The sequence below is a fragment of the Chenopodium quinoa genome, unplaced genomic scaffold (genome assembly GCF_001683475.1).
Source record: "Chenopodium quinoa cultivar QQ74 unplaced genomic scaffold, ASM168347v1, whole genome shotgun sequence".
NCBI lineage: Eukaryota > Viridiplantae > Streptophyta > Magnoliopsida > Caryophyllales > Amaranthaceae > Chenopodium > Chenopodium quinoa.
In genome coordinates, this window is record NW_018743858.1 from 4,802,789 (window position 1) to 4,943,450 (window position 140,662).

Consider the following 140,662-nt stretch of genomic DNA (forward strand, 5'->3'; position numbering starts at 1 on the left):
TATGATTCACAAGGTGTCCAACAGGAACACAGCCAAAATGATAAGCTAATCCTATCTGAAGCACATCAGAAGCCCAACATCTATGCAGCAATTAGTTTACTCCTGAATAATACCTTTGATAACCCACTTGAGGTAGCCTACTCTTTTTATTGCTCCTGTTGGCCCAAGCTGAATTTCAACTGGCTTTAATTTAAGAGCAGCTTCTATTGCTTCAAACTCAGGCCACTCTCCCTATAAATGCAAATCATTGTGTGTAAGGTAACTAAGTAGGTGAAATAATCATAATTAATCTGCTAAAGCAAGTTTAAATATATAGGATTAGGTGTCAATATATGCAAGTACCATTTTTTTCAAGGATCTCGACTGTTGTTAAGTTCAGAAGTTGTTCACAGCGTTTTCCATATGGAATCAGGCGAATACTACCAGTGTCATCAGATGCAAAAAATGAAAAATTAACCCTGCACATTATTAGCACACATCAGTATAGCAAAATACATGGAAGTGCAAAGAGCTTGAGCTGCTAATATAAGGTAAGGCATGGGAGCATAAGATTATCTGAGCTGTGCAACACAAGATTCAAAGTAGTATTCACACTCAAACTTGGCAGCCTCAGGGCTGTCACAGCGCTTACCACAGCCGCTGCATCCAATGTATGCAACAACACTGTCCTTCTAAGCAGCAGGAAGAGTGAATTTGAGCCAGTGGTGTTCATTACGTGTGGTTGTCATTGGCTGCCAATAAACAAGAGGATATTAACGTGTGATACTGACTAAGTTCATGTAAAGTGAGTTTTTTTTTTAATATCATATACCGTCTTTTTATTAATCTCTATAACTGTTGTTATAGTATCAAGATTGGTTGGTTCACTGGCTTGCAATTCATGAGCAACATGGTCAGCAAGCTTGTCCTTGTTTTCGACCACCCTGGTTTACCACTCAATGTTAATATATATATTTAGGCAATAACTTAGTTTCAATGAAATGTGTTACAAATGGAATGCACTTTACTAATCTTACCAGCTTTTAAGGCATCAACCTCTAGCCCACTTGGATGAGGGTCAATTATTGTAGACATAGAAGATGTCAGTGAGAAACCTAGCAAGCAATATAGCATTGCGTATTTGAGGTTTCAATGCACCACTCAATAATGATAGTAATACATGTGATATACCTTCGTGTATACCTCCTTTTAAGCTCATAAAGCTTACAACCATTAAAGACTCACACCAACCAGCCAGCTTTTCATTTCCATTAGCCAGATCTCCATACACAGAAATAATAAGTGCATCACCAACTCTGTAACACATGAAAGCATATTTTAAAAGAAGTATACAAATAAGTTTGAAATGGAAGGTGTTTAAATAATCTCAACACACTAACTTTTGCACACTTTGATCAATAACAAATATGTCGCGAATATTGAAATAATAACCATGGAGGGATTTCTTTTGCTGCATATCTTCCATGTGAAAGGAATGGTGTCCTTTGAACAAGTGTATTATTCCGATAAAGGGTTCAGAATTAATTAGAAAAGCTAATTATTCAGTGAGGTCAAGTGATCGAAATGCCTAGCTGGAGGCCGCTTCCGATGAGTAATATTAATGTGTAATTAATATTACAGCTTGCTCTTGACTGAACCCTTCGAGTCACACCCAATCGTGTAACCAAACGATGGCGACAAATTAATCCGAAGGATTAAATACGTTGATAGAGATTTTACGAACTAAGACGTCGGATTCCGAGCAAAGCATCAAACGTCAAGTCGATTTTAGGAATCGACGAGATAAGAAATTAGTCAAACAACAAGTTAACACTAAGCCGTAGCCTCGCATTAGCCTAGCCATGCGAGGGGTAGGCTAGCCAAGGCCACCAGCCACAAGGAAATGGCCGCAAGCCCAGCATGCGCATGCTGGCTAGGCAGACGCGCCATGGCCTGCTAGCTAGTAGTGCTAGCATGCTAGCAGCGCAAGCAAGGCCAGCAGCTAGCAAGCTTGTTGGGCCTTGCTAGGTGCTGCTAGTGCCAGCCCGCATGCCGTGCACAGCAGCCCGCAAGTGTGCGAGGCTTGCTGGCAATGCGGGCAGTAGCATGGGCCTAGTTGGCTGGCCCATCCGAGCATAGGAGCTTCTAGCTTGGCAAGCCTTGTCGCTTAAGGAGGAGCAGCCAACTGGCCAATTCCTATTGAGGCCGGTTGGTGGGAGGTTTGTCTTGGGGAGCAAGGGAGGAATGGTCCTCCCCTTGTGGTCCTCACCTACCCCCCCCCCTTTCCTCTTGCCACTTGTTGTTTGCTAATTGACTTGTGAAATTAATTTAATTTGGAATTAAATTAATAATTCATTTTCTCATTTCAATAACTCTTCTATATGGAAAGTTGATTGAAGTTTTTGGGAGCATTTCCCTATAAATACCCACCATAGGTAGGGGTAAAAGTAATTCGGATTAAAACCGAACCAAAAACCAAACCGAATAAGTAATTCGGTTTGGATCGGATTGAAAAAATTATGTATTTCGGTTTTCCATCTGGATTCGGTTTTGAGAAGCTCAAGACTGAAAAAACCGATCCAAACCGAAATATGCTACATAATGTAAACTAGGCCCAAACCTTAAGCCCATAGCTTAGTCCTCCCTTATATATTAGAAACCCTAAAAATCTAAATACCTTTCTCTTTCATCCACCTTCTTTCTCCTTCTACCTTCTTTCAACTTCATATGCTCTATTCTGCTTTCTCATCTCGTGATTCTCGTCCTTACCCCTCTTTTCTCATCTATGTTCTTTCTTGTCTCTTCTCATCCTCTATCATGGCTCAACTATTCAATCTTTCGAGCTTCAATCTCTTGTTCTTCTTTGATTTTCTACAATGTATAATTTGATCTATGAATTTGGTTTTCACACCATAAATGATATAAATGCAAGCTAGAGGTGAATGAAAACAAACGAATGTCACAAATAGTTTATGTAATTTCTCGGTTTCATACATTTCTTTCACTGTATATTCATATAATTTTAATGAATGTAATTTTTTTTTAATTCTATTGTTTTGGTGAATTTGAAAATGGATCTAAAGGCTAAAATAGATCTATTTATTTTGTCATTACAATTATAAATTTTACTTAGAATCGCAGATCTAAAAAAAAAACAAGTAAAAATTTCGGTATATCGATTAGATTCGGTTTATGCATTTGAAATTCGGTTCGGTTTGGATCGGACCGAAATTCAATTCGGTGTGGAATTGGATTGAAAAAACTAAAACCGAATTATTTTGATTTGGTTTCGGTTTGGAACATAATCCAAACCGAAAACCAAACTTTCACCCCTAACCTTGGGTATTGGGATTATTCACTTGAGTTGAACTCAATAAGGTATCTCCCAAAAGGTGAGAAAGCCTTTAAGTTCGTAATACTCTAGTTTATTTTGATCTATCCTCGTCTAAGCTACGAGGTAAAGATCCGTTCGGGCGTGAGGGTGTGAGACGGAGGAGGGCTTGCATTTGCGGGTCTAGAGTTTTTCCGTGTTCGTGCTCGGGGTTCGTAAGAAGCACGCATCAAGGGTGAGCAAGTCTTATCCTTACTTTCTCTCTCTTCCCTTTATGTGTTTATGCTTTCAATAATTGTATGTTATTTTGTTTGGTTGTAATTATTATGCATGTGATCCTTTTGTGGGTTTTGTTTCCGCGCGGTATCAGACACCGCAAAACTCATCAGCGGTATCGCGAGCCTCTTGCATTTAAATTTTACAACTAAAAATTAATTAAGGTGATTTAAAATGGATTTAAATTTCTGGATTAGCAACTTAATTAGATTAGGACCTCGTTTTTAATTAGATTAAAATCTTATTATTGTTGATTTATGATTACGAACCCAGATTTCGACTCAAAAACAGTGAATTTTAGGTGGAATTGATGATCTAAATCAACCTTTACCCACTAATGGTTAGAAATGGCTTCCAGAAGCCAAAATCTGTCCATAAAGTAGTTTTTTGAAGGGTTTTTCGTTTGCAACGAAAATTTTTAAATCTTTAAACCTTGATTAATTATGACATGCAACTGTTGGATTATGTGTTTGATTATACCATTAATCTTCTGCAATTTCATTCCTTATTGAGCATGTTTATAATGTAAATTGGTTGCTTAATTTGGATAGTTCTTAATTTCACATAAACTTGGAATTCCACATTCTTGCAAATAAATTGCTTGTAATGTGAAAGTTTATGTTAAAAATGATTTTTGAAACCCTTAAAATAGTTAAAGATTCAATCTTTAATGGTTTAAATGGTTGAATCTTGACTTGATAAAATCCAAAGTGAACAAATTTTGAGTTTTAAATATTTTGGAAGTTGATTAAAATCATGAATGTTCACACTTGTGCTTGAAATATTATTTTTCATATTGGAAGGTTGTAATATTCAAATATGCATGAATGATTGTTGGATAAATTATTTCATTGGATGATTGATTATTTATTCAACTAATTTTGTCAAATATCATTATTAATTTTATTTTGGTCAATTTAATTATGAGACAAGCCCTCAATTTAATTATTTATTTTGCATCAAGTTCAGCCAAAATTATTAAAGAATGGTTCTTGGAAATAATTTTGGTTTGTGCACTAAAATTGAATTTAATAAAGTTAGACTTGTTTTAATTTCAAAATTGCTCTAATATTAGTTCTAAAATCCAATTTAGAAATAATTTAGAGACACACAAAAAAATTGGAGTAAAATTCCAAAGCACAAGCACAAAATCGAAACTTTAAGCTTCGACAACCAAGCTCGGCTAGCATGGGCTGCTCGTGCAGCCCGCCATGTTGCTGCTGAGCCAGGTGTGTGCATGTGTGCGCTAATGTGTAGCTGCGAGCGTGACTTGGTGCAGAGGGAAAATGCGAGGGGTCGTGCGTGTGCACCTGGGTGGTTGAGCAGCACCCAGCCCGCACAGAAACGCTGCTTGCCTGCCTTGGCAGCACCTAACAAAGTGATAGGTAATGGGCTGCTTCGTGCCAGCACTAGCACACATCATGGGTGACGCTAGCACCAGCAGCAACACACAAGCATGCTGATATTGTTGTGCGGCTTCCTTGGTGCGCTTCTAGGGCCATGCGGCCAACTCGGCACACAAGGCTTGCTAGGGTGCCTAGCAGCCCCTAGCCCCTGGCTTGGGAGCTAGGCACTTAGCTCGGTCTTGCGGTTTTGCGTTTTCATTTAAAACGAGGCTAGGCATAGGTTTTTCATGTACTTACAAAATTTTGGCAAAATTTGACTTGGTCGGCTTAATTAACCTTAATTGGATTAATTTTATTTAAGTTGGATGCGGAATTCAGTGGGAGCTTCATTAATCGGTTTTGAGCTTGATTAAGCCTTAATTGTGCTTTTTGTAATTGCGTTAGTTCACATGACTGCATAAACACTTGACTAGTTTTAATTAGGCATGTAAATCGGATTAACCACCCAAGTAAGTATTTAGTACTTGCTCATTAAATACAATGCTTTGTATTGTTGCTTGAATTATTTGTAAAAATGCATGGGCCATTCACTTTAGAAGTGAACGGGTGAATGGAATATTATGAATGTTCTAATGTAGTTTTACAAAAGGCCACTAGTATGGCCCAACTAGGATAGTATATACAGACTGCGTTCCGTTTCGATTTTTGTAAATCTAATTACGAACTGCGTGCCGTCAAGTAATTTTGTACTTTGATTTTTTAGATTAGTCCTAGTTACTAGTAAGTTACATGCTTTATGGTGAAGTCTCAAGATGGCGTTTCTAAGAAGACGAAGCCAAGAAGGTGCAATGATGGCCTTGAAGATTGGATGCTTCAAATTTCAAGGGGTCATGCTGGTTTGCCAAAGCAACTTTAATTATCTCTTAAATATTTTGCTTATATATATAATTGCGATATTAGATGTATGTTAAGGATTTTGAATGTTGAACGATGAATTTAGTTCACTTAAATCAACCAACATAGAAACCCTAAGTCCCTATAAAATTGAGTTAAACTTTGTCATTCCAAAATAACACTTACCGAAACTTTGAAAGTAGGTAATGGGCTATGCCAAAGCAAGGCATTACCACTTTCCTAGTGAAGTAAGACATACTAGGTATACGCATTAGTTTTGGTTAAACTCAACGATATCGGTAAGGAGTCCTTAGATGTCGTGGCAATAGAGATAAATGTCATGAAAGCATTAGATGTGACGTTTTATCGAACCAAGAATAGCTTAGAGCTATTAGCAATTAGATTGCTTACCTTAAAATATTAAGTTTTAAGACAAGTCAAAGCATGCTTAATCACTTATTGATTTTTGGGGTCTTGGAATCGTTTTATTCTCGCCTAAAGGGAACAAATTTTAATGTGTGGATAAAATGCTTAATAAGATTTAAAAATTTGCATGTATGCTTTAAATTTCAAACTTATTGGTTTTATGAATGGTTTTTCATTGCAAATTTTTTTATTTGTAGCAAAATGTCTGCAATTAACAACATGTGCCCGGAACTCCCCGACAAGTTAGCTTTTAGCCTAAACTTGGTCAATTTCAAGGATTGGGAAGAGGAACTCCGGAAAACTCTACGGAATAGTTCCATGGAGTACATATTGGACACTCACATTCCAAGATTCTTCTCTAAGGGACTCATGAGTGATGAGACTCATGAAACTTGGTCCTTGGATTATACAAGGTCACAAAATTAATGAGGATCTCCCTTCTGGAGGATTGGAAGAGGAAGTTCACCTCATACCTTCCGGACATGCTTCTTAATAGTCTTAAAGAGCTAGTAAACATGTCTTCCGAGACTCGGAACTTGAATGTTCATAACTTGACTAGGTCATTTGTGAACATGAAAATTAAGGCCCTAGAGGTAGGTTGTCTTGACAAAGAGAAGTACTGAGTTTGGTCTGGGTTTAAAATACCAAATTGAGACTCGGTATACCTCTCCAACCCCATTTGCTTAGAATGACTAGGTTCTTCAAGCATATGGAGCTTCTTGAATGCATATAGTAGCTGGGAAGGAGTCACACTCATTGAATGAGGTAGTGCAAGTGCTACGCAAGGCCGACACCTATGGAGCTACCAATATGCCCTTAAGTGTGAAGAAGAAGGAGTTCAAGAACAAAGCGAAGATGTGATGCTTCTATTGTGGTGGGCAAGGCCACTACAAAAGGAAATGCACGATCTTCCAAGAAGATGAAGAAAAGGGAAATGCTCTATCCACCTTAGGTATCTTCATTGTAACCTAACTATTATGTATAAGCAATTCATAGGTATTGGATACCATATATGACTCACTTTATGTTCCTATTTCAGGGACCAAGTGAGAGGCTTCATAAGTGAATGTGCGACTACAATCGGACGATGAAGATAGTCCTTATGCCATGTTTATAGGCACAATATTTGTCTTTTGAGATGTAATAGAACTAATTTCGTTTTATTATACTTATCGTTGAACATAATATGATCTTTGGCGTTGGACGTCGGGTAGTTTTTTATCATAAGACAATAGCAATGGTTGTTTTACATATGTTGATTGTATGTTCTATGGTATTTCACATTTATATACGTGCTTTCTTTAGACAAACAGGTTTATAACGTTAACAATACCGCTAAAAAGGTTAAGACCAGTGAGTCGAATTAAACCTACTTGTGGCAATGTCGTCTAGGCCATATAAACATCAGACGCATCAAGAAATTTCTTAATGAAGGGATTCTTGATTCATTCAACTTAGATTTTTTTGAAAACTGCGAAGGATGTCTACTTGGCAAGATGATAAAACAACCATTCTCCAAGTTAGAAGAAAGGGCTAGTGACTTATTGAGGCTCATACACACGGATGTATGCGGACCATTGAACACAACCGCAAGAAATAGTTATCTCTATTTTATCACATTCACGGATGACTATAGTAGATATGGCTATGTCTACCTAATGTCGCACATATCTAAATCCTTTGAAAAGTTCAAAGAATTTTAGAGTGAAGTGGAAAATCAGCTTGGCAAGAAAATCAAACCCCTACGATCAAATCGAGGTGGCGAGTATTTGAGCTACGTATACGACGACCATCTGAAAGAACATGGTATTCTCTCAGAGTTGACACCTTCCAGAACTCCACAATGGAACAAAGGGTCCGAGAAGAGAAATTGAACTCTGTTAGACATGGTTCGATCTATGATGGGTCTTACCGATCTTCCTATCTCTTTTTAGGGACACACACTTCAAACCGCGACACTAACACTGAACCGTGCTTCGTGAAAAGCTATCGAAAAGACTCCATATGAATTATGGATGAAGAAACCTCCACGATTGTCTTTTCTTAAGATTTGGGGTTGCGAAGCATATGTCAAAAGACTTATGTTTGACAAGCTTGCACCAAAATCTGATAAATGTTTCTTTGTGAGGTATCCAAAAGAAACAAAGGGGTATTACTTCTACAACAAATATGAGAATAAAGTGTTTGTTGCTCGAGATGGTGTCTTTTCGGAGAAGGAGCACCTTTCCAAAATGACAAGTAGGAGGAAAATCGAACTTGATGAAGTTCGAGTAGATGAGCAAAAAAATGAATCTGTCAAAATTGACAGTCAAAGGGCTTTGAAAGCACCTATTAATAACAGTCAAAGTCAAATTGTCAATGTTCAAAGTCAAACCGACAATGTAAATGCTCAATCTATTTCCCTGTGTAGGTTGCAAAGGCCAAGATCTCAACCGGACAGATACCTCGATGTCGTCTTAACCAAGAATCAAGACATCTTAGTTATGGATGAAGATGAGCCAGTGACATACAAACAAGCTATGACGAGCCTCGACTCCGCTAATTGACTAGAAGACATGAAATCCGGGATGGATTCTGATTAGGGGGTTTTTATCCACCAATCACCTTCTGACAAGTGGACCGACCAGGTTCCGCCACGTGTCCTTCACGAAGGACAACAGGAGCCTGCCACGTGTCAATCACAGATACGTCCTCTACGGACCACTATAGACACGCCACGTGTCCACCCATGCCAAATGGGAAAACCGGCCATCAAGGCCCAATCCAGTCTAGAGGCCCGATCAGCCCTAGGTTTACCTTAAACCTAGAGAGTTGCACGCTTCTCAAGGCTATAAATACTTAATTAATCCTCATTAATCACACGATCGAATAATCAAGAAATCAAGCAGAGAAGAACAGAGTTATTAACAACCGGCTAATCTCGCTAACGACGCAGATTACCAACACTAAGCACTCTCACCTAGAGAGATCTCATTACTTTAATTTCTGTATTAATTACTCCTTAATCAGGTACTAACTTGACCGTTGGAGGCGGAGCTCTCAGGAGTCTCCGTTATTTTGCAGGTACAGGCGTCCGGTTCCAGTCTCGGAATTGTAACTCTCCCGCAGGACATCAGAAAACCCCGAAACATTTGGCGCCGTCTGTGGGGAGAGTACTTCAGAGATGGCATCCAAGTCTGTACCGACTCCAGAAGAGAGGCGTCCCCTAGACGACCCTCAAGTTCAGTCGGACCATGATACCGAAAGTGAATTTGAAGTTGAAACTCATACAGCTCCAGACGGGACCCTAAGGGCCCGACGTACCCGTCATACCGAAAGGAGGGAACGGGAGCATCTTCAAACAGGAAGCGAGCCAGCAGGCGCACCGCTTGCTCGGCAACAGCCGACTGATGGGTCTGCTCCCATCACAAGGAACGAACTCATGACCTTCATGAGGGATTTCAAGGGAGAGATTCAAGAGTTGATCAACAAAAAACTGCCTGCTTCAGTCAAAGAGCAGTCGGCCAAGAAACCTTCCACTTCACTGAAGAGGAAGCCAGTTCAAGGGCGAGAGGCGACTCCCCATCCTAAATCCAAAAAGCGGGAGCCACCTGCTCTTGATTTCACAAAACTCCGTTATCCTACGGGAAATAGGAAACCGGTTCGTCATATTCAGGCGGATGGGTCAAAGCAAACGTTCACAGATGCTCGGCACCTGCTAGAGCAGAAGAAGAGTGATCGATTATCAGAGTCGGCTTCTACTTCAAATTTTCAGGACAGTTTGCGAAATGCCTCGATGAGGCATACTCAGTCGTACCATGAGAGTCAGTCAGGCGGCACCTCCCGTCAGTCCGGCTTTCATAGTGCCCAGGCGGTACCAAACTTACCATTTGTGCCGCAACAACAGTATTTTATGCAGCCACCTCCATTTGGTGGACCTGCAGCAAAAAACGTCCAACCTATGGACTGGCAGCTACGGCTGCTTAGACTTGGTGAACAGCCGTCGGCCTTCTCCAAGGAAATTACTGAAGCCGCTCAGCCGGCCAAAGTAAAAAATGTTCTAGTAGGCGCCTATGATGGCACTACTAACCCAGAAGACCATCTGATGGCATTCACCAACCTGATGTACCTTCAAGGGTTGGATGATCCCACTTGGTGCAAGTGTTTCCCAGCGACTCTCAAGGGAATTGCACAGCAATGGTTCGGCAACCTGCCGACTGGTTGTGTAAACAACTTCAGGACGCTTGCTTACTTATTTGCCTCCAACTTTGCTATGAACATCCCTGCGAAGAAAACGACCCTTGATTTGGGAACAATTCAGCAGGGCGAGAAGGAGGGGCTTCGTTCTTACGTCAGGCGGTTCAACCTGATGAGAATACAGATTCAAGGGTTACCGGATGAGGTAGCTTATACTGACTTTTTTAGAGGTCTCAAAGACGGGTCTACCTTTAAATTTGATTTAGTTCGAAAAAGGGTGGCGACTCTTCAAGAGGCCTTGATTGAAGCAGAAGCCTATATACAGGCGACTGATCTGTGTACGATAAAACAGTCGGACGGGAAGAGGTTCGACAAAAGAGAGGGACGACAGAAACAGTCGTCCAACAAAGATGAGAAAAGAAGAGAGGTCTGGGCGGCTGATTCCTCTAAACAGCCTGCCCAGAAAAAGAAAAAAGAATTCAAACCATACTCCCCAAAGTATGTGTTTAACAAGGATAACCAGTTTATCCTAAAAGAAATAAAGGGACGGCTCTCAATTGAGAAGCCGCTCCCCATGAAGGGTTCTGCGAGCAACCGGAACCAAGACAAAATCTGTGCTTATCATGATGACGTTGGTCATCACACCAATGACTGCATCAGTCTCATGCGGTACCTAGACCGCTTGGCTGATCAAGGTGATCTTGACACTTATGTCAAGAAATCTACGGGGAACACTTCCTCAAAAAAGCAGTCGGCCAAAAAGAATCAACAGGCCGACAGTTCCGATACAGATGATGCAGTCGTCTACACCATTGCAGGCGGCTTCTCAGGAGGCGGCCCCACTATTAGGGGCAACAAAGATAATATAAGGCGGTTAGATGTAAATTCCGTTCACCAAGAACAGCCGACCAAATATACATTTCCTGAGATTGTCATCACTGAAGAGGATTTAGGAGGAATAAGGGGGCCGCATGACGACCCTCTCGTTATTGAATGTAAAGTGGCCAACCAGAGAGTTGGCCGAATCCTCATAGATACCGGGAGCTCCTCAGATCTCATCAGCAGCAAATGTCTGTCAAAACTGAAATATCAGACGGACTGCATACATCCGGCCTCCCACCCTTTAATAGGGTTTGGAGGAGGAGTCGTCCACCCACTGGGACGAGTAGATCTACCCATTCGCCTGGGCGAAAAAGGGGAAGGACGACACATGGTAGTCCGGTTCCTAGTAGTAGAGGAACTCTCGGCCTACAACATGATTCTGGGTCGACCAACCCTGAATAATTCCAAGGCTGTTATAATCCCGTCACTTATGCTGCTTAAGTTTGAAAGGGATAATGGAACAGTCGGCTCCCTAAGGGGAGATCAGAGGATGGCCCGAGAGTGCTATCTCTCGGATGTCAAGCCCACTGTTATGGCCACTGGGTCAAGTGGAGAAAAAACAGACCTTGACAACGTCAAGGAGAGTGTGCCTGTTCAAGAAACAGGCGACAAAAAGAGAAAGGCGCCCCAGACAGAGTCCGCAAGAAAAGCAAGAAAATAGCAATCATTGGCAGAGGACCGGCCGGATGAGTTCCGCCCTCAGCCGGCTGGTGAGCATGCGGACCTGATATTAGACGACTCCCGTCCTGACCGAACAGTCAAAGTTGGGACGACTGCTCTGAGAAACCTTGGTGATGACTTTCACAACCTGTTGAAAGAATACAAGGACATCTTTGCATTTGAAGTCCATGAAATGCCAGGCATTAGTCCTGATCTGGCAGTACATAAACTCGCTGTGGATCCGAAAAAGAAGCCGGTACGGCAAAAGAAGCGGAACCATGGTGAAGAAAGAGGTCAGGCGGCAGCCGCCGAAGTCAAAAAATTACTTGATGCAGGGTTCATTCGGCAATGTTACTTCCCAGATTGGGTTGCAAATGTGGTGCTTGTTAAAAAGCCGAATGGCACCTGGCGAATGTGTGTAGACTACACAGACTTGAACAAGGCGTGCCCCAAAGACAGTTACCCTCTGCCTAAAATTGATAATCTGGTCGACTCAACAGCCGACCATGCCTTGATGAGTTTTATGGACGCTTATTCTGGTTTCCATCAAATTCCTTTATGGAAGAAGGATCAGGAGAAGACGGCCTTCGTCACTGATCAGGGATTATACTGTTACACGGTCATGCCGTTTGGTCTTAAGAATGCCCCGGCTACCTTCCAACGAATGATAAACACAGTGTTCTTTGATCAGATTGGGAGAAACGTCGAGGCATATATTGATGATATGATTGTCAAGACTAAACTTCAGAAAGATCATCTGACGGACCTCCGAGAAACTTTCGCCACACTCAGGCGGCACCATGTCATGCTCAATCCCAAGAAATGTGTATTTGGAGTTGAGTCTGGGAAATTTCTCGGATTCCTTATCAATCAGAGAGGAATAGAGGCGAACCCTGAGAAGGTACAGGCGGTCATAGACATGCAGTCGCCTCTACTTTGTCAGTCACGTACTGAAAAATGCCGAGTTGAGGTATCCCCTAGTGGAAAAATTTGGTCTTGCACTCTTCATGGCTGTTAAAAAATTGAAGCCCTACTTTTTGGCACATGCAGTCGTTGTGTATACCGACCAACCAATCAAGCGGCCCCTTACCATCATGGAGTCGTCAGGACGAATGATCAAATGGGTCATAGAAATACAGAGCCTCGAAGTTACTTTCGAGCCTAGAAAAGCAGTGAAGGGGCAAGCCTTTGCTGACTTTATTGTAGAGATGACTCGTCCTCCTGACTCTCAAGTTCCAGACCAAGTCTGGAAGGTATATGTGGACGGAAGCTCTACTTCAAATGGTTGTGGAGCAGGCGTCGTATGTCAATCTCCAGAGGGCGACAGGTTCGAGTATGCTCTACGCTTCAGTTTTCAGGCTTCAAACAATGAGGCAGAATATGAAGCTTTACTAGCCGGGATCCGCATGTGTAAGGCGGCAGGGGCAAGAAAAATAGACGCCTGTTCTGATTCACAATTGATAGTGAGTCAGTACAATGGCGAATACGAAGCAACACATCCGGCCATGATCAAGTATTTACAGGCGGTCCGACAAGCAGTCGGCTCCCTTGAGGATTTCCATCTGATCCAAGTGCCGAGATCAGAAAACAACCAGGCAGATGCACTTTCGAAATTAGCATCATCCGCCTCCTCCGATACTCCTCGAACTGTTTTTTGGGAAGTAATGGAGAAGAGAAGCATCGAGGAAAACCCTATTGGAATCCTAGACAGAAGCTCAACCTGGATGGATTCAATCAGGGCATATCTGACAAACGGTACACTGCCGGATGATCCTCAACAGGCGGCAACACTGAAAAAACGAGCCTCCTGTTTTGAAATGATACAGGGAGAACTTCACAAGAGGGGGTACCTTCAACCCTTCTTAAAGTGTGTTACTCCTGAAAAGGGACGAGAGATACTAGATGATCTTCACTCTGGTTTCTGTGCTTCCCATATAGGTGGTAGGATGCTTGCTCAAAGGGCAAGGCGGCAGGGCTACTTTTGGCCTACTTTGGAAGCGGATGCAATGGAGATGGTGAAAAAATGTGACAAGTGCCAAAGGTTTGGCAAATTAATTCACCGTCCGGCTACTGACCTCACTACCATTCACAGCCCACTACCGTTTGCTAAGTGGGGCATGGACATTCTGGGTCCATATACGCCTGCTACAGGCGGCAGAAGGTATATACTTGTTGCCGTTGACTACTTCACTAAATGGGTAGAGGCGGAGGCTGTAAAGGGAATCAAGACGAAAGATGTAATTTCATTCATTTGGAAAAACGTCATCACTCGGTTCGGGGTTCCCATGTCTATGGTTTTTGATAATGGTCCCCAATTTGAGACGCCTGTTCTCAAAAGCTGGTTGGGAGACCAAGGAATTGCACATTACTTTGCATCTGTCGGCCGTCCACAAGCAAACGGCCAGATAGAAGCCTTTGATAAAATCATCTCAGACGGTCTCAAGAAAAAGATCGAACGAGCAGGCGGCCTATGGGCAGATGAACTACCACATGTTCTCTGGGCCATTAGGACGACTGAAAAAGGGGCGACTGGAGAAACTCCATTCCTCCTAACTTATGGTGCAGAAGCTGTTCTTCCAATAGAACACTACGAGCCGACTCTTCGAGTAATGCTATATGACGAAGAGGCAAACTGGGAAGCTATGCGCCTGGCATTAGACTCACTTCCTGAAAAGAGGGGCAATGCTGTTTTGCGCCATGAGATCTATCGCCTGAGAATGACTAGATCATACAACAAAAAAGTACACAGGCGTCCACTCAAAGTAGGGGACTTTGTACTTAGAAAAATGGAAGCAGTTGGTAGGGCTAATGAGTCTGGCAAACTAACTCCCAACTGGGAAGGACCCTACCGAATCTATGAGGAAGTCAGGGACGGTACCTACCGTCTGGAAACACCAGACGGACAACCGTTGCCTCGAACCTGGAATGTAGATAACCTTAAAAAATATTTCTTCTGAATGATGTAAAGTAAAGAGCTACTTAATAAAGTTTGCACTTACTATTCAATTTTGTATTACGAGGGGCATGCCGTCTGTACCTTTACAGTCGGCTACTCTCCATGGAGTTTCACTCTATCTTCAGAGGGGCATGCCGTCTGTACCTTTACAGTCGACTACTCTCCATTGAGTTTTTCACTCCCTTTTCAGAGGGGCATGCCGTCTGTTCCTTTACAGTCGGCTACTCTCCATCGAGTATTTTACTCACAATACTTAGCTAAAAAGATTAGGGCCTGGCCGATCCTGTGCCTAACAGGCGGCTACCCTTCTTTTACTTAGCACCTACGTTCACCAAGAACTTACCAAGGCCACCGGCCGAATGATCAGACCAGGCGCCAAGCCAACTGATCAAATCTACAAAACTAATTCAACCTGTCCCAACATCATAGCAGGCGTCCGACGGCATCCCTCCGGATGAAATTCGTCGCAGAGAGCAGCTCCCTTTTGGGTGGAACATTGTTCTATAAACTAATTACACGGCACCTATACGACTGTCCCCAAGGACAACCACGTAGCCGTTTTTGAGACAAGGATAACTCTATCACTAACCAAATCAGTGGTAGCAGTTGACATCTGAGTCAGATGACCGTCTGTATTACTTGGGATAGATGCAGGGGGTACCTATTGAGGTAATAGCCAACAAACATTGGCGAATCAAGGGGTCTAGCCGGCCTACGCCGCCTGGTACCTCTACTTCTCAAACAAAAGTGACGGCGACTGAGTAACTCCAACGTTAACTCATAGTCACTCCTTCAAATTTGGTATGGAATCTAAAAGTTTGAGTCGTCCGCCTGTTTTAAACAAACAAGGGCACTCGAACCCCTATTCCTACTAAGTAGCCTATTGAGTTAATAGCCAACAAACATTGGCGAATCAAGGGGTCTAGCCGGCCTACGCCGTCTGATACCTCTACTACTCAGTCTAAATTGCGACAAAGACTAAGTAACTCCTAAGTTAATAGTCACTCAAACTTAGTATGGAGCCTAAAAGGTATGAGTCGTCCACTTGTTTTTAATAAACAAAGGCTCTCAACCAATACTCTTCCTAGGTTAACAAATTACGAGTTAAAAGCCAACATTGGCAATAAAGGGAAACAACCGGTACCCGCCGCTTGTTCCTTGGCGACTAGGTAATTCTATTTACTTGGTCAGACAAATTGAATAAATAGTCCGAATACCGATTGAATAAATGGCCGACTGATCATCTACCCTGGAAACAGACCACCAGTCGTCCAGGGGCATAGGCGGCATACTTCATATTTGTACCTGTCTTAACGTTCGGCCATACACAACAGTCGGTCTAGTGAACAAATTAAAAATACTTAGACAAATTTGAACCAAAACAAAAATTTGATTAAAAATGAGCCGGCCATAAGAGACCAGCAGAATATTCAAAACCCCGGCCCCCTGGCCGGGTAATTACAAATCAAACGGCACGCAGGCCGTGAAAAAAATACTTAAAGCTTAAGAAGGGGGCAGTTCAGTATCAGCAGCTGCCGCCTGGTCAGCACTCTTCTTGCTGGACTCGGCCTTAGCTGCACCCTCTTTTGATGCCTTACCCCCAAGTGGCACAAGCGCCACAACCGGCTCTTCCTACTCCAACGCACCGTCCAACGCCTCTTCTTCAGCAGCCGCCAGGATCTGTTGATTATATGTTTCCGAACACTGGCGGTACGTTCTTTCCCATGAGGCAAAGTCGGCACTGGGGAACAGTCGTTCCCAGGTCATGCGTTGGATTTGAGCGGAGTCTTCCACCATCTCCCGGACGAGCTCTTGTTTCTCTTGCTCGGCCTTATCCGAGAGCTCCTGGGTAAGACTCTTCTCTTGGTTCACCAGGCGTTCTTTTACGTTGGCCAAAGATTTCTCCATGGCTTCGTAAGAGTGCATTTTTTGGCGAAGAGGTTTCAGCTCGGCCTTAAGGTTGGTGACGGTCCCCTCCAGCTCGTCAACCTTCTTTTGGGCCGCCTCTAACTGAGCCCGAACAGCGGCGGTAGCCTGCGCCTGATAATAAAGAAGATCAATGGTCAGTACTTCATTTTGGGCAATTTGAAACATTGCCTTATCACAGCTGGAGGCGGCCATAGCCTTTGCGGCCTTTACCTCTTTGTTTTTTCCGATCAATCGGCTTGCGAAGGCTGTTGACTCGGAGCAGGGCCTAAGTACAAAGAAAAACAGGCGTCAGTTTCCAAATAAAAAGTTAACAGGCGTCCTGGAACTCAAAAGCTCAAAAATATACTAAGTATACCTCAGCAAGGACCCCTGAAATTCCATCAAGGTCAAGGGTGCCGGCACCCCTGACCGCCTCCCTGTCAGATGGAGGAACTACTTTAACCATAGACTTGGCTACCTCAACCAAGTCAAGTCCCTGGGGGCCGGCTGCATTAAGCGAAAGGAAAAAACAAGTTAGACCTAGTCAAGAAGGAAGCAAGGGTGAGTTTTTACAAGTGAGGGTCCATACATCTAGGCGGCCCCGCCTGGGTTTTTGAAGAAGTGGCCGGCTGCTTCTCAGCCGCCACTGTTTTCCTGGAAGACCCAGGAGAGCTTGCAACAGTCGTCCTCCGGGCCTTGGGGTCCGGCTGTTGCGAGGAGGAAGCCCTTGGAGTGCCAGACTGAAAACAAAAAGAGTTAGTATATGCATAAGACAACTAAAAGAGGAAGAGTTTTCGAAGTTTACCAAGGGTGCCTCTTTGTTGGGGGAGTCGGCATACGACTGCTTCATGAGCGAGGCCCGCAACATGGCCGCCGCAGTCTTAGATGCTGATATTTTACTCATGGCGTCAGCTGCAAGAAATAAACAACAAAGTTAGTAAAAATCTCAAGTAAACAAGGTGTGAAAAAACAGAGTATTTGTCAGGCCGGCTACCTCTAGAGCACCGACTGCCGAGGCCACAGGCGGCCAAAAAATACTCATCATAGAGCCACTTGAAGCTCGGGACGCAGTTTAGGGGTACTTGCTCTCGTACCCCTGAAGTAGAGTTCACCCTAGTCTCTACTTTGAAGAGTCCTTTGTCTAGGATCTCTTTTTTTAGCCTTTGGGGGAACAGGCGGCATGCTGCGGCCGCCTGCGAGAAGAGGCGGATCCCTATTCCACTTGTTAAAGCGTTTGTTCAGCTCCGTGTCTGAACCCTCGATAATAAGGAAGGTGTTCCGCCAATCCTTCCATTTGTTCGCCTTACCTCTCGTCATGAGGTAACCCCTATGGCTTGTTAGTTGGTACCAGCCGGTACCTCCCGACTTAGGGGTCCGGCTGAGATAGTTCATGTGGGCGAAAGCCTCAAAGCTTGGCTCCACCCCGTACATTTCGCACCCGGCCACATAGCCGAGTACGTTTACCCAAGAGTTGGGGGCTAACTGCCATAACCCCAGATCATACCCATCTAAAATCCGCTGAACAGCCGGATGTAATGGGAAGCGCAGTCCAGCTTTGATGGCCGCCACATAGCAGCCAAAGCAGCCGTCACCATAGCTGGTACCAGCCGGCCAGACGACAGTGTCTTCTGGATCCGGCACAAACAGTAAAAATTCCGGGCCCATTTTGTGGTTAGCAATAAAGCTCGCCACGTTGTCTTGCATGGTTGCAATCCGGCCCCGGGGTACCCTGCAGTAGTAGGGGGCGTTTTCCTCTCTGTAAGAGGCGGATGGCTCCGCCCAATTGTCCCCCTTCTCAACTGCATGAGAAAGTCTCGCCTCTTGTAGGCGGCTATGTTTTTCTTCTGAGCCTGGAGAACTGCGTCCAGAAGAGCTGGACTCAGACTCGTCCTCTGACGAGTCCGAGGAGGACGACTCCTCCCCTCTCCTAGAGGGGCCCGCCTCCTCTCCCTTAGAAGGAGCAGAAGGAAAATTAGACATGTCAACGGTAAGATGGGAAGGGAACACCTTGGCCCCTCTCTCAGAACTATCGGCTTGACAGTCGCCTCGTTCTACATCTGGCGCCTGGTCAGATGTTTCACTAAGGAGCACCCTTTGGGAGGAGCCGTCTGAGTTTGATATCTTAGCAGTCTGTTTCGTTCTGGCCATCACGTTCTGCATAGACACAGATACAGTCGGACTTTGTATAAAGGGCAAAGATGGGTCCAGAAAAGGGCAGGCGGCACTCCTAGTCCTAGATTCAGCCGTCCCCGGTGACCGGCTGATCACTAACTTAGGTCGTGTCGTGTGCTTCCATGGTGCCATTTCAAAAAATAAAAAGAAAATTAAGAGTAAGAGAACTGAGTTACCTGAACGAGTGACGGTTGATGAAGTCCTGGAAGTTCGGGTCAGTCGGCTTGTCAGAACAGGCGGTAGGCAGAAAAAGTCCGAAATGTCAGAGCAAGTTCAGGGGTCCGAATGTTCTCGCAAAGTTCTCAAATGTGAAAATGACCGAAGTCAGCACTTCCTTTTATAGGCAAAGTGAGAAGGCGAAGGGTCGCTTCCAAATTCAAAATTTGGGCGGGAAAATCTCTCGGCCGTTTGCAAGGTGACACCTGTAACAGGCCGTCGCCTGTCACCGTGCGACACCTGTCACAGGCGACCCGTGACCAGTCACGTGCCACCTGTGAGGGGCAAATGATTAGGGGGTTTTTATCCACCAATCACCTTCTGACAAGTGGACCGACCAGGTTCCGCCACGTGTCCTTCACGAAGGACAACAGGAGCCTGCCACGTGTCAATCACAGATACGTCCTCTACGGACCACTATAGACACGCCACGTGTCCACCCATGCCAAATGGGAAAACCGGCCATCAAGGCCCAATCCAGTCTAGAGGCCCGATCAGCCCTAGGTTTACCTTAAACCTAGAGAGTTGCACGCTTCTCAAGGCTATAAATACTTAATTAATCCTCATTAATCACACGATCGAATAATCAAGAAATCAAGCAGAGAAGAACAGAGTTATTAACAACCGGCTAATCTCGCTAACGACGCAGATTACCAACACTAAGCACTCTCACCTAGAGAGATCTCATTACTTTAATTTTTGTATTAATTACTCCTTAATCAGGTACTAACTTGACCGTTGGAGGCGGAGCTCTCAGGAGTCTCCGTTATTTTGCAGGTACAGGCGTCCGGTTCCAGTCTCGGAATTGTAACTCTCCCGCAGGACATCAGAAAACCCCGAAACAGATTCCATGTTTGAGAATCAAGTCTGTGACTTGGTTGATTTGCTCGAAGGTTATACACCTATCGGATGCAAATGGATTTTCAAGTTGAAAACCGACAAAGATGGAAATGTATATATAGACAAAGCTAGACTGGTGGCAAAAAATTACAGGCAAATTCACGGCGTTGATTATGACGAATTTGCCTTCGGGTTATCATATCTTTGCCATGCTTAAGTCCATCCGGATTATCCTAGCAATTGTTGCATATTACAATTATGAAATATGGCAAATGGATGTCAAAACCACCTTCCTTAATGGGATTTTGGAAGAAACTGTGTACATGACATAGCCGAAGGTTTTGTAGATCCAAACAATGCTGGGAAGGTATGCAAACTTAAGAAGTCCATTTATGGATTAAAGCAGGCTACCTGGAGTTGGAATTTGCAATTCGATGAAGCCATCAACAAGTTTGATTTTATCAAGAATCCAGATGAGTCTTGTGTATACAAGAAGGTCAGTGGGAGTGACATCGCATTCCTTGTCTTATATGTCGATGACATATTGCTCATTGGAAATAGAATTCCGATGCGAGAGTCTGTAAAGACTTAGCTTGGAAAATGTTTTTCAATGAAAGACTTCGGAGAGGCACGGTATATTTTGGGCCTCAAGATCTATAGGGATAGATCTAAGAGGATGATTGGATTGAGCCAAAGCCCTTATATTGATAAGGTACTGGCCCGATTCAATATGATGGAATCCAAGAGAGACCACCTACCCATGTCTCATGGCATAACTCTCAGCAAGAAACAGTGTCCGAAGACACCTGATGAGCGAGAAAGAATGAATCAGATTCCATATGCTTCGCTTATTGGATCGATCATGTACGCCATGATATGTACAAAGCTAGATGTATCGTATGCCTTGAGTGCTACGAGCCAATACCAATCACACCCAGGAGAGGCGTATTGAACTGCGGCAAAAAATATCCTAAAGTACTAGAAAAGAAACAAGGATTAATTTCTGATCTATGGTGGAAGTAAGGACTTAGTTGTTGAAGGTTATACCAACGCAAGCTTCCAGACTAACATAAACGACTTCAAGTCACAATCAGGATACGTGTTCTACCTGAATGGAGGAGCGTTCAGTTAGAAGAGAGCTAAGCAAAGCACGACTGCATATTCTACAACTGAAGACGAATAATTGGCAGCTTCAGAAGCAGCTAAAGAGGCAGTTTGGATTCGTAAGTTTGTTGGTGCACTTGGTGTTGTGCCCTCGATAAAGGGACCAATAAACCTTTATTGTGATAAGATTGGAGCTATTGCTTAGGCCAGGGAGCCAAGCGAACATTAGAAAGTCAAACATGTCATGAGCCGATTTCACATGATAAGGGAATGGAAGACCGAAGGTGAAATTAGAATTTGCAAGATTGGAACGGACGACAATGTAGCCGATCCACTCACTAGATCTTTGCCTCAAGTGAAACACAACAAGCACATTGAGGCAATGGGAATTAGGCATGTCGGAGACTGGCTTTAATTTCCCTGTTTATGTGTTTTAATTAAGTTTTGAGATCTTAATGTAAAACACTAAGTTAAACTATTCATTTATGGCGTAATTTTAATTTTTTGCAAATTATTATTCCATTTCTATTTAATTGTGGTTTAGAATTAAATAATGAGTCCATTTGATTTGAGAATATTCAAAATAGGGTATCAAGACAATTTCTTGGATAAAGAAACACCTATTAAGTGAACATTGAATATCATATCGAAACCATCCCTAATCGAGGTCATTTGAAAGTTGGACGACTAATGGCCGCGCGAGATTAGTGTGTAATATGATTTATAGCACCGCTTCTTGTGCCACAAGGACAAGATTAACATAAATCATTTGCACAGATATTAGTTTGGAACTATACCGGATCGACCTATGAGAATATTTTAAGAGATTTAACAATCGTCATAAGTATATTACTCATTATGGCTATTAGAACCTATTTTCCCAACCATGGGTATTGTCAGTTCTCTTGTTTGAGTACTAGTCCGTTTTGATGTTGTCAAACATCTGTCGTACAAGGGGATTATAAAGGCAACACTCGGGTGGCTAGGGCCTCTTAGTAAAGGAAGCTAATAATGTAAGAATGGGAATGTCTCCCTATTAACAGTAGGGAACATGTCTTTGTTGTTTACAAGGCCTCTCGAAGATCGAGACTGTGAAAATGTATGGCCGTGCTCAGATGGATTTTAGAAATCATCTGCTTATTGACATTCAAACTCGAAAATCAAGAAACACTTCTGGACGTAATAAGGATGACGATGAATTTTACCTTATAGTTCATGAAGAGGCATTAAGTGACATAGGAAAAAGGCAATTCACATATAGCACACTTGTCCGGGAGGACAAGTGGGAGATTGAAAGAAATGGTGTCCTTTGAACAAGTGTATTATTTCGATGGAGGGTTCGAAATTAATTAGGAAATCTAATTATTCAGTGAGGTTAAGTGATTGGAATGCCTAGTTGGAGGCCGCTTCCAATCAGTAATATTAATGTGTAATTAATATTACAGCTTGTTCTTGATTGAACCCTTCGGGTCACACCCAATCGTGTAACCGAACAATGGCGACGAATTAATCCAAGGATTAAATACGTCGATAAAGATTTTACAAACTAAGATGTCGGATTCCGAGCTTAGAACGCCAAAGCCGAGCGTCAAGCGTCAAGTCGATTTTAGGAATCGACGAGACTAGAAATTAGTCAAATAACGAGTCAACGCTAAGCCGTAGCCTCGCATTGGCCTAGCCATGAGAGAGCTAGGCTAGCTAAGGCCACCAACCTCAAGGCCATGGTCGCAAGCCCAGCAGCAACATACACGTGCTGGCAGGACAATAGCGCCATGGCCGGCTAGCTAGCAGCGCTAGCACACTATCAGTGTAGGCAAGGCCAGCTGCTAGCAAGCTTGGTGGGCCTCGCTAGCTGCTGCTAGTGCCAGTCCACATGCCGCGCACGGCAACTCGCAAGTGTGCGAGGCTTGCTGGCAATGCGGCAGCTGCATGGGCCCAGCTGGCTGGCCCATTCGAGCACAAGGGCTACCAGCTTGGCACGCCTTGTTGCTCAAGGAAGGGCGGCCAGCTCGTCGGTTCCTATTGGGGCCGGTTGGTGGGAGGTTTGCCTTTGGGAGCAAGGGAGGAGTGGTCCTCCCCTTGTGGTCCTCACCTAACCCTCCCTCTCCTCTTGCCACTTGTTGTTTGCTAATTGACTTGTGAAATTAATTTAATTTGGAAGTAAATTAATTACTCATTTTCTCATTTCAACAACTCTCCCACATGGAAAGTTGATTGAATTTTTTGGGAGCATTTCCCTATAAATTCCCACCTTGGGTACTGGGATTATTCACTTGAGTTGAACTCAATAAGGTATCTCCCAAAAGGTGAGAAAGCCTTTAAGTTCGTAATACTCTAGTTTATTTTGGTCTAGCCTCGTCTAAGCTACGAGGTAGGGACCCGTTCGGGCGCGAGGGTGTGAGACGAAGGAGGGCTTGCACTTGCGGGTCTAGAGTTTTTCCGTGTTCGTGCTCGGGGTTCGTGAGAAGCACGTGTCAAGGGTGAGCAAGTCTTATCCTTACTTTCTCTCTCTTCCCTTTATGTGTTTATGCTTTCAATAATTGTATGTTATTTTGTTTAGTTGTAATTATTATTCATGCGTTTTTTTTGCAGGTTTTGTTTACTCGCGGTGTCGGACACCACAAAACTCAACACCATGTGCACCACAACTCCTAGGACGTCTGAAACAAATTTAAAGCTTGTTTATTAGAAACAAAGAATATGTAAAATGCAAAGTAATTGTAGCATAGGTGATTTGTTGTACCGTACTGATCATCTTTGTTGCTAGTGGGTGGCACCTGAGCAATTGGAGTGTAAAGTGGCAGTACAGGGCCTGCAGTAGGATCCACTTGTGTGATAGCTGTCTGGCCTCCAAATGACAGCTGGTACAGGCCTTCATTGTCATGAAACATTGGACTTATGTGCCTGACAGGTGCATCGGATATAATATACTTTTTTTATGTTCTAACACATGCTTGAAATGCTCAACCTCATCCTGAAACAAAGTTCCCATGATCTCATTACCCTGAAGTGAGATAAAAGGTTTGTTAGGACATAATACTCTGCAAAGTTTGTATACTTAGGTAATAACTACAGCTGAGGTTATGAAATGCCAAAGGTGATACCTCATGATCTTCAAACACAAGCTTTTGGAATGTTTTTTCCCCAGGGGGAGCTTTAGCAGAGGACTTCTCTTTTAGAGTTACCTTAATCTTGTATCCTTTGATTTTGGGAGTAAGTTTATTAACAGAAACATATTGAGGCTTCATCTGAAAGACAAACACTCATTTGAATGACAATTCTGTTTGAGTCAATTTGTATTTTTATTTATCGTTAATTAATGCATAGTGCAAAATAGATACACATATAAATTTATGCCATGATAGATTCGTGTGTTTTATAGTGCTTCATCATAAGTGCAGCAAATTATAATGTTAGAAATAAACATGTAAATTTAAGTGTAGGTTCAAGTCAACTGTAAGTATGCAAATCAACATGTAGGAAGGTGTTTAAATAACTTACTAAGTAGTATTTTAAAGCATAATGTGTGCAATAACTAATTAGAAACACTTATTAAGAGCAAAAGCTTAAACACAGTTTTTCCTATAATTGAATTCATTAAATATGGAACAATCAAGGTCACAAAGGATTAACAGAACTAAGGGCTAATTTTATGCAGGAACTGACATAGTTACTCAGCTTAATGAGTAAGAACAGTCACTGAATTTTACATGTTTTCCTAGCAAAAATTATTTAATAAAGAACATTCAAGGTTACTAACATTAAACAGTACTAAATACAAGGAATCTCTAAGTGTAAATTGAAATAAATGCAAGCTGAGTAAGAGGCTGACCTTGACCTCAGGATAGTTTAGAGAATAGCTTCCAACGAAATGCTTTGAGGTGAATGCAGTTTTAATAAATAGAAGTAAATGCAAGATACAACGGCTTATATAAAGGAAAGAAACTAATGAGGTTAGGGTATTTATAAAGTAAAAAGAGGATAATATCTAAGAGGGTTGTTCTAGTGTAAAGACCATTGGTTAATAAAAGGTATTGATGCACTATTATTATCCAAAGAACTTCACCCTAACCTAAGCACTTTAATTTTATTGGAACTCATTACTATTGATAAAAAATTTCTCATAGCAAGTTGTCATTTTAAGATGTGAGTTAATCACTATTATCTTCAATAAATCAGCTTAATTCAGATGAATTAAAAGTGATTGATGCTGTAACTTATGCATTGCTTTATTTCCATAGTATCTTGCAAGATTTTGGAAGATTTTGTTAGTAGAAGACATTTTGTATTATTCAAAATTCTGTACAAATGATGGTGATGATATTTGTATTGTACATTTATCAAAGCATAATAGATCAGTGTAAGGATGCAGGGTTCTTTTGAAAAACGGAAAGTAGATGAAATTACCGCGAAACAAATACAAGCTTGCAAAATTTGCTTGGCATCTTTGTTTAGGCATCCGCTGCGTATTATGTGGGAAAAACAACTTGAACAGCTATAAGATAGAACAAAAATAAGATTTGTTGGTAGTATAAATACCTTGATTCAACGTGCTGAAAATAGCAAGAATACAAGTTGGTTATGTTACAGCGATAATCAACATTCAGTTCTAAGTTTTCTGCCAGCCAAGCTGATACGATGTTGCTGAGATTTAAAGGACAAACTTAAAATTCATAAACCAGTTCCAACTATTTGAAGTGCCTACAAGAATCAAAATAAGACATGTGGGAAGCTAATAGTTAGTACTAAACTTAGCACATGCTATTTTAAAAACGTTATGTAGATATGCACCTCGTGATGAAATGGCCTAAATGATTTTGGCTAGCTTCAAAACATCGAATGAGACAATATTCTTCAAAGATGCTCCGATACAAGTAGTTGTTATTTCTTGTGTATAAACGAACACTTTAGCAGACTTTTTGGCATGAGATAAAGCGACATAGAGTTGGCCATGAGAGAAGCAAGGGTGTAGGAGATAAATCACAACTTGGCTTAAAGTTTGCCCCTTTGATTTATTAATTGTCATAGCAAAGTTGAGATTGATAGGGAACTACTTTCTTTCAAATTGGAAGGGGTAATTTGAAGAAGCTGAAGGCCGCAGCTTAACTCTTGGTATGAGTACATGGACTCCTTGGTAATGTCCAATTGCTATCACACATTGAATGACATTACGGAAGAATCGTTTACATGTGAGCCTAGTGCCATTATATAGGCCTACGAATGGATCAATATTACGTAAGAGAATAACAGGACTATTTTCTTTTAAAACAAGTTCATGCGGACTCATTCCCCCAGAGCAAAGTGTGTTCAAGAATTCAGTAGGGTACAAAATACAATTATCATCAAGGATGCTATCATAACTTTTATAAACAACATATTCCCTTGGGAACTTTTCAATCAAAAATTCATTTATCGCGTCCACATCTTCCTTCATTGGTGTTAGGATTGCTCTTTCAGTGAAAATGCTACCATCAAACTATGAACCACTCATTTCAGGGAAAATAGCAGTACTTAAAGCAGGTATAGGATTATCATATTCATTGTAATGCCTCACTATGTGTGGTGGGAGCTGTACAAAAGCATTTTCATTTGTTTGCAGCTGGCCATTTCCTAATGCAAGTAAGAACATTGAATATGGAAGATCTTCTCTAGCCCTGATGTTTTCTGCTAATCAAAATTTGGTCAACAAAGGCCATACATATGAGCTCACTAAACTTGCAGCAACAGCTTCTCGTTAAGATCGATGAGGAACAATTGGCAAGATTTGCCTAAAATCTCCCCCAAAAACAATAACCTTACCTCCAATAGGTCGTTCAAGGTTACAAACATCACAAAGTAGAAGATCCAAAGATTCTATATTTTCCCTACGCGCCATCGAAGCTTCATCCCAAATAATCAATGCAGCCTCTCTTAACAATGCAGCAAGACTTCCCTGCTTAGGAACATCACATATCAGGGAAGTCTCTGAATCAAGAGGGATTTTAAACCTGGAATGCGTTGTTCTTCCAGAAGGTATATTGGAAGCGGCGATTCCAGATGTCGCTGTTGGGAGCACGATCTTCCCAGTTAACCGCACAATAACATACAGAGCATTGTAAAGGAAAGTCTTCCCGATCCCACCCGGACCATCAACAAAAAAATATCCACCCTTGTTAGCATGTACATGAGAAATGATTGTGTCAAAAGCTGCCTTTTGAGCTAAATTCAGCATTTCACGGCACCCAATACACTCAGGAGGAATAGGCGCCTCAAGTGCATCAATGATATCTTTAATCCTGGCTAAACCAGAATCAGTGCCTTCAAGTAAGTACCCTAGGCGAAAGTTTTCTAGTGATTTTTTCATTGCTTCCAAACGATGTTGAACTGATCTCACAATTAATTTCCTCACTTTGTCTTGGTTATTGCAATTGTCATTCCTAAAATCCTTAGACAACGAATTATAAAACCAAAGCCAAAGAGCATTAGGATTGCTTGGTTGGCAAAATATAAGGACTGTTGCAAAAAGCCTCCGCATAGCTTTTAGCATTTGCACTTCTGCTGCTTCAACTAAACACAAAACTACAACATTATCTTCCTCGAAAAGGCCTCGCTTAATGGCTGCTTGTTGGAAGCTATTCTGCAGTTCACCATTAACTATCATGAGATACTGATATGAGGTAGGGTTGGGAACTCTGGCCAATAACATTTGAAGGAAAAAACGCTCCCCTTCCCCTGGCACAACAAAAGCTAATCGACCAACAACAGTTTTCGTATTCTTCCTTTTAATCCAGACTTTCTTGCCACCATTCCGCCAGTAATGCTCAACCATCTCAGGATAAGTTAGACCAGTACCATCAGGACGTGATGCATTCATTGTAAAAAATTCTGTGAGAGGAGTTTTAGAGCGCTTTTCTAAATGAGCAATTAAGTCAAGCCTTTCATTCTCATGCAAATGTATAGTCTCCATGTTTTCCAAGTGTACTGGAAGAAGCTGTACAGGAGGATATGTTTCAAAAAGATCAAATCTAAAAATCCTCCATGCGAACAGCCAACTTGAAACTATTCAATTTCATCAACTACCTCATTATCCTCTCTAACCACGTTGAATGAGACCCGGTCATGTCCTTTATAAACATACTTGTACAGGTATTTGACAGCCTTAATTGTAGAACAAACTTCTACATTTATATGGCAGTCAAAGAGCAACGTTAGGTATGGATTATAAGGAATAACCCAGCGGTTATCAAAAACAGCACCTCGAATTCGGACCTTCTCCCCAGTATGTCTTCTCATACACAATGGATATCCATCTGCATTGTTGGTAGTTTCTTCCACAAAGGATTTAGGGTACCCATATTTGCAGCCATCCTGATTTTCTCTGGACTTTTTTCATGCATGCACACTGAGGGTTGAGATGACCACACAGACCATGCATCATATGCTGTAAGATAATCTTGCAGAGTTGTGGGCACTTTACAGAGGGTAATTCTGCACAAACAAACCGGTCATAATCTGAAGGTCCCTCGATTTTGTACTTATCTGTTAATATGATGAGAAAATGAGCATGAGGTAACCCTCTCTTCTGAAACTCGACTACGTATACCATAGCATCCACTTCCCCAAAGACTTGCTTTTTCATGATCTGTTTTTTTTAAGCTGATTAGTTTAGACCTAAAGATTCGAGCAACTATGTCTGGGCGGTTCTGAGCAGTTTTCCCTTCGGCTAGCTCTGTAGTTATCTCTGGCCAATTAGGATTGCATGTCATAGTAACAAATAGATCGAGCTTCCCAAAGCATTGTACAAGAGCCATTGCATTCAAATACCTCTTCTTCATGTCACGAGGCCCACGAATAAAAGTTGGTGGAAAAATTACTTGGCGCCCAATATTCTTAGCACTTCCTGCCCCCCTTCTACTGTATCCAAAACTCCCTGATACAAGCATATTGCCGAAAATCAAATGCACCCTCTTCTTAGGAAGTAAATAATCGCACAAGCTCAGGTGGGTATTCATTATTTGCTATTGTAACACCTCCATCACCACAACAGAAATGGAAGGTTTCATATTCAAATTTCTTTGCCTGACTTTTTAAGCAATAATGAGGTGCATCCATTTTTAAAGGTGCAGCTGGCAGGGGCTGACCAATATCAGCAGCTGGCACATCTGTTATGCCACAGACAATAAATTAGTAGCAGCGGCTTACTATTAGCATATACAATGAACAAATGGAATTAAATTTCAACATGCATACTTTTTTTCTTCACTGTTGTTTTCTTGGCACGCTTCTTCTTGGTTTTTTTTGGAGGGGCAGCATTTCGCCTTGTACCCTGTGCACTGCTTTCTCCTACTTCACTACACAAACAAAATTTAAATTGATAAGTTGTTGTAAATGAATAAGTTTCCCTGCAAATAACATGGCAAAGGCATACACAAAGACCTGACTGATACAGGCTCAACAAGTGCATCCAAAGCTCTAGACCGCTTGCTAGCACGGGTCCTCACAGGTTCTCATAAAGCGAGCGGCGATCTACAAAGTTTGTAACTATAATTAGTGAGGTTCACCACCATCAACCCACATGTAATCTAACACCCCCCCCCCCTTCAATTTTTTTTTTTGGGTTTTTCCCTTGTTAATGTTGTATAACCCTATTATAGGCCACTTCCTCGTGAGCAAGAGTTGTCTTTTCAACCAGCCCGTATGTTGCAGATGTGATTGCAATACAATGTCCCAGTAGATAAAGCAAATTACTATGATAATAAGAAGTCTTAGTCTATAGAAAAATAATAGGAAGCATATGAAGACCTCTAGAATAATAAACAGGAAGCCAAAGATTCATTTATTTCACCAAATAGAACGAGAGTACATCGCACAAACATTTGTTGGCTACATAAAAACCATGGCAATGCAAATTGCTTCAATATAAATCTAAGCACTCAAAAGAACAACCAAGCCATAAAACAAAAGACTAAGCTTAAAGGGCACAGCTTAAACTTAAGAGTACATAAATATTACTACCTAACTGTATCCCAGCTTATCTAAGATTAAGCCCTATTAAGTCTTCCTACTCTTAAAGACAGTTTCTAGGTCAACTAGAGCAGAAATAGGGCGTCCAGCAGGACGTGCACCAAAGGATGGGCGAGCTTTAGGTTTCTGTGATGCAATTGGAGGTAAAGCAGGAGTGGGAATCTTCGTGTGGCCAAACATGAGTGTGAGGCAATCACTGTCTCCAAGAAAAGGAGCCAAATGCAGATCTCCTTGCTTGCATAACACACGTTCCCGAGCTGCCATGTAAATTTCTCTAGCCAAGGGACACTTGATACCAGAGTAAACTCCTTTCCCATAATTCAAGTCCATAACATCAAGACTGTATAAGACACGCAGGAACTTCACAGCCCTATTTGCTACATCTTACTTAGCAACCATGGAACTGCTAACCAGTGAGCTGAAAATACACTCCATACTAGAAGACAAAGATGGGGTGTGGACTGTAACCCAGGACACCCACTTATCAGCAGCAAGTTCAGCAACCTCAACCACAGGAACCTGAGCCTTTGTTTCAATAGCAAGTACATTCAGCACATCTACATAATCAATGCAAATGTATTTGTCACCCTTCATTTCAATAGGCAAAGCAAGCCACTTAATTGGATTCTTGTCCAAAGGCCTTCCCATAAACTCTGATCCTAAGCGCTTCATGTCGTATAAGAACGCACACTTGTCAAGTTTAGCAATAAGCTCTGACGTCATATCATCTGCCCTCAACAGCCGAACTGCCTCTGTTGCCCGTTCACGGGATGCATCAACAGATACAGCACTACCACCTATGAAGATATAAGGCGGTAAGCCATCATCTGTGGCCACAGACAAGCTCATTGCATTTCCAGGCACATCAACTAAGTTGTATATAGGAGCTATGAACTCCAGGTACTCTATAACCTGCCTTAGGAGGCACTGATAAGAGATCGAAATTTTGCGCGAAACTGGCTCCATAACCTGTTTCCAGGGGCAATGGACATTATCAAAAGGTAGGTAGCTAAGGTTATAATTGGCAAATAGGTGAGGAAGTAAGCCATTGAAATAAGGTAGGCCTAAAGGAGTCATACTAACAGAATCTATAATCAAGAAATGTTATCTAACACAGCATTGACATTGCAAGGAACAGAGGGAAAAGTACAAGCATAACAACTCTAGTAGAACAAAAGAAACAAAATCCATCTTACAGTAAATAAACACTTAAGATAAGCAGGGTAGGGCAGTAAACGTAAACTACAAATAACACTACTTAAAAATAATAATAATAAAAAAAAAAAAAAAAAAAAAAAAAAAAAAACTAATAATTTATAACAGCCTGAACATGCACCTCATAAACCACCCAAACAATTAAGAACAGCTTCAAAACATGGATAAGTGGTGTTACTGTAAACAAAAGTAATTAATACTTACAGTAGGTTATGTAACAGCAACAACCACAATGCCCCTGAGACTGCTATTTCTGCACAAGGTAAGTTACAAACAAAATGGCATAGATCAGTAACACCTAAGAAGCAGGACATTAACAGGTATAAAACATTTTAAAAGACACGCTCACAAAACAACCAAGGAAGTAAATCAAAGAAGCTCGCAACACATATACAACCAAGCTTAAAATTGTAACAAATAAATTCCTATAGCTAAGTGGAACAAACCGTATTCTGAGTTATAAATATCAACAACATAACACAAAACTTCAGGAATAAAAGTTTGAAACAACCACCAGGAAACCGCGGCAAACCTCTATACTAAAACCATACAGACTAATACCACACCATTTACAAGACAACACCAAGATGAAAGAATTTAAGCATTTTGAGTTGCTTGCATATTTAATACAACACAGGAATATAATTTGCAGTTCAACTATCAAAGAAAAACAGGCATTGTCTAAGCTCCATCATCAGAAAGGAATGTTGAAATTTAAGTGCATAAGTTGTCATCCAAATGTCATTGATCATAGTATTTATACAAATTAGTCTTTGATCATAAGGGTTACTGTCTGTATTAAATCCATGTATGAACTTCTAATTTGACTAATCCAAGTGGGATGTATAGGTTTAGCAATTCTGGACTGTGCATATTACACCACAAAACATTCTGATTCAGAGTTCAAATATTCAAACAAAGCAAGAGAGAGCTACCTTAAATGAAAGTTTCCTTCCTGGTTTAATCTTGCTATGTTTGCAAAGATGGATTCTGGTTTTTGTACCCTTTTATAGCCTCCAAATTGGCAGTGGAACACAACAAATAGATATCCATTATCATCCAATGCAACGAAATACCCAATGAATAATCCGAAACTCCACCAGCTAGGAAATAGCAAAACTCCCTAAAACTAATCTTTTCTCTAAAATATTAAACACCTTGCAATAGGTAAGCTAATCTATAAACATCCACCATGATAAACCATTCTTTGGTCTTGTAACATCAAAACTTAATCAACAATGATAAGCTTAATTTATTCACTTACACCGTTTGAGCTTAATAGCAGAAATTTACAGTCCAAAATGCAAAAAATTCAGACAAATATAATTCCACTAATCCACAATAATTAAAATCAGTAGCGTCAAATTGCTAATAACATAAAATCATCATGATCATGATCATGATCAAAAAATCACAAACTAATCCACAATGTGTAAAATTGAAAATTGAGGCAAATACAATGCAACTAATCCACTATGTAAACAATTGAATATTTAGGCAAATACAATGCTACTAATCCACAATGTAAAAAAGTGCATGTAAAAAATTAACAACATAAATTTACAACTAACACGAACTTATTTACAATGAACACGAACTAATAATGCTAATACTTAATAGCAAAAAATTACAAAGCTTAATGATAAATATTAGGGTGCTCCAATTCCACCCAAAAAATTACAAAGCTGAATGAAAAATGTTTCCAATTCCACTGATATGCCACAAGGCTAATGTTGATAAGTATATTAGGTGACTCGTACTTCGTAGCTTTGTCCGCCCGATCGGGCGGACATTGCCCGGTCTGACCGGGCGGAAGAAGAAGAGGTGCCTGGCAAATTCGTTGAAGAAGCTGCTCTCGCGCCCGACCGGGCGAGCCTTCGCCCGACCGGGCGAGCCTTCGCCCGATCGGGCAGACCTTGCCCGGTCTGACCGGGCGGTGGGGGTTGGATACGTTGAAGCATTCGTATGGAGTCTTCTTCTCGCGCCCGATCGGGCAGACCTTGCCCGGTCTGACCGGGCGGAGAAGGAAAAATACGGAACGCGGATTTTGCGGTTTTAGGTTATCTTATTTTATTATTTTTTTGCCCAAGTATCTTTTATTTTAGGGATTAATATAAAACCTCCCTAATATTAGTATAAGGGTTAAGAGAGACAGAGTGAAAGCCGTTCTTGAGAAATACAAGAATCATCTTTGTAATCTTTGCAGTTTATAGTGAAATCATTCGATCTCGGTGCCCGTGGACGTAGCTATCACATCGATAGTGAACCACGTAAATTCTTGGTGTTGTTCTTATTGTTTGCATTGAATTTCTTTATTGTTTTCTTGTTTGTTTTCGACCTTTGCTTCCGCTGTCGCACAACAATTGGTATCAAGAGCTCAGGTTCAATCCTTGGAGAGTTTCTTGAAGATAACAATGGCAGGAGATTCAACAATAAGAATTGAGAAGTTTACCGGGAAAAATAGTTTCGGGCTATGGCAAATTAAGATGAAGGCTCTGTTAAAACAACAGCAGATATGGCGTCCGTTGGCTCCAAAGAGTACTACTTCGGAGTCAGGAGACGGACCGACTGACTCGCAGTTAGAAGTTATGGAAGAGAAGGCACACTCTACCATATTACTTAGTCTTGATGATCAAATCATCACGGAGGTGGCTGATCAGGAAACGGCGGCTGGATTGTGGCTGAAGCTGGAGTCATTGTATATGACTAAGTCGTTGACCAACAAATTATTACTGAAACAGCGGTTGTTTAGCCTCCGGATGCAGTCAGGTACTTCCTTACGGGAACATCTAGAAAAACTTAACTCTATTTTGCTTGATTTACGTAATTTAGATGTTAAAATTGATGATGAGGATGCTGCGTTGATTTTACTTGTATCTCTACCGTCTAGCTTTGAGAATTTTGTAGAGTCTTTTGTTGTTGGTAAGGATTCTATAACCTTAGAAGAAGTGAAGGCAGCACTTCATACTAGGGAACTCAGAATGAAAGCTACGAGTGATAATGGGGATAATGGTAGTGGGTTGTTTGTTAAGTCCGGAAAGTCTAAAAAGAATAAGGGGTTTAACAAGGGGAACAATGCTGGGTCGGGTGCTGGAAACGGCAAGGATGGATCTAGTAAAACTACTACTAAAACATGTTATTACTGTAAAGAACCGGGTCACTTTAGGAATAATTGTCCGGTGAGGAAAAACAAGTCCCAGGCTGCTGTAGTTGAAGAGAAACCGAATGAGAGCTATAATTCAGAGGAAGATTTAGCATTAGTCAGTTCTGCTAGGTCTGATGATTTATCTGATAACTGGGTTCTAGATTCGGGGTGTTCGTTCCATATGTGTCCACGTCGAGATTGGTTTGATACATATGAACCTCGCAATGGGGGTATGGTTATAGTCGGTAACAATGCTCCATGTAAGGTCACAGGTATTGGTTCCATGAGGTTGAGGACTGTTGATGGGCGGAGGTTAACTTTGACTAATGTACGGCATGTTCCTGCTTTAGGAAAGAATCTGATTTCATTGGGTACCCTGGATGACTTGGGGTACAATGGTGTGTTTTCAGATGGGGAGTTGTGTATTTTCAGAGGTTCTGAGTTGGTACTTAAGGGTATCAAAAGGAACACCCTCTATGTTTTTGAGGGTGTTACACTGCCTAGTTCTGCGGTTTGCGCATCTGTATCTCACCAGGAGATGACTAAGATTTGGCACATGAGGCTTGGTCATATGGGGGAGAAGGGGATGCAGCTATTGTCCAAGAGGGGTCTTCTATCCGGGGTCAAGGTTGCCAACCTTGAATTTTGTGAGCATTGTGTGTTTGGTAAGAAACACAGGTCAAAGTTCAGCAAGGGTGCTCACATTACTGATGCAGTGCTCGATTACATCCATTCAGATTGCTGGGGTCCATCTAGAGTTGAAGGTATGGGAGGTTACCACTATTTTGTGTCATTTGTTGATGACAAGTCCCGATACACATGGCTTAGGTTGCTTAAGTCAAAGGATGAGGCCTTCAAAGTTTTCAAGCAATGGAAAGCTTTGGTGGAAAATCGACAAGGAAGGAAGATCAAGAAGCTACGAACGGACAATGGGCTAGAGTTTTGCAAAGACGAGTTTAATCAGTTCTGTGCAGATGAGGGTATAGGTCGGCATCATACTGTCAGGAAGACACCACAGCAGAACGGTGTAGCAGAACGGGTTAATCAGACACTGCTAGAGAGAGTCCGATGCATGCTCTCCAATGCAGGGCTTGGGAGGAGGTACTGGAGTGAAGCTGTGTTAACAGCTTGTTATGTCATTAATAGGGGTCCTCATTCTGGAATTGATTCCAAGATTCCGTTTGAGATCTGGAGTGGTAAGTTGCCTAATTTTTCGAATTTGAAGATTTTTGGTTGTGTTGCTTATTATCATGTTATTGAGGGTAAGCTGGATCCACGAGCCAAGAAGGGGTGTTTTGTTGGGTACGGGGATGGTGTGAAGGGGTTTAGAATTTTTTCACCTTCGGAGGGTCGGGTCATTCTTAGTAGGGATGTTACTTTCGATGAAAACACCATGTATTCAATTAAAAATGCAGAGATTTCAGATTTGAGAAGGGAAGGAGACAATTTATTACAGACAGATGGGGTACTTGAGGTACATCAGTCTACCATTGCTGATTTACCTCGGGTACAATATATTGATGATGATGCTGATGTTCCAGTGCCGGGTACTCCTGAACCTGAGATTACTCCTACTCATTCTAACTCTGGGGATGAGGTGGAGCAATCTAATCAGGGGTCATCTAGTCAACCTGACACCATTCTTGAGATGCCTAAACGAGTTATCAAGAAGCCTGTTAGATTGATTGAAGAGATGGAGGGAAGAAATTGCTGTGTTGATGCGATGACAGGTTATGCATTGAGTGTAGCTGATGATGTAGAGTCATTTGAACCTGCCACATATAAACAAGCAATTAGTTGTAGTGAGTCTGCGCAATGGCTTGCCGCAATGGGTGAAGAGATGCAGTCCCTTTACAAGAACAGAGTGTGGGAACTGGTAAAGGTACCGGAAGGGAGGAAGCTTGTGGGTTGTAAATGGATTTACAAGAAGAAAGAAGGGTTGTCGGAAACTGAGCAAATACGTTTTAAGGCTAGGCTAGTTGCTAAGGGGTTCAGTCAGGTAGAAGGGGTTGACTTTGTTGAGATATTCTCACCTGTGGTTCGACATACTTCTATCCGTGTGTTATTGTCAATTGTAGCACATTTTGATCTTGAGCTGGAGCAGTTGGATGTTAAAACGGCTTTCCTTCATGGCGATTTGGAGGAGGAGATTCTGATGAAGCAGCCCGAAGGATTCGAAGTTCCTGGAAAGGAACACTATGCCTGCAGATTGCTAAAGTCATTGTATGGACTTAAGCAATCCCCCGACAGTGGTACAAAAGGTTTGATTCTTTTATGGTTTCACAAGGTTTTGACAGGAATTCATATGATTGCTGTGTGTATCATAGTAAGCTGGATAATGGTTCCATGATTTATCTTTTGTTATATGTTGATGACATGTTGGTTGCCACAAAGAATAAATCTGATATTGCTAGATTAAAGGAGATGCTTAACTCGGAGTTTGACATGAAAGACTTGGGTGCAGCTAGGAAGATTTTGGGTATGGAGATCTACAGGGATCGGGCTAGAGGTAAGCTTTTCTTGACTCAGAAAAGCTACATTGAAAAGATTTTGTCTCGTTTTGGGATGGAAAAATCGAAGCCTATAAGTACGCCAACTACTGTTAGTTGTAAGTTGTCTTTGTCTATGTCACCTCAATCAGAGGAGGAGTTGTCTTATATGTCTAGAGTTCCATATGCAAACGCGGTTGGTTGTTTGATGTATGCTATGGTCTGTACTAGGCCGGATATTGCGCATGCTGTTAGTGTTGTAAGCAGGTTTATGGCTCGACCTGGGAGGGAACACTGGCAAGGGGTGAAAAGGATTTTTCGCTACCTGAGAGGGACAACTGATATTGGTCTTGTGTACGGGAATGGTAGGGAATGCTTGGTCACTGGGTACAGTGATTCTGATTATGCAGCTGATGTGGATACCAGGAGGTCTGTGACTGGTTATGTGTTCACTTTGGGTGGTTCTGTGGTTAGTTGGAAGTCTACATTGCAGTCATCAGTTACGTTGTCAACTACTGAAGCTGAGTATATGGCTTTAACTTCTGCAGCTAAGGAGTCTATTTGGCTCAAAGGCCTAGTAGGTGAACTGGGTATTGCACAGGATTTTGCTACAGTGTATTGTGATAGTCTAAGTGCGATTTGCTTAGCTAAAGATCAAGTACACCATGATCGGACGAAGCACATTGATGTCAGGTATCATTTCTTGCGTACTGACAAGAGGATTAAGGTGAAGAAGATTGGGACTGCTGACAACCCGGCTGATTTCTTCACTAAGCCTGTTCCGTTTAGCAAGTTTAAACATTGCTTAGACTTGCTAAATATTGATTACTACGTGATGTAGTAGGCCCTGAGGGGCGAAGTTGGGGAGCTCCTGGTGTAGGTGTGTTGGCATTAAGGTGGAGCTTGCCCGGGGCTTGTGATGCAGGTGGAGCATTATGAGTTGTTATACTTGGAGACGAGTATGTGATGGGTCTTGGTTGAAGACTTATCGGGATGTATGGCTTATGCATGAGTCCTGCATCGGGTTTGGCTTGAGATGTTTTTTCACTATGTCTTGATGGGGTCGTTTGCTGACTACGAGTTCTCGTCAAGGTGGAGATTGTTGATAAGTATATTAGGTGACTCGTACTTCGTAGCTTTGTCCGCCCGATCGGGCGGACATTGCCCGGTCTGACCGGGCGGAAGAAGAAGAGGTGCCTGGCAAATTCGTTGAAGAAGCTGCTCTCGCGCCCGACCGGGCGAGCCTTCGCCCGACCGGGCGAGCCTTCGCCCGATCGGGCAGACCTTGCCCGGTCTGACCGGGCGGTGGGGGTTGGATACGTTGAAGCATTCGTATGGAGTCTTCTTCTCGCGCCCGATCGGGCAGACCTTGCCCGGTCTGACCGGGCGGAGAAGGAAAAATACGGAACGCGGATTTTGCGGTTTTAGGTTATCTTATTTTATTATTTTTTTGCCCAAGTATCTTTTATTTTAGGGATTAATATAAAACCTCCCTAATATTAGTATAAGGGTTAAGAGAGACAGAGTGAAAGCCGTTCTTGAGAAATACAAGAATCATCTTTGTAATCTTTGCAGTTTATAGTGAAATCATTCGATCTCGGTGCCCGTGGACGTAGCTATCACATCGATAGTGAACCACGTAAATTCTTGGTGTTGTTCTTATTGTTTGCATTGAATTTCTTTATTGTTTTCTTGTTTGTTTTCGACCTTTGCTTCCGCTGTCGCACAACAGCTAAGCTGCCAGCTGCCAGCTGCCAGCTGCCACTCCACACTTGCATGAAGAAGTCACGTATATTAATCCCCCTGACTGCTGCCCCCTTAACAATGAGCTGGCCACTACAAAACAAATCAACAAAAGTTGCAAAAGTTAGCCAAGGACAAAGAAGTAATTGGACTTTTTGTAGGCTTAAATTGAGGGCAAAATAGTCCTCACACTATTTCTAAGGAGGTCATTATTTTGCCAACTTGTGGCTTTTAAATAGTTATAGATAGATAGATATATGACATATAACATATAATTTTTAAAAAACCAAAAAAACAATGTCAAACGGAACTTAAGTAAAAGTAAACTTACGTACGTATGCATGGTTACCAAGGTTGACAATAATAAAACTACAAACGCACCTTTAATGGTTGCATAATTGCAAGATCGGCTTCTAGACATTTTGGGTTAAATTTCACCGACAACCTTGGGCCACTGGCCCACAGACAAATGTTCTAAATATTGGGCTTCAACAAATCCAGACACACCATTCATTTACTGTAGACTTAGCAATGGCCTATCTCGTGTAGTTAGCACTGTCAAAAACCGAACCGAACTGGTGAAACCGAACTGTTTCAACCGATCCGAATGAGAACCGAACCGATTAAAAACCAATTTTATGAAACCGAAAACCGACCCGAACCGCATGTTAGTAAAACCAAAACCAAACCGTCCGAGTAAACGTTAAACCGTTTAAGAACCGAACCAAATCTAAACCGAACTAAAAGGAAACCGAACCGAATATGAACCGAACCGTTTCTAACCCGAAACCGTTTGAACTGACATAAAAACCGTTTACACCGAACCGTTAACAAACTGCAACCCGTTTGCACCGAACCGTTTATAAACCGAACTGATTATAAACCGAACCACTTATAAACCGAACCGTTTATGAACCGAATCGCTTATAATTCGAACCGTTTACAAACCACTTCCTACTAGGGGTGGTTATAGGGCGGGTCAGTGCGGGTCATTATCTCCTCAATTCATCCCTCGTTATTATGACCTCAGTATGATGTACACTATTAACTAAATGATCAAATAAGAAGCAGATAATAATCTGATAGTAAAACAATATTACATTAATGCACTAAACTTTTATAATCTAATTCGTAATAAACTAGTAAGATCAGTATGGCTAAACTGGAAACATAACATGATATGTATTTATAAAATTAATGAGAATTTGCATATAATATGATGCCTCAATATGAAGTGATGAAATCTCGGCTTGATATAAAACTTGTTAACAAGCAAAAAGTTAGAAAGTAGTATAAAATTTCAAACCAAAATCGTTTAATTGCCAGTATCCAAACGACTCGATAAAAAACCGATTTTTTTGAAATAAAAAACAGACCCAAACCGTAATTTAGTAAACTTGAAATAAAACCGATCCAAATAATATTAAATCGTAGAAGAACCAAACCCGTTAACAAACCGAACCAGTTATAAACCAAACTAAAATTAAACTGAACCAAAAAAGAACCAAACCGTTTCTAACCCGAAACTGTTTGAACCGGGATAAAAACCGTTTACACCGAACCGTTAACAAACCGCAACCCGTCTGCACCGAATCGTTTACTACCCGAACCGTTTACAACCCGAACCGAATTTAAACCGGGATAAAAATCGTTTACATTGAACCGTTAACAAACCGCAATCCGTCTGCACCGAACCGTTTACTACCCGAACCGTTTACAACCCAAACCGAATTTAAACCGTTCAAAAATAAACCGAAACCGAATCAAACCGATAATTATTTAAACCGAACTGAAACCGACCCATAAGACATTTGAACCGATTTCAAACCGACCCGATTTCAAACCGAACTGTCAAACCGTTTTGACAGTACTACGTGTAGTGCATCTCTTTTATACTCTTTTATTGGGTATGGAATGAATGTCATGTACAAATCTATTACTCAATATTAAAGCAAGAGTTTTTTTTTTTTGAGGGAATTTTCCCGCCTAAGCTTTACCTTTTTTTTTAAGAAGCATTAATTTGCCAAAAAAAATTATTTGTTATGAAATATTGTATGGATATCCATTATCCTCCACTTATCATTCCGGAATATTCTAGATCTAGGGTTTATTGTTATCTAAGCAAACCCTTGTTATATTGTATGTATATATATACCCCACTCTATGGAATAAGAGAGACTATTTTATTCTCTCCCCAATTTTTCTCCTATCTCTCTTTATTTCTCTTCCATATTTAACACGTTATCAGCATCACAGCCGACTAAACAAACCTACGAAGGAATTCAGCCATATTAATATTAGCAACTTTACAATTCCTCGACTAGAAAAGTTAAGCTGCACACATGCTACTGATTGCTAGCTATAATCCTTAGATAGAGGCGCTTAGCATGTTTCGGTTGTTCAATTGCATACCTTTTATCAATTAACCCATAATTATCTTTTTGTGATTGAAAATAAATAAATAATATTATATTATATTATGTATCAATGCTTTACCCTGCTAACCCAATTATATTACAAATTATATCTTTTAATTTACACTCCATTCACTGCCTTGATGTTTGATAAAAGATTTGTATAGTTGTATCAATTACACATTAATCTATGGGTTTGGTTTATTAATAATGAATCAACGAACTAGTCGGATTGGTTTATTTTGAGTCAAAGACTTTAACAGTAGCTAAAGTTAGGCAAAGTATTAGTGTCAAGTATTACATATAAATTTATCAATTAAGGTTTCATGTTTTGTTATGATAATTGATTAGTGGACTTAATTGTGGCCTCATGAACGGTAACCTTCTCAAGGTTCAATACGCAAATCTTGTTATAATTACTTACTTGAAATTAGTTGTCTTAATTGATACTTGGAGTATATATATTTATTATACCATCTTAGTTCCTAATTTATAATATTGTTTTATATATCAGTGAATCATGTCAAACCTTGCAAAACTCGAATTTGTTGCTCTTGATATTACTGGAAACAACTATCTGTCTTGGGTGTTAGATGCTGAAATACATTTAGATGCAAAGCGACTTGGTGATACTATTAAAGAAAACAACACTGCAACAAGCCAAGATAAGGCTAAAGCTATGTTATTCCTTCGCCATCACCTTCATGAAGGCCTTAAGACTAAGTACTTGACTGTTAAAGACCCACAAGTCCTTTGGAGTAATCTAAAGGAAAGGTATGACCACTAGAAAACTGTGGTATTACTAAAAGCTCGTTATGACTGGTTACATTTAAAATTACAAGACTTTAAGTATGTGAGTGAATACAACTCAGCCATGTTTAGAATTACATCACAATTAAAATTATGTGGAGAGAAAATCACGGATGCAGAAATGTTAGAAAAAACATACTCTACTTTTCATGCAAACAATGTTGTCCTGCAGACACAATATCGTGAAAAGGGTTTTACACAATATTCTGAATTGATATCTTGTCTCCTTGTGGCCGAGCAAAATAATGAACTATTAATAAAAAATCATGAATCACGCTCAACTGGCTCTACTCCATTCCCTGAAGCAAATGCGACATCCCATAGTGGGAAAGAGCAAAAGGCTAGAGATCACGCCAGCGGTCGTGGTCGAGGCCGTGGTCGCGGCCGTGGACGTGGACATGATCGTGGTCGAGGTGGTCATTTTAGGAACTCATACTCTCACCAGAAGTGGGACAATAAAGATGGAAATAAGAATGAGAAGGATAAAAATGAAAATATATGCTACCGTTGTGGAGCAAAAGGCCATTGGTCTCGTGTGTTTCGCACACCAAAATATCTAGTAGACCTCTATCAACAATCAATCAAACAGAAAGGAAAGAAAGTGGAAACAAATTTGGTGTACGAGGATGGCGAAGGTGATTTTGGTTACGGTGATACAACTCACCTGGAAACGGCTGATTTCTTTCTTAATCCTGAAGAAAATAATTGAATAAATTATGTCCCATTGGCGTATAAACTCTATTAATTAGCTTGCATTTATTATAGAATTTCATCTAAGTACTATGACTTTATGCTTTATGGAACATTTGTTTTTGAACAATTTATGTATTTGGACATTTTTACGTTTCGCATATTTCATTATTATTATTATCAGTCATTTATTAATTTAAGTTATTTGGTTTAGTGAATCTTATTTTAGTTCCTTAAATTCTATTAAAAAAAATATTAATTTGAGAATTTTAGTATAAAAATTCATATAATTAGGCAAGAGGAACGAATATGAGTTTTATAAAAATCATTTTACTTTGCTTGATACATGCATTGATAAAAGAATTTATGGCTTAAAAAGGTGCAAGAGATTTAAAGTAGTTGGATTAATTTAATTCCCCCACATGCAAGGATTAGGGGGAGATAGTATTTATTTCATTATTTTATGTAATTCTTGCACATAAATAATAAATATATATTGATGGTCAGTTTGGTACATACATTAACTTAAATATTAACGTTTTATTTAATAAAAGTGGCCACATGTTAAATTAATATATTTCAAAATGATACCATCCTGAAGATGGATATGAATAGATGTCATTATTTATCTATATACCAAATGTAAATGCTCCAATTAAAACTGATGTCGCAGAAGGAAAACAAACATCAATTTCTAATGAACCTAAAGCACGCCTAAAGCGTGGTATTTCAATAGGTTCCAAAACAAAATATAAGAATCTTGAATCGGGAAAAGAGCAATTATTAATAATAGCAAATTTGAGGAAGCGATACATTTTGATAGATCTTTATAAGAGATTATATTTAGTAAAATGGATATATACCATGATTATATAGAGTACTCTAGAAGAGTATAGAATTATCCAACAAGCTTAGCATGTCCAAGATTATAGTCAAAGCTCCAGCAGAGTATAAAATCTTGGATCAAGTATTAGTCGATTGTCTTGCCAATTATATAAAGAAACACATGTTGGTGTTCTAATATCACATCATATTATGTCTCATAAAGTGATCACCAGTGTTGGAAAACTAACCATAATATAAATTTAGATAAATGATTGGATGTGATAATTAAATTAGGCCATCCAGGTTCAATAAATACCCGTTATGGAAACCTGAAGCTTCATTTGATAATGTGCTGACACTCTCTCAATGTTAGATATATGAAATGAATTGAATGGCAAGACATAACATTGAGATTAAACTATATTTGGATTGTAATTTTTAATGATTTGTGTTGAAGAAAATTTCAAGAGATAATATATTCGTTTTGAATAAATTTTCATACGAAAGAGTAATAGGTGACTAGAAGTTCACCAGAATAACTTATATGTTGTCACATGTTGGTGACCAGAAGCTCACCAAATACAAGTTGTATGAGGAAATTCTGAATATTTAATTAGTATCATACTATCAAGGTTTCTAGTGGTCTAGAAGATCATCACCTAGTAGAATTACAATCAAGTTTATATTTGTATAACAATTCTATTGATTGGGGCTATTGTATGTCAGCACATAAGAAATTGGAAAAGAAGGAAATTCAACTGCACAACATATGTCTCCCCATTGATATTGATATCCTGAAGAGAACAAATTATGAAAAAATTAATAATAAATACATATGCGTTATGCAATGTATAGCTAATGAAGAAATGATTTTTCTTTAAGATTTCTCTCTAGAAGAGATAAAAGCTTGTTTAATATAATTCTCCCGAGAGATAAATTTTCTTGATTATGATCCTCCCATGAAATGAATTTTAATACAAATTTTTATACTAAGTTGGTATAAAATTAGACGCCCCTATAAATGAGATATTTTACCAACTTAGGGAGAGAAGAATTAGCAAAAGTTAGAAAGATCGAAAAATATAATCGATGATCCCTATAAAGGTAGTTTGAAAAGTTATATGCCAACTTTTGTCTATATATTATCAATATATGTTGCACATGTATGATTTGATTTGTATTTAGTTATGACTCATGTTACATAGCGTTGAAAATACTTTTTGGTCATATTATGTGTATACATTGAGATAAAATCTTGCCAATTATATTTGAATCACTACACCTGAAGTGTAGGTTGTATGATCGGTTCCAAAATAAAGATATCTCTAATGGATATGATATATGGCAAGATAGTACAGTTAACACTAATAGCGTAATAGTATATAAATACCATAGTGTATGAAATGCCCTAAAAGTGGTATAGATATCTGAATTATTACAATAGATGGCCTATGATGTAAGGAAGTTATGATGGTACCAATAAGAAATGTATTAAGATATCATAGTAAAATAGCATGCGAAATGTACGTTAAAGGAATATTATGATACCGGTACACAAGGGAACCGATAAATAATATGCATATGCATAATAGAATGGACTAGTGAATAAGGGATCTGAAATATATATGTCCATTTTGATGTCGACATAATGATAACGATCAAAAGTTTATCATGGACCAGAAGTCCAATGAAATATGGATTTTAAATCCACACTATACAATGTCTTGCATTATTTTGAGTCTTATGTATGTTTATATGCATGTATGAGTCATAGGTTAACGGATTGTTCATTGCATATGTCAGTAGTTGTTAGATGCATTACTTATTGTATATTTTGTTTAATATGTTATCATGTTTTCTATATCTCATATTGCATGCATTAGTTTCTATATAATATTTGTGGTGTTTGTGCATGTTCATTCAAGGTATAGTAAGGCATATTTACAACTTAAATGAAAAATTAGAAAGACATATTTATATTCCAACGGGCTTATAATTATGATGAAATTATATGTGATGTTGATCTAATATTCTTTATGAATCATGTAAGAAAAGTTCCCGAAGAACTTATATGCAACGTATTTATAGCCCTACAAATTTTATATCTTGAATATTGCAATTATTATCAAACTTTTAAAAAGTCTATGTGAATACATCATTGACATCTCAACATGAAGTTTGAGCATATGAAAGTTAGTGAGATTTGCTTTTGTATTTGCAAGAGAGCTATCGTGTCAATTATGAAATGTCTAAAGAATATCAATGGAATACTTAATGCGTGAGAATGTTTTCTTATGGTCCAGAAGACCATGATTAGCGTATCAAATTACATGTGTTATATTATAATTCAAATAAGATTGAAGAACGACATTAATAATATCAAGTTTTGTCATCAAATTATTATTAATGAATGTTTGATCATATAATGATCATATTTCTATTATTCACGACCTCCAGAAGAAGGTCTAACCGCATAAGTTTAACTTTTAAGTAACTTTATTCAAACAGAGGTTTGGAATGATGTAGAGATAAATACATGTATGGTGAATGAAGACACTTCACATGTTCACTTGAAGACTTGAAGATGCAATTTAAGTTTAGGAGGATCAAAGACCAACGAATGATATTTTACTACATATTAGAAGATATCCAACTATATTGGATTCATATATTGTTGCGGCACTAGAAGATCTCAAGTTATGTATTCATCAGGGGAAGACAATACGCGCTGCACTCTTTTTCCCTTGACCATGGTTTTGTCCCACATTGGGTTTTCCTGGTAAGGTTTTTAATGAGGCGGCATCTTGAGCGTATTACGAAGAATGTTATACTCTTTTTCCTTCATTAGGTTTTCATCCCACAGGGTTTTTCCTAATAAGGTTTTAACGAGGCACACTCTTCGATAATGGACATCCAAGGGGGAGTGTTATGAAATATTGTATGGATATCCATTATCCTCCACTTATCATTCCGGAATATTCTAGATCTAGGGTTTATTGTTATCTAAGCAAACCCTTGTTATATTGTATGTATATATATACCCCACTCTATGGAATAAGAGAAACTATTTTATTCTCTCCCCAATTTTTCTCCTATCTCTCTTTATTTCTCTTCCATATTTAACATTATTATATTTATTCATTATTATAATATTTTTTTAAGAGATTATTATTATTATTATTATTATTATTATTGACTATTGTGCTATATTTCTCTAAAAACCGACAATGGCTCGGGAATTATCTAGTGTATATTCAAATAGTAATCGATATAAGTTTTTACTTTATACGTATTTTCTTACATGTGCCCATGAGGACACAAAATAAGCCCTAAATTATTCTTTATTAATAAAACTATTCTAATGAATAAAATGATAATCTTTTTATTTTTATTTTTTTTTTTGACGAAAATCTTTTTATATTTTAATTAGTTGAAAAGATGAAGTCTAAAAATTTGGTTTAATATTCTCCATTCGCTTAAATAGGTTGTGCAACTGCCGAAAAATGTTAGACAAACCCTCTAATAATGTACTCCCTTTATTTTATAATAATAACACTTTGACCAATACACATCAATGCATAACTTTGACCTTTAATATTTGTAATTATATATTATTAAGAAATAAAAAAGGTTAGCATAATGAAAGTAAGCATATTTCATGATTTTATAAAAATGTACATTGATATGTATACCGGTAAGTAATACACTTATTCTAAAACAAATGTTGTATAATATTAATTTTTTATGCAATTAAAAAAACAAAAGACCAAAAAGAAAACAAATAACAACCAACAGGTGTAAAATAAGCAATAAGTACCACAAGCTCCACTATAAGTTCATGACAATCCAAAGAGATGTAAAACCCTCTATTAACTGAATCATTCAAGGTAAATCATGAGTTCATGACAGAGGACACAGGCTTGGCGCCACGGATAATCATCCCGTCACCAGTGAGACTCCATATTATAAAGTTAAGGACAGCAGCAAAGGCATTCAATGGTATGCTAATGTTAGCTGGTCAAGAAATTTTTTTTTTTTTTTTTTTTTTTTTTTTTTTACCCCGGAGCCACACAACAGGCTTGTAAAAGAAAGAAAAGTAAAGGAACACCATATAATACAAGTGAAAATTTGGATACAGAACTTTGCACACCCTGGAAGATGATAATTGCATTTACAGAGTAATTCTTGTCTACACACAAAAGAATCAGCTTACAGCTTACAATAGTTGCCTAACTTGGTACAATAACAAGATGATAATTGCATTTACAGAGTAATTCTTGTCTACACACAAAAGAATCAGCTTACAGCTTACAATAGTTGCCTAACTTGGTACAACAACAGGGATCATCTGGTTTTTTTTGAGAAAGACAGACGGAGGCAGAGCTTTTACAAAAATCTACAGCTCTAATCTATATTTTTCTCGAAGCAGACGGGAAGTATTAACATTACATATTACTCGTTGTAGAAAAGAGGACTCATAATTACGGCTAAATAACAAATCCACTACAAAAAATATGAGCCTAATGGATATCTGTACAAATTTCTCCCTTCCTGGAGAAACAAGTGAGGCAGCAAGGAATGTCATCTTCCATGAGGAGATTGGCTCCTCAATTTTGGGATTTTGAACTGGGATGTGAATAACCTTGGTGTTTCCTCAATACAGATAACATCTCGCTTTCTCTTAGACCGTGAACCACTCTGGTTATAGAGGAAAAAAAAAAAGAGGTACGCTTAGAGAGCACACATCATGGAACTGAATTTCAAAACTAGTTTAGTTCAGGAAAACAAAATTGTTTCAAACAATACTATATAAACTATTCACTGGGAACAACCATTAGACAACCTGCTATATAACCGCAAAACCAAACATACATGACTGCAAGGCATAAGCGTATAACCTCCCTCCTGCTCATCCTCCCCTCAGAGAGTACTGTTCATCTAGAACTGAATCAAAACTAGTTTGGTTCAGGAAAACATAATTGATTTAACCATTACTCCAAAATCACTGCGAACATCCATTTGCCTGCTACATACCCAGAAGGAAACACACGTGTAAGGAACGAACATATTTACCACCCTCGTGTCTATTACCCTCTAGATGATATAATTCCATATAAAAACCAAAATTGATTTTACCAAAATGGTATTAGTTTTCACTAAGTGTCCAAGTTATAGAAAAATAGTTCTCATATATTTGACGATTCACTATTATCCAGAATCACACTCATCATAAAATGAGCAAACTCTCAGCACCTAAATCCAAATTTTCTACTAGGATCATAGAGGTGAAACCACAGTAGAATATCTGAACTCCAGTAATCCCAAATTTTATTGAGAAATTTAGATCATGAAACTTGTACTTCTCCTTTCCGAGCAACTGGTCTAGTTCACCAAGACCAAAAAGGCCCTGGTCCAGTATGTTTAGGAAGGGGAAAATGGGGAGTTAAGGGAAAGAATGAGCTTGCATCGTTTTTCTAACACTATGTTTGGATAGGAAAATTTGGAGGAAAAGGGAGATATAATTTCCCTTAATTGGATAAGACATTTCAATAAACCAAATCCCTCCAACATTGTTGGAGAGAGTTGGGAGGAAAATGGAACATCACTCTCTCCCTCCCCTCACCCCTCCCTTTCTCTTCCCTCTTTTTCCATCTCCTCCCTTTCCCTTCACTATAATCATCCAGACATAGTGTAAACCTTTCTAGCATTTGAAGGATAGATCTATTATTAGAAAGGGAAGAAATAGTTCTCTCCCATTCTCCTCCCCCAAGTCATATCCAATCAAAACCATCTACAGCTATTAGTATGCGAGACTGCTGGGCATTATATTGAAACTAGTTCAACATAAATTAAAAAATATATTTCATATACAGATACTATGGAAAGTCTTCCATTCTGGGGCGATATAAAAAACCATAAGATATCAAAACAGCAATGTAAAGCCCCAAACTTCAGCGGTAGAAGTAGAACTATGGTTTGCATCAACATAGTGAGACATGTCTTATGGTGAGATTTGATAGATGGGCTAATGGGAAGATTCTATCTTCTTAGGTTTTATTTTTACTTCATAGACACAGGCTTTGTGCAAATGATTTGTAAAATGTCATTTAACTTGCATAAAATGTTTGAGCCTTTGAGGAATACCTTGTTCCTGGAAACCTACATTTTTCTATCAGAATAAAAACAGCCGCAGTCCCCGATATGTGAAGTAATTTCCTAATTTGGGCTCATGTGCTTCACTAAGCCTTCATATTCCAGTTTTGATCCCATCAGAACCCAACATTTGGTTTTCACACAAAGCACATAACAAAAATGATCTGAAATTGCATAACAGACCCCAATAACTACTTAACCAAGCTAATGCCATCAGGTTTTTACAAGAAGTTGCATCCAATCAAGGCCTCATTTGACACAGAACCCTAACCCACAAGATTCCAAAGATAGATAACCTAAAGCACACTGCTCAGAATCAAAGGGGGATCATACTGCAGTAACATGACAACTGCTGGAACCTAGATGATACTGCCTCCATGAGTCTTTCTAACTGTGTAACACCCAAGATTTGCCACCTCTCTCTGAACCCTGTCAACTGTGTAAAACAGTTCACGTGCCCTTTACCATAGTTGGTTTGGACTTCTCAGCCAGAATCTATATTGAACATGTTAGATATATGCAATGCTCATATACACCTTGGCTGACTAATTTCTTAAAGATCCTCAACTCTGTACCATAGGCAACAATCCTAAACCATGGCACTAATTATTCTTCTTCAACATATATTTTAATAAATCAAATGCCAAAGATATACTCCAAAAGTGCACTTCCTATAATCGGTCAGTCTTTGTATGTGCATCAATTCCTATAATTGGCCATTTCTTTAAGTGCATCACTTTCTCTTTTGTAATCTACTATTGTTTTTCTTTTACAAATATCTCTCTCCACTCCTTTTTTTTTTTTTTCCTTTTTTACATCCCTTACTTTTGAAAAAACTATTTACCTATTATATCTCTTTCTTATTATTTTTGATTCCCAAACAAATCTCACTTACTCTCTCCGTGTTTTAATAAGGGTTACACTTTGACTTTATTTTACTATTCACATAATAGTTTTGACTTGATTAATTTACTAATAATTAAAACAAATGTTATTGTACAATACATTTTTGGATTCATTATGATGTATACTTTTATAATATCAATTTTCCTATAATTTTACTAACATATAATTAGATAAATTAATGGTTAAAGTCGTGTCTCGACATGCATGTTTGGTCAAAGTGTAACATTTATTAAAACACGTAGGCAGTACAACATTTCACTTCGTTCAAATCACCCTCCTATAATTTGTGCGGTTAAACTGATGCACTTAAATTCAAAGGGAATAATGAAAGCTTAAATGATGTTTCATGAATGTCTCCAAAAGCTCTTGTATAGTACTCCCTTTGTTTTATATTGATGTACCACGTTCCATTTTATTTTTTTTATTTGAAGTACATACTTCTGCTTTAGTCTTTATTTAACAAACAAAGTTTACCATCTTATATTCTTATCCCCTTATTATACAATAGTTACACTTCTTTATAGACTCTTACTTTATCCATCTTTTGCTTACAACAAGAGTCTTCTGTAATTGAGTACTTCAAAAGAAAACGGAGGGTGTATGTGAAAAGCCAAGATTAAAAAAGATTGAGCTTTAGTTTACAATTGTTGTAATGTCTACAACTCTACAAATTTGGGGTGACTAATTGCAAATTAAATTGTGAATACTTTCTCTTGTTCTGTATACATACAAAAACCAATCGGGGCTTATACAATATTGATAAGCCTGAAGAAACAAAGGCTAAAATAATTCCTCAAGTTACAATTTGACTTCAGTAATTCTAATTTTCAACTTTATTCTTTTAGCAACAGATGTCTTGAGTACCTGAAAGTCCACTAATAGGTTGGTATGAGGAACTAGAGGGAGATTAGGATATGTGAAGAAAATTTGGGACAGCTAGAAAGTTTAAAGACATCTTGTGGACGTGCATTTTGTACCACTACACGAAACTTTTGATTAATAAGCCATGTGAGCTGTTTTAGATTGTGTTGACCATTGACAACTGTTAATGTACATTCAGTGTTGTAGTTGACAACTAAAGTGTGGAAAAAAAAAGGGGGGGGTGTGGAATTGCTCATTTGAGCCTATATTAAATCGGGCACGCGTCTTTAGTCCCTTTACTTCCTATTACCCTGAAAATTGTAATTTGTTTTAACTATATTCAAACACATCCCAATTTCTCTGCTCTTTTTAACTTTTCTACTACCTAATTCACTAAGTCCCTTGTGAGCTCAAAGCCTCAAACAACTATAGCTCATCTTTTCCATAGACAAATCAGCGATGACAAGTCAACCAGGCAGGGCAGTTATTGTCAGTATCGCTAAAAATTCCCTACTTTAAAACAGATCCCTACTCCTCTCACGCTCCCTTACCTTTTCACCGTTCTACTAGCCAATTCTCTAATTCCCTTTAAAGCTCAAAGCCTCAAACAACTAGAACACATTTTCACAGTAGACAAAGTAACAATGCCTAGGCAATCAAGAAGGCCATTATTGCTAATAATATATTGCTTCTTCTTCCTTTGCCTAATTAATTCCCCTTTTTACCCCTATATTTAGACAGATACCAATTTCTCTCTTCTTTTTTGCTTTTCTACTACCCAAATCCCTTGTGAGCTTAAAGCCCCAATCAATTAAACTTCATTTTCATCATAGACAAATCGACAATGCCAAGACAATCAAGCAAGGTATTTATTGCCGATATCGCTATCCTCATTAGCCTATTTTCTCTCTCACTCTTCCTCCCTCTCTTAACCATTCTACTAGCTCATGCTCTGAATCCCTTGTGAGCTCAAAGTCTCAAACAACTAAAACATATTTTCACCAAATTAATCAACAACATCTAGGCAATCAAGCAGGGCCCTTATCACTAGTATCACTGTTGCTTCTTCCTTTGCTTAATTAAGTTCCCTATATCGCCTATATCAAATTAAACCCATTTTCTCTCTTTCTCTCCTTTCAACCGTTTTACTAGCCAATACTTCAATTTCCTTGTGAGATAAAGCATCAAACACTAAATCTCATTTTCACTACAAGCAGGGCAATCATTTCTAGCATCACCATTGCTTCTTCCTCCTTCCCCTAGTTAATTAACCTATCCCCTAAATTAAGAAAAATACCCATTTCTCTCTCTCTCCTTTTTTCTTCCTACCAATGCTCTAATTTCACCAAAAACAAATCAACAATGCCAAGGCAATTAAACAAGCCACTTATTGCTAGAATTACTAATGCTTCTTCCTTCTTAGCCCTCCTAAATTGATGGAGTCGCTACTAGATTATTGCTTCTTCCTTCTTAGCCTTCCTAAATTGATGGCGTTGCCACTAGCTTATAAATACTAATAATTTTCACGACCCCCTTTCTTTCCTTATATATAAAAGCTGAATATAAATGGAAAACATAATTGTACAGCTAAACAAAAAAATTCGAATTAGACATCACTATGTCAGGCAATCACAATTCAGAATTTCTCCATTCCAACAAATATATATGCCCAAATGACCAGATGGATTAATGTGGTTAGAGCTTTTTTTATTTTTTTGAAGAAAAGAGCTTCTTTATACCAATCTGGTAAATTGAACTATTATCTACATCCAACTAATTTGTTTCTAGTTCATTAACTTTCAAAGTTTACTACTTGTATATTTATTTTTGCACATTTGTACATTTTTTAGCACCTTTGATGTTGTGGAGGTGAATCTTACTTCCCCAGTTTTTTTTAAAGCTAGAGTTGGGATTGCGCAGAATATTCAGAGGTTTATTTTTTTGAAGAAAAGAACTTCTTTATACCAATATGGTAAATTGAACTATTGTCTACATCCAACTAAATTGTTTCTAGTTCATTAACTTTCAAAGTTTACTACTTGTATATTTATTTTTGCACATTTGTACATTTGTTAGCACTTTTGATGTTGTGGAGGTGAATCTTACTCCCCCCGTTTTTTTTTTTTTTTTAAAGCTAGAGTTGGGGTTGCGCGGAGTTTTATGAGATTTAATAAAAAAAATAAAATAAATAAAAAAAAAAAAGATGTTAGTGGGGTAGATAAGGTAATAAAAAATAGTAAAAAAAGATAGTGGGGTTATTACTTTATTGAAAAGTAAAGTGGTGTGAGAGTGGGACCATTGGAAGAGTGAGAAATTATAAAGTAAGAGTGAATGGGGAACATTAGTGGGTAGAAATATAATATTAAATGGTAAAGGTTTCCAAAAGAGGAAGTGTAGCTTTTAAAAAAAAAAAAAAAAAGACGAAAATAGCAAGTGTAGCTTTAAAAAAAAAAAAAAAAAGGGAGTCCAAATATTTTTTTCAGAACTATTCATATATTTAAATTTTATTGTCATTCCTTGTCATATCAATGATCTCATATCTTAAATTTGTGAAATTTTTGGTTTCCTGTCCCTTTTACATATGTTCCCATCTCTGTGCAAATTAGATTCATGGTAGGTATTGTTATTTTCATAATGTGAATTCCCACTCAAGTAATAACACAACTATTACCCCCTAGTTCATTACTTGAACCTACGATGAAGAAAAAAAAAAAAAAAAGTGTATGCCCCTCCAACAAGTTTTGGAGGAATAAATAACCAATAAACTTCCTGTTTAACCTAGATTCATGGTAGGTATTTTGATTTTCAAAATGTGAATTCCCAATAAATTTCCCGTGTAACCTACTGTTCCAAGCCAAAAACAATGGCGTAGACGTCTGAAAATACTTCAGGATAGAAGTCATATACAGGAGACGTTTCCCACAAGTTATTAAGGAATTACTACAAAGGAATGTTTTAATATTAAAAGCACAATCTCATGAGCTTTTGTGGGACAGCGCAAACAACAGAGACAATTGAGCACATAAAGTATAAAAGAAATGTGCCTGTAGAATGGAAAAGTTCATGAGCTTATGCAAGATGAAAAGTACTTTTGCACAAATTTTTGGAGGGGAGGGGAGGCAAAGGGGATAAATGACAGTCTAGGTCTACTTACTTGTTCCTTCAAAGATGCACTCTCACTAACCGTGCTGTTTGATCTAACTCTCAGCCTGGATGATGATGGCCGACTATGGTTTAAAACAAGTGGCGTATCAGCAGCGCTTTTAGATTTAATTAACTTTAATTCCTTAGATAGTGCAGATATTTCTTCATTTTTTTGGTTTGACTGAGCCTCCAACTCACTGATTTTGTCTTTTAGAGTTGCAATTGTAGCATCAAGTTGCATAGAAGATGATTCTTCCTCCACAGCAGCAGTTCCACCTTTCCTGCCTCTACCTCTGCCCCTACCGCTGGAAGAGGATGGTTCATTCATGCAGCGTTTTAACACAGGCATAACAGTAGGGGTTTTCGAACTTAGCAACTTTGATTCCTTTGACAGTCTGAAAATTTCTTCACTTTTTCGGTTTCCCTCTGCTTCCAACTCAATAAGTTTGGCTCTCAAACTTGAAATGGTAGCCCGTAGCTGAACAGCAGTTGCTTCTTCGTTTAGAACAGCACTCTCTTTTTTTCTGCTGCTTCTTCTAACTTTCAATCCAGAAGATGAAAACTCAGTAGAGCACTGATTTAGCAAAGGTACACCATCAGTGTTTGTAGATGTTAACAACTCTAATTCTTTTGAGATTCTGGAAATATCTCCATCTTTTTTGTTCACTTCAACCTCTACCTCAGTGACCTTGGCCCTTAGAGTTGCAACAGTCTCATCCTTCTCTACATTTGCCGACTGCAGTTGTTCCATATTATTAAGGAGGTTTGTGATCTTCTCATTTGCTTGAGCAACTTCATCATTCTTAGTCTTCAGTTGATCAGAGTATTTACCCTCCATCGTCTTGTATTGATTCCAAACAAATTTGTTTTCATCCTTGAGGGCAGATATATCAGACATGTGTTTCACAGAAAGCTTCTCATATTCATGTTTTAGAGTTGCCACTTCCTTTTCAAGCTTAGTTTGATGCTTCGATGCCTCGTTAGAGATGATATGTCCACCATTTGCTTTCAGACTTTCATATATTCTATCCGGAGTCATATCCTACAAGGCAAGACAAGGTATTGTTAGATACAAGAAGATACCAATTGGTAGTCAATTTACCAGCAGCAATCACAGATTCACAGATAGCGATTGCAATACACCTTACCTCTTTATCGGGGCATCTATGAGACAGAATGTCAAACCAGGCTTTAAAATCATCCAACTCACTCCCAGCATGTTCTGCATTATATCAACATTAAACATTAAACAACAAACAATACTTCATGTTTTCCAGTACAATGCGAAAAAAGAAGATGCAAATCAAAAATAAAATTATGAATTGAATTTCATTTGCAAATGGTTGGATCAAATTTTACAACTTTGAAGTAACATAGACATAGAACTATATAAGGATGGACAATCATTCAATTACAATGACGAAGCTCAACAAATGATGGGTACAGGATTCGCGGGAACAAAATTAAGTAAAATTTTTCATTTAAATGTATAAAGTGAGTGTTTCCCAACGTTTATTTTTTTCTTTTTTTAACACCTAAACATTTTCAAAAAAAATCAAAACAGATATTAAGTATTATTCCACAAACTGCATTATTGCAGAGATTAAATTTGACTGCTTCCAAACTTTAAAGGGTAATTCAGAATTCCGAAAAAAAAACTAAAATATCCCCAACAAATAAATTGAAATAACAGAATAAATTTTCACAATTTCTGAATTTCTAATTCTTTTAAAAAGTAAGATGAAGGGAAAAATCATACCCAAATATTAAAATCCAGCCCCTTTGAGAAATATAAAATTATGCCGTTACAACTAACAATCATACAGTTAACATTTTTACAAAAACAAATAAATTAATACGGAGTAAATAAAAACCCTAATGAGAATTATCATAAAGAAAGATACCTAATTTACGCTTATTAACCAATGCTTCCCTTTGCTTAGAACCCAGCAGAAAATCGGCCTTAAAGATTTCAACCCTTTTCTCAAATTCAGACAACGACAATTGTCTCTCCTTCTGCAAAATCACAAAACTCAATAAATTCAAAAACCCTAATTACCAAAAGTGGGGGAAATTGAAGGGTGAAAGAAACCTGAGCAATAATATCTTCTAACATGCGAACATCAGAATTCCAACGCTGATATTGAAGTTGAATGCGTTCTTGTAGACTTTGGCGTTGTTCGATGAGAGTATCGATTTGGGAAGCTTGTTTTCGAAGCATTTGTTGAAGAGCATTGAAGATAATTTCCCATTTTTGGTGATCTGAAGAAGGGTGAGATTGCTTTTTCTGATTTCTTGTTGAAACCATAATTAATAGTATTAGTTTAGGATTAATTTTTAGGAGAGAGAATTTGAAGGTGTTGAAGATGAACAAAGAAACCCAGAAAAGAAGAGAAAGAGAGAGCTAGTAGAAAGGAAACATATAAAAGGCGGATTTACAGAATTTTAAAACGATGTGAAGAAACAACGGTTAGATTGCTATTTATAGCGGAATTTGTGTAAGCTTTTTTTTTGTTTTTATAATAACTGGGCAAATTTGACATCAAATATTCACATATCTTGATTTTTGTTGAGTTTGTGAGCTAAGGAGTAGTAAATTTATTGAATGTTATTTTTTTCGACAAATAATACCTTGATTTAACAAAAGTATTAAATGCGACATCTTCACTTTTCGCAATTTCTATGGCACTCTTGAAGTACTGTGGTATTCCAAAATGTCAAACCGTGATCTTGATTTTTTCTATGCTCTATTTTATAATTTTTTTAAGTGTAATGATATATGTAACCCTTAGGATTATAGATAACCATTAAATATACTTTCGGAAATGGAAATAAGTTGAGAGTTTATGACAAAATCACGCACAAATCGGTATAATTAATGTTACTTTATTTTCAATATTTCCTTTTTTAGCATCTTATACATAGCTCTTATGGCTATATTTATCATTTTCCTTTGTTAAAATGTATTGTGCAGGTCCAAAACGTCAACATTTTGGTTTGCTCCTAATTTTTTCCTATGTTCAGTTTTGCATTTTTTTTTTTTTTAATTCTTCATGTTCACAGATAAACAGCTTTTTGGTACAACATTGTATTCAAGAAATTTCATCTTTTGTTAGTTGATTATCAAGAAATTTAATTAAATTGAAGAGCTAATTGTTCAAATTCGAACAATAATCAGAAATATTAAAACCCTAAATATCGAATTGGATTTTTTATTTTGAGAAAATTTAATTAAATTTGATCATTGATTTGAAGGAAGGAGATGTACTTTGAAGAAGAGATGAAGAATCGAACGCATTATATAAATTTGGGGACGAAACTTGACCTAGAACTAATATAGTGAAACTTAAAAAAAAAAAATAAATAAAAGATAACATATTGTCTAAGCAAAATAAAATAAGATTTTACCAAAAAAAACCACAAAGTTCAACATAATAAATAACACAAGTTATGCTTAAAATAGCACGAGCTAATGTTTACAAAAATTAAAATTATTTACAATGTTTTTAGAAAAATAGCACAAGATTTAAGTCAGATACCACAACATTTTAACAAATAACCAAGGTTTTAGCAAAAATATAACACAATATTTGTATAAATAACAGAAATTTAGGTTTACTTAAGACAACAAAGTGTTTTAGCAAAATAACACAAGTTTAGGTCTTTTGCCAGCCCGTACATCCGTCGTCATCTTCTTGGAAACAACCTGTATAGGGAAGAGTGAAGGTTAACACAAATGCGCACATTAGGGATGGTAACGAAGCTGGGCTTGGGGCTGTGATTTGTTATGAAATAGGTCAACTATTAGTAGCCACAAAAAAGAAAAGAATATACATAACCTCCCCCGAAAAGGTGTTAGCCACTAGATTTGGGTTACATCTTGGGAGAAGGTTGGGCTACTTGAATGTTCATGTGGAGAGTGATGCAATGGTCGTAACTCAAGGTGTGAAGACTGAAGAGTAGTATGTGGATTTTTCTCTAGTTCACTCTATTTGGTGTGAAGACTGAAGACTAGCTTGGTTTTCGTCTCTTGTATTCTTTTCTCATGTTAAAAGGTCTTGTAATACAATTGTTATAGTATTGCTCGATGGAATACTGGTAACTATGAGGAGTATATTTGTATTGGTTCTTTTCCCCAAAGCTTAACTACTTTGGTGGAAATTGATTTAGTCTAATAAAAGCCAAGCTAGCTACCTTTCCTTTAAAAAAAAAAAGCCAAGAGTAAGTATATAACATTTGTTTATCTAATGAGAGTGACGTGGCATGTCTAAATTGATCGATAGAATACATCAACATCTGGTGTACTTCAAAGGTAATGAAATAAAAGTGTTATTCATTTCCAATGTATCTTTGTTGGCGATTCGATATACCAATAACAATTCTAAAAAGAATGTACATAATGTTAACCGCAGTTCATTAAGTTGCCAATATATCGCACTTGAATTTGGTATTTATAGAGACCAAGAATTTACTGATCATTTTCTTCTCGAGGTTTAGATGAGTTCTCTTTTATATTCAGTGTTAGAACAACCATTGGATGATCTATTAGATGCATGCTCTTTGTTAGGGCTGTTAAACGTGTCGTGTGGTGTCAGGTTCGTGTTTGTGTCAATTTTAAGCGAATTGATAAACTTTTAACTCAAACCTAACCCATTTATCAAACGGGTTGAAAATCCTTAACCTAAATCTAACCCGCTTAACCTTTTACCCACTTATCTTTATTAATTCATGCAAGACATTATATAGTTTAGACCACTCTCACTCATGGTCAAAATAAAACTATGTCATTCTCTCTCTACCCACTTTCTCACTCCTCTTTTCCACTTCTTCTCACATGCATTTTATTTTAACAAGTCCTCACACACTCATGGGCTAAAAAAAAACCTCACATCACATTATCTCTCCTACATTTTCTCTCTCTTAAACTATCTAATTTTTTGATTTAAGTGATGGGGCCCATGACTACTGTAGCATTTTAATTTTGCCTTTTCCATGGACATTTGATAATCTCCTCATAGGCATTTTTTTTTCTCATGAGTGGAATGCCATTATTATCACTTTTACCATGATATTCTCGTATGGGCATTTTTTGCCCATAAGTGAGAGTGCTCTTACATAATAAACTAATTAATATTCATATTAAAATTAAAAAACATATACTTTATTTTTGAAAAATACAACAGAAGGTCAAGGTGAAGGAAGAGTTGCATAAGAATAGAAGGTGGGTTACTAACTTGTAACGGTAAGTCAAGACTATGGAAGACTTTAAAGTGAAAGAATAGTATAATTTGCCCGCCCAAATCAAAAATTTTGCCCACTAAAAGTTTTTACTAAAATATATATAGTACCAAATTATATATATTATTTTGACTAATTATTTTGACTATTATGTAGTAAGAAGGGTTATTAAAAAAACTAATTATTTTGACTATTTTAATAGACAAGTTAGTATGTTGGATTCGGGTTAATAGGTTGACATTCAATCCATTAATATAATCGGGTTATGCGTGTCAGTTTTTGGTTGAAAAATTCAACCTAAACCTAACCCGTTTAATTTCGTATTGGGTTCGTGTTGACCCAATTATGTATTTAAACGGGTCGATCGAAAATTCTTAACTCAAACACGTTTACTTTGTGTCGGGTTATCGTGTCATGTTAGCTTTTGACAACCCTACTCTTTGTCCATATTATAATGTGTTATTCCCTCCGTTTTTTTAAGTGTTACATTTAACATTTTGACTCTTTTTTACTTTTCACATAATAGTTTTGACTTGATTATTTTACTAATATATTATAAACAAATATTATTTTATAATACATTGTTGGATTCAGCATAATGTATACTTTCATAATATCAATTTTTCTATAATTTTACTAACATATAATTAGATAAATTAAAGGTCAAAATTGTGTTTCGATATGCGTGTTTGGTCAAAATATAACACTTAAAACACGAAGGGAGTACTTTTTTCCGATATAGTTTGATTGGTGAATATTATTAAAGTAATAATGTGCAATGTGTAAAACCTTAGTAACTCACAATAGAATCAAATATGACTATCAGTCTATCACAATGTGGTCAAGAGTGATGGATTCAATTTAATTTATTTGGATATATTGGGTGAAGCAAAGGGTAGCTTAGAGAAATGGAATGATCATATTTCCTACTGGTCCTATTAATATGTCAAATTCTTCTAAAATTGAATAGTTTTGGAGGGATTGGAAAATACAAGCCCACTTCTTCCTTCGTACCCTCCCTTTCTTTCCCACTTCATTTCTTTCAAATCTCAACCATTGCTATCCAAATACACCATTAGTCTTACCCAGTAGCGGAGTTAAAATTTGTAATTCAGGGAGCCAAATTTCATATATTATATAATCCCCAATAATCAATAAATACAATTTCCATTTAAACAAATTAATAATAAATATATATTCATTAAAAATATATATTCATTAAAAATACTTAAATACATAATTAAAATCTTTTAAAAAAAATAATTAAAAAAATGGAAAAAATACAAAAATATGTATTCATTAAAAATAATTAAATAACACATTCTTAATAAAACATTGCTATCCAAATACATTCTTAATAATTAATTAAAAAAATGAAAAAAAATACAAAAAAATATGTATTCATTAAAAATAATTAAACATATGTATTCATTAAAAATAATTAAATAATTAATAATTAAATAATTAAATATTTGAAAACTTATAATACTTTATATATCTAAATTTATTAACTATTACTAAAATAAAACTTTACTAAAACAAGTCAATAACAATCTCATACACTACTAAAAAAAAAATAATACTTTATATATCTAAATCTATTAACTATAACTAAAATAAAACTTTACTAAAAGGAGTCAAAAAACAATCTCATACACAACTAAGAAAAAATAATTAAATAACACATTATTAATAAAATAATTATATAATTAAATAAGACAATAATTAAATAACACATTATTAAACTTATAATACTTTATGTATCTAAATCTATTAACTATAACTAAAATAAAACATTACTTACATCATCAATCCTTAAATTATTCTACATTTCATTTTCACACTAAAAATTTTCCCTCCAATTCTATTTAAAATAATTAAAAATTTGAAAACTTATAATACTTTATATATCTAAATCTATTAAATATTACTAAAATAAAACATTACTTACATCATCAATCCTTAAATTATCCTACATTTCATTCTCACATTAAAAATTTTCCCTCCACCAGACCAGATTTTACCTTTGATATATAAGTTGTATATGTAATCTATTTATTCTTGTTTACCTTAATTTTTTTTTTAATTTTTTTTTAAATGGGGGAACAACTGTCCCTTCATGTTCCTATGTGGCTCCGCCACTGGTCTTACCCTGATCTCCGAGGTATAGCTTAGAAATATGGTAAAGCAAACATTTCCATTTATAACATTTGAAATAAATTTCATAAATATTGTCTTGAATATATAGGAACTAAGGATATGAAGAAGTTAGATTTGCAAGAGCATTTAATATTGGACAGAAGGGAATGGAAGGAGAGGGTTGACGAGTATAGACGATAAAATATTGGTTCATTTAGCAGACCCTATTTTTGAAATTAAGGCTATGATTGTTGTTGTCCATAAAACATCGCATTTTTAAGAATAGCAAGAGAGGGATCATGTGAATTTCTAGCATTATTGGTCCGCACCAAACACCTTTCCCTCGATTGTAAATCCTACTCATACTCTGTGTATGATCTATAACATTAATTAAGGTTGTGTTCTATCCAACTTACCTAAACTTATTGACCTTTTAAGAACTTGCTTTTCTTGAAATAAATGAAAATAAGGTGAACATAACATAGCCTAAGTCAACACATACAATACTTGAAATTATGAAGCCAATTCGTAGAGGTGCTATCTCCGCAAAAGAAGTTACAAGACAATAAAAATACACACACAAGTGAGAGAGACAAGAATGGTCGGGTTCCAACATCATCTACTTTTTGACTATGAACATAATAAGATACAAGGATCAAGTCCGACATCAATTCATGAAATATCTATGCGATTACAATTTATTGGTGAATGATTGATTTGATGTGGTTCAAAAAGATGGTTGATGAACTGTGGTCCTCCAATCTGAATGATGGTCTGTTACTACAATCCCATAATTTTTTCACGCTACTTTTGTAGCTTGTGAAAGGGGTTTTCCACATAAATTTGTGGTGTTCTTGCCTTATGTATGCGAGTACATTGATGTAATCATCTAGGAAAAAGAACATGGAGAACATGTTTCTTTAATGCAATATTACAATTTGTGGATTTTCTGTGTTCACATTCTGCATGGTTCTGATTGTGTACTATTTTGGTCTTGATAATTCATAACACCGTTATATGCCTTCATTTCCTCCTCTATTCTTTAGTGTCATATCCTAAACTAATTTATTGTTACCTTTATTTATTGACAAGCAGAGTGAAAATTTGTCTTAGACTGTAGGTTGGAATGAACTCAATGTAGACCTAGAATACAGAAAATGTGTGGGTATTGTTGGATTGTTTTAGATTAAAATACATTCCTAAATGAATGTCACTCAAAGCAGAAAATTTTAGTCTAATTAGCCTAATAGAAAAATAACACTATGCCTTATACTTTCAAAGAAAGCTGAGACACTTTCCAGTTATCGTCGTGTTTTACCTGCCAGTTTAACAAATAAGATAATGCAACAGAAGCTGCAGCAGCAACAGAAGATGTAGCTGCCGATCCACCACCAATTATCTTGGTTTTGCAACATAGGAAGATTAGACCAAGTACATGACTGGCATACTTCTTAATCATTTGAGGTGCCTACAGAGGGATGATTTCCTGACAAGAACAGGATAATCGACATTCAGATAAATTAAATTGTAACAGTGTAGTCGATTATGGTGCATAAGAGAAACTAGGAACCTTGAAGAGATACATACTTGAGTAGAAGAAATCATATGAATCTCATTACCATTGTCTATGGTCCACACTAAAGTGCTATGTGATTCCAAGGAGAAATGTTCCTGACCACCAACTTGTACCTTTCCTATGACCCTATCAGTCACCTGCACCTGGTCTTATAGTGCACAGGTGAGTCGGCGTCAAATTCTGGAGATTGTACGAAAGGGCCTTGTAGTAGTAAGAAGGGGACTTCCAAGAGTTATTTACCATAATATGGACTCAATCCATGTCTTTTGCATTCTTGATAAGTTGGATTGATCATAATCATGACCCTCAAAACTTGATACATTTTGAATACTTAACATCGTTCTTAGAGCACTAGCAATGGTGAGTTTTTTTTTTTGCTCATGAGCTTTTTTTGTGAGGAAAAAAAATACTCAAGGCTTACAATGGTGAGGAAAAGGGAAAAGGGGAAAAAAAAGCTCATGAGCAAAAATAAAAATGCTCAAAACTTGAGCTTTTTTGGTGATGAACAGTAAATGAAGTGGGCCCCACATGCGTCAGACCCACTAAAAAAATTTCGCCTCCCCCACCATCAAAACGACGCGTTTTGATGAAGCAGCCTCAAAGGCGCGCCTCAAAACGCGTCGTTTTGAGCTGCCAGAATTTTTTTTTAAAAAAAAGGAAGAAGATCTGACGCGTGCAAGCGATTGGCGAGTGGAGAAGCGACGCGTGACATATGCAGTGGAGGAGCCAATCACAAATTACTAGCCGTTTACAACGGTTATTTATTTATTAAGCATTTTCAGAAAAATATATTTTGTAAAAAAAAAAAAATTACCAACGGTCATAAAATTAAATTCTCTATAAATAGATATGCATTTTGATATATTTTGATATAATTTTGTAAACACTTTAAAATCCTCCAAATTTTAATTTTCTTAAATTTGTAGAAGAATATTGTTGTTGCAATTCAACCATATTGAGGTAAAAAAAATTTATTTAATTTTTAAAATCAGTTATATAATATAAGTAATATATATGTGATTTTTTTTAAAAAAAATAAAATAAAATTGTAGGCCATGTAATTATATTGCAATATGTAATTAAACAAAGTTGTTTATATTTTGTCCATAAATTTCTAAATTTGCAGTTATTAAAGTGTTGTTGCAATTATTGGTAAATTTTTGTTGCTATATATAAATGTATTTACTTAATAAAAAATTCTTGTACGACTCTTCTTCGTCTGAGCTTAGCGAACGAATGAAGGAATTCGCTACAATTCGCGAGAGGGAGGCCATTCTGAAGGAAGAGAGGATAAAAATTGAAAGAGACAAGGAACAGAGGAAAAGGGAGGAACTTGACATTCATAAGATGAAAACCTGGTTTGATATGGTGCAAGCTATGAAGAATTCGCCTACGCCACTCACTCCCGAAGAAGAGTCGTACAAGAATTTTTTACTGGGTAAATTACAAGGCCCTTAAGCATGTTTGGTTGTAGTCTTTTATTTATTAAGCGCAATTTAGTCTTTTATTTTTAAGTTGTATTAGTGGTGCGGTTAATCTCAATGTAAGAAAGATGTACACTTGTATTCTGATTTTCCAATATTGAATGACAAGTTGTTTAACAAGTTGATTTAAGTTGCCATTCATACCGACATAATTGCTTTAAATCTCTGTCATTGTGTAGTCACATTTTTCTGATTTCACTTTATCAGAATGCTTTAACCTTGTGTCATTGATACCGACATAACTACAATAAATCTTTGTCATTGTATAGCCACGTTTTCCTATATTCACTTTATCAGAATGCTTTACCTTTGTGTCATTGATACCGACATTATTGCACTCAAGACTTGTCACTGTCAACTAGCATAGTATACCTATTCCGTGGTTGAAAATTTGATTCATGTACTTGGTGTGGTCATTCAGATTTGTAACCACATATCATTTGATATTTTTGCTATATATAGTAGGCATGGCACATATCCACAACCACACCCCTTCATCAAGTAACAATAGTAATACGAGATGTATTCTAGACCATCATCAAGCTCAAGTTCAAACTCATCTTCTTCAAATACTGAAGAATATGACCAACTTGTTGATGAACTCTTCACATACCAACCCCCATCTGTCCTCATGCCCCAAACACAATCCCAACACTCTTCAAAAAAACCTAGAGGGGGTACGAATAGAAGAGATAGGGAAATCGGACATGCCAGGTTGTTTAATGATTACTTTTCCGATAATCCTGTGTACAACACCACCCAGTTTAGAAGAAGATTTCGTAAGCAACGACCTTTGTTTGTACGTATAATGAACAAGGTCGTTGAAGGTGATGTGTACTTCCAGCAGCGTAGGGATGCAGCTGGAAGGTTAGGTTTATCACCTCTGCAAAAATGTACAGCGGCGATAAGAATGTTAGGCTACGGCATGGCTGCAGACGCCGTGGATGAATACGTTCGGATCAGTGAGTCAACCGCTCGAGTTGCCCTTCAACGTTTTTGTACCGGTGTCATTGAGCAGTTCGGAACCGAGTACATGCGAAACCCTACAACTGATGAATTGGCCAGAATACTGCATCAAAATGAACTGCGTGGTTTTCCAGGCATGATAGGCAGCATTGATTGCATGCATTGGGAATGGAAGAACTGTCCAACGGCATGGAAAGCGCAGTACGCCGGTAGGAACAAGAAAGCAACGCTAATACTGGAAGCCGTTGCAGATCAGGATTTATGGATATGGCATTCCTTCTTTGGGATTCCTGGATCTTGTAATGACCTAAATGTCTTATACCGTTCCCCAGTGTTCGATGAGGTTCTGCATGGTCGAGCTCCTCCGGTAAATTTTACCGTTAATGGCCATGAATACAACATGGCATATTACTTAGCCGACGGTATTTATCCGAAGTGGGCAACTTTTGTTCAGGGTATCACAACCCCTCAACTTCAAAAAGATAAATTGTTCGCTGACCACCAGGCTGCTGCTCGAAAGGACGTTGAAAGAGCATTCGGTGTTTTGCAAGCTCGATTTGCAATAATACGAAAACCGTCACTGGCGTACGATGAGGACATACTGCGAGACATAATGAAAGCATGTATCATTATGCACAACATGATTGTTGAAGATGAGCGCCACAACTACACTCGAGCCGAAGTTCTAAGAGCGTTCTACGAAGAAGATCAACAAGAATCAACACCAGCATCAACATCTACAACGCCACCGTTTGAATTCAACGTAGGCCGACCTACCAACTTTGACTTCAACGCATTTCTACAGCGAAAAGCTTCCCTCCGTGACAGAGAAATTCATCTATCTCTGAAACGTGATTTAGTCGAACATATTTGGCAACGATACGGGCCACGTAATTAGGGAGAAATTAGACGACTTAAATAAAGCCAAGTACTATGGCGTAGCTACTTTTCCGTACGCAGTCGAGTTATTTTTTAGTTGTTGTGTTTATTTTATTTCCTAAGTTTAATTACGCATGACGTTGCAAATGTAATTGTTCTCTAGTATTATACCGCTTTTAAAATAAATAAAAACATTTAACAAATTATGAGCTTTTTTTTACAATTTTTTTATATAACGTATTTAATTTTACGACAAATTTTAACGATAAAAAAGACAACAATAAAAAAAATAAGTTACACAAATTTAAACTAGTTTTTATTTATTTGGAGTAACATTGTTAAAATATAAATGAAATAAATAAATAAAGAAGTGTTGTGTAGGAGAGAGAAAGTAATGGTGGGGTATTGAAAAAGTAAGAGAGAGATAGTGGTGGGTGAGCTTTTTTTTTTGCTCACCATTGGGAGAAGAAATGTAAAAAAAATTTGCCCATGAGCAAATTAATTTGTTGAGAGAGAAAGTGGGTGAGCATTTTTTTTGCTCACCATTGAGAGTGGTCTTAGTCCTTTAATTAGGAAAAAAAAATGATACAATGTGAAATACTGTTTTTTTCCTGAGAAAGATTACAGTGGTCATCAGATTTAGCTTACTGTAAATTTAAGGGTTGTTTGATTTGGTATAGATTCTGAAAACCTGGCTTATTAGATATATTTTGACACACTGGTTCACAACAGGTTCCAGCCCTTCCAGGTGACCAGGTCCATGACATGATTCTGTACCTTTGGACTGATGATCATCTAAGCAACTTTGTCCCTATTTTTCCTCTTATCATGTGATGATCTGTATGACTCCACCACCACAACAAGTCAGCAATAACAAAGCCTTATTCCCAAAATGATTTGGGGTCGGCTAACATCAATTGTGATAAGCAACTTCCCATAAAGGAAAAAGAGCATAGCAAGATAATAGATTGAATAAAAGTAGGAAAAAAGGTGTGTAAAATGAGAAAAAAATAAAAGAGTATGCAAATAAAATAAAAATAAGAGTATTTAGAGAGTGGTAAGGGGATGCTCTGTATGACTCCATTACTTCTTTTTCCTCTGAATTTCGAATCCCTTTATTTAAATAGTTAATGCTTATTTATTAATACATCTTGATCTAGCTAGAAGAACTCTTGGTCATAACCTTTTCGACAGGTTTATTTGATTAAAAGAAATCTAGAACGGAATCCACAGCATTTCTGCATAAGCAGAATAAAAATCCTTAAAAAAGACGGTCTTTTTCTGTGTTGTAACTGTATGAACTTAATTCGCAGAATAGTGATATGCAGAAATCTGGAAAGCAGTCCATTAAATTGACTACTCTGTATAATTGAATGCAGAATTTGTAAGACTAAGATTAATCAATAATAATCTATTGTAATTTCTGTATAAACACAAAAACCTAATACTGTTGGAAAGGAATATCAGTTGGAGAGGAAAATACCGTAGCCCTTCATATTTCAAATAGGTATAGAGGTATACAAACTACATATGAATGAAAAGCCAATATTCTTCAGCTCACTTAACATTGAGGTATACAAACAAATGGTTCATCTTGGTTTTTTTCTTCATATCTCAGTGCTTCTCCTCCTCTTCTTGAACAAGTTTACCTTCAACAAAATTACAGGGATGAATGGCCACCCCAAGCTGCTTTTGAATTTTTTTCATCACAAAAACTTCGTGCTGTTCACATATGCTAACCACAACACCCTTCCTGCCGAGCCTTCCAGTCCTTCCAGCTCGATGTGCATAGTGAATTGAGTCTGTGGGCAAGTCGAAATTCACAACAAGATCACATTCTGCAATATCTAAACCTCTTGCAGCCAGCTCATTTGTCACGAGTATTCTTAACTCCCCATTTTTAAATTTCTTAAGCACAGTTGATCGAGTGAGCTTATTGAGATCCCCATGAAGTTCTGCTGCATTTATTCCACGAGCCTCTAACTTGTGTACAGTGTCCTTCAGCTGTCTATTCAAGTTCATGAATACTATAACGAACTTGGCATCAAGAGCATGGACACATCTCCTCAATGTGTCAACCTTGTGCTGTAACCTAGCAGTGCAGTAATAATGCTTCAGAAGTGGGGGTAAGCTCTCAGATGATGCTTGAGATGGTGAATTCTTGTCTGATGAGGAATTAGAGTTTACCACAGTCACAGGGCCAGACGTTGAGGCTGAATTAATTGGGCTTATACTTTTAGCTCTGACAAGAAGTGGGTCTCTTCCCCAGCTCATAGCTGCTCTTACTACTGAAATTGGCATAGTTGCAGACACCATAATGGTCTGACGTTCAACTCGGGGGCTATTTCCATGTTGGGAGGCCACCATTGACCTCTTCTTTCCAACATGTTCCAAGATCCTGTGCATATCTTCACGGAAGTTGAACGCCAGAAGTTCATCTACTTCGTCTAACACCAAAAACCGGCAACCATGGGTATGAAGCTTCCCAGCTGCACTAATCTCAGCTATGCGACCTGGCGTACCAACAACAATAACAGGCTTATTTTTTTTAAGTGCTTCCTCCTGCCTCGATCTGTTAGCACCCCCTACGAGCTGCTGAACCATTCTCTTGTCTGCAGGTCCCAAGAGCTTCTCAACCTCCCTCACTATTTGCATTCCCAGTTCCCTAGATGGAGCCACAATAACTGCTTCCACATCTTTCTTCTTTCCAGAATCCTCTTTAGTGGCAGAATGCTTCTTTAGTGGGCCTACTTCAGACAGTATTGGAAGAAGATATGCAAGTGTTTTCCCAGAACCAGTGTACGATTGGATCACGACATCATGCCCCTTCAAAACAGTCGGAACTGCAGTCGATTGGACATCAGTAGGAACCATAAATCCTTCCTCCTCTAATCTCTTTAACAACAAAGGTGGAAGTCCAATCTCAGTAAACGAGTTAGCAGCAAACGGAGCTCCCTCAATTTCGAGGAAATGTTTCACAACAGTTTCCTTAACACGAACTGTCTTAGCTTTACGTTTAGGCACTTCAAATGCAGGGTTCAACTGACCAAAATTATCTACTTCACTCCCTTTACTTGTTCTTGTATCTCTAATTTTATCTACTTCACTCTCTTTACTTGCTCTTGAATCTCTAAACCCGAGGGTGGAAAGAGTAAGAGGGCCCTTTTCATGCCTATAACTACTAAGAAATCGCACGTTTCGGTGATAATAACAAGCATTCCTAGAAACATGTAACAATCTCCCAAATGGTAAGGACTCCCCCACTAGAATAAGCAAGCGCGAAGAAACGATTGCTGGCATTTTCACAACAAGATCTTCTTCAAAACTGGAGAATACACAACATTTGAACACAATAAAATAACCCAATAATTTGCATCATTTATCAGCGAAAACTAAGAAGATAAGACCCTAATAAAGAGTTTTCTTAATAACCCGTTATTTATTTATTTTTTTGGAGCATGTCAATGTAAAAATAAATTCGAAGAATTAAGCAATGAAACAATTACTTACCTAACGAGTGACCGAATTCAAGTTCTGGGTAATCTGGAAAACTTTGGTATTGCTCCAAATCCTCAATTTGGCTTGTGTTCTGTAGTGTCACAATTACAGTATCAATTAATCTAACCTAACAAGAAAAATTAAAGATGGTTATAAAAAATTGATGGGAAAACTAAAATGAGAAGAATTAACCTGAAGCAGACTCTAAAACTGATACTACTGCTAAGGGTGCGCTGAATCAAGGAGAAAGGCTACTCCAGAAAAAAATAGTGAGTACCCAAGTATTATCCTCCTGTTAAACCTCCATTTTTTTTTTTTTAATACCTAGCATAGAGTTAAATAGGGGGTAAAACGTAAAATATTGTGTTTACTTGATTTTTACCTATGCACTAATCTAACTAATGTATATAAACATAATAAAACTTATCTGAAATTTTTTTTTTTAAAAGGAATTTTCTGAACTTAATTACTTTAATTGTAGCTAGATTTAAGTCCGTACGATGCACGGGTTTCTATTAATAAAATTAAAGTTCACGCATATATAAACACGGTATATTTTGTAAATGGTTTGTTTAAACAACAATACAAACCAATTCTTGAAGAAAAATCGAAAGAAAATAAATATGTGAAATTATATGTATTTGTTTAACCAACTTTTTTTTTCAAATTGTGAACACGGTGAAAATATAATCTTCCAGGCTTCCATCATCCTTTGTAAATCAATCGTTGATCGTGTCAGTTGATAAGTTGCATAATTAAACCCTCCCCCTAGCAAAATAAACATCCTTGCAAAATTAACACTTCTGATTGAACTGACTTTTTAATTATGATCATCGTTCATTGCATGGGACATTAGATTAATTTATATAGGATTTAAAATATACTGGATTTAAAGTGGTGATAAAGTTTATTATTAGATATGATAAATTTTTCTTTAAGAAAAAAATATGATTAATTTTGTTAACGTAGAACTTAATCTTTTAGACGAATAAATGATAAAGGATTCATTTCAACGATTTTTTCTTATATATATATATATATATATATATATATATATATAAAGAGAGAGAGAGAGCTGTTATTTATTCGTTGTACTATATCATATTATCATTTAATATTTTTATTTTATTTATTTAAAATAAATTGTGAATTTATCTCATTCGTTATATATTTAGATGAAATTCCTAATATCAAAAGATAATATTTTATATTTAATTAATTTAAACTTTAAAATCTCATTCACTAATTTCACGCATTTGAATTATTTAATTCTAAAAGAAATTACAAATCTCTTATTTAATTAGAATTATTGCCTATTTATAGTAATAACAAATCATAAGATGAAATCAATTCATCAAATAAATGACAAATGATGAACATTTTTTTTTTGCTAGAAAAAGAGAAAGGATATACTTTTAATTTCAATGATTTTTTTTTTCTTATTTTTTGTATCTAATCCAATTTTTTTTTTTTTGAGAAAACTGTTTTTTTTTCTTTAATTGAACGTGATTTCATTTTTTTTATTAGTATATTTTTATAAAATATTTTATTATAATCACTTATCATTTTTTCATTATCTTTTTTATCTAATCCAATTTTTTTAAAATATCAATTGAACATGATTTTCATTTTTTAAGTTTAATAGTATTTTTTTTATATATACAAAATAAAATAAATTGTTTCTTTTCACTTAGATAAAATTTCCAATTTAAAAAGATAGTATTTTATTTTTGTAATAAATTTAATTTTTTAATTTTAATCTTACGTGGCGCTTTAAAATAACAATCCTACGTGGCATAATCCTACACGTAATGCTTTAAAGTAACAATCCTACGTGGCATAATCTTATATGTAACGCTCTAAAGTTCTAATCCTACATGGCGCTCTAATATTTATTTAAAAATCAAAATCCTAGGTGGCTCTCTAAAATCTTGGGAAAAACTCCCTTTTATATATATAGTAGATGGAAGCCCGCGCGATGCACGGTTTTTTCATCTAAGATTTTTAATTATTTGATTTATTGTATTTAATAATTTCAGACAAAATTACAAAAGTTTAATATTTATTTATTTTTACTATAATTTATAATGAATATATTAAATATAAATAAATTGTAAATATGATAATTTTTCCGTTATATAAAATCTTTAATGTGAAATGATAAATTTTTAATAACTTCAATCCTAAATCATTATTCATTGTTTTACCATATCTTTTATTTCGATAGAATCACCAACCTCGTCCACAACCAACCTACTACATCAATGGATAAATTGAACCGTAAAATGTTACCCAAACTGAAATTGATATAAATTAAATCTTTACATTTATACAAAATAAATCAATATATCTACCAATAAATGAAAAGTTGTTGCGATATAAAATCAAATCTATGCATTAAAATTTTTTCATCATCTTCAAAAATAACCAAAGCCATCCATATATTAAGTATACAACATCTAATCGTATGCCATTACATAAACAAATAATCGTTAAGTATCCTAAATAAATACAATGTAACTATAATTACAAATATAAATTTAAACATAAGATTTTAAAAATTACCCGGATATTGATGACCTAAAACTAACACAAAATTACTAATACAAAATTCTTGATGGGGTTTTGTATTAATACGAAATTTTATTTGTGTTGTATGATGTGTTAGATCTGCATGTAAAAAAACATTTAGTAAATAAAACATAAACATATAATCGTTGAGTATCCCAAATTAATACAATGTAAGTAATAATTAGAAATATTAATTTAAACATAGGATTTTAAAAATTAAGCTAAGAATTACCCGGCTATTGATGACCAAAAATTAACACAAAATTCGCTTGATGGGGTTTTATATTGATACGAAATTTTGTTTGTGTCGTATGATGTGTCAATTTATAATGGTAAGTATCACAAATTTTAATTTAATTATAATTAACGAACAATTGGTATTTCTTATCATAAATACTAATTTATCTTATAATGATAGGTATCAAACTTTATTATAAGCGTTTATCATTTAAATATTTTTTAGTGTATTTATTTTGGATTTCTTATACTCGTAGTATTGAATTAATAAATTTATCTTTTTCTATATTTTTACTTAATTTTTGTTCATTAAAATAATTTAATTTGTGGATTATAATCTACGTGGCATTAAAATTTTAGATATATCAAATCTAATTCGTTACTTTTATCTAGGTGGTGACATAATTTTTTATTACCCGACCATTTATGATAAAAAAAATTAACACAAAATTACTAACACAAAATTTGCTTGATGGAGTTTTTTTATTGATACGAAATTTTGTTTGTGTCGTATGATGTGTCAATTTATAAAGGTAGGATCACAAATTTTAATTTAATTATAATTAACGAACAATTTGTATTTCTTATAATAAATACTATCAAAATTTATCTTATAATGATAGGTATCAAACTTTATTATAAGCGTTTATCATTTAAATATTTTTTAGTATATTTTTTTTGGATTTCTTATACTCTTAGTATTGAATTAATAAATTTATCTTTTCCTATATTTTTACTTTATTTTTTTCATTAAATAACTTAATTCATGGATCATAATTTACGTGGCATTAAAATTTTAGATATATCAAATCTAATTCGTTACTTTTATCTAGGTGGCGACATAATTTTGTAATTCAAAAATAAAATACAAATCTTTCTTCTTATTGGTCGAAATAAGTATATTTCTTACGTGGCGCTCCAAATGCTCTCCAAAAATGCCTACTTTATTTATATATATTAGATATTAGACTAGTACGTGTCTCGGGTGTTTTCCAGGATACCCATTTTAGAGAGTGTATTTATTTGTGGGCATGTTTTGTATTATTATTATTAGTAGTATTTATATTTTTTTTAAATAAAAAAAATTGATGATACATGGTCATATTTATAATTATAATTACGTAGTTATTCGTATAGGAGTAAAATTCTATTGTTAATTGGATATTCATATTAATTATAATATGTGATGTGTTTCTATAAGTAAAACTCTATTGTCAATAAAAAAGATAATTTTTTCCAAAAGAATTATAAATTATATATTCAACAAAACATATTTCTTAGGTTTCTCTCTCTAGAATTTCTCTGCTATGGCGAGGAAGAAGAAGGGAAATCAGGCACACAGAAATGGGGCAAGGGAGATGAACTCATCAATGGCGAAGTTTCGGCGCGAAGTCCTTAAGCTGGTGGACATAAAACGAAATCGAAGGGAAATGTGGGAGAAATTCCTCCATTGGAGTTTGACATTGAAGATGAAATTGGAGCAATCTTTGGATGAACTAATCACGAAATCAAGGGAGAAATCGAAGCTATTAGAGTGGATGACTGTATTGCAGCGAAGTGATTCTGGGCAACAGAGGTTGAAAAACAGTGCATCGGCAAATGTTGATGAGGTATCTTCGATTCACCCTATTTCTGAGTTTACTCAATCTAAATTGCATAAACCTGTATTACAATTGACCATGGATGATATTGCTGATGAATTGGATTACTGGAAATTAGGAGTAGTTGCTTTTACAATTGCTGCTAATCCACATATTAAAACTTTTGAAGGGTTTTGCCATCGAATTTGGGGGAAAATGAATATTGATAAAGTAATTCCATTAAAGAGGGGTATATTATTGATTAGATTTCTTAATTCTGAAACTAAAGATAAAGCCCTTGCTTCTTTGAATGTGTTGATGGATAAGAAAGTAGTTGTCTCAGACAATGGGAAGATGGGATCGAATTGGAAATTAATGATGCTAAGGTTCCTGTTTGGGTGCAACTTCCGGGATTTCCATTGAAATGTTGGGGGAAGAATTGCTTAGAGAAGATTGTGGGGTTAATTGGTAAACCTATCAGGCGTGATGCTGCTACTCAATCTAGAGATAGGGTGGCTTATGTTAGGTATCTCGTGGAGATGGATCTAAAATAGGAATTCCCAAATATGATTGAATTTCTAGATGAAAACTTTATCCTGTATGAGCAGAACATTACTTGGGAATGGAAGCCTCAATGGTGCTCTACTTGTGGGGGAATGGGACATGCAGATGGGTCATGCTAGAAAAAGACAGTGAAAATGGTATGGAGACCTATGGTTGTCCAAGCTGTTGAAGAACCCAAGGAGCAGGAGGTGCAGGAATTAGATGTTTTGGTTCCTACTGATCCAGTCTATGAGCCTGTGGGAAATGTGAGAAAGTCGAGTCCAGTTAGAAAATCTGCTACTCTAAGTGCACCTGTGTTGCTTCATAATTCTTTTGATTTCTTGAAAGATGATGCTCAGATCTCTCAGGTAGTATTTGGAGATGTTATGGTGACAATGGATGATACTCTAGATAAAGCTCCTGCCCAGGGGCATGGATAGAGTTATGGTTTGGAATATAAGGGGCTTGAATAGCCCTAATAAACAAGCAGAGATCAGGGATTATATTGCTCAGCATCGTATTGGTCTCTACTGTCTTGTTGAAACTAAGGTGAAGTAGGTAAACTTTTTAGTGGTTTACCAGAGAATTTTTCAGGGATGGTGTGTTACTTAAAACTTTAATAAGGTGCAGGGTGGAAGAATACTGAAAGCTTGGTTAAGTGAGCTATTTGCTGTGGATATTATTCTTTCTGATGCTCAGTTCATTCATACTAGAGTGTTGAACAAAACTCTTAATAAAGGGTTTGACTGTACTTTTGTTTATGGAATGAATGATGCTGAAGACAGGAAGAGATTATGGGATGGCCTCAAAAGCATTTCAAGCAGATGTTCTGGGGCTTGGATAATCTCTGGTGATTTTAATTGTCCTTTATTTCAAGATGATAGATTGGGCAGACCTATTGGTCATCTTGAAATGGCTCCTTTTAAGGATTGTGTTGAATTCTGTGATCTTAAGGATATGGTTCAGGTAGGTGCTAGATATACTTGGACTAACAAACAGTTTGGGGAAGCAAGAGTCTACAATAAGATTGATAGAACTTTGGTCAATTATGATTGGATTGTTTCTTTCCCTAGTTCTTTTGTTCACTACAACACTGAGATGTGGTATGATCATTGTCCTGCTGTTATTTGTTTTGAAGATCAAGGTACTCCTGGTCCCAAGGCTTTCAAATTCTTTGACATGTGGGGCAGTCATCCTCATTTCTTGGAGTTGGTTAGGAATGCTTGGAACACAAGGGTTGTTGGGCAGAAAATGTACCAAGCTCAAGGAGGTTATAAGGTTCTTAAAGGACTAAATAAAACTGAATACTCTGAGATTGGTGCAAGATTTTTGGAAGCCAAAAATGAGTTGCTTGGGATTCAGAAAATGATTTAATGTGATTATTCTAATATTGAGCTTCAGGAGAAAGAGAAATCTAGTCTTGAGAAGTTTTCTAGACTCAGAAAAGATTATTTTGCTTTCCTTCAGCAGAATTCTAAGATCAAGTGGCTTAAGTTGGGTGATGATAACACTGCTTTCTTCCATAAGAGTATCAAAGTTCATTCTTACAAGAAGAAGGTGGTGGCATTTGTAGACATGAATGGAGTTTAGTGTGATAAGAAGGAGCAGGTGAATAAAGCTTTTGTGGATTATTATAAATGGCTCCTAGGCTCTGAACAGGCATGTGACATTAAGGTGGAGCATGACATTATGAGTAAGGGGCCTTTAGTTACAGATGAAAAAGCTGCTATTTTAACTTGTCCTATTAGATTAGGAAATAAAGAAGGCAATGTTTGGTATTCCTGGTATCAAAGCTCCTGGCCAGATGGGTTTAAAAGTTCATTCTACAAAATGGGTTGGGATATAGTTGGATGAGATATTTGTGCAGCTGTTAAAAGTTTCTTTAAAACGGGTAAACTGTTAAAAGAAATTAATTGCACAAATCTGGTGCTTTTGCCCAAAAGAAACCAGCATAACTCAGGTACTGATTTTAGACCAATTGCTTGTTGAAATGTGGTTTATAAAGTAATTACAAATTTGTTTTGCTCTAGACTCAAGAAGATTCTGCCCAATATCATCTCTGACCATCAATCAGGATTTGTTCAAGGGAGGAGAATCTGTCATAATATTTGCATTGTTCAGGATCTGATTGGAAGGTGCAAGAGGAAGAGTTTGCCTGCTGGTTGCATGTTTAAGGTGGATATTAGGAAGGCATATGATTCTGTGGATTGGAATTTTCTAAGAGATATGCTGCTGGCTCTAAGGTTTCCTAATTAGTTTGTGCATATGGTCATGGAATGTGTGTCAACTCCTAGCTTCTCCTTAGTGATTAATGGAGAGGTGTAGGGCTTTTTCAAGGAAAGATAGGGAGATCCTTTATCTCCTCTCTTGTTTGTCATCTGTATGGAGTACCTAACTAGGATTTTTCACGGAATTGAGGAACATAGAAATTTTAAGTTTCATCCAAGGTGTAAGGGTGTGAAGCTGAATCACTTAGTTTTTGCCGATGACCTGATAGTTATGAGTAGTGGTGATGAGAAAGCTGCTAGTTTACTCATGAGGGGTTTAGCTACTTTTTCTGCTGCTTCTGGGTTAGTTGCTAACAATGGGAAGTCAAATGTATATTTATGCAATACAAGTGAAGAGGTGAAGCACAATATTATTAGAAATTCTGGATTGCAGGAGGGGGATCTTCCTTTTAGATATCTGGCTGTGAATGTGAATGCTAAGAAGCTGTCTCATGTTAACTGTCAAGTGCTGATTGATAAAATTGTGGCTAGAATCATAATTTGGGGTGGTAGAACAATGTCCTATACAGCTAGAGTCACTCTTGCTAATGTTGTTCTTATGTCCTTGCATACTTATTGGGCTACTCTTTTCATTGTGCCCAAGATGATTTTGGAGGGAGTTATGGCAATCTGTAGGAATTTCATCTGGGATGGCAAAGCTATTTACAGTAGGGCTCCTCCTATTGCGTGGGATATAGTCTGTAGACCTAAGTAGCAGGGTGGTTTAGGTGCAGGACTGTCTTACTTGGAATATTGCATCCATGGGTAAATATGTATGGGATATAGCAAACAAGAATGATAGCCTTTGGCTAAGATGGGTTAACCATTATTATATTAAAGGCAGGAACTGGAAAAGATTGGGATGTCCTGTTCAAGCAAGTTGGCAATGGAAATAGATATAGAAAGTAAAAGAGAAGATCAAGCATGGTTTTACTAGAGAAAGATGGAATCATAGTCCTACAGGTTATATTGTAGCCAGTGCCTACAAGTGGCTTACGACTAGTCACACTGAGGTTCTTTGGTGCAATTGGATTTGGAACATATATAATATCCCTAAGCATCGCTTTGTTACTTGGATGGCTACTTGGGGAAGGCTCAGAATAAAGGAAAAAGCTGAAACAATATGGTATGGTGAATGATGATATTTGCCCTCTATGCTCTGATGCTGTTGAAACTAATCAGCATCCATTGTTTGATTGTAATTACAGTCAGAAACTAATCACTTTGATGCAGAACAAGTTGGGGTGTGTGATGAACTTTACAAGCATACAATCTTGTAATGATTGGTGTTGGGGTGCTAGGAACATATTCCAGAAAATGGTGTACCAGAGCCTTTGTTCTACTTTGGTTTACAACATTTGGCAGCAAAGAAATCTTGCCAGGTTGGTAGCTCAAATTCTTAGACATGAAATTGTTGTAAATAGGATTTGTATAGATGTCTATCATAGAGTTTGTTGTATAGCTTGTAAGAAAGTTAAGGCTAGGGAGCTTAGTTGGTTAAAGGGCATTTGCCTAGGGGCTTAGTAGCCTCCGTGCACTTGTTGCGTTTTTGTGATTAATTAAATTTTTGCCTTTTCTCACAAAAAAAAAAAAAAATTAAATAAATAAATAAATAAAATTATAAATTATTTTATGTACACTTTTCTATCCTAAACAAATCTATCCAATCTAATCTAACGTGCAATCTAATATAATCACAATAATATCTATTTGTCGCCTACATGGCTCGACACTTGGCGAAAAACCGGAATGCCAAGTGTCAATGTCTCGTGGCGTGGCTGCGAGACCGGCTTTATATATTAGTGACTAGTTTTGTGCCCGGACGATGCCCAGATTGTCCTAAACTTTAGCTTGAATGTTAAATACAATCATATAACCCCTTTTGATAATGTAAAATATTTAGACATACGATATCATATCACTTATTTATATAATAGTGTACTTTTTGTAGTTTTATTTGTAAATAGATATTTATGTTACTATTAACTTGATATTTTTTATTGCACTTAAATTATTTGTAATGAACTAAAAGTATTTTTACCAAACCAAAATTATTTTTTATGATTAAAACTTATTTTTACTGATTTTCTATTTTTTATTAAAATATATTATAAATGGATCTCATTTTAAAGAACTTTTTAAAACGAATTTATGATGGAAATAGTACTGAGTTAGTTTGGTGCCTAGGCGCAGATGGTATATAAGATTTAGGATAAACTTTTGGTGTGAATATTAAATACGGTCATATAATCTCTTTTGATAATTTATATAGTAGTGCACTTTTTGTAGTTTTGCTTGTAAATAGATATCTATGTTATTATTGACTTGAAATTATTTATATTGAACTTAAATTATTTTTACAAAACTGAAAGTATTTTTAGCTAACTAAAATTATTTTTTACTAAACTTAAATTATGTTATTATTAACTTGAAATTATTTTTATTAAACTTAAATTACTTTTACTGACTTGAAAGTATTTTTACCAATATTTACTATTATTTTTTAAAATAAATTAATATATTATAAATAAATCTTATTTTAAAGAACTTTTTAAAACGAATTTTATGATGGAAATAGAACTGAGTTATAGGATATTATTAAAAGTTATGATTAATTTTGTATATATGAAATAATAGAAGTATATCGACAATAAAACTCTTTTCGACAATTTTATCTTCAAAAATCTATCCAAAAATCGCTTACTTAGCATCATATGTGTCACAATAATACCTAATTTTCTCCTACGTGACATGACACTTGCCGAATAATTGGAATGCCAAGTGTCACTGTCATGTGGCCTAGCGACGAGACCGGCTTTATTTATTAGTGACTGATTTTGTACCCGGGCGATGCCCAAATGGTTGATAAAATTTGTAGTTTAATTTTTCAATAGATATTTATGTTATTATTGACTTGAAATTAATTTTATTGACCTTAAATTTATTAGACTGAACTGAAAGTATTTTTACCAAACTAAAATTATTTTTACTGATTTTCTATTATTTTTTAAATAAATTAAATATAATATAAATGGATCTTATTTTAAAGAATTTTTTAAAACAAATTTTATGATGGAAATAGAACCAAGTTATAGGATATTTATTAAAAGTTATGATTAATTTTGTTACCTACGTGGCGCGACACTTGGAGAAAAATTGGAATGCCAAGTGTCGCTGTCTTGTGGCCTGGTGCGAGACCGACTTTATTTATTAGTGATATGATATAATATTAGATCTGTACTAGTATAACCCTAAACAAAATTTATTTTCCTGAACTTGTCTTATCTAAACTTACTTGAATTAAACTGAAGTTATCTGAACTTAATTGAAGTTATTCGAACTTATTAGACTTGAAATAAGTGAATATAAGTTGAACAGAATATACCCTAAGTAGTATGGTTGAAATTTTTACAAAATAAATAAATAGAAAAGAGATAGTGAGTAATAGTTTAATGCTAAGTAAAAAGTAAGGAATGTGAGAGCATGGAAACAATAATAATAATAATAATAATAATAATAATAATAATAATAATAAAAATAAATAAAAAAATAAATAAAAAAAATAAAAAAAAGAAATAGGAGTGAGGATCATGTTAAGAGAGGGATAACATAAAAAAAATAAAGTGAAGATGTTCAAGAAAATGGACTAATGCACTTAACAAACAACCGATTTAGAAAGATGGTGTATTGGATTTTACTCTCTCCGTCCGACCGTCCCATTATTCAAATTAAACTAGTTTTTAGGCCCGCACGATGCCTTGGAATAAAACTTGGAACTGATCATTAATATAGATTGTAATTTATGATTCAATTTTCTTGTAATTAAATTTGTTGTTCATATTGTCATTTGCTACATATTAATATTTTGTATTCAAAAGATTGCATAAAAAATCACATACCTTGGTGGTAAGACACTTAGTTCTAGAATTAGAGGTTGCGTGTTCAAATCTTAAGGAGAACATTCTATACTATATAGTCGATGTGCCACGTAGGCTCTTTTTAGTTACGCCACGTCAGTTTTCCAACATCTCATGATGACACGTCACCTTTAACCATCTCAACTAATACGCCACGTCACCGAATAAACTTAACCGTTTAAGCCAATTACCAACCACATTATCAATATGTAAAAAAAATATATATATATCTGAAAAGCACAAGGTTCAATTTTTTTTTTTTAAAAAATAAGATACTCAAAAAATAAATTCAATAAGTATTCAATGTGACTATTATCTCATACCACCTACGGATGAAAGGCCAGACAAATTCATCTTTATAAGTATAATACATGAAAAATATAATACAATAATATACGGATTTTTCATGAAATACCACTGAGTTTTTCCAAAATTTACCATATACCACACAAAAATTTTTAATTCACCATATAGCACTGAGTTTATGTACATTAATACTGAATGCCATTTTTTCTAACTGTCGTTAACGCCGTTAGTAATTAAGTTAATTGTGCCACGTGGCTTTCACTTATTGGCTCTTATTAATATTATCTAATTAATTAGTTAAATAAAGAATTAAAAAAAAAAACAACCACCACCTCCTCACTCCACCAACCCCGACACCCCCTTCCCCCACCAGCCCAGCTCCCCCTCCCCGCCGGCGGCCTTGCCCAGCCTCCTCCCTCGCCGGCTCTCCGGAGCTCCCCCTACCCCTGCCATCAAAAAACAAATAAAAAAACCCACAGCCACCCCTTCATTCCCAGATCCGGCCACCGGAAACCATCCCCCTTCCCAGCCCCGTCCCCTCCTCCCTAGTCTCACCGGAAACCCATCCCCCTTCCACAGCCGCAAGCCCGCAACCGTCTCACCTCTGCCGCAAGCCCGCAACCACCAGGCTACCATAGCCAACCACGTTCCATTCCACCATAGCCAACCTCGTCCTCCGCACCACCATCAAATTCTCTATCCTTCGCTGCAAGCCCGCAACCACCAATCCACCATAGCCAACCTTGTCCTCTCCTTCACCGCAAGCCCGCAACCACCAGTCCACCATTAACGTTTTTCTCCTCAAAAATCGACCACCACACCCCCATCTGCAACCCCCACAGCCACCAATCCTCACTTGACCCCCTAAAACCGACCACCCAACCACCCTAAAACCCCCAAAAATCGACCACCCCGAAATCCCCAAAAATCGACCACCGCAAAATCGACCCCCAGTCGACTTTTGGGGATTTCGGGGTGGTGGGAGTTCTAGAATAGTGGTTGGGTCGATTTTTAGGGGTGGAGGTGGGTCGCAACACCGGCATAAGGGGATTGGGGGGGAGAGCGGCGCAGCATTGGGACAGGTGAAGGGAGGGGTAAGCGCAGGCGGCTGGCGGCAGGTGGAGGTGGTGGTTGGGGTTACGGTGGCTAGGTAGGGGATAAGGGTTTTTTTTATTTTTATTTTTTATTTTTTGATAATTAATTAAATAATTATTTTAAAGTTAAATAATTTAAAAGGCAACCAATTACAAGCTGCCATGTGGCACAATTAACGTTAATGACTAACTGAGTTAACGGAAATGGCATGTTGTGACATTTATGTTAAACTCAGTGCTATATGGTGAATTAAAAATTTTTGTGTGGTATATGGTGAATTTTGGAAAAACTCAGTGGTATTTCATGAAAAATCCGAATAATATATAATGTATGATCCGGTGCATCGCCCGGGCTAAACACTAGTTATTATTATTACTAGTATTTAGCCCGTGCCACGCACGGGTTAAAATTGTTATTAATTATTTATTGAAGGATAGCTCAACTTCATATTGGGATTGTTCTTGGAGGGGGTGGGGGAGTTGGGGAATGTGTAAATACAAAATTTTGTTGTAGTAGTAGAATTAAGAGTAATGAGAGAAACTAATCTAAACCTTAAAAATTTCACATTAGAGGAAAGCATCACCAATTATGATACTTTTTCATTTCTTTACTGATATTTCTTTTAGGCCCCCCCCCCCCAAAAAAAAAAAAAAAAAAAAAAAAAAAAAAAAAAAAAAGAGGTAATTCTAACCTATACATCTCAACTCTTTCAATTGCTTTGTGAGCCTTTAAAAAAGAATTTTTAAAAAAAAAAAACATGAAAATTTGTAGAAAAGCTCAGCATGCAAATGAAACTGCAAGTTAATGATATGTTAGCCTACTTATTTCCCCTCCAATTACAAGATTGACATTCTCATAATTCTTGTACTGTTCGAGTTTAGTTAATCTGTACTTCTCTCTATCCTATTGAAAAATTTGAATTCCCTGAAAGTCTTTCTCTTGAAGCACTAACAGAGTAACAGCCGCGGTGTATGTCACCTTCTAAGCAGCTAAAACTGCTTATTGATATACATACCAGCTCAGACTCAACCGTTCTTATATTGCCATTATCTCTAGCGTAAAACTCATCAGCCATGTAGTCGAATTTGTTAACTTGCTGTTGGGACATGATTCATCTGCACTTGAATGCCTTGACATTAGCATAAAAAACTTAAGACTAAGAATATTCATGCATAATTTCCTACCTAAATTATCTAAAGCCCAATCAATTGTTCCTGTCACACAAAAATAACTATACACAAAGTAGCAACACCCCATCAAACAATTAAAAATCAATATTAGCAAACAATTTACTTAACCCCTATAGTTATACTCTAGAAAAATCAATTCCCAACAAAACTAATATATACTACATCTTCTACGTATTTTGACTTACCAAAATGAATCAAACCAAAAAGAAAAATTCAATATTTACCAACTACAACCTAAATCTAAAGAACACCTATTTTTAAATAATCATAACCTATCAAGCAAAATTGGAACAAAATACTCAAAATCCAGGAAAAATAAATCTGAAGAAATTTTGTAAACATACCCTTAAATTGCAACCAAAGAACAACACAAAAAAGGAAACACAAAAAGAAAACTACCACAAAATAGAAGAAAAAGACATAGTAACCTTTCAATTTAATAAAACGCAAAGTTATTAATGGGGAGATTAGAATGGGACATGACAATAATCAATTGGTTGCTGTTGTAAAAAAATTTGCTTTAAAGTATGTATCATGAAATCTGAACTCTTACTTTGAGCAATTGATACATCAAACTCTGATTATGCAAAACTGTTAAACTGATACTACGGATTAAATTTCACAAAAAAATCCAAACCAAAAAAATTACAGAGTAATCCTACTCATATTTTACCCAGATCGAAGTGAAAAAAAAAGGTCCATAAACACCACTGCAAATCGATCATCCTAACCGAAAATATTTTTATTAAAAAACACATGCCAAATAGCCCTGGACAAATTCCTCAACAAAATCATCGATAATTGGCATCAAGAAACACAGGTTTCACTTTTTCACACTATGGATTATAATGCCATAATATCTAACAATAGGTTGATATACCTTCATAATACTTAAATTTTTAATTTAAAAAAACATTATAGGAAAATTATTAACTAAAAACATGGAACTTACACCAACTAAAAAAATGAATCCATTTTAGCGTCAAATACAAATTCTTGTACCAAAAAATTCCATTCGAATATGATTAATAGTGCAAAAACAGAATTCATCCAATAAAACAATATACTAAGAGATGGCCACAAAATCAATTATTTATACAACAATAACATCTTTCAACCATAAAAGAGCCAAACTAAAAATCAACAAATTTGCCAGAATCAAAATTTGGCTTATAGTTAGAATCTGAAATCCAATTTAACAAATTATTATAACAAAATTTTTAAAAAAGACTAACCTTTAATTTTACGAAGATGTTGAAAAAAAAACCTTGTCGCAATTGATTTACAAATTTATTTCAGAAGATAAAATGAACCTCACAAATTTCCTTTTTAGTACTGCAGTGGGTTAGGGGGGGAGAGAGTGCGGAGTTTACAATGTTCTTTTCCTATTTCGGTACTATAATTTGATTATTCTGTTGGATAAAGCTTGAAAGATTATATCGTGAGAATAAGAGAATCCAAAAGACCCCAGAAGTAATTTTTTATGATAGGGTAAGTGCTGTTGTTTCAGATTTTATGGGTTGAAGATGAACCGGTTGGAGTAGAAGACTGTTAGCGTGACAGTGCTAAGGCTGATATTAGCTACTGTATTTGCAAGCTAATATCAGAATAATGAAAAATCCAGAATAATGTTGAGAAGAAGAAGAAGGAAGAAAGAAAGAGAGAAAGAGAGGGAATTTGTTATTTCATTTCTTGCCTTATGCATGCACCTCACTGCCCTTAAGTACAACCATAGCAACAGCAATACAGCTCATCAAATCTAATAACAAACTTAGATTCTTTTCGTAACAACTTTTATTCCCTACTGACAATCTTAAAGAAAAAGACAAAATAACCCTTATTGATTATCAAAAATAAAAATATCAGAATATGTCCTGTAACATACCCTCCCCCTTTAAGGGACTTGACCCCAAGTTTGGCAGAAAGCAGGATAAGCAACCTGAAAATCAGCTTTAGGCATCTAGGAAGCTTAATGAGCAGGGGTGTCCTTCCAATGCACCAAGAAGTGTTCTATATTATCCGAGTCCAGTTTAGTATCCAAAATGGCAGCAGGAGTCATAGGAGCAGGAGCGGACTCTTCCCGGAGCCACAACAGGTGCATTACCTTGAAAAGGTTTGAGCAAAGAGACATGAAAGACTGGATGTATCTTTGATTGTGCAGGCAAGAGGAGTTTATAAGCCACATTTCCTATTTTGGTTGTGATCTGAAATGGCCCATAATACTTAGCAGCGAGCTTATTGTTGCTTCTGGTAGACACAGACTGTTGTCTATAGTCCTGGAGCTTCAGCCAAACCCATTCACCAATACAAAAGGACCTTTCAGACCTCTTTCTGTCAGCCTGAACTCTCATTCTATTCTGAGCTTTTCACAGATTGTGCTTGAGTATGGCTAGCATATTCTCTCTTCTCTGCATTCCCCTGTCAACAACTTCAATCTGAGACTCTCCTGGCAAGTATGGCAAATGGATGGGAGGGGGCTGTCCATAAACCACTTCATATGGGGTCATACCTGAGGCGGAATGGAAGTGTGTATTATACCACCATTAAGCTAGTGGTAAATACTTGCACCACTCTTTTGGAAAGTCACTTGTGACACACCTTAGATAAGTCTCAAAACCCCTATTCACTACCTTAGTCTGGCCATCTGTCTCAGGGTGATAAGCAGAGGATAAGAGGAATTCTGTACCATGTAGGGAAAACAACCCTTTCCAAAATTGGCTAAGAAATATAGCATCCCTATCACTCACTATGCTCCTAGGCCATCCATGAAGTTTGAAGACATGGTCAAGGTAGCATTGAGCAACTTCAACAGCAGAGAATGGGTGTTTTAATGCCATGAAATGAGCATATTTGCTCAATCTGTCCACAACTACAAAAATGACATCCTGGCCCATGGAATTAGGTAAACCAGAAATGAAGTCCATGGAAATGTCAGTCCAGATGTTCTCAAGTATTGGCAAGGGCTGCAGCTTCCCAGGCTTTGCAGAGGTGTCATACTTTGAAGCCTGGCAAACTTTGCATTTTCTGATCAACTGACTGACTCCCTTAGCCATTCCCCTCCAGTAGAATAAACCCTGCATTCTTTTCAAAGTCTGCTCTCTTCCTGAGTGGCCTGCCTCCAAGGAGGAATGTTGCCATTGCACTAGTTGTTCCCTTAACTTCATGTCTGGACCAACAACAATCTTCCCTTTTTTTTTTTCTGAGCAGCCCCTCTTGAAGAGTGAACCCTGAAATGATAGGTTTTCCTTCACTAAGAGACTCAAAAATTGACTGTATGTTATCATCCAAAGCATAGCTGGCTTTAATAGAGTCTGCTAGGTTAGAGTCCACTACTGAGATTGCAAGAAACAAGACCTCTGATCCCTGGAGCCGTGATAGAGCATCAGCTACAACATTTGACTTTCCTTCTTTATATTGTATTTCATAATCAAAATCCATCAACTTGGACAGCCAAAATTGTTGAAAGGGTGTTGAGATTTTCTGTTGAAGCAGCCATTTAAGACTTTTCTGGTCAGTTTTCACAATGAAGTGTGTACTAGACAAGTACTGTTCCCACTTTTGCACAGCAAAGACCATAGCAAGCAGTTCCTTTTCATAAACCGACAGCCTTTGCCACTTAGGACCCAATGCCTTGCTGATGAATGCTAGGGGATGGTTATCCTGCATTAAAACTGCCCCTATTCCAGTCCTTGAGGCATCAGTCTCCACAACAAAGACTTTATTGAAGTCTGGGACTGCTAGTACAAGAGCTTGTGTTAGAGCTACCTTTAATGCCTCAAAAGCTGTCTGAGCTGCGTCTGTCCAAGCAAATGCCCCTTTTTTGAGAAGGTTGGTTAAAGGTTTGCTGATTGTCGCATATCCTTTGACAAACCACCTATAGTAACCTGCCAAACCCAAGAAGGACCTCAGATCCTTTACTGAAGTTGGAGTAGGCCAGGAGTTTATAGCAGCTATCTTACTTGGATCTGTTTCTACTCCTTTTCCAGAAATAAAATGGCCAAGATACTCTACCTTAGCAATTGCAAATGAACATTTTCTCATCTTCGCAAAAAGGGAATTATGCCTCATGATTTCAAACACTTCTATAAGGTGCTGCTAGTGTTCTTGTATGCTCTTGTTGTACACTAATATATCATCAAAAAATACCAGAGCAAACTTCCTTAACACAGGCCTAAAAACTTCATTCATCCAACTCTGAAATGAAGCTGGTGCATTAGTCAAACCAAATGGCATGACTAAGAATTCATAATGCCCTGAATGCGTCTTGAAGGCTGTCTTATAGACATCATTAGGGTGAATTCTCGGTTGGTGATAACCAGCCCTCAGGTCCAATTTGCTGAAGACTGATGAACCAGCCAACTCATCAATAAGTTCTTCAAGAACAGGGATAGGAAACTTATTCTTTATGGTTTTCCTATTAAGTTCCCTATAATCCACACAAAGACTCCATGTACCATCCTTATTTCCCACCAAAACTACTGGAGAAGCAAATGGGCTAGCACTGTTTTGAATCACACCTCTTTTAAGCATTTCTTGAATCAATTGTTCAATCATGTCCTTCTGCCTTAGGGGGTATCTGTAAGGCCTAATATTCACAGCACTGCTTCCTGGTTCAAGATGTATTTGGTGGTCAAATACCCCTCTCAAAGGAGGTAACTCAGAAGGGTCTTCAAATACATCAGCATATGTAACTTTCATCTGTACTAGCTCAGAACAGTGGCCTGCCTCTGTACCCGATACATGAACCAGACCTGGTGGCACTTCACCACTCAACTGAGACACTTGAATTAAGCACACTTGGGCTGCCTCATTCAGAAATTTGTCAGGCAACCCCTTATCACTAACTTTCAACCTTTTACTGGGAATGCCTTTCAACTCAACCCAATCATTATGGACAGAAAACCTCATTGTCATCTGTTTAAAATTCCAAGAAATGCTTCCTAGAGTGCTTAACCATTGTACACCAAGAACCATGTCACAACTTCCCAAAGGAATAAGGAGGACGTCAGCAGTAAAGAGTTGCCCCCCTAACATCCAAGTAAACCCTTTACACATAGAAGCACACCTCAATTGATTGCCATCTGCTACTGTCACAGCCATATCAGGAATGGTTTCACTTTTACAGCCAATGCTGTCAGCTATGTGTATGTCCAGAAAATTGTGTGTACTCCCTAAGTCAATTAAGACCTGCAAGGTTTTGCCCATAGTGGTAACCTTGACCCTCATGATACTGAAATTCTGATTCCCAGTCAAAGCATTCAAGGATATCAGAGGATCTGTATCAGTCACCTCTTCCAGCTCAGTCAAAGTTACTGCAGCTATATCCTCCTCATCCATACCAGGCACTTCAACAGTAAATAACTGAGGCTCTTTAAATTGACATTGATGGTTTCGATTATAGGGTGCATCATAGTAATAACACAGCCCTTTGGCAATCTTCTCAGCTCTTACATCAGCAAGAATGAATTTGGTCTTTGGGGTGGGCTTAGTGTTGGTTTTTAGGAAAGGAGAGGTAGGTGGCAGGGGTAAGAGTGGTGGTTTGGAAGAGTTTTGGGTGGATAGTGTTTGATAAGGTTTAGTGGTGGTATATTTTGGGCGGTTTGATGTGTTTAGGGAATCAGACTCTTGCTGGAATCTAGCATATTCAATAGCTGCTGAAATGGTTTGGGGTTTGAACGCTTTCACAAAGGGTCTGAGGCTTGATTTCAGTCCTCCTATAAAGCTCTCAAGCAAATACTTATCTGGCAACATATACCCAACTTGAACCATGATTGATCTCAAGTTTTCAAAGTCATCCACATAATTTTCAATACTATCATGCTGCTGTAGTTTATTAAACTCCTCAACCACATTAATGCCTTTATCATCTCGAAACCTAGCAGCTAGGTCTATAACAAAATCATGCCAATCAACATTACTTCTAGTAGCTAGGTAACTAGATACCCAATTTTCTGCCTTATCTAACATGTATAAGGATGCTAGATCTACTTTTTGGTCATCAGGTATCTTACACAAGCTAAAGTACTTGCAGCATTTTTTAATCCAAAGCCTAGCATTACTACCATCAAACTTCGGGAATTCGAGTTTAGGATTATAGCCAAACCTTGGCGGAGGAATGCGTTCATCATGCTTGGTAACATAGGTACCAATACTCAAGGACTGCATCATTTGCTTCAGCTCCTCAAACTTCTGATCAGTAGCCACATTTTGAGCTTCTAGCTGGCTCTTAAGTGCTGCAATCTGCTCCTCCATTTTACCAACCCGCGTAGATACAGTCGGTGCCAGTGTAATCAGAGTAGGGCAGGTTTGCTCTGATACCAATGTTAGCGTGACAGTGCTAAGGCTGATATTAGCTACTGTATTTGCAAGCTAATATCAAAATAATGAAAAATCCAGAATAATGTTGAGAAGAAGAAGAAGGAAGAGAGAGAGAGAGAGAGAGAGAGAGAGAGAGAGAGAGAGAGAGAGAGAGGGGGAATTTGTTATTTCATTTCTTGCCTTATGCATGCACCTCACTGCCCTTAAGTACAACCGTAGCAACAGCAATACAACTCATCAAATCTAATAACAAACTTAGATTCTTTTCATAACAACTTTTATTCCCTACTGACAATCTTAAAGAAAAAGACAAAATAACCCTTTTTGATTATCAAAAATAGAAATATCAGAATATGTCCGGTAACAAAGACCCCAAAAAAAATCTAAGTCTAAGGCGTGACACGTGGATAGCTTTAATTTCTTTTAAATCTTCCTGTTATTAAATATAGTATAGAATATAGATATAGATGTCTGATTATAATATTTCACGCAAAGTAAGGCTTACAACTTAGGGTAGGGATATGCTAATTCGAATTTGATCACCCACAAGAAATTCACTTCGAGAAATCATTATTTTTTAGGTCACAATATTGTCGACTCTAAATTGTATTCAAAAAATTTTATAATCGCTAATTTAAAGAAATTTATATTTACACCTGGGTGAAAGATGCACCTTTAATTTTATTTTATTTTATTTTATTACCGTTTATTTTTTTGCTATTTTGATTATTACTGCTCATTTTACCTTCAAATGAGCAAAAAATGACCTTGGATGCACCTTGATTCACCCGTGGTATATATAAAAACTTTCAGCTAATTTAGGGCTTGTTTAATATCATTTTTTGTTTTCATTTTTTTTTTAAAACAAAAAACCAAAAAACAGGAAACAAGAAAATAGTGTTTTCAATTTTCTATTGTTAGTTTTCAAAATAATCATGATTTAAGTAAATTTAACTAATTTTAGATTCTATATGACATATATCATATGAGTTTGAAAAACAAAAAACCAAAAAATAGAAAACCACGACAATACCAAAAGAACCCTTAGATATTGGGCTTTTTGTGTTCAATCGTGCTGGTAATGAAAGGGTTTGATCACCCCTTTTGGGTAGGTAAGGACAAAGTGCCGGGTTCTCACCTCCTATTTGTCGAGTCGATGACCTCTTCTTAATTGGGTGTGTTGATGAGAAAACGACTTTCAAAGTAAGAAAAATGCCAGATATCTTTAGTGGTGAATCGGGTCAAAAGTTAAATGAGTCAAAGAATAGACTTGCTTTCTCTCCAAACACCTCTCTTAGCTTGAAAATAGGCAACTATTCCAAGACACCTTCAACATAGAGAAATATGATGATCTCGGGCTATATATATTTAGGCATGCCTCTCACATAAAAGGCTTAGAAAAAATGATTTTCAATTTGTAGTAAAGAAATTTAGGATAAAACTTGCTCTTTGGAAAACAAAACTCCTCTCTAGGGATCGGAGGGTTGTCTTGTGCTCATTACCTCCCTCTCAACTATACCCTCTTATTCTATACAAACAAATTTCCTTACAATAGTAAATAATTGTTTAAGAAATCCTAGGATCGATTCCAAGAAATCCTAGGGATAGCTCAAGCGGTTACAGCTTCCTTTCCGATTCCAAGAAATCCTAGAATCGATTCTCATCACCCGTCCTTGTGGCTCTCTAAACACCAAAAATATATATATATTTTTTTTTAGTATAATAAAAAAAGGTAATTCTTCTAAACCCTCTAAGAAAGCCTAATATAAATAAAGCATTATGTAAAAATCTTCCTAACATATTGAAGGAGAAAATTAATCATTTTAAAGGTTTCATGCACAATTTTAACTAAAATAAAATTATTTGGGCCAAAATCTATTTTAATAGGATTTTATACCAGATCAGATTAAAGACCAGAATGATAATTCCTATTACTTGTTGGTTCCCATTAGAAAAACTAAAGAAAATACTCATCAATCCTCAAATAATTGTCTTGTATGATATTTTTGGTCGGTTTCAAATGATTGTCTTGATAACTTAAACGAAAATTTCATTTCACTCAACTGAGCAAAACGATGTAATGTGGCCAGTGATACAACACCCCATTCCTAATTTCTTTCTTCATACGTAATCTCACGTAGACCATTCTCTACAACGTTGGTACAAGGAAGTTCTATTACAAATCTACGGAGTAGGATACAATTACAACATAATTGACTAAGGCCCTGTTCTTTTGAGCTGTTTTGCTCTGCTCTGCTTTATCCTACTCTGCTGAAAAATAATAATTAATAATAATAATAATAATTAATATTTAATAAAAATAATAATAATTATTATTAATATTTGATAATAATAACTAATATTTATAGATAATAATAATTAATATTTAATGTTAATAATAATTAATATATTATTATAATAATAATAATTAATAATTAATATTAATAATAATAATATTTTATAATAATATTTTATAATAATAATTAATTAATTAATAATAATAATTAATATTTTATAATAATAATAATAATTAATATTTAATATTAATTTATAATAATAACTAATATTTAGTGATAATAAATAATATTTTATATTATTTAACACATTTTCTAATGTTATGAAAAGAGTAAAAAAATCTAAAAATATCAAATAATAATAATAATAATAATAATGAAATAATAATAATAATAATAATATTAAAAATAATAATAATAGTAAAAAATAATAACAATAATAATAATAATAAATAATAATTAATGATAATAATGCGATAATAATAATAATAATATTAAAAAATATAATAATAATAATAAAATAATGCGATGATAATAATAATAATAATAATAATAATAATAATAATAATAATAATAATGTGATAATAATAATAATAATAATAAGTAATTAATGATAATAATGCGATAATAATAATAATAATAAATAATTAATGATTATAATGCGATAATAATAATAATAATAATAATAATAATAAAATGTTTGACTTTGTAAGTTTTGTTAATTTTAATAATAATAATAATAATAATAATAATAATAATAATAATAATAATAATAATAATAATAATAATCATCTGCTCTGCTTTGCTCTACTCTGTCCTGCCCTGCCCAGAAACTCAAAAGATTAGGGCCTAAATCATTATTTTCCAATTCAAATATCCAAATCATTTTATCCAAACACATTCTTTAAAATCTTAAAAAAAAATATTACCAAAACTAACAATATGTAATTTGTAACATATCCCAATGTCTAAGAGTCATATATTTACTAAATCATTGCATTCTAATTCAAATATCCAAATCTTCTAATCCAAACACAATCTTCATAATATTAAAAATACTAAAAAAAAAAAAAAATCCAAAAACACAATTTCATAACTATAAATAGACTGAAAGATTATATAAATAACTACCAATACTACGATTTTCACATCATAGGAAACTTGGATAATCTTGTTAAAAAACATGGGAACATATGGAAGATTTGGAGGACAAAAAATACAATCCAATCCACAATATTGACAAAGACAAGTTCCTATTACGAAAATCAATCTTATGTCACGATTATGTATTATCCAAAATATATTTTTCCTTTTGGGAAACGTCTAAAGTATAAACCTTGAAATCTACCTAACATTCCCAAAAATTCCTTCAAAAAGTTCAAAAACGTTTCTTGATTTTCTTCCGTCAATTTTGTCAACCAATCCGAGTCAGAAATCCCAATTACACACCTTCATGGATTTAATTACTAAAATCACCAACTACTATATATATAACTCACATTCCACGTTTTCTTCCTCGCATTAATTAATTTCTTCTCTCAAAATTGGTGGAGAGTTTTCTCTTCAATTTACTCTATAGTCTTAAATATCGAGGAGGGTTTTTGAGGGCATTTTTTCAATTTTTGATTCATACCCATTTTATAATTCTCTGGTATGTTCATCCCCTTTTAATGGTTTTGTGAAATTCTTTGGTTTATAATGTGAATAATATTTTTTTTGTCCAGTTATTTTGGAGTATATAATGTAGTAAAAAGTGCTAATTTAATTGTATTGTTATTTCTATTCAATGTGATTTGCACATTTTGATAAAAAAAATTAGCTGAAAGTGTAAGATCTAGAAATGGTCATGTTGCCCTTTAATTTATTAAATCTATGAAATCGAAATAATACCAAATCTGTATATAATAAAGTTTATAATTCTTCTTATGGGTTTGCTGGATAGATTTGGAATAGTTAAATTGCTGTGAAGTTTACTACAAAAGTTGACTTTTATTGATTGAGACTGCTTTACTTTTCTTGTAATATTAATCCAATAAATTTGGAGTGTTGAAATTTAAGCAACATCTGAAGTTCTTGTTGTTTTTCAGATTTTTGAAGAATACCCAATTTTTTCTAGTTATGTCTCAAAATGGAGGAGTTAGCACAAGCAATGCAATTTTTGAGATTGATGATGATGATTTCTCAAGGTTTTCTGAGAAACCTAAACCCATAATCACAGAAAGGAAGAGATCCTTTGATGAGAAGTCATTCAGTGAATTATCGATTCCAATGTCTCCTAGACCCTTTTACAGGAATACAGAGAATTCGTCTCGGGTTTTCGAGCCTGTTGATAGCATATATTCATCTGGAGGAAGGTCTGGTTTCGATACCCCGAGATCAGATAATGGGTTTGAGACACATCCTATTGTTTCTGAAGCATGGGAAGCGTTGAGGCAATCCATAGTTTACTTCAGGAGTGAGCCAGTTGGTACTATTGCTGCTATTGACCACTCTGAAGATAAGCTCAACTATGATCAGGTGAAGTTCTTTTTCATAGCTTATTAAGCACACATGTTTTAACTTGGATCTATATGAGCTTAAATGATCATTGTTATTGTATACTGATATTTTTTGGAAATAGATGATGTATCAATGATCATTGTTTTTGTGTGCCAATGGCCATATAAACAAAGAAAACAAGGGTGCTAATTTCAGATCAATCTCTGATAGGCGAAATTTTCTGTTTAAATGATTTTTATTTTACTCTCAGCTTAGAATATGGACATCTAATGCCTACTTAGAGTTTCTGGGTGCTGTGGATTGCTATTTTACCCTCTTGCTCGGACTTTGAAGTAAATCAGTCTATGCTCTTTATGGATCTTTATTACTCTAGATTTTACATATGTACTTTAAATTTTAAGGTATGTTTCTATGATGGTATCACATATATCTTATTTCTAACCTGGCTTGATTTGTTTCGTTTTGGATGTGAGGTTTTAGGTTCTAATGAACTACCTTTCTTTAATGTTTTGGCTGATGAATCATTTAGAACGTACTTATGAATCTTTCAAATGGTCAGTAATTAGAAATTTAGATAAGTGTATGTTTTCCTTGAAAGTGTCTTTGTTTCATACTGTGAATTCACTTCTTTTTATCTCATGTTCTGGGATGCTTTGTGTTTTTCGTTGAGATATTATTTCTTGCATTTGGTCATAAAGGTCCTGATTTTCTAATATATGTGAAGGTTTTTGTAAGAGACTTTGTTCCAAGTGCTTTGGCCTTTTTAATGAACGGAGAACCGGATATAGTCAAGAATTTTCTTACGAAGACCCTCCGCCTCCAGTCATGGGAGAAGAAGGTTGATCTATTCAAACTAGGAGAAGGTGTCATGCCTGCTAGTTTCAAAGTACATCATGATGCTGTCAGGAACACTGAGACGTTAGTTGCCGATTTTGGTGAGGCTGCAATTGGAAGAGTAGCTCCTGTTGACTCTGGTTTCTGGTGGATCATTTTGTTACGTGCTTATACAAAATCAACTGGAGACTCTTCCTTGGCTGACAAGCCAGAAGTCCAGAGGGGTATCCGTCTTATCTTAGGCATATGTCTTTCAGAAGGATTTGATACTTTCCCGACCCTCCTTTGTGCGGATGGGTGCTGTATGATTGATCGTAGAATGGTTAGATCCTTGCAGCTTTTTTTTTTGAAAGGAGTTCCTTGCAGCTTTAGCCTCAAGTATTTGCTGAAAAATGCCATTTTATTTATTTTTAATTATGTTACTGTCATCATAGTACCTCATTTAATGCTTGCATGCTAAGTCAACAATTTTTCTAAATTTCTTACATGGAATAATTGCTATAGCAGTACAGTAGCTGCATCATACATGCTGCATGTCAACCACCTTTCTTAATCATTTACATGAATTATGAAATAATGGTAATATCAGGACAGTAGCTGTATCACCCATGCTGCATGTGGTGTGGGTAAAAGCTGACCACACAAATTACGATTGTGAGTGTTTGATGCATCTGCAATCTTAGAAAATATAATGGAGGTGTCTGAATTTTTTCTTTTTGCCTTTTAACCAGCTTACAAGATCCAATATAGGACATTAGGTGTAGCTCATATCCTGGGACTTGGTTTTAAAATTGGAATGGTGATAAGTTTTGAGAATTTCATGTTTTATGAGATTGAAGAAGGTTATTAAATTAAATTGCTATTAATTATGTGTAATATATTCAGAGTAATACATCTCCTGAGATTGCCAAACTTTGCCGACCTTTTGGGTCCGGGCTAAGTGACCTCTAGGCATACTTCGTATGTTTAATTCTTAGTTCTGTTTGCTTCAGTGTTCAGTGGTATTCCTACTAGTAAGCTATAGAATATGTGCGACTCTTGTGTGAGGCATTGCAATTCCATTCTTTGTCAATTAGTTGGCAGCAGACTAGTGATATATTTATCTCGGAAATGGGCATAATTTTGCCCATCTTACACTTCCCCACACTCCCACACTCCCACCTTCCACCCTCCCCCCAAAAAAAAAACACGCACATCTTCTTGACACTAGTAGATTTTTCACACTAAATGACAATCAGTCTACTCCTTGCTATTATATTGCTCTCATGTGAGCTGATTTATATGAAAAAATTCTCATCTCTTTGGGGTAGCATAATTCATTGACGTATGATGAGCGTTTTCGTGACTACGCCAGTACTTTGCATATTTGTCCTCAAAGAATATGGTACTTTTATACATACTAGAATGTTGGCTGCATCTGTCTTCCTTTTTGTTCTACCTTGTCATTTACTGTACCCCTGGCTGTGCTTTCAACATGCTGAATATGTTTCTCTCCTCTTGTATGCCTGAAGCCTAGAGGAGAGGTGTATCAGATAGCATATTTCAGAATTAGACTTCTAGATATAGCCTTCTTGAGTTCTTGCAAAACCATTATATTTTGAGCCAAAGCACTAAATAACAAGGGTTGCTTTCAAAAGTTGCAATCTGAGCAACTGAGCTTTAAGACAAGGAAGGTCAGCTGTAAAGTCCTTACGCCCCTCATTAACTTAGCAGGAACCTGCCCCCCCCCCCCCCCCTTCCAAAAAAAAAAAAAAAAAAAAAAAGAAGAAATGAAATTGATTTATGAAAGGAGTTAGTGTTAAATACTTATGAGTTATCTGTAATTTGAAGAATGAGATTGTGATTTTTCCATTTATCTTCATATGGTTTTGTTGATCAAATGCACTTTATCTCTCATTAGGGAATTTACGGATATCCCATTGAAATCCAAGCACTCTTCTTCATGGCGTTAAGGTGTGCTTTGCAATTGCTTAGGCCTGAAGGAGAAGGTAAAGAATTCATCCAGAGAATAGTTGAGCGGCTTCATGCTTTGAGCTATCATATGAGAAACTACTTTTGGCTTGACTTGAAGCAACTCAACGATATTTATCGCTTCAAAACTGAGGAGTATTCCCACACAGCTGTCAACAAGTTCAATGTGATGCCTGATTCTCTTGAAGACTGGGTTTTTGACTTCATGCCAGTGAAGGGCGGTTACTTCATTGGCAATGTGAGCCCAGCAAGGATGGACTTTAGGTGGTTTTGCCTTGGGAACTGTGTTGCCATCTTGTCTTCAATGGCTACCCCAGAGCAGGCTTCTGCAATAATGGACCTTATTGAAGCTCGATGGGATGAATTAGTGGGTGAGATGCCTCTTAAGATCAGCTATCCGGCCCTGGAAGGTCATGATTGGAAGATAGTTACTGGATATGATCCTAAGAATACTCGATGGAGTTATCACAATGGTGGTTCCTGGCCAGGTGAATTTCTGCTTGCTTGCTTTTTGTTATTATTATTAGATGTTGTCTTGAGCTAGAAACTCAAATAAGTAGTAGATATGTAGAAATCTCTCTTCAATCAATCTGTCTGCCTCCAACTCATCCCTAAGAAGAGGTATGCTATGCCAATATCTTAAGTAACTTGGACTCTGCTATCTTCAGCTGATTTTGTTGGACTTTTACTCCTTAAATGTTTTAACCAACTTTTAAGTCTTTTATTGATTAAAACTGAGTGCCTTTTAATTTAGAACTAAGGTTAAGATTAATCAATTTCGAGTAGTTGTCTACAATGTTGGAGATTTATTCTATCTCCTCTTTTTCTTCTTGTTAAAGGTACGTCCTAAAAACAGCATAATGTTTAACCCGATTCTTGACATTAATATTCTTTTGGTGTGCAGTTTTACTATGGCTTCTTACAGCTGCATGTATTAAGAGTGGAAGGCCACAGATAGCCAAAAAAGCAATCGAACTTACTGAAGCTCGATTGCTGAAGGATGGTTGGCCTGAATATTATGATGGGAAGACCGGTCGTTTCATTGGAAAGCAAGCGCGTAAAAACCAAACTTGGTCGATTGCAGGATATTTAGTAGCAAAGATGATGTTGGAGGACCCATCTCATTTGGGTATGGTCTCGCTTGAGGAAGACAAACAGATATGCCCCCAAATCAAAAGATCTCATTCCTGGACTTGCTGACGATGGTGATGTCTTCTGTTATCATCTCTTTTCTTTTTTGCCATGTTGCCTTTCTGTAAGAACAAGGGAGTGAAACTCTTCCTTTTTTGCCTTTTTTTTTTTTGGAATAATTTTTTTTGGACATTATCTGGTTTCAGTGCCTTTGGGCATTACATTAGTACATTGTATACTCCTTATTGGATGAAGGATTGTGGAACAGAAACTGAAATTTTCTTACAGTAAAACAAAAACAAACAAAAGTCCGATTCTTGAAAGATGACATTTTTTAATCAGAGTAAACATAGAAAAAGTGCCTTAATCCTAGGATTGAGTCAGTTTTGGTTTGTCCTGGTTCCTTACTTCCTTGCAACATTCCCTACAGAATTCCTCTGCCTAAGATTGAGTCATATGGCTTCCTTGATTTTTTATTTTTTATTAAAAAATCTTCATACACAATATTATCGAGCGTTAAATTTGTAATATATCTTGCGTCAAAAAAAAATAAAATAAAATTGTAATATATCTTTGATTGTTGAAATGTCACATGTAATGTCAAATAATGGCTCAACAGTTTAATTTTGTTGCATTATTTTATGAGATGTCTCTCCATTTGATTATATATATATATATATATATATATATATATATATATATATATATATATATATATATATATATATATATATATATATATATATTAGGATTATTATTTTCTCATTTTTCATTGTTTGGTTTGTAAAGGGTGGAAAATAGTTTTCTCAAAAGTGGGAAATGGTTCTCTAAAGGATAGAAAACGCTTTCCTTTCTACTCATAACATTGCTTTCCTTCTCTCCCATCAGTCCCATCCATCTTCTCCCTTTAATTCCACTCTTATATTCCTTTTCCTTAATAATTTTTCTTGTAAGGAAACATAGTTAACATAGGACAAGTGGACAACTGTGTTTGTAATTGTGTTTTCCGTCAAAATGAAAGGTTTTTATTTTCCAAACAAATACTTCTTCCTTTTCTTTTCCTTTTCTTTTTAGTTCACACGTTTCTTTAGTTACGTTTGTCGATGTATAAATTCAACCATTAATATCTTTTATTATCGATAAGCAAAAATTATGAAAAGTTGATATTTTGAAAATATATATCGTGACGAATCTAACAAGATCTGACATGACTATATTTCTCATTACGTATAAAGCACAAAACACGGTCAAATGAAAGCGTATGAATAGTGCTAAAGTCAAAACGTGTCAACTAAATAAAAACGGAGGTAGTATGAAGGAAAGGATTATCATTTCGTAATAGGTCCCTAAATATAATATCATTTCACCTGTAATATATATATATATATATATATATATATATATATATATATATATATATATATATATATATATATATATATATATATATATATATATACGGGAGGGTTCCGCTAAAAACAGGGCTTATGGTGAAAACTAAAAACAGCAAATCTCAGCCATTGATTATTAATGATATAATCTAACGGTTGAAATACAAGGTACACAAAATCTTAGCAAATTTCAGCAAATCCTCTGTTAATTTTGCTGAAAAACGCAAAATCTCAGCAAATTTCAGCAAATCCTCTTTTCATCTCATTATCAAATCGTCAATTCCTCAATTCGTCAAATTTTAGGGCTACTTTGATTATTTACTCCCAAAATTGAGGGCTCGTGATTCTTCAATAATTTGGGGCTTCCTCAATAATCTTAGTAAGTGTTCTTCATTCTTTAATTTCTGTTTTTAGCTGAATTTCTAGTTGATTGCGGCTTACAATACCGATATAACTGTGATTATTTCCTTGTATATAAGCTGAATTTCTTGAATTTCTATTTGATTGCTCTGTTTTTTAGTTTCAATCTCATCAACTTGTAGTTTCAATCCTCATCAACAATATGCTCTTTTTTCGTTTTTGTATAAATATTTGCAATATATATATATTTTTTTTATATTAAAGTTTTTTTTTCCTGGATATATGATATTAAACACTAGGAGAAATTGTTGCACATAAGGTGTTTGTGTATTTGCTTAAATGACTAACACCTTGCTTAATACGATATAGTAACTCTTTTTTATGATACCATAACCATATATTTTAGACTGTTTTTGTTGGTGTCCAGTTAGTTGCACCATGGAATGGATTATTTTATTATAGTACCCATTTTAAACCATATATTTGATATTATATGCAGACAATGCAAGAGGAGTCAGAAGAAGGTAGTTGCTCAAATACATCTACAACTACCAATGTTGCTGAAAACTTACCGTCACTAAAGGGCCCAAGTGTGTGTTACACTCCCAGAGGAACAAAAGAGTTTATACCGTGTTGTCCCCCTGAACTAAAGCCTACACTTGGTATGCTTTTTGATTCCTTACTTAAAGGTGTTGATTTTTATAAGCAATATGCTAGATTTGGTGGGTTTGTGGTAAGACTAGGTACTGAAAAGAGAATTAAAGATAGTGATAAAGTCTACTTGAAATATTTACATTGTAATAAACAAGGGTTTACGAAGGATGGTGAAACTAAAGCAAAAGTTTCTAACAAAGATAAAAATCCTAAAGCTAGAAAAAGAACCATAAATCGTGTTGGATGTAATGCAATGATTGGGTTTAGAGAACGTTCAGATGGAAAATGGATGGTTTATGTCTTTCATGAATCTCATAGCCACAATCTTGCTTCTCCCAACACAATGAATTTTTTGGCAAATGTTGGAAACCTTAAACTTGGCCAGAAAAAATTCATTTTTGACAACTCTAGATTGAACATTGGTCCAAACAAGTCTTATAAGTTGATGAAAGAACATCTTGGTAGCTATGATAATATAGGTGCAACATTGAATGATTTCAAGAACTTTAATCGAGACTTGAAAGCTTACATACAAGAGAAAGATGCTTCGATGTTTATAAACAATTTGAAAGAAAAAGCTGAAAACAGTGAAGGTGCCTTTTTCTTTGAGCATTGTATGGATGAACATCAACGCTTGACAAGAGTATTTTGGGCAGATGCAATTAGTAGAAAAAATTATTCGTTGTTCTGTGATATGATTACATTTGATACAACATTTGACACCAACAAATACTCTATGGTTTTTGCCCCATTTACGGGTGTTGATCACCATGGTAAGTGTGTGACTTTTGGGATAGGCTTACTTGCAAAGGAGGATATTGAATCCTTTGAATGGTTATTTGAAACTTTCTTAAAGGCAATGAATAACTGTCAGCCTACCTGTATCATGACAGATCAAGACCCTGCGATGAAAGTGGCAATTGAAAAAGTTCTTGATAAGGCAAAACATAGGTTTTGTATGTGGCACATTATGAAAAAAGTGCCACAAAAGGTAGGGCCCAAATTATGCTTAGAAACTGATTTTCTTCATAAACTAAACTCTGTTGTGTGGAATAGAGACCTTGAACCAGAAGAATTTGAAATTGGTTGGCAGTCTGTGATGTCTGAATTTGATTTAGTGAATGAAGATTGGTTCAAAAATATGTATAATATAAGGAATATGTGGATTCCTTCCTACTTTCGTGACCTTTTTATGGGTGGGATTTTAAGGTCAACTCAAAGATCAGAGAGTGAAAATAGCTTTTTCACTAATTTCACCAATCAGCATTTGTTATTGGTTGAGTTGTGGTTTCGCTATGAATCTGCAATCGATGCTCAAAGGCACACACAAGACAAGTTGAATGCTACTTCAAAAACTACACATCCCCAACTTGTCACCCCCCTGTACTTGGAAAAGCATGCTGCATTTGCTTACACTCATAATGTATTTTACATATTCCAAAAGGAATTCAAGCATGCTTTGTACAATTGTGGTATAAGTAATGTTACCATCAAAGAAGAAGAAGGGATTGAGCAATATAGAATTGTTGACAACACAAGGAAAAAAAGCTATCATGTCACATATGTTTTGTGTTCTAATGATGCTTCATGCTCTTGTAAAATGTTTGAATCTGTTGGAATATTATGTCGTCACATTCTCTTTGTCATGAAAGGAAAGTTCTTATTTGAGATTCCAAGGCAATATGTTTTACATCGTTGGACTAAAGAAGCTATGAAGAAACCAATTTTTGGCTTAAACAACTTGCTTGATGGGGCAGAGAAGGATAAGAAGCAAAAGCTAGTTGGTGATTTATGGTGCAGGTTTTTTTCATGTGTAAGTCTTTGTGAGGAGAAAGTTGAATGCCTAGAGTCATTGTTGTCTAAGCTAATATCTTTTGAAAATGAGATGAAAGACTTGGATTCTATAAGTCCAGTTGATAAACGTGAGGCAAAAAATAAACACATCGAATTATTTGTTGGATCTAATGACATAGTTGTTGATATTCTTCCTCCAAACAAGTCTTCCAACAAAGGTAGTGGTAGTGGAAAAAGGAAAAAATCTGACAAAGAGATAGCTATTGAGGAAAGCCAAAGGAAAGATAGACTTTGTAGAACTTGTGGTCAGAGAACAAACCATGATAGTCGGAATTGTCCGCAAAAAAAATCCAACTTGAATGAGGTATTTTTGTAGAAAAAAATAAATAAATTTTGTACTATGTTTACTTCCCACTAGATTTTCACTTTATATATGTTCGTGTACATGATTTCAGGATTTCAAAGAAGAGTAGAAAGGCTGCAAAACCACTTCATATTTACAAGAAGCAACATCGGCTACTGACAGCCTAGTGCTGAAATAGAGGAGATGAGAGGAAAGAAAGAACATAGTGCTATAGTGCCCTTTTTATTGATATAGTGATTGTTATTGTTTCACATATATTAAACAGGGACCTTTTATTGCTCAAATTTTATTGATAGGGTGACCTTTTATTGTTAAACTTTTTATTGACCTTTATATTGTTATTTTGATGTAGTGACATATTGGCATATGATAACTTCAATTTATATTATAGTATGTGTTTTTAACGTCATAGTGACTTTTTTTCATCGTATTGACACCTTATTCCGTGATAACCTTTTTAGTGATATAATGACCTTTATTATGATATAACAACCGTATAAAAAATACTCACATTTTAACAATTCTTCTAATCCACATCGATTAAGCCAATACAAAGTTAGGGAAGGAGGGGCTCGTTCTTTTAATTGATATACTAAATGAATAGCTTAAGAATAGATTAATATAAATACGACACTTTTACCTTACATAGTGACCTTTTATTTAAATAGAGACAGATTATTATAGACATCTTTTTTATCACATAGTAACGCTCTTGCATCTCATAGTGATCCTTTTGCATCGCATAGTAATTGGAAATTTTTACCTCATATAATGCCATTTTACTTACATAATGACTATAAAAAGTAATATAATATCCTTTTTCAAGTTTTTCTTTTCTTTTTTAAGAGATAAAAAAAAGTTAGACATTTTTAGGTACATATTTATCATAGGTCCTTTGAAAACTTGTCACATATGTATACAAAATATAATAATGAATATGGTGATAATTTTGCATTATAACTTAATTATATATAACACATTGAACTAATAACATTTTAAATACATAGTGACCTTATAATATAGAAACCTTTTAAATAACATAGATACCTTTTTAAATACATAGTGACCTTATCATATAGAAACCTTTTTAAATAACATAGGTACCATTTTTTTATAACATAGGCGCCAAATTTATAACTAATATATATTTCACTAAACTTTCTTGAATGTCAATTAAAGATTACATATCAAAAGAACTACCAATACCACCAATTCAAAAGCTTTGTATGAACTGGAATCATATCATATTGTTCTATATTAACACTTATACAATTTTGTCAGATTATCCATTTGTTGATGCAAACTACATCATTACATTAGATTTCCTACTTCTGTGCAAAATACAAATACTTCCGAGCAAAAAACTTCATCCACATATTCGTTAGTCTGCCTATACTTTCTTTTCCTTTTTACCTTGCTTTGTTTTCTTCTTAATCCCATCAAAAACATCTTTTGCAACTTGACTCCTTATTAATCTGAATTCAGATAGCTTTTCAAGAACTTCATCTCTGACAATGTTCATATCAGATAATACCAGAGTAGCAGCAATCTGAGCTCTCAATGTCCGTCTAGTTGAAACCTAAATTTAAGCAAAAATTAGAATAAAAAAGCTAGTTAAATTCCATGGAGGAAATAGTTAATATAATAAAAATTGAAAGCCAAATAAAAAAAATGAGACGAGATAACCGTTTTCAAAACATTGCAGTCGAACACATCAGCTCCATCAAAGTAAAGCATGCTGACCATAGTATAAATGCCACTATCATTATTCTTCTGTTTTCCAGACTTCCAATTTACAGAAGGTGACTCCAAAGTATACTCAATCATGTTCTTCACTGAGTCATTACTTTGAGGAAGGCGTTGATCAAGAAAAGTACTCAGCATATCACTCTAGGCAAAATAAATTAATACTTTAGGTTCCATGAAGCATATCCTAACTAGAAAAATACAAATAAAATCCAAAATATCATATTTTTACCAGAACATCAGAGAACTTCTCAACCTCACTCATGTACTTTGTATCATAACTCATATTATCTATGAACTGAAGCTTTTCTTCCTTCAAATTCACAACAATTAGGAAAAAGTGTTCATTCAAGAGTATAGGAACAAATATCTGCAATAAATAAATAAACAACTATTAAGCTTGAAAAACTTAATATAAAAGTACTTAGTTGAAAAATGATTGTCAACATTTGCAATGTATTACCAACTCAACATTTGCAATATCAAAATCATTGCAAGGAATGAACAACCATCTTGACCAAATGTCAAATAGCTTGTCAATGTCTTGTGTGTTACTATCTGTGTTTGCAACTTTCAGTAAAAAAGCCTAAAAAAGAACAAACATTAATAAATATTAAAAAAATTAGAAGGTAGAGTTATTTTTCTTAAATGTAATTACTTGCATTACATAGTGACTGTTTTCATTGCATAGTGAAATTAATTTATGAATCATAGTGACTGTTTTCAATACATAGTGAAATTAATTTATGAATTTTTTATAATGAACAACTACCATTATAATGATGTAGTAACTAAATAGCCGAAAGATACTTACACTTTGAGAAACACCAAAATATAGTTTTTGAGGTCCATGTGCACTACTCTTCTGGTTTTCATTAAGCAACATAGCCCAACAATCAATAATAACAGAAGATATAGCAATAGCCGGTGCACCTAATGAAAGGAATTCATTCCTTGTAATCTCAAATGGTTTGCCAAAAGATACCAACACCTCACTGTACAAGGAAATAAAAAGACACATGTATATTAACATAGTCACTTATTATTAAAATTTGAAAATAAATAACAAAAAGAACAATGACATGACTTACTTGAGATCGAAACCATGATAATCACTAATGCAGTAGTCAACAAGTTCCTGGACAACTGCATCCAAAACCTTCATATCCTTATTACTTGACTTCATATATTCAGTTACATATGTAACTTTATCACCAAAGAGACTAACATCCATAGCAAGGGAGCATTTAGATTTTCCATTACTCAAAACATGCTCAAAACCTATCCTTGGAACCTCACCAACTACAACATTAATCTCTTTTGCAGGTGCACCATTATCATCAATATCATCATCATCCAAACCATTAGGCACTTTGCTTACCCAATTTACAAGAGACACAATCTCATCAACAATTTCATGAACACGAGGATTCATAAAGAATAAATCAGTTTGGGACATTGGAGGTGTCGAAGTTGAAGCATCATTAGATTTACGAGTCTGAAATAACACTTTCAACTCATTCATGTAGAAGTTAGATACCACTTCTAAATCTCTTTTCATGAGCAAAAACTTCTCATAAACTTCCTGTGAAAAAAAAATGTACCACTTAGATTTAATAAAATAATTTGTGACAAAAAAAAAAAAAAGAAAGAAAAAACCAAACAGACAGACAGAATTAAAGGGTAAAATACTTACATCAATAGCAATTGAACGGATTTCCTCATTAGACATTGAACTGGCAGGTAGCTCAAACTGAATAACACCCTTAACATTGCTACGGACACCTTCATAAACAACAGATTCTTTTCCAGAAGTTTGATTCACAGGAGCTTCCTTGAATTGATTACAAACAACTTGTCCATCCTCAAATTGCAACTTCTCACTCACTGGATATGTATCAAACTCAAGAATTCCACACCCAAAACCCTTGGACAACTTTTCATTTCTAATTCTATCTCTTATATCCACATCAGTCCAATGTTGAATTAAAGGTATTGTAGAATTTAACACAACATTCCTAAACCTCAATCGATGAAAATAGATAATCTCTAACATCAAAACACAACCACAAAACCATTCTATATTTCCTTCTTTGTAGCTCTTCACAGCTTCACAAAGTCTATCTAAGACATATTTTGACCAATTATAAATTCTTATTTGATTAACATCAACCAAACATTTTACAATTCTCAAATCCACAGTTCTGTTGGACGTAGGTGCTAAAAAACTTGAAAAAGCATGCATGATAAAAAGCTGTCTGAATTCTTCCCCACCATCTACTAGTAAAGGGATCTTAGATTCCAAAAAACCCAAAGGAATCTGATCATTCTCACCCATAAGACCAAAATGAGACCTCCATTTAACCTTTAAATCATAATCAGGGTTGATGACATTAGCACAACGAGAAATTTCTTCAACTTTCTTAGATGTTTTGCAAGGAAGGCAAAAAACATCATACACATCAAATTCAGTCACAACAAAATCTTTTTTACCATCAATAGTAAACATGCAGCTACCATGATCAAAACAATCTACCAACCATGATAGCATATCAGTTGCAGTTCGTTTCACCTTCAAAGACAACAAACCTCCAAAGCCAATTTCTTTAACAGCCTTGATTTGATCATCTGAAAAAGTTTTAATCATCTCTACTAAATGAAATGGCCTGCAACGTGTTTTAAATCCTCGTTGCACCCTGTAACAAGACATACGAAAAGATAAACAAAAGAAACCAAAATAGTAGCCTCTTTTTATAGCATAGTGACCTTTTTTTTAAACAAAACTTCAAAAAAAAAGAAACAAATATTCACTTACATATGTACATCACTATCTATGATTGCAGATTCTTGCCTATGAATCACAATGTTCTTATCCTTATTTGCCTTCACTTTCTTCACTTTAAGACCTTCATTTTCATCCAACTTTCTCTTCTTAGCTGGCAAAACAATAGCATGTGAAGAAGAAGACTTATTCCCCTTCTTTCCTTCCATCACAGTTGACAAAGGTATAGCATTCTCAATGTTAGAAGGTTTCTTTTTCTTAGTGATAGCTTTCTTTTTCAATCCTTTTTCAATACAAGCATCTTTATCTCTGTTAGTATCATCATCGATCATTTTGCTTCCATCATCAATATGCTCTTCATCTTCATGATCGAGATTGATACATGCTAAAAACACGCAAGCATATAGTTATATATACAATTATCTTCATTTTAATCTAGCAAACAATTATAATATAGCAAACTAATAACTTAAAAATAATAATCATTGTCATTGATATAGTGACCTTTTTCAGTTACATAGAGAACTAATAATATAGTAACTTTTATATTAATATAGGGACCTACATTCTATAGTATTAGGAGACTATCATAATAGAGCAACTAGTATATTAAGGTTAATAATCCAAAAATCAAACATTCATCATACCTCCTGTATCTTTCAATTTAACTCCTCCTGTTGAGCTACGAAGGCCTCTCCTTTTTTTAAAAGTAGCACCACCTCTAGTTCTCACCATAGTTATAAAATCTAATCCAAATCGAATGAAAATCCTTGTTGCACCCTGTAACAAGACATACAAAAAGATAAACAAAAGAAACCAAAGTAGTTGCCTCTTTTTATGGCATAGTGACCTTTTTTTAAAACAAAACTTCAAAAATAACATAGTCCAACACCCCTCCAAAAAGATTCAGTTTATTTTGGTTTGGTTTAGAACAAGTTCAGGTCATATTCATATTTATGTCTTTTGACAACCAATTTGTTTACGAATAAAAAAATCAATTCAAGTCAGGTCAGGGCAGTGAAAATCAAATCAAACTAAGGTATCCAAATCCTCGAATTCTGGCTACCTTGATTCAAGTTCAAAACAGGCCTAATTCAGAAATTTTGAAGCAAAATCCAGTACAGAGTCAAATTAACCATGCACATATGTCAGACTAGAAGTACACTTTTCAACAGTCAAGAAAGTCATGTAGATGTCGATTTAGCATGATCAGAAGCAATCTATCACAAATCCACCCCAGATGTTTGTTCCTGGGTTAGTCGCTTAAGCAATCTGCTCTCAACACCAAAAATCGGACATATAGAATCAAAGTCAGTATCTTAAACCAGGAAGCATTCTTCATACTTTATGTTCTTTCTTTCTTTCTTTCTTTCCACGGTTGATGTGGAAAGAGTCTTTGCATCAATATCACAAACACCAGAAAATTTATCTAAGTGCAAAAGGCAAATAATTCATGTAGGAACCTAATGACATTTGATGCAGCTGAAACCACTTCAAATCACAAATAAGAAAAGACAGGTTGTAAGAGAGAAACACAACAGCATCAAGGAACACCAATGCAACCAAGGCAGTTAGTCCATCTCCAAACATGTCACCATGTTGGTCAGGTCTCAATTCCAGATCATCATTAGCAAGAGATTGATGACCATTCCTGTTGCCTACACCAAACGGAACACGGGAAAATACAAATCGAGTTGGACACCAAGTGGAAGCAGGAACCAGTGTAGCTAATTTATGTCTCCAAACTCTCACTAATTCACTCACAAATCCACTAAAAACACTTCAAATTACTCAAAATTCGAATTAACTACTCCAAACTCTCACTAATTCACTCACAAATCCACTAAAAACATTTCAAATTACTCAAAATTCGAATTAACTACTCCAAACTCTCCCGAATTCACTCACAAATCCACTAAAAACACTTCAAATTACTCAAAATTCGAATTAACTACTCCAAACTCTCCCGAATTCACTCACAAATCCACTAAAAACACTTCAAATTACTCAAAATTCAAATTAACTACTCCAAACACAAACACACACACACAATTCGCATTTTAGTTATTCGCATTCCTAACAGGCATTAATTCGAAATCAAAATCCACAAAAATCAGCTAAACTCGAAATCAACAAAAACAAAATTATGCTCAACAAAAATCGTGTTACTAAGAAGATGAAGAAGAACAACAAAAGCAGAATTTCGAGCAAAAATACACATAAAAACCTAGTTTACTTAAATTAAGAAAAATTAAACAAAATACATTTAAAAAATACTTCTACTAAAACGAAACTTAAGTTGAAATTCAAAAAATAAAATCAAATCGAAAAAATAAAATAAAAAAACATGCAAAATTACAAAATTAAACAAAAATCATACACGAAAACATAATAGACATTAAATTTTCGGTTGAATCTACAAAAAAGTACTCATGAAATTCCAGCAAACAAAATTTCAGAAACCTAATAACCTCAAATCGTGCAAAAATAGCGAAATTACCACAAAGAACTCACCTGATAATAGATCGTAGAGCTGAGAAATTGCTAAAAATCAAAGTAATTGAAGCGGTGTTGCTGAAGGAGTTCGCTGATGGTAATTGAAGCGATGTTGCTGAAGGAGTTCGCTAATGTCGAGAAATTAGGAGAGAGAAAGTGAAGAGAGAAGGAAGAGGAGGAAGAAAATAACAGAGGAAAGAGAAAGTGTTTTCGCGGGAGGAGAGAGAAAATTAGGATATATATACATTAAATATCATCCGTTAGATTATAATCTACGGCTGGGATTAATTGTTTTCATGTTTTCACCCTAAGACTTGTTTTTACATGATCCTAATCCTATATATATATATATATATATATATATATTCAGTTTTTTCCTTTTAAATTTTTTTCTTTTTATTTTTTTTTTTAAAATTTTTGATACGTACACTTTAATCAATTAATCTACTCATACCATTTTATTTATTATTAAAGCTTGGTCTGGTGGGAAAGTTTCATTTCACAAATAAGAGGTTGTGGGACCAAATCTCACTAGTAGCACTTTGGAGTGGGGATTTTCTTACCCTTAACCTTCCCCCCGCTCCCACTCCTAAAGTGTCTAGCTCGTTGAACCGAGGTGGGGGGATTTGTGAGAGGTTCCAGCTCTGTAGGCCCTTCTCCTTACCAATTAAAAAAAAAATAAAAATAAATAATCTAAAGTGATTTGTTAAGAATGTCTAACTACTATAACTAACTCGACAGAATATTGCATGCAATAAATTGACACGAACTACAGAAGATTTAGCCTAATGTACTGATAACATTAACTGACCTAAGCTTTAAGATGCCAAGTCATCAACATGGTGGTTTTTCATTGGTCGAGTGACGACATTACTCTTCAATAATAGTCTTCATTTTAATTTTTTTATATATTTATTTTTTAAAAATAGGAATTCGATTTTGATTTTAATGCCATTTTGGCAGATGCTTGGTAAGTGAGAGAGTGAGACCAAATTCGTTGGCCAACCAAATCCCATGACCAATTTCATACTTCCTAATTAACTAATGTGGACTATTTATGCATTTAGCTAACTAATCTATCAACCAAACTCAGTTGACTTCTCAAAAGTTTGATTCAACCTAAGTATTCTTTCTACTCCTAAAACTCACATTGTTGGCAATTTAATTTCCTTAATAAACAATTAAAGTGTAATTTAGGAGTATAAATCATTTTACTTGTGTGAAATTCAACATCTCTCTTACATATATGGGTGTATTTAACAATAGATATAGAATATAAACTAAACAAATTTTATTTTTTAATTTTGTTTTGGTGATTTTACATAAATGTTTTAAATGGTGCATGGGTGATGAGAATTTTTATTTTTTTTTCAAGTGTGAAAACGAAGTAAAGTGATGAAGAAGAATTTGAAGAGAGAGTAATTTTAGAGAGATCATGAGTTGCTATTGAATGTAGATTGATCCTAAGTAGTTGAGTTTGGAAAGAATTACTGTTTGCTTGATCGCTTAAAGTGATAAATGAACCTTCAATTAGTGATAACGTTTTATATCACTTGTAGGGAATGAACTTTAAAGTGACTAGGGCAGCTAACGAGAGCGCCATACTTAGTCCTTTTCGGAATCTTTTTTGGTTTGGCCTTACATCACAAATTTAATTATAAATAATATTAATGAGAAAAAATATATAAATAAATATATTTAGGGTTATAAATGTCTACGTACTATTCTTAAGAGTTAAAAAAAAGAGGTAATTATTATTGATGAGAGTAAATAAGTAAATAAACATTTTAGATGGTATAATTGTCCGAACACTATTCATTTAAAAAACTTGTATCGTACATATTTATAAGGGTATATATGTAAATAATTAGCCATTTGCGGAATCTCTTTCGGTTTGGCCTTACATCATAAATTTAGTTATAGACAATATTAATGAGAAAAAAAAATATAAAATATATATAGGGGTATAAATGTCTATGCACTATTCTTAAGAGTTAAATAAAGAGGTAATTATTATTAATGAGGGTAAATAAGTAAATAAACATTTTAGATGGTAGTTCAAACACTATTCATTTAAAAAAAACTTGTACATATTAATAAGTGTAAATATGTAAATACACCTTTTAAAGGGTATAATTGGCATAACACTATTCATAAGAGTAATCTTGTACTTTTTATAAGGTAGGGATTCTATAAACCTTAATTTACTAAGTATTCAAATTTGTTACAAACTTGAGTGGTTTTAATATGAATACATTTTGAAAGGTAAGTCCATGTCCATTGATCACCATTATTCAAATTCAGACATCAAAACAGATTTGTTACACTGCATATACGCAGATTGTGATCAGCATAATATCTTATTAATAGAGGGAAGCCCGTGCGATGCACGGTTTTTTCATCTAAGATTTTTAATTATTTGATATATTGTATTTAACAATTTCAGACAAAATTACCAAAGTTTATTTTTTTTACTATAATTTATAATGAATCTATTAAATACAATCTTTACATTTATATAAAATAAATCAATATATTTACCAAGAAATGAAAAATTGTTGCGATATAAAATCAAATCTATGCATTGAAATTTTTTAATTGGTCGAAAACATACCTTTGCTTATGTGATGCACCAAATGCTCTTTAAAAATGCCTACTTTATTTATATATGCCTACTTTATTTATATATAATATTAGATTAGATTTTTTTTTAAGAATATTGATTTTTTTTTAAAAAAATTGAAGAATATTAGTTAATTATTAATAATTTATATTTCTTTTAATTTTTTTTTTAAAAAAATTGATTGAACGTTTTCTTAAAAAAAAAATGAACATATTTTTCTTTTTTCAAATATTTAATTTTAAAGTGTTTGTATATAATAATTGTATAATTTATAGTTTTTTTTTTAATTTAAATCCTAATATCAAAAGATCATCTTTTAAAAAAGATAATTTTTAGTTTTAAAATATTTTAAATCTTAATAAATCATTATTCGTCGTTTTTACCTACGTGGCAAAATTTTTAAATTTCATTCGTCACTTTTGCTTATGTGGCGAGTGAATTTTTTAATTCTAAAATAAAATACAAATCTAACTTTTAATTGGTCGAAATAATATCTTTGCTTACGTGGCGCGCCAAATGCTCTTCAAAAATGTCTACTTTATTTATATATATTAGATTTGGTGAATTCACTTCAAAATCTATCATTTTTTCACTAATATTAAACCTATAGTTATTTAAAATCCTTATAAGACTAGAATTGAATGTCGAATGACACAACAAATTGTTTCATAATTATTTATATATACACATTAAAAGTAAGAAATTATGTGATATTCAAATTAAGAAATCTACTCAATATTTCCTTTTTCACAAAGATACAATGATATATATTTTCTATATTCCTATTTAAAATTTTAGTAAGGAAAAAACTAACGAACGCTCCCAGGGTGTTAGATAAAGTAGTTAAAAGTAGAAATATTAAATTAAAATGACTAAATGAGTATTAATTACATCGATCGACGAGTGATTTTGTTATGCATTCTCAAATTAGGACCACTTTACAAGATATTTTAAATGCTTATTTAACGTTCGGGAGTGTTCGTTAGCAAGATCCTTTTAGTAAATATATTCGAAGAGACACGATGCAAAAACCTTACAATTATGGTAACAAATTCAACCAAAGAATCTAATTTTGGCCAGAAAGAAAAAGAAATAAGTACTCCTTAACATAGAGTAATTTGTGGAAAAAGGAATGGAGTCCTTTGCTTCAAAAACTTTCCTAAAACAAAAAACATAAACTCAACCAATAAAAACAAGCCACCTAATTTTCTCTCTCCTTTGACTTTCCTCCCTAACCCCAAACGCTCACACCTATAAATTAATTTTTCGTTCCTTTTCAACACCTAACTAACAATAATAATCCCACAACTTTCTTTCTTTTTCTTTCAATTCTCTAAACCCAAAAAATAAAAAAAAAATAAAAAATTAAAATTAAAAATTAAAAATTTAAAAAAAAAAATGAAGGGAGGAAAACGAAGCCCAGTTCAGGCAGTGAATGTATGGGTTCGGCGACAACCACCGAAGATGAAGGCGTTTCTTGCGGTGGTTGTCGGAATGGCAGCTTTAGTGTTTCTTCGTATGGTTGTTCAAGATCACGACAACCTCTTTGTTGCCGCCGAAGCTGTTCACGCCGTTGGTATTGCCGTCCTAATTTATAAACTCACCAAGGAGAAAACTTGCGCTGGTAATTTTTATGATTTATTTTTCAATTTTTAATTTTGGCAATTCTAGGGTTTTCTTTATAATTAATATAATTGATTTTTACTGATGTAATTTGGATTTTCTGATAGTTGGTTTTTTTATTTGTGCATGTTTTGATGTGTGGGTTTGTTGAAAATGTTGTTAATTGTGAGCGTTTTTTAAATTTTTTTATTTGGGGGTTGGATTTTTTATTTTTATTTTTATGTTTTTGAGTGTAATTTATACTGTAGCTGATTTTTTGGCTGGTTTGATTAATTTCCTTTCTTAATTAGGAAATTTAAAAATTATGGGGTTTAAAGGTTGAATTTTTATAATCAATTTTCAATTGTATTTCTCAATTTTGTTTTGAGAAAGGGTGGATTTGTTGTTATAAATAGTTGATCTGTTTGTGAATTTATAGTGTTATGTATCTAAAGACTGAGGTTTTGATCTTTTTGTTACACTAGTGTAAATTGTAGAGTTATGTTTTTACACTATTAAAAGGTGAAACTAATTTGGTTGGTTTTGATCATTATAGACTCAAAGTTGTCATCTTTGCAAGGATGCCATGTAACCTTGGCTTGTCCTTGGTTGCATTGCTGTTATATTTTCAGATTTTTTTTTTTTTTTTTTTTTTTTTTTTTTTTTGCAAGATATATTTTCAGAATTTTCATTTTTCGGGTGCTTGATTTTTTGTTTTTAATTTAAAATTTCTATTGGATATTTCGTTTTCTTTTTCTAATATTTGTGCATGTTTTGATCTGCGGTTTTTGTTGATTATTAATCAATCAATTGGCCTGTCTAATTTTGGTTTTTGTTGATTATTTAATAAAAAGACAAATTTGTATTTTCTCTTAAAATTGATAAATACTTTTATGTTATGGCTGATTTTGGGTGTAAATGAATTTTAATAATTAAACTCATTGAATAATGTTGTTTTTATTTATTTATTTATTTTTTATTATATATATATATATATATATATATATATATATATATATATATATATATAATGAAATTTTTAGAATTATGGAATTGTTTAGATTATGTTGTTTCATGGAGATATTTATTTTTAGCTTACTCTAATTACATTCTGCAAATGATGACTACTGCATACAAAGTTCTAAACATTACAGTGTAAATGCGATACCTTAATCATCAATTGCTATTAGCCTATCAATTGGGTGATAATATGATGCTAGAATGTGAAATGTATACCCAACATATTAATATAGGAATGAATTTTGATTCTTTGATAATTTGTCCTTGTGATTGCCCCTAGAATGAGATGGTAAAATAGAAAGATAATGGATCCTATGGGGTTGGTTTTGATCATTGAAGAGTGTAACATATTGTCTTTGTGAGATTGTGTTTTAAAAGTTTATTGGTTGCATAGCTACTAATTTGATACAAACTTTTTATTCTTGTTTCTTCACCCCGACCTTCATGTACTCCGTACTACAATTGGTGCTCTTGATTTTGTAATGATTTGTTGATTATGCAATATTATGTTATTTTTGTATGTCTGAGAGATTCTCATCATTGTTTGTGGCTCATTATCGCAGGACTTTCTCTGAAATCTCAAGAACTTACAGCTATATTTTTAGCTGTTAGGCTGTACTGTAGCTTTGTGATGGAATATGATATTCACACATTACTAGATACAGCTACGCTGGCAACAACTCTCTGGGTTATTTATATGATTCGATTTAGACTGAAGTCCACTTATATGGAAGAGAAAGACAACTTTGCAATCTATTATGTGGTAAGTCTGCCGTTGCTATTTTCTAGTTAATAATGATAGAACTGTTTTCTTGTAACAATGAATGAGATTCATATAAAGTTTAATTGATATACATTTTCTGATTTTAAATCTAAAAAATATTGTTGATTATGTTTTGATCTAGCATTTTCTAGGGATTGGAGATAGTAATGATTGTCATCTCCAACAATTATATCCTCATGATCTGGTTTGTTGGAGATGAGGAATGATGGATATGTTGAAAATGATATCTTGTAGTTTATAACTGCGTACTTGGAGTCAGGGATAATCTTAGGCTGAAATTGGGTTCTATCTTGATTGATTGTAGACATGTCTTCATGAATGGAATTTTCAAACTTTAATGACTTGGAATCCAGAGGTATGATATTGCAAACTGAGCAATAGACTAGGTGAATCACTGCGAATGAAGGGGATTTTTTAAATCGAAACTTCTATGATTCAGGATTGCCTCTGTGTATAATAATATAATTTTTTGACAGGAAACAAATACAAGTTTTTGCTTAAGAGTTATTGTGATTTCATTATTTGAGTCATTTTGACTTTGTAAAATATTATTCATTACACTGCCTCTTCGTGTGTGTGTGTGTGTGTAAGCCTCATATGCTCTATTATTTTTCCTCTTCTCATAGAAGTTGAAATTCTACATTTATTTATTGTGTCTGACTTGCATTTAACTATGGATGTAGGTGGTACCTTGTGCTGTATTGTCTCTTCTTATTCATCCTACCACTGTCCATAACATTGTCAATAGGGTTAGCTGGGCATTTTGTGTCTACCTGGAGGCTGTTTCAGTGCTACCTCAGCTACGAGTCATGCAAAACACAAAGGTAGAAGATCAGTTCCTTTGGTTCTATAACTGCAACGGCATGCTTTATGTTGTTAATATCTTATTGTTTTGTATCATTTTATTTCTTGTTTGTTTGAATTGAGACGTAGTATTCTATTACATTGTGCTGAGTAATATTTACTCGTGTTCAACTTTATTTTTATTTTTTTATTTATTTAAATAATGAGATCAAGTCATTTGATTGCTTCTCACTATTAGTTTCTTTCCATTCCAGATCGTTGAGCCCTTCACGGCTCACTATGTTTTTGCTCTGGGGGTGGCAAGATTTTTGAGCTGCGCACATTGGGTTCTTCAGGTATGAGCCTACAGGATCTAGAGTTCATTTTGTCAGTTCATGGTGAACATATATGATTTTTTTAGTTTAAATATGCTGATTTTGTGTTGCTTTTGTTCCCTGGAGCTGAGTTATCTTCAACTATTACTCAACATAGTTTTTCAATGCTGGTTTAACACTGCAATTCGGTTTACTAGTTACTCCTCATATTTGTGTTCGACATAGTAGTGGTGAGCACTAGCTTCTAGCAGATAAGGTTCTGTTTTGTACAAGCTGCTACAATTAGGTTCAAGAGTAGTGTTGTCCAAAGCCTATAAATTAACCTTTAGGGTAAAAAAGATTATTGCTCACTACTGCAAAACTAGTTACACTGAATATTACATTATACTTTATTTTGAAACCTAATTCTTAACTTTTATCATTTACTTCCTCCATCTCATAGCACTTGCAACACTTCTGTTTTTACGATAGCCAATGCATAATTTTAACCATTAAGATCTTAAATTCTCAATAAGTAAAACTTATATAAATAAAAAGAAAAAAAAAAAAACACACTTTTGAATATGTACAACGAGGCAAATTTAACAAATTCCCATATAATTATATTTTTCCTTGAATATAAACCATCATATACGCCTATACAGTGGAAGTAGAGTATGTGAATAGTTTAAAAGTCAAAAGATGGTGAGATGGAGGAAGTATCTTGTTGCGTTTAACAACTAGTGAAATTTTTGATGACTACTGTAGTAATTTTAATAGCTATCACAACTGCATCTGCTAGTTGTGTGATTCAGGCCTTGTATATGAGGCCATATTCAACTGCGCTCTGTTTACCATACATTTGTGAGGTTTCCTTTCCCCTGGCTGTGTGGCTGTGTGCAATGCAAGCTTCTTCTGTGGTTCTAGGTGAATGTTGCCCCAACCAAAGGCACCCTTAATCCTTAGTGTCTAGATACAATGCAATGTTGCAATGTTCATAAGCCAAAGTTGATGTTAGAGGTTGTGTTGCTTATCTTGGAATTTATATCCAAATAAGGAGAAAGTATCAAATAGGGAGCAATGTCCAAAAAGAGGGTCATGCTAAATCGCCAAAATGGTGGGAGGCGGAGATCTGCTGGGTAAACCCACAGTAAGGCACTGCTCGTTTTACCTTTCACAAGATAACTTTCTGGTCTAATAAGACTGGGTAAGGTATAATATGTTTAAATTAGTTCTTATAAGGGTACTTAGCAAATCTGACTTGTATACTTTACTGATTAAGAGGAAATTTTAGGAAGGAAGCTTGGAAATTTGGTTAACAGATTATTGATCTCTTACAAAAGGTAGTAGGTTTAGCCTACAAACTCATATTAGTGACTTGAGGTCACAACTCTCCTAACAGTGACTTAAGGTCACAACTCTCCTAACAATAAGGTCACAACTCTCCTAAGCAATCACTCCAAAATTCTGCCTCCCTTCTACTTTCCCTCCTCTATCTATTTATACTAAAGCTAAAGACTCTAACCTGATATTAGACTTCCCAAATTACCCCTCCTAAGATTAGTCTATTACAGAACAGTCTAGTATGGGGGCTGAGAGAAGAGGCCAGGAGGGGGAATGAGAACGGTTAACTTGATATATACACATCTTGATTCCATTAAATAACAAGGAATCAAAAATAGTAAAAGAACAATTTAATCTTTTTCTTGAATTGAACATTTTATTTGAGGTAAAACAAATCTACAATGGATAAGAAGGGAAGAGTAAAGAGATTGCAACTATCACTATGTCAACTCCAATATGTCTTCACCACTTTGCAATCCTAGCTCTGGAAACCACTAAACTAACTACTTTGATGATAAATTAAAGGAAAAAATACTACTCTAGAATCAATTTTATGGGAATACGGAATCCCCTTGCAATTTTTACCCGGTCTTAAAAAAAATTCAGACCTTTCTCCTCTTATTAACCCTGATCCCGGGTGAGCCCTAAAAGAGGAAAAAAAGATCCACTGATTCAGATCAACTACTTTGATGAGTTTGATCCTAAATTGATACTCGTCTTTGGCCATGCTAGTGACTTATAAAATTGCATATTTCATGTATTATTATCATTTTTGGAATTATTTACTTGTGACCTTGAGCTGATATAATTAGTCTACTCATGACCCATAGAGAAATCCGTAGTTGTGAACATTTTTTTTTTTTTGAAAAATTAGCATCTATTTATTAAAATAAAATAAGGAAAGGGGTGCCCATTAGTTTTTTGGAGTATCCAATATCATGTTTCTATCCTGTTAATTGTAGGTTCTTTGGATTTAAGTTGTTGATACTATATCATGAATATCGATGTAAATTTATGGTGCTTGGCTTGGTGTGTTTCAATATGCTATTGTTAGCATTTTTAGTTGATTCAAAGTTATCTCAATCTTTTTGTTCTTTCTTTATGAATCTCATGGGACCAGGTTGATTACATGTCAAGCTTGTATGTTTTTAAGAATCTTAGGTGAAAGATTGCTGCTGTAGGTATTCCTCTGATCAGAATTCATATGGATGGATGACTTTCAACTATATGGACTCTTTTCTCTTTCTATTTCGTCAAGTATATTAAGATTTCTCCTTTTTTTTTTTAATTTTTTTTTTTTTGACGGACCCTTTATATTTTGGCAAGGATGGGTACAAAAATCCCTTTTCCTTATCCAGAATGTGAGTTATAAAGGATTGAGGAGGCAAGTTAAGTAAAAATTTTTAGTTGATGGAAACACATACTCCCCTAATGTTTAGGGTGTCTAGAATATTGATTACGGAGTAGTATATTTTTTTTCTATTGTTCAAAATTGGATTTTAATGATTTATGCTTGGTATTTTCTATGCATTGTGAATAATTTATTACATGTATTATCCTGCATGTTGATTCTATTATGCATATAATGCAGGTCTTAGATACCCGTGGTCGCTTGCTAACAGCTCTAGGCTATGGTCTGTGGCCGTCAATGGTGCTGCTTTCTGAAGTCGTTCAAACTTTCATCTTAGCAGATTTCTGCTATTACTATGTGAAGAGGTAAGTTTTTGCCCAAATATCTGATAATTGACTACAATATTATTTAAACTTCATCAACTTGTTAATATCGTGTGCAGCCTTGTTGGTGGACAGCTTGTGCTACGCCTTCCCTCAGGAGTTGTATAAATTAAAGTTTAGCTATGCGAGATCAGAGTAGAAATACCCAAAGGCGTTAGTCAGGTGCTCTTTGTTAAATCCGCCTTTTTGTCACTGTGAATTTCCTGTACAAACAGCGTTGTCATTTCCAGCAAGTACTTGTGAATTACTGAGGAGGTCCTAACCATGGATTTATCTGTTCTGGGAAATACATCTCATATGAACTTTTGTACTGTGAATTAGACATTCTGTCTTGTGTTGCTTTTAGTCTTAGTTAGAACTTTTAGCTTACCTTCTTCAATCGTCTCAAGGAACTTTTCGGCTGGTTATCAATATGCTAACATTTTGAAAAATCTGATTTCCTGTTTTTATTATCTGGTTTTGTAGCAAAGCGATATCTTTAGCTTCTAAAGTCGTACAATACCAATATTTAGCAGATTTTGGTCTTTATTCATGGATGCTCTTGAGTCTTTACTAATCACTAAAAGAATATAGTTAGCAATACCAATATTTCTCAGATTTTGATTTCTAAGGGGTAAATCTTTACCAGGGTAATATGGTTACACTAAGATATTATAATATTCTAGGGCGAGTTATACACTCTTTTTAATTAATTGTTCACTTGCTTTATTTAAGAGTACGTTTGGGATGTATAAGAGGCTGGATGAGGGGCCTAATTTGAACAAGTAAAGAGCAAAATCATATCAAAACTCCGGTGAGAAATGCAAAGCTTAGAGGTCTAAAATGCATCTCGCGATAAAAAAGTAAGGGTTTAGAGTTGTGTTTCAAGGGGTGTAAATAAGATGAGCGAGTTACCATATTGTTCATGTTTTGGCCATTCAACATAATCTTGAGTGGCCTAGCAATGAAAAATGCTTATAAGCTTGTTAAAGCTTTGTTCATTCGTAAAATGCTACCATTAGCATTTTGAGTGGTGCCGATACAATTTCTTGTCCAGTGGCAATTAATTGAGCACTAAGCTACTTGGGATTAGTCGAGGAACTCTCTGATGCTTAAGTTATGACAACAGTATTGTAGTTCTGTAAGTGATGTGATAGCGCGTACCTTGATGTGTAGTGGGGCTATGAGAGTAATTGTAGATTTCTCGTGTGCATGGAGAAGATGTGGTGCCCTTTGGCACAATGAGGGAGTCCCAAAAAATCTCCATATTGATGCCGACTTCAGGATCAGGTGCTAGTATGCAATGTCTAGTATTCCCTCCTGGGCTCCTGCTGTAGGTCAATATCACCTGTCTGTCTTAGGCACTTATCCTTGCGTGTGGCCGGTGTGGGCATTTGGTATGGCCTTGGTAGTCCCACACCTAGATGCCGATAAACCTCCTAGTATACGTACCCGTACAGATGGCAAATAGCGATTTAGATGCAATCACCAGTGTACAGGACTCCTGGCCCCAGAAAGGGAGGACTACTATAAGTACTATTCAACCTTTAATATCTTCTGTTCAGATTCTTCAATCTTTTTCTGTTCATTTTAAGAACTAACAGCCAATTGCATAAAAACAATAGGAAATTAAAATAATAACAAAAACAAAGAAATCGTGGTAGCTGTAATGAGGAATGAAATTATTAATATTCTCTGAAAAATCATTCTAATCCACAACTAAATAAGACTGTAGCAAGTGAAAGGGCTACATCTAGGCAATCACTTTCCATGTTAAGTTTATGTTTGTGGATGTTTTCACTGATATTTCTGTAGGTCACATATCTATCATTGGCCACAAGAACACCTGAAGCTTATCATCATCTGTAGTATCCCCGAAACAGAACTGCCAACTGTCCGTCCTATAGCTGTACTCTCGACCAAAGCTCGATACTTTCAATATTATGATTAATTCCGGATGGAGAGAGTCGTAGTTTATTAGGTTCACTTTAGCATGTTAGCCATTCAGCTATTTGGGTGTGAAGTAACAATATCATACAAAATTATAAATGAAATATATGAGGTGTAATAGATTAGATTGTTTTAATCCATTTCTAATCATGAATTTTCCGGAGAGTTTGGGTTGATATGATACTTGTAATTATTATTCCGATTCTTCTGATTTTCTGAACTTGCATGCACTACAAACTTGTAATAAACCCTTCAAGATGTTGCATGTGTTCTGGATGGAGATTAAATTTGTAAATTTGGAGATTTTAAGATTGTTTATGAGTTGAACATAGATTTGTTCTTTCGAGTTTAGGACTTTTTAGTACGCAAGTTCCTTTTGTATGGATATGGAGCCACAAAATCAATAAATATAGACGAGATTTGATCTCAAGTTCCCTCCCCCAAAGATTTTAATCAATTGAACAAGTATGAACTTAGTGTGTTCCAGTAAATATTACTAGTTTCTCGGTTTACATAGTGATTGTCTTACTTTCTTTAGAATACCTATTGTGGTCTGAATAATGAAACATCATTGATTTGTCGTGCACTGCTAGGAATGGTTTATTGAACATATATTTATTTGACTAGATGACCCTAAAGTAGTATATACTTATTAGATAATGTATCCAGTGTGGCAGTGTTGTTGAAGGTATTCCATGAAACAAGTTTATCAAGTGTATTTCAGATATTGAATTATTGATCCATTATATCATACAATTTGAACTATGTAACCTATCACCCCGTGACAGCTGAATGGCGCTGTGAGAGGGCGGTATATTTGGTGGTTTGATCTTGTACTGTTATCTGTTGACCTGCAAAGGATTGTTGAGCAGGGGTTTAATCAATGGCACAATGTGTATCCTCAAGGGATAGGCGCGATTGGTGGTGATGAAGGAAATCCCTTTGTTGGATCATAGTGGTGACTATTAAAAAATGTGTTTACAAGCCCTGTAACAAGACCTAAACCATCTTGTAACTTCACACCAAGCGATCAATGTTGTTAGCAAAATCATTGAGATGAACAAAGTTGTATTGATTCTAAAGATTATTAGGCCTAGGTTTTTTGCTATCAAATCAATTGTTTCAAAAATTCACTGCATTTAAATTTAATTGCTTGCACAAAGCATCTAAAACATGAAGGATGGGGAACTAGGTATAGGATTAATAATCATTGATGTGATAATCTAACATAGGAACAAACATAGTTCACATATAACTCCATCCAACTGGATTGTTGAACCTTTTCACAATCAAGAACTAAAGGAAAAAAACAGTGTGGAAACTAGCTAGATCTTTAACCTATGTTATAAAACCAAGTTACATTGTGTGAAACTCCTTGAATTAGTGTGCATTACACCAATCATATTTCAAATTGTCACAATGATGACAATCTTAAAACATTGTTCACCTTACCTTATTTTGACTTACGGAGTATTTTAATTTTGATAAGATTATCTGTTTATATAAGTTCGGATAAGATAAGATAACTCCTTTTAAAACAACCAAACCTAAATGTAATGCTTCAATCAAATTTGCATAATTATTTCAAAGAGGTGGATTTACTTAATATCGTAGAAGATATATGAGACTTTATTTTCAGATTTTCATGACGTTCAAGTTAAGTGTACTTATCTCTAAGTACAATAAAGTTTAGAATAGTATGCATGTTGACATTGTCCGTGAAATGTTATCTTTTTAAGAGATATATGTATATGTACATAGTTACTAGTTAGAGACTGGTGTACTAAAAATGAAACAACACTATAACCGTGTGATACACAGAAGTTAAGCCAAACATTCATGCAATTCAAATTGGAATTAATTTATTTAAATCTGCATTGGAGGTTGAGAAAGCAAGCAATAAAGACCACACAATAATAAATAGGAAGTAGGAAAGTTTTTTAAGAGTGACTTTGGCTAAACAATTCATCAACATCAGGTGAAGGAGAGATACTAGTCACTTGAAAAATGTCTATTAAAATAGGGGGTACAATTGATATTGAATGAGCTGAAAACAGCTGGGGTGCCACACTCATATTATGTGACATATTCCCTAACTCTATCACATACAGCTGTTTTAAAATGGCTTCTTTTGAACTAATTTCTACTCCTTTTTGTCCTTCATTAACTTGCCTCCCTAGTCTCTAGCTAATTAGCTAGTTCCTAGTCTTAGTCTTCATCCCTCCAAACGTGTACGTCTCTCTCATTTCAATTGTTTCGTTGCATATATGACAAACACCATCTACTACTATTACTATTAGAGGATTAGGATCGGAATTGATACTTGATAATCCTTATCATAATAACTTAGCTTTATGTATCCCTCGCTCTATGAGGAACTACTTGAAAGTTGTTAAGTGAATACTAGATAGGAGTGACAATTGATGGAGTTGATCACGAGTTGAGTTGAGTTGAGCTTGACGTACGGATTGGAGTTCGATCTTTGCATCAATCTGTTTAAAACTTTTTTGATCTTTAAAATATTAGGCTCAACTCACTCAATTCAAATTGAAAAGGCTTCAATTGTAATTATATAAAATTTCTTAGTTAGTGTTCGAGTATATTTAACCATATATTATGAATAGTGCATATAACATAACATATTTGTGAAAATTCCCTTTAAACCTCTAAATTACCCGTCTCTTTGTTGCAAATTACTAAAAAAGGTCATCAGTGTATGCACTGTTCACATATAACTGCTATTATATACGTAGTAATACAATCCCTTGTGAAAGAGATAAAAAGTAAGTTGTGTAAATTGGATTGATGGGGATATAGCTAGAAATAATGAAATAATAGCATGGATCCTTTTCCTACGAGGAAGTTTTTATTCCTTCCATTCTTAAAAACTCGCAATAATTTGACCATCACATACACCAATACACAAGTTTTAGCTTATATATATGCAATTTGTTAGAATTGTTACTAATAAATAAAAATTATGAAAAGAGTAATATTTGAAAATGTAGATTGAGATTAGTCCCAACAACATATTACATAATAACATTTGATTTTTATGTATTCGTAAAAATTAAAAATTTAGTCAAAGTTAATATATAAAAATTTTAAAATTAAATTGTTGCAAGTATATAGGAAAGGGGAATATGGTTACTCAAAAAAGTGAAAATTATAAAGCAATTACTCATCGTAGGAAAAGGATCACATTGTTTAAAATACTTGGAGTTTCACATTGTTTCATCAGAGGGAAAACAAAATTACAAAAACTATCACTCCCCCCTCCCCCAAGGAAGCCCCAATTTATCATCACAATAAACAAAAATCGTTAATGTACTGACATTTCTGTAAATAAATCAATAAAGAATCTCAGTCAGCATGACATTTTTTGTATGATAAATCAACATTTTTGCGTGGAATCCACATTAAATAAAAAATTATTGATTTATTTAAGAAAATATCAGTTGATAAATATCATGATAATAAACTTGTATTTCTCCCCTACCACCTTGCTTCTTCTTCTTTTTTTTTTTTCGTTTTGTTTTTGTTACTCCATAAATTTTTATTGATGTACTCACATTTCATTTTTAATAACATATGCTATCATCTTACATACCTATCTTATGGTAAAATATTTAAATTATTCAACTTAAATTTGAAGATGCGTTGAGTTTGTTTAATGGAACGGTGGAGTCTGAAATTTTGAGTAATTCTAGTGAGGTCGCTGCCCCAAAACTCATGAAGAAATTGGCAGATATATATTTCACAAAGGTTACCACTTCTGCAGAATCCGCCTTTTCTTTATCTCCTCGACAATCAGCATTGTGGAAATCACAGCAGGGAGATCACACATCTGCTTGGCTTTGGGCGGTCCCTATTTCGGGCCTAAGTCAGACAATGAACGCAAAGACATACCGATGTGTGCTGTGCTACCGGTTGGATGTTCTATTATTCTCTATCTAGACGCCGTGCTCTGCTTGTTCAAGGGTTTTTACTGGGGATATTTTCGGTGATCACGTGGTGTCGTGTGCTGGTATTGTAGGTATTAAATAAACATTGGCATAATGTTGTTCGGGATACCCTTGTTGATATTTTCCACCGATCTGGGATTTCAGCAAGAAAGGAGGTTAACATTGGGTTGTCTGGAGGGAACGATGGAGCCCTCAAACCTGCAGATGTGTTACTTTATTCTTGGGATCGTGGTCGCGTTGTCTGTGTTGACTTAATAGAGTCTTCTCCTTTGACACAGTTAGGGCTATCTGACTTTGTTCCTGGACGGGTTGTGGCTGATGCAGCTCACCGAAAGCGGGTCAAGTACGAATCTAGTTGTCGAGTAATTGGATATGGTTTCCTTCCTTTCTCCCTTTCTTCACTTGGGGAATTAGAGAAGGAGGCAGTTGCGTTGCTGAAGCAGGTTCAGAAGTTCCTGACGACTCAGGACATTGGGGCGAGTACTGCTGCACATATTTTCACTAGGATAGACTTTGCTATAGCTAGAGGAGTGGAAGCCCAGATTGTTTCTCAGCTTCCAAGTAATTTTTTATAGGTTGTATGACTTTGTCTGTTTTTGAGAAATAATAATAATAATAGTAATAGTAATAGTAATAGTAATAGTAATAGTAATAGTAGTAGTAATAATAATAGTAATAGTGACAGTAATAATAATAATAATAATAATAATAATAATAATAATAATAATAATAATAATAATAATAATATGAAGCTAGTTGTCAGGCGATTGGGTATGGTTTCCATCCTTTTTCTTTCTCTTCTCTTGGGGGATTAGAGAAGGAGGCGGTTACGTTGCTGAAGTGGGTCCAGAAGTTCTTGAAGACTTAAGACATTAGAGCACGTGCTGCTGCTCATATCTTCACTAGGATCAAATTTGCTATACCTAGAGGAGTGGGGACCTCAAACGATTTGAGAACTCACCTTTTAACACAAAGTAAAATAAATAGCAAAATACGATAATAAAAGAGACAAGTGTTTATGAGGAAATTTAGATTTCCTCCCAACAAACAAAATATTGTATTATTAAGTTCCTACAAAATAAGACAATAACCCTCTTGATGATTTTCCTCCTCAATAAACCATCGTCTTTCACCCTCTTGATGATTTTCCTCCTCAATTATCATTGATGAACCATCTTAATTTTCTAGTAAGCCTAAACCCTATTATATAGGCTAACCTAAAAACCCACATCAATTAGGATATTTTACTTGCTCCCCAAGCCTAAATAATCCTAGATTGATTATATACCTAAAATCTATCTAGTTTCCTAATTACAACCCTCATCAAACTAGGAAAGCATAAAAGATATAATTAAATAAAAGATACATTATATCTTTTCCCAAATCAAATCTCGTTGGTATTTGGTAAGTTTAATTTATTTCCTAACAGTATCCCGGCTTCCCACTAATTTATTGTAGGTTGTACGGCTTTGTCGGTTTTTGAACAACAACAACAACTATAATAATAATAATAATAATAATAATAATAATAATAATAATAATATCTATCGTTGAATTTTAATTCAATAATAATAATAATAATATTGAACATAAATGGATTGAATTGACATGCGATGAGCTGAATTGAAAAAAAAATACAAAAAAAATAGGGTCTTACTCTTGTAATTTATTCACTCACCCACTATTAACTTTTTTTCTTTTACTTTCATCAAATTTTTTTAACAAAAATATAATCACTCAATTCTTCTAGAATAAATGGTTAAGCCACTTATATTTAAACTAAGGAGTATTTTTTAAATGAAGAGCTAAGCCTTGAAGTAAAAATTATGGTTAAGCCACTCGTATATTATCATCTTAAAGAGATCCAGCAAGATTGGTCATTTTTGTTTGGTAAACACCTTGGTTTAAAATGCTGCATATTTAATTGTTCGTTTGTCTATAGCATTATTGGATTAAAATGACATTTCATTACGGGTCGAGAATGAATAGAAAGTGATATATGAACAAATTCGCAATTAATATCCACAATTAACAATTCAAGAAACAAGTGAAGATATCAACCATTAATGAAGAAATTAAGAGTAGAGAGAGATAAGGTTATCGTGGAAAACCTATGAATCAGAAGAAGAAGGAAAAAAAAAAAAACCCACCACCCTACCACTATAATGTAGTATCGAAAATTGAAGATTAATGAATTGATGGTTATAGGAAGAGACTACTATGTTATATTACTAGAACTCTTTATTTCATTTAATAAAAAAACCTGTGTTGAATCTCGACACTAAAACATGGGTAGGATATTTTAGACACTTCAATTTATTTCAAAATCATGGAATTGTTTCACAAAATAGTTAAGTCAGACACTTAAATATGTACATGTGTCGAATATGGGTAATCGAGTCTAAGTAATGTAGACAAATTAAACATCAATTTTATGAAATTCAAGCTCCTAACAAACCTTCTCTAATCTTAAAATGTTTATACGTACATGCAAAATAGTTATTGTCTTTTTGAAACACGTAACGTACTTTCGATCTCTATTTCTAGGCGAATAGGTATGATGCAGGTATGGCTGAAAGGTGATTCCTTTTTAGTGTGTGATGTAATCAACAATGGCTTTAGAGAGGTCATTTGCCAATTTGGTTGATTTATGATGAAGTTAGCATGTCATTTAAGTCTTTTAATGCTTTTATTTCTTCTCATGTTCAATTCGAAGGGTATGTAACACGGTAGGCCACCTTGTGACAAGATGAGATACTCAAAATTGCTTGAAATTTTTTTGTATGACTCTGTTCCCACAAAGTCTTGTAATTTTAGCGGTTCTTGATTTATAATAAAATGCCTATCTAAGTTTTCTTAAAAAAGAAGTATAAGAGTCAGCTAATTACCAAAAGGGTTAATGAATCATTCTTTAGTTGTTTAGCGTGTAAACCTTTGAGTAGGATTTCAGAAAGTATAAATCTCCTAAAGTTAAAAAAACATAGAGAATGGTGGAAAGATGATGTATACAAAATCTTAGTTTTTATTTATTTATTTTGACAAATGCTAAACCACAAAATTACACTAAGCAATTAAGGGAGAACTAAACTTAAAAAGGTTTTGACGGCAGTAGTTAGCTATCTTAGTTGTTTCTAGATACATGCAAGCATGCAACTAGAGCTAGGTAAACTAATAAGAACCAGTTACATACACCTACCTCTAATTGTAATACTATGTAAAACACAAGATAGAAATATTAAAAATGTGTGAATTGTGTAAGAGTCTAAATAATAACTCGTACAATTATTAAAGGAAGGATGAATTTTGCCGATTACTTTCTTTCTACAGTTTAGTTTTCAACAAGTGAAAAGTAACATGTGAATTTTCTCTAACATATTGCTAGTCATTATCTCTATCTACAAAGGCCAATTACCATGAGAAGTCTAAATCAACCATACCCCCTCCGAAATAAAAGGAGAGAAAGCGAGAGATATAAAAAGCTAAAAACCAAACAATAAAAATTAAAAAAACACAGCTAATAGTTGTTCTGTTTTTCATTTTATTACACCTTAAAATTAAATCTTGATCTCAAACACCTAATCTAAGAATTGAGTGGAGCAACAATTTGCATACATCTCTATAATAGCAACAGTTTAATTATATTATGTCATTTTTATTAATTAATTTTATAATAATTTAAGTTCCAGCTTTGGATATATCACTATCTTTCTTACAGAGGAATTAAATAAAAAATTGACTCTTTTAATTTTTTTTTTGGGATTGAAAATGACATAGGTTTGGTTGTTTTTTGAGCAAAATTGACATTTATATTTGTTCCTTTTTTGAATTATTTGCAATGACTGCAAAATTTGTAATTAAGGCCCGGCTAGTGGCCAATGCATATGATGTTACATTAAGATGTAAAAGAATTGGAAGCTGAATTTTCTTTGGAAGTTCCGGTGTGAATTACTGTTGCCGTCAGTAGATAATTACTTTTACACCGTTTTTCTTTTAAAGGCAAAACTTTAAAAGTTGTGATTGTAAATTGTTGTTATTACACAAGGGAAACCATAATCAAGTAAAATATTATCGAATGCGTCTCAGTATGTATTTAGCAAATATTAACTTTTAAGATAACTAAGGCGAGGCACGCGATGTGCGCGTCATAACTAGCCATGTTTTCTTTTGGTTTGGAGTTGTTAGTAGCGTTAATTAGAGAATGATAATATGTAAGCAAATATTTTTAGGGGTATAAATGTCCACACACTATTCTTAAAATTAAAAAAAAAAATTAACATTAACGAGGGTAAATATATAAATAAACATTTTAGGGACATAATCGTTTCAACACTATTTATAAAGTGTGGTCATACTTTTAAAAGGGATAAATTCGTAAATAAATATTTTTAGGGGTATAATAGTTTCAACACTATTTAGAATAGTTTACTTATACTTTTAAAAAAGTAGGGAAGACACAAAGAGAATACATAAGAGAGATTATAGATTTGTACACATATCAATATTGGCTAACTGAATTTAATTATATACACCCAAATGTTGTTAGTGTCTTATTTTATCCTTAACCAGTTATAATCTCAAAGGTGCATAATTTATATAGGTGCAAATGAGCATTAAAATTATACACTATAATCCTCTAGTATTGACTTTTCCAAGATATGCCCCTTCCTTTTGAAAGTTACACGCTGTAACCTTAAACTTACAATTATGTATCAATAGTAACCTTGCCGTTGTCCTAACGTTAACGACCACCGTTAGTAGGGCCCACTTTACACCTATTAAATTATTTTCTCAATTTGCGTGCTAAAATAATGTTCTCTTAAAGGTTTTAAGTGTCATTTTGAACCTTAATGATCCAAATTGAGTTCGGATTTGGGAAAAAAAAACGTAAAAGCCCCGTTTTGTGAATTCGAATTTGTTTAATTAAATGATAAAATAGGGCTTTTACATTATTTTTTAGCCAAAACCGAGCTCAATTTGGACCCTTAAGAATCAAAATGAACTTTTAAACCTTTAAGGAACATTTTTTCAGCACGTAAATCGGAAAAAAAAATAATAGGTGTAAAGTGGGCCCCACTAACGGTGACTATTAACGGTAAGATAACGGTAAGTATTGATACATAATTGTAATTTGAAGGTTACAATGTGTAACTTTAAAAAGGAGAGCACATAGCTTGAAAAAGCTAATACAAAGGATTATATGGTAAAATTTCTCCTTTAATTTTTTTTTAATACCAATGTAACTTATATAGGGGTAACCTAAAGTATTAGTACGAATTACAAATGATAAAGGAATCATGATAAGATGAGAACCAATCAAATTGAGACTAGAAGTAAAATGACCCTATTACCTTGGTACATGTACATCATGAATTTTGCCAATAAATTTCGATCATGGAAGCAATGATGTAAATGATGTTAAATCGTAGATGGAGAGCTTTTGCAGGGATAGTTCCAAGTCATTTCAACAGTTTGTTTCTTCTTTTAGAATCCCTTGGCCAACAAACACACAAAAAAAAAAAAAAAAATTACACGCACTTTATTACTCCCTTCGGCCGTTTTTTTTATAAGTCAGAGATGAAATTGCGCGAAATTTTAGGTGGTTTAATAAAATAAGATATTAGTGGGATAGATAAGGTTATTATTTTATTGAAAAGTAAAGTAGTGTGAGAGGGAGTAGAGACCATTGGAGGAGTGAGAAATGATAAAGTAAGAAAGAGCGGGGACATTAGTGGCTACAGATATATTATTAAATTGTAAGAGGTTTCCAAAAATGAAACTCTAGCTTATAAAAAAAACGGATGAAAATAGTAACTTTAGCTTATAAAAAAAATGGAGGGAGTACATTAATATGTTGCAATGTTAGGTCAATTTTGGATGGAAAGGAATTGACTTTGAGTGAATGTTTTAAGTATCTTGGGTCGAGCATCCAGAAAAATGGTGACATTGATCAAGTCGTGGTTCACAGGATTAAGTCGGGGTGGCTTAAATGGAGAGTGGCTACGGGAGTGTTATGTGACCGAAGCATTCCCTTATAGTTGAAGGGAAAATTCTACAGGAATTCCATAAGATCAGTGTTGCTCTATGGTACAGAATGTTGAGTTTCTAAGAAGGAGCACATTAAAAAGATGGAAGTTACAGAAATGCGCATGTTAAGGTGGATGTGCGGGAACACTATAAGAGATAGAATCAGAAATGAGGTTATTCGCAAGAAAGGAGGTGTGGCAGGCATTGCAGACAAACTAAGGGAAAATCACCTGCGTTGGTTTGAGCATGTAAGATGGAGACCAGAGGGTGCATCGATTCGAAGAGTGGAAGAGTGGGACAATGGAGGGGTTAAATGAGGGAGAGGGAGACTGAAAATGACTTGGCTAGAAGGAGTTAGGAAAGATATGACGTATATGGATTTGCATGAGGATGAGGCATTGGATCATAAGGGATGGAGTAGGAAGATTTTTGTGGATGACTACACGGAATAATCAAATTTGGTTCATGTAACCGACCTCACTTATGGGATTAAGGCTTTGATTGATTGATTGATTGATTGAATGTTAGGTCAACTTTGCAAAACCCATTAGATATTAGCACTTTTTTAGATAGTATTTTTTTTTCTATAGTGAGGTTCAATTTTGAATATAGAGTCTCTTAACCTTTGTGTATCTTTTCCTGTAAAAAAATCTTTAAACCTATGTTTTAATCTATCTTAAATACTCTTTAATTTTATTTTAGGAGTGACCTCACTAATATATTTATATTTAACCCTATCCCCCACCCCTGTGATGGCGTGCACACATTTTGTAGCCGACTAGGCAAAGGTGTTTGAGGAAGCTAAGACATCCTGCCTAAGTGGAGACATTTTCCACGCACGCCTCCGCCAACGAAATTGACATGCATACTGTCTTCGTGTGGTTAAAAGTAATTTAGACATGACGACCAAATGTGTGCGAAGGGTATGGTGGTGGTGGCTAAAGTGGGTGGTCAACAACATGATAGTCAAAATGGCAACCTATGCAAGACAAAATAATGGCAAGGTTTGATAATATACTTATTAAATGAGAAATCCTATTAACCTAAAGCTATAAGACCATTGTCAACAATGAGGAAAATTTTCCTCATGAGGAAAATTGATGAGGAAAAATATCCTCATGAACATCTCATCAATGAGGAAATGCAATTTTCCTCATGAGGAAATTCTCATGGCGTGAGGAAATAATTTGATGAACAGTAGCAAGTGGGCCCCACCACCACTTGCTACTCATATTTTTTTTGGCTTACTGCACTTCTAAACGACGTGTTTTGTGCATCGTTGTTAATTACAACACATCAAAACTCGTCGTTTTGAAGGTGCTATCAGCCAAAAAAATATTAAATGAGAAGCTGACAGGGCGTGTCAGCATGCCCAATGAGGCGCTGACACGTGTCCCTGTCAGCGCTAAGAGCCAATGAAAGTGCAGCACTGTTTGTGTATTACCCCGTATTTTTATATGTATTTTTATACATATTTTAATTTAAATCAATATTTCATAAAGTATTTAAATAATTCGAAATGAATTATTTATGGTACTTTATTAATTTAAAAAGAATTATTTTAATAAAAGGTCCATTTTTATTTATTTTAATAGTTTTGAAAATATTTTATTTCATGATTTAGAAACTTTGGGGCATATGATTTTATAAAAGGAAGTTTTAAAGTCAATGAAATTTTTAAAAAGTCAAATGATTAGTTTGAATAGGAGAAGAGACATTAACGGTAGGAAGGGAATTTAAGCTTAGGAGAGTTTTAGAGAGGGGGTATAAATACCCATCTTATGAGCAAGTTAGATCTTGCCTAAGGTAGAGAATACCCAAAGGTAAACTCTCTCTCTCTCTTCTCTTATTTACTCTCTCCTTTAGTTTTCCCCCTCCCTTTTTTTAATTTCACTCACGCACACCACCACCACAGCCGGCCGCCGCACACACATAGCGGCAGCAACAACAGCTACGGGGAGGTGGCGCCGACCACCCTCCTCTCTTTTCCCTCCTATTCGCCGATTTAAAAAAAAAATTCTTCTTTGTTTTCATTCTAATCTAGCCTTAATTCAATTATTATTTTTAGGTTGTGTGATAATTTTGTATGATGTTTGATTATAATTATTATGTATATAATTTTCAGATTTAGTTTTTGAATTAAAAAGCCCCAAATTGAAAACCCTAGGTTTCTAAATTAATGTAAATTGATGGAATTTGATTGTAGATGATTAATATTATTGAAATAGGTGTTTTTAAATATAATTACAGCAATTTTACATGTTTTAATAAAGTTGGAATTTTTATATAAAGGTTAGAATTATGTATCTTGAAAGGATTTTTAATTAACCATTAATTGAGAATAAAAGTAGGGGTTTTAAACTAATTTTCAGCTTGTTTTAGAGGGTTTATAAGTGATTTAAAGAGTGTATATATTGCTGGAAATTTATATTGAATAGGTATTAATGTCTCTTTGTAATTTTGGGTTGTAGGAGATTTCCATGTGAGTGATTTCGTATAGTCGTGGCGATTTTGAGATCATGTTCGAGGTACGTTCACGTACTCGGTAATTATTTAAGTGTATAGAAGTATGCTAGGCTTTGTTTAATTAATTCCAAGGTACGTAGTATCATGATAGGTATTGGTTGGAATTGTTGATTGGATTGATGCTGGTGTTGATTTGCGAAGAATGAATTATTTGTGGTGAATTGATGATCGGAAGTAATTATGTTAGCATGTTAAATACGAACCACACTTTTATTATTGGCATGATTGAGAACATGTTTAATTAAACTAAATGTTTAATTGAGGTTGGAATATTGAAAGAGAATTTTATTATGGTTCATATAATTTTTATTTATGCTATAAGCATGAGAAATGAGCTATTTAAGTATCTATGTACACGAGGATTAAATTATATTTTGGTGTTTAATTGCACTTAAGGTGATTTAAACACCAAGGGATAGGATTTGTGGTGCTTTATGCGCATAAGGTGTTATTTAATACCGAGATAGCTTAAAAAGGATTCAACATTTAATTTATGTGGTCACTAATTATTCAAGAATTAATTGGTGTGTTTAATTGCTTGAATGATTTTTTATGATTGATTGTATTATGGTTGGAGAGTCATCACCAAGTCTAAAAATATGTAAATCACGTAAAGTGAAAGAGATTGCCCACCAAAACTCTTTGAACGTATATACTTCGAGTATGAACATATGGGGGGAGTTATGCGACTTTATATTTGTCCATAACTTCTACTGGGAGTACAGGACGTTGTATATCCATTTTTATTATGCGTAGGAATTCCGCCACTTACGAGTGATTCTTTTATACTGGCACAGTTAGCTCCCGTGTTAGTACCCCTTTATTGGGGCAAGTTAGAGGGAAACCCGTTCGATGCGTAATCAAAATAAATAAATAATCTAGTAATTTGTTAGTTGGTTATGTTGAATGTTGTATGCTTGTAAACAAGTGCAACAAGGTAAGTTGTGTGATGATAGGATGAAAGCATGTAGTGTGTACTGTTTACGCTTATGTACTGAGCATTGCTGATTGTGTGTTAGTTGTGTTTTGTGTTCATGTTGGCATTGTCTTTATCTTGGCCCTACGACGACCCATTTCTAATGGCGAGTAGTGGGGACAAAGTAAAGAGAAGCTTTTCAGGTGATGAAGCATATTCATGATGGGCATGAGTGAAGAGCGAATCATGCTTAGTTTCCATAAGAATGTGATGTGATTTATTTCTTTGAATATTATATATTTTTCTTATGAGACTAACACAAAGGTTTTAAGTTTTATTTTTGTTTTAATAAGGGCCTACAATGGTTCCAAGTTGTAGGTTGGTTTTGTTTGACTTTGGTTTGGTTTTACTTTCGTTTGGTTTTACTTTCGTTTGGTTTGACTTTTAAGTTGATTTGTTTTGATTGGTTTTTAAAGAGAGTCTTCCACTGTGTGTCTTTGATAATTGCCTTAGCCGTTTTCATGGTGGCGGTAATGTTTTAGAATTTCCTATTTTGTATTTTAAAAAGAGCAAAACAGGTATTTTAAAGGAAAGGAATTTCTAGGGTGTTACAGTTTGGCAACGGTTATATGTTTAAAACTCGATTTTCATGCTTAAAAATTTATAAAAAAAAGAAAAAAAAAATACCAACAGTTATCAAAGCAAAATTTGCTGATTTCTATTTGCCTGGGGACGTTCCCACTATTCCAAATATAAAGATTATAATGGAAAGTGGTATCCTGATTACAGATACTTGATTTCTTACCTCGTTCGAGTTGAGAAATATCATTGTGAGAGCTTGCACATTCCATATCCTAACTATTACTATGATAACCCAACAGGAAATGATTCCCCTTCCACTAGTCATCAATCAGGAAATTCTTCTAGCTCCACCACAAGGTAATCAAGCAGGAGCGAATGGAGGGCAAGAGGAAGGAGAGCTAATGGATGAGGGTAACCATACTGTTGATAGTTCCATTATGGAAATTCCAAATCCAAATCCACCCCAACTCCAATTATAATTGATATTTCATCTGACGATGAGGAAGATGAAGAGTTCATTCAAGTAGAGCAAAATCCAGAGACACTTGAACCAATGGAGGAGGAAGATGACCCTGAATTCGATTATGGAAGCTACAAACAATCGAAGGACAAGAAGGACAATGTTCGAAAGGACTAGATTTTTGTAGTTTCATTTCCTTTAAGATTCTTAGTTTTATTTCCACAGTGTTAATTAAATTTGTCAGTAAAGTAATAAGTGGCATAGCCACAGTGAGTCAATAAACCAATTGAGTTGCATAGGTTATTCGAACTCATTTCATTTCATCTTTCTATTCATTTTCTTTCTCAGCAATAAATTTTTTTATTCATTTCCTTGCCAAATAATTCATTTTACTATCAAATAATTCATTTTATTTCCAAATCATTCACTTCATGTCACTACTCCAATAAGCCATTTCTTACTCAAATATATTCCAATAATTTATTTCTAAACTCTGGGAAATCATGGGAATTATTTTTTTTATTTATTATTGTGATGCTTTATTAAATGTATGGTTGGTTAGCAATCAATATTTGGTTAATCAAGCTGCAAATTTTAGGAATTGTAATTTTTCAATCTCAATTTGTTAGCTTCAAATTAAATGTGTGTATAAAAAGGTATAAGTTGATTAGATGGGTGTCTAACTTGAGAGCTAACCATGACCATAATTAATAAAGACCCCTTGTTTTAATTCAGGTGAAGAAAGATGGCAGGAGGAAGTGGGGCCAGTTATGAAGGAAATGAATTGAGTGAGGTTGTAAGGCAGTTAGCAGTGGTCGCCCAACAGTTAGCAAGATACTCGACCAACAATGGAGATGCTCAGGGAGAGCTGTTTAAGAAGGTGGCGCAAAGTAAGCCACCAACTTATCAAGGTGAGCCTGATCCAACAGTGCTCAAAAACTGGTTAAGGAAATTTGAGAAACTATTTGGGGTGGTAGGGTGCCCCGAGAATTCAAAAGTAGGCTGTGCTACCTATTACCTCAGGGGTGAAGCTGACATTTGGTGGCAACAAAATGAGGCTACAATAAAGGCACTACCTGGGTTTAGGTGACAACTTCCTTACCACTCCCCAATTTCAACTTTTTCTACAAAGATTAGGAAACACATCTTTACAAAATCCATCACCACAACAAACACCAGTATAAAATCAACCTGAAAACACTTACGATGAACAACAAACACCTCCAGTTTATCAAGGAAGCAACTCTCAATATTCTGACAGCCAAGAATAAAATGTCCCAGAGACACCTCAATACCCTTCAATGGCTCCAAGAATGCAGACCAATCTTCCAGCCGCTAAAGCAAGTTGCATTTGGTTAGTTGCAAAGGATGATGCTCTAATTGGGTTGTATTTAGAAATATGTGAATGTGCGATTGCTAGTACGAACCAAAAAGCATCCGAGCTTTGGCGAAAAATACATGAGGCATATAACAAAGCTCAAAGGGAGAAGCCACATATACTCCCTCCAAGAGCTTTAAAGAGTTTGGAGTCGCACTAGAGAAGAATTGCATCTGATATACTATAGTGGAGATCTTGCTATGAAGAAGCGGGTAAACTTCTGGAAAGTAGAAGTGGTTACAACGAAGATAACCGAATTAAAAATGCATCCAACTTGTTTCATATCTCACTGGTCACAATTTTACTTTTCCTCACGGAGTTGAAATGGTTAAGGATGATCCAAAGTGGAGGACAAAGCTAAGATGGGCTTTGTCAAAGGAGGAAAGAAAGGCTTGTGGTGCTGATGACGAGGAAGATAGTAGTGAAAGTGGGAAGAGGTCTAGGGATGAAGTTGGGGATAAAGTCCCTAATGACGGTTTCTCGTCATGAGGTCTATCACGACCCGACGGTGTAAAAAAAGCAAAGGCTAAGCGTAGGGGCAAAGCGGTGGCTTTCGAGAGTGCAAATTTGACCATTGGTAACAAATGAAGGCATGTATTGAAGTTATAGAAAGGGAGGCAATTCTAAAACAACAGAGGTTGGAACTTGACAAGAAAAAGGAAAAGAGAAAATAGAAGCAAGTTTAATTACAAGAAAGGAAGATGAATTTTGATCTGTTGCAAGCTCTTTTAGCAAAGACTACACCACTGACCCCTGCTGAAGAGAGTACGGTTGAGGGGTTCAAGTTAATCAACTCTAATTTTAAGTGTAATGTTTTAGCTTTAGGTATGGTTGTATTTTATGTTTAAGTTTAATTAATGTTGTTGTATTTCAATGGTGTTAAGTTTATTTTTAATAATGTATTTTGATATTGTAATGTTGTATTAAGTTTCTATTAAAGTTTGCGTCAAAATAAAAGAGTTTGTATTAAAGTTTGTTTTATCGTCATGTTAAGTAATTTATGTGTCTTCAATTTTATTTTATTTAATTTATTGAATTTTCTATACATTGCTTTATCATGCATTGAATTGTCATTTAGGAGTCATACCTGTAACAATATCAAGTACTTGTCTTATAATGCATTCACTAGTCATAATCACAATAGTAGTCATGCATGTACCATTTCAGTATATTTTTTTTCATTGACTAGTCATTCATAGTAAACTAGTCAGTACTTTGTTTTAATGCATTGAATAGTCATTCATAGTATAGTGTTGATGCATTGAAAGGTCATTCAGTAGTCATGGATGCTCCATTTCAGCAGTTTAATTTGTTTTAATGCATTGAATTTTCATTCATATTTCAGATTCATTGCTATATATACTTAATACATGATCTATCCACAACCCACGCCAAAAAAATTCAAGATTTCAAACAAATACAATGTCTTCCATTAGCTCAGCCCTTAGCTCATCTAATTCAGATCAATATGCACAATTTGGTGAACTAGTTGACAAACTCTTCACAAATCACTTACCAACTATGTTGCTTTCCCAACAACAAGCCCAACCCGTAATTGAAAATGAATGTGACCCGGAACCTCCTAGAGGGGATACAAATAGAAGAGATAGGGAATAGGGTCATGAAAGATTGTTTAATGATTATATCGCTGATATCCAGTGTATAACAACAATCAATTTCGGCATAGATTTCGAATGCAAAGGCCTTTATTCTGCGCATCATGAACAAAGTGGTTGACGGTGATCAATTCTTCCAGCAGCGTAGGAATGCAGCTGGAAAGCTTGGGTTATCACCACTGCAAAAATGCACTGCCGCGATAAGAATGTTGGCATACGGGTTTGCCCCAGATGCGGTGGATGAGTATGTACGCATTGGTCAAACAACTTCTCGGAATGCATTGCAATGTTTTTGACAAGGGTTATTACACATTTTGAAGTTGAGTTCCTAAGAAGTCCCACAGATAACGATTTAAGGCGAATCTTTCATCAAAATGA

The 140,662-nt window shown here is 35.4% G+C and overlaps 12 protein-coding genes across 14 annotated transcripts; 6 read left to right on the forward strand and 6 right to left on the reverse strand.

The window, feature by feature from the left end:
- Window positions 1–23,765: 23,765 nt before the first annotated feature.
- Window positions 23,766–26,600, reverse strand: LOC110686344. The gene is made up of 5 exons (XM_021862936.1): window positions 26,289–26,600; window positions 24,271–24,414; window positions 24,117–24,170; window positions 23,915–24,027; window positions 23,766–23,826 (listed from the first exon to the last, which is right to left on the reverse strand). The coding sequence occupies exons 1-5, from the start codon at window positions 26,598–26,600 to the stop codon at window positions 23,766–23,768; spliced, it is 684 nt and encodes a 227-aa protein (XP_021718628.1).
- A 15,095-nt stretch (window positions 26,601–41,695) lies between these two features.
- Window positions 41,696–42,694, forward strand: LOC110686345. The gene is made up of 2 exons (XM_021862937.1): window positions 41,696–41,949; window positions 42,058–42,694. The coding sequence occupies exons 1-2, from the start codon at window positions 41,696–41,698 to the stop codon at window positions 42,692–42,694; spliced, it is 891 nt and encodes a 296-aa protein (XP_021718629.1).
- Window positions 42,695–47,627: 4,933 nt separating this feature from the next.
- On the reverse strand, window positions 47,628–57,237 carry LOC110686441. The gene is made up of 5 exons (XM_021863063.1): window positions 56,657–57,237; window positions 56,469–56,580; window positions 55,713–55,786; window positions 54,575–55,606; window positions 47,628–48,198 (listed from the first exon to the last, which is right to left on the reverse strand). Exons 1-5 carry the CDS (start codon window positions 56,870–56,872, stop codon window positions 48,082–48,084), a joined length of 1,551 nt encoding a protein of 516 aa, XP_021718755.1. The 5' UTR covers window positions 56,873–57,237; the 3' UTR covers window positions 47,628–48,081.
- Window positions 57,238–65,521: 8,284 nt separating this feature from the next.
- Window positions 65,522–66,997, forward strand: LOC110686346. The gene is made up of 2 exons (XM_021862938.1): window positions 65,522–66,101; window positions 66,315–66,997. The coding sequence occupies exons 1-2, from the start codon at window positions 65,522–65,524 to the stop codon at window positions 66,863–66,865; spliced, it is 1,131 nt and encodes a 376-aa protein (XP_021718630.1). The 3' UTR covers window positions 66,866–66,997.
- A 1,291-nt stretch (window positions 66,998–68,288) lies between these two features.
- Window positions 68,289–70,652, reverse strand: LOC110686442 (DEAD-box ATP-dependent RNA helicase 47A-like). The gene is made up of 3 exons (XM_021863064.1): window positions 70,537–70,652; window positions 70,357–70,435; window positions 68,289–70,171 (listed from the first exon to the last, which is right to left on the reverse strand). Exon 3 carries the CDS (start codon window positions 70,144–70,146, stop codon window positions 68,461–68,463), a length of 1,686 nt encoding a protein of 561 aa, XP_021718756.1. The 5' UTR covers window positions 70,147–70,171; window positions 70,357–70,435; window positions 70,537–70,652; the 3' UTR covers window positions 68,289–68,460.
- A 4,778-nt stretch (window positions 70,653–75,430) lies between these two features.
- Window positions 75,431–78,257, forward strand: LOC110686347. The gene is made up of 7 exons (XM_021862939.1): window positions 75,431–75,643; window positions 75,687–75,824; window positions 75,906–76,553; window positions 76,677–76,832; window positions 76,935–77,059; window positions 77,411–77,518; window positions 77,675–78,257. Exons 1-7 carry the CDS (start codon window positions 75,431–75,433, stop codon window positions 78,255–78,257), a joined length of 1,971 nt encoding a protein of 656 aa, XP_021718631.1.
- Window positions 78,258–88,145: 9,888 nt separating this feature from the next.
- LOC110686348 lies at window positions 88,146–90,302 on the reverse strand. Its single transcript, XM_021862941.1, has one exon. The coding sequence runs from the start codon at window positions 90,300–90,302 to the stop codon at window positions 88,146–88,148; it is 2,157 nt and encodes a 718-aa protein (XP_021718633.1).
- A 3,678-nt stretch (window positions 90,303–93,980) lies between these two features.
- On the forward strand, window positions 93,981–99,489 carry LOC110686443 (probable alkaline/neutral invertase B). Its single transcript, XM_021863065.1, has 5 exons — window positions 93,981–94,313; window positions 94,750–95,179; window positions 95,886–96,317; window positions 97,896–98,454; window positions 98,871–99,489. Exons 2-5 carry the CDS (start codon window positions 94,781–94,783, stop codon window positions 99,164–99,166), a joined length of 1,686 nt encoding a protein of 561 aa, XP_021718757.1. The 5' UTR covers window positions 93,981–94,313; window positions 94,750–94,780; the 3' UTR covers window positions 99,167–99,489.
- Window positions 99,490–101,350: 1,861 nt separating this feature from the next.
- On the forward strand, window positions 101,351–103,887 carry LOC110686349 (protein FAR1-RELATED SEQUENCE 5-like). Its single transcript, XM_021862942.1, has 2 exons — window positions 101,351–103,660; window positions 103,752–103,887. Exons 1-2 carry the CDS (start codon window positions 101,351–101,353, stop codon window positions 103,767–103,769), a joined length of 2,328 nt encoding a protein of 775 aa, XP_021718634.1. The 3' UTR covers window positions 103,770–103,887.
- Window positions 103,888–105,035: 1,148 nt separating this feature from the next.
- Window positions 105,036–105,724, reverse strand: LOC110686444. The gene is made up of 3 exons (XM_021863066.1): window positions 105,639–105,724; window positions 105,347–105,550; window positions 105,036–105,239 (listed from the first exon to the last, which is right to left on the reverse strand). Exons 1-3 carry the CDS (start codon window positions 105,690–105,692, stop codon window positions 105,051–105,053), a joined length of 447 nt encoding a protein of 148 aa, XP_021718758.1. The 5' UTR covers window positions 105,693–105,724; the 3' UTR covers window positions 105,036–105,050.
- Window positions 105,725–105,795: 71 nt separating this feature from the next.
- Window positions 105,796–111,018, reverse strand: LOC110686445. 3 transcript variants are annotated; one of them, XM_021863068.1, is made up of 6 exons: window positions 108,836–109,191; window positions 108,222–108,573; window positions 107,103–108,102; window positions 106,498–106,991; window positions 106,221–106,401; window positions 105,796–105,992 (listed from the first exon to the last, which is right to left on the reverse strand). In XM_021863068.1, the coding sequence occupies exons 1-6, from the start codon at window positions 109,068–109,070 to the stop codon at window positions 105,849–105,851; spliced, it is 2,406 nt and encodes an 801-aa protein (XP_021718760.1). In that variant the 5' UTR covers window positions 109,071–109,191; the 3' UTR covers window positions 105,796–105,848. The 3 variants fall into 3 exon arrangements, with proteins under 3 accessions (XP_021718760.1, XP_021718761.1, XP_021718759.1); XM_021863069.1 differs by adding an exon at window positions 110,703–111,018 and having other exon boundaries at window positions 105,798–105,992; window positions 106,498–108,102; window positions 108,836–108,968; XM_021863067.1 differs by having other exon boundaries at window positions 105,798–105,992; window positions 106,498–108,102; window positions 108,836–109,189.
- A 3,363-nt stretch (window positions 111,019–114,381) lies between these two features.
- On the forward strand, window positions 114,382–121,416 carry LOC110686447 (putative ER lumen protein-retaining receptor C28H8.4). Its single transcript, XM_021863070.1, has 6 exons — window positions 114,382–114,931; window positions 116,493–116,692; window positions 117,397–117,537; window positions 117,772–117,852; window positions 120,746–120,870; window positions 120,948–121,416. The coding sequence occupies exons 1-6, from the start codon at window positions 114,706–114,708 to the stop codon at window positions 120,994–120,996; spliced, it is 822 nt and encodes a 273-aa protein (XP_021718762.1). The 5' UTR covers window positions 114,382–114,705; the 3' UTR covers window positions 120,997–121,416.
- The last annotated feature ends 19,246 nt before the right edge of the window (window positions 121,417–140,662 follow it).

Bases quoted from the DNA above. Each gene is read 5' to 3' on its own strand.
- LOC110686344 (XM_021862936.1), bottom strand. From the start codon at position 26,600: ATGAAGGAAGATGTGGACGCGATAAATGAATTTTTGATTGAAAAGTTC. The intron at 24,028-24,116 runs GTGTTAGAACAT...GGCCTGTACCAG, and splicing joins AGGTTGAGCATTTCAAGCAT to CTGTCATTTGGAGGCCAGAC. The intron at 23,827-23,914 runs GTACGGTACAAC...AATTTGTTTCAG, and splicing joins ACTAGCAACAAAGATGATCA to ACGTCCTAGGAGTTGTGGTG.
- LOC110686345 (XM_021862937.1), top strand. From the start codon at position 41,696: ATGTCAAACCTTGCAAAACTCGAATTTGTTGCTCTTGATATTACTGGA. The intron at 41,950-42,057 runs GTATGACCACTA...AGCCATGTTTAG, and splicing joins TGGAGTAATCTAAAGGAAAG to AATTACATCACAATTAAAAT.
- LOC110686441 (XM_021863063.1), bottom strand. From the start codon at position 56,872: ATGGTTTCAACAAGAAATCAGAAAAAGCAATCTCACCCTTCTTCAGAT. The intron at 55,787-56,468 runs GTATCTTTCTTT...GATATAATGCAG, and splicing joins GGTTAATAAGCGTAAATTAG to AACATGCTGGGAGTGAGTTG. The intron at 55,607-55,712 runs GTAAGGTGTATT...CTTGCCTTGTAG, and splicing joins ATAGATGCCCCGATAAAGAG to GATATGACTCCGGATAGAAT.
- LOC110686346 (XM_021862938.1), top strand. From the start codon at position 65,522: ATGTATTCTAGACCATCATCAAGCTCAAGTTCAAACTCATCTTCTTCA. The intron at 66,102-66,314 runs GCATGATAGGCA...TCGATGAGGTTC, and splicing joins TGAACTGCGTGGTTTTCCAG to TGCATGGTCGAGCTCCTCCG.
- LOC110686442 (XM_021863064.1), bottom strand. From the start codon at position 70,146: ATGCCAGCAATCGTTTCTTCGCGCTTGCTTATTCTAGTGGGGGAGTCC.
- LOC110686347 (XM_021862939.1), top strand. From the start codon at position 75,431: ATGGTATGGAGACCTATGGTTGTCCAAGCTGTTGAAGAACCCAAGGAG. The intron at 75,825-75,905 runs GTGAAGTAGGTA...AATAAGGTGCAG, and splicing joins ACTGTCTTGTTGAAACTAAG to GGTGGAAGAATACTGAAAGC. The intron at 76,554-76,676 runs GTTCTTAAAGGA...ATTGAGCTTCAG, and splicing joins AAGCTCAAGGAGGTTATAAG to GAGAAAGAGAAATCTAGTCT.
- LOC110686348 (XM_021862941.1), bottom strand. From the start codon at position 90,302: ATGGAGGAGCAGATTGCAGCACTTAAGAGCCAGCTAGAAGCTCAAAAT.
- LOC110686443 (XM_021863065.1), top strand. From the start codon at position 94,781: ATGTCTCAAAATGGAGGAGTTAGCACAAGCAATGCAATTTTTGAGATT. The intron at 95,180-95,885 runs GTGAAGTTCTTT...ATATATGTGAAG, and splicing joins ATAAGCTCAACTATGATCAG to GTTTTTGTAAGAGACTTTGT. The intron at 98,455-98,870 runs GTGAATTTCTGC...TTTGGTGTGCAG, and splicing joins CAATGGTGGTTCCTGGCCAG to TTTTACTATGGCTTCTTACA.
- LOC110686349 (XM_021862942.1), top strand. From the start codon at position 101,351: ATGCAAGAGGAGTCAGAAGAAGGTAGTTGCTCAAATACATCTACAACT.
- LOC110686444 (XM_021863066.1), bottom strand. From the start codon at position 105,692: ATGAGTTATGATACAAAGTACATGAGTGAGGTTGAGAAGTTCTCTGAT. The intron at 105,551-105,638 runs GTAAAAATATGA...TATTTTGCCTAG, and splicing joins AGAAGTTCTCTGATGTTCTG to AGTGATATGCTGAGTACTTT. The intron at 105,240-105,346 runs GTTATCTCGTCT...GCTTAAATTTAG, and splicing joins ACTGCAATGTTTTGAAAACG to GTTTCAACTAGACGGACATT.
- LOC110686445 (XM_021863067.1), bottom strand. From the start codon at position 109,070: ATGTTATTTTTGAAGTTTTGTTTTAAAAAAAGGTCACTATGCCATAAA. The intron at 108,574-108,835 runs GTATGATGAATG...GCGTGTTTTTAG, and splicing joins TAAATTGAAAGATACAGGAG to CATGTATCAATCTCGATCAT. The intron at 105,993-106,220 runs GTAAGTATCTTT...GTTCTTTTTTAG, and splicing joins ATTTTGGTGTTTCTCAAAGT to GCTTTTTTACTGAAAGTTGC.
- LOC110686447 (XM_021863070.1), top strand. From the start codon at position 114,706: ATGAAGGGAGGAAAACGAAGCCCAGTTCAGGCAGTGAATGTATGGGTT. The intron at 117,538-117,771 runs GTAGAAGATCAG...TTTCCATTCCAG, and splicing joins GAGTCATGCAAAACACAAAG to ATCGTTGAGCCCTTCACGGC. The intron at 120,871-120,947 runs GTAAGTTTTTGC...TATCGTGTGCAG, and splicing joins TGCTATTACTATGTGAAGAG to CCTTGTTGGTGGACAGCTTG.